Here is a 121,896-nt window from a genome sequence, read left to right as displayed (position 1 = left end):
AATACTAGCTATACCCTGCTAATGCAACAAGAATACTAGCTATACCCTGTTAATGCAACAAGAATACTAGCTATACCCTGCTGATGCAACAAGAATACTAGCTATACCCTGCTAACGCAACAACAATACTAGCTATACCCTATTAACGCAACAAGAATACTAGCTATACCCTGCTAATGCAACAAGAATACTAGCTATACCCTGCTAATGCAACAAGAATACTAGCTATACCCTGCTAATGCAACAAGAATACTAGCTATACCCTGTTAATGCAACAAGAATACTAGCTATACCCTGCTGATGCAACAAGAATACTAGCTATACCCTGCTAACGCAACAACAATACTAGCTATACCCTGCTAACGCAACAACAATACTAGCTATACCCTGCTAATGCAACAAGAATACTAGCTATACCCTGCTGATGCAACAAGAATACTAGCTATACCCTGCTAATGCAACAAGAATACTAGCTATACCCTGCTGATGCAACAAGAATACTAGCTATACCCTGCTAATGCAACAAGAATACTAGCTATATCCTGCTAACGCAACAACAATACTAGCTATACCCTGCTAACGCAACAACAATACTAGCTATACCCTGCTAACGCAACAACAATACTATCTATACCCTGTTAATGCAACAAGAATACTAGCTATACCCTGCTGACGCAACAAGAATACTAGCTATACCCTACTGATGCAACAAGAATACTAGCTATACCCTGCTGATGCAACAAGAATACTAGCTATACCCTGCTAATGCAACAAGAATACTAGTTATACCCTGCTGATGCAACAAGAATACTAGCTATACCCTGCTAACGCAACAACAATACTAGCTATACCCTGTTAACGCAACAAGAATACTAGCTATACCCTGCTAATGCAACAAGAATACTAGCTATACCCTGCTAACGCAACAACAATACTAGCTATACCCTGCTAATGCAACAACAATACTAGCTATACCGTGCTAATGCAACAAGAATACTAGCTATACCCTGCTGATGCAACAAGAATACTAGCTATACCCTGCTAACGCAACAACAATACTAGCTATACCCTGCTAACGCAACAACAATACTAGCTATACCCTGCTGATGCAACAAGAATACTCGCTATACCCTGCTAACGCTACAAGAATACTAGCTATACCCTGCTAATGCAACAAGAATACTAGCTATACCCTGCTAATGCAACAAGAATACTAGCTATACCCTGTTAATGCAACAAGAATACTAGCTATACCCTGCTGATGCAACAAGAATACTAGCTATACCCTGCTAACGCAACAACAATACTAGCTATACCCTATTAACGCAACAAGAATACTAGCTATACCCTGCTAATGCAACAAGAATACTAGCTATACCCTGCTAATGCAACAAGAATACTAGCTATACCCTGCTAATGCAACAAGAATACTAGCTATACCCTGTTAATGCAACAAGAATACTAGCTATACCCTGCTGATGCAACAAGAATACTAGCTATACCCTGCTAACGCAACAACAATACTAGCTATACCCTGTTAACGCAACAAGAATACTAGCTATACCCTGCTAATGCAACAAGAATACTAGCTATACCCTGCTAACGCAACAACAATACTAGCTATACCCTGCTAATGCAACAACAATACTAGCTATACCGTGCTAATGCAACAAGAATACTAGCTATACCCTGCTGATGCAACAAGAATACTAGCTATACCCTGCTAACGCAACAACAATACTAGCTATACCCTGCTAACGCAACAACAATACTAGCTATACCCTGCTAATGCAACAAGAATACTAGCTATACCCTGCTGATGCAACAAGAATACTAGCTATACCCTGCTAATGCAACAAGAATACTAGCTATACCCTGCTGATGCAACAAGAATACTAGCTATACCCTGCTAATGCAACAAGAATACTAGCTATATCCTGCTAACGCAACAACAATACTAGCTATACCCTGCTAACGCAACAACAATACTAGCTATACCCTGCTAACGCAACAACAATACTATCTATACCCTGTTAATGCAACAAGAATACTAGCTATACCCTGCTGACGCAACAAGAATACTAGCTATACCCTACTGATGCAACAAGAATACTAGCTATACCCTGCTGATGCAACAAGAATACTAGCTATACCCTGCTAATGCAACAAGAATACTAGTTATACCCTGCTGATGCAACAAGAATACTAGCTATACCCTGCTAACGCAACAACAATACTAGCTATACCCTATTAACGCAACAAGAATACTAGCTATACCCTGCTAATGCAACAAGAATACTAGCTATACCCTGCTAATGCAACAAGAATACTTGCTATACCCTGCTAATGCAACAAGAATACTAGCTATACCCTGTTAATGCAACAAGAATACTAGCTATACCCTGCTGATGCAACAAGAATACTAGCTATACCCTGCTAACGCAACAACAATACTAGCTATACCCTGTTAACGCAACAAGAATACTAGCTATACCCTGCTAATGCAACAAGAATACTAGCTATACCCTGCTAACGCAACAACAATACTAGCTATACCCTGCTAATGCAACAACAATACTAGCTATACCGTGCTAATGCAACAAGAATACTAGCTATACCCTGCTGATGCAACAAGAATACTAGATATACCCTGCTAACGCAACAACAATACTAGCTATACCCTGCTAACGCAACAACAATACTAGCTATACCCTGCTAATGCAACAAGAATACTAGCTATACCCTGCTGATGCAACAAGAATACTAGCTATACCCTGCTAATGCAACAAGAATACTAGCTATACCCTGCTGATGCAACAAGAATACTAGCTATACCCTGCTAATGCAACAAGAATACTAGCTATATCCTGCTAACGCAACAACAATACTAGCTATACCCTGCTAACGCAACAACAATACTAGCTATACCCTGCTAACGCAACAACAATACTAGCTATACCCTGTTAATGCAACAAGAATACTAGCTATACCCTGCTGACGCAACAAGAATACTAGCTATACCCTACTGATGCAACAAGAATACTAGCTATACCCTGCTGATGCAACAAGAATACTAGCTATACCCTGCTAATGCAACAAGAATACTAGCTATACCCTGCTGATGCAACAAGAATACTAGCTATACCCTGCTAACGCAACAACAATACTAGCTATACCCTGCTAACGCAACAACAATACTAGCTATACCCTGCTAACGCAACAAGAATACAAGCTATAACCTGCTAACGCAACAACAATACTAGCTATACCCTGCTAACGCAACAAGAATACTAGCTATACCCTGCTAATGCAACAAGAATACTAGCTATACCCTGCTAATGCAACAAGAATACTAGCTATACCCTGCTAACGCAACAACAATACTAGCTATACCCTGCTAATGCAACAACAATACTAGCTATACCGTGCTAATGCAACAAGAATACTAGCTATACCCTGCTGATGCAACAAGAATACTAGATATACCCTGCTAACGCAACAACAATACTAGCTATACCCTGCTAACGCAACAACAATACTAGCTATACCCTGCTAATGCAACAAGAATACTAGCTATACCCTGCTGATGCAACAAGAATACTAGCTATACCCTGCTAATGCAACAAGAATACTAGCTATACCCTGCTGATGCAACAAGAATACTAGCTATACCCTGCTAATGCAACAAGAATACTAGCTATATCCTGCTAACGCAACAACAATACTAGCTATACCCTGCTGACGCAACAACAATACTAGCTATACCCTGCTAACGCAACAACAATACTAGCTATACCCTATTAACGCAACAAGAATACTAGCTATACCCTGCTAATGCAACAAGAATACTAGCTATACCCTGCTAACGCAACAACAATACTAGCTATACCCTGCTAATGCAACAACAATACTAGCTATACCGTGCTAATGCAACAAGAATACTAGCTATACCCTGCTGACGCAACAAGAATACTAGCTATACCCTGCTAACGCAACAACAATACTAGCTATACCCTGCTGATGCAACAAGAATACTAGCTATACCCTGCTAACGCTACAAGAATACTAGCTATACCCTGCTGATGCAACAAGAATACTAGCTATACCCTGCTAACGCAACAAGAATACTAGCTATACCCTGCTGATGCAACAAGAATACTAGCTATACCCTGCTAACGCTACAAGAATACTAGCTATACCCTGCTAATGCAACAAGAATACTAGCTATACCCTGCTAACGCTACAAGAATACTAGCTATACCCTGCTAGTGCAACAAGAATACTAGCTATACCCTGCTAAAGCTACAAGAATACTAGCTATACCCTGCTAATGCAACAAGAATACTAGCTATACCCTGCTAACGCAACAACAATACTAGCTATACCCTGCTAATGCAACAAGAATACTAGCTATACCCTGCTAATGCAACAAGAATACTAGCTATACCCTGCTAATGCAACAAGAATACTAGCTATACCCTGCTAATGCAACAACAATACTAGCTATACCCTGCTAATGCAACAAGAATACTAGCTATACCCTGCTGATGCAACAAGAATACTAGCTATACCCTGCTAACGCAAAAACAATACTAGCTATACCCTGCTAACGCAACAACAATACTAGCTATACCCTGCTAATGCAACAAGAATACTAGCTATACCCTGCTGATGCAACAAGAATACTAGCTATACCCTGCTAATGCAACAAGAATACTAGCTATACCCTGCTGATGCAACAAGAATACTAGCTATACCCTGCTAACGCAACAAGAATACTAGCTATACCCTGCTAACGCAACAACAATACTAGCTATACCCTGCTAACGCAACAACAATACTAGCTATACCCTGTTAATGCAACAAGAATACTAGCTATACCCTGCTAACGCAACAAGGAGACTAGCTATACCCTGCTAATGCAACAAGAAGACTAGCTATACCCTGCTGATGCAACAAGAATACTAGCTATACCCTGCTAATGCAACAAGAATACTAGCTATACCCTGCTAATGCAACAAAAATACTAGCTATACCCTGCTAACGCTACAAGAATACTAGCTATACCCTGCTAATGCAACAAGAATACTAGCTATACCCTGCTAACGCTACAAGAATACTAGCTATACCCTGCTAATGCAACAAGAATACTAGCTATACCCTGCTAACGCTACAAGAATACTAGCTATACCCTGCTAACGCTACAAGAATACTAGCTATACCCTGCTAACACTACAAGAATACTAGCTGTACCCTGCTAATGCAACAACAATACTAGCTATACCCTGCTAACGCTACAAGAATATTAGCTATACCCTGCTAATGCAACAAGAATACTAGCTATACCTTGCTAATGCAACAATAATACTAGCTATACCCTGCTAACGCTACAAGAATACTAGCTATACCCTGCTAATGCAACAAGAATACTAGCTATACCTTGCTAATGCAACAATAATACTAGCTATACCCTGCTAACGCTACAAGAATACTAGCTATACCCTGCTAACGCAACAAGAATGCCAGCTATACCCTGCTAACGCAACAAGAATGATAGCTATAGCCTACCCTGCTAATGCAACAAGAATACTAGCTATACCCTGCTAACGCTACAAGAATACTAGCTATACCCTGCTAATGCTACAAGAATACTAGCTATACCCTGCTAACGCAACAACAATACTAGCTATACCCTGCTAATGCAACAACAATACTAGCTATACCCTGCTAATGCAACAAAAATACTAGCTATACCCTGCTAACGCTACAAGAATACTAGCTATACCCTGCTAATGCAACAAGAATACTAGCTATACCCTGCTGATGCAACAAGAATACTAGCTATACCCTGCTAATGCAACAACAATACTAGCTATACCCTGCTAACTCAACAACAATACTAGCTATACCCTGCTAATGCAACAAAAATACTAGCTATACCCTGCTAACGCTACAAGAATACTAGCTATACCCTGCTAATGCAACAAGAATACTAGCTATAGCCTGCTACAGCTACAACAATACTAGCTATACCCTGCTAATGCAACAAAAATACTAGCTATACCCTGCTAACGCTACAAGAACACTAGCTATACCCTGCTAATGCAACAAGAATACTAGCTATAGCCTGCTACAGCTACAAGAATACTAGCTATACCCTGCTAGTTCAACAAGAATACTAGCTATACCCTGCTAATGCAACAAGAATACTAGCTATACCCTGCTAATGCAACAAAAATACTAGCTATACCCTGCTAATGCAACAAGAATACTAGCTATACCCTGCTAATGCAACAAGAATACTAGCTATACCCTGCTAACGCTACAAGAACACTAGCTATACCCTGCTAATGCAACAAGAATACTAGCTATACCCTGCTAACGCTACAAGAATACTAGCAATACCCTGCTAACGCTACAAGAATACTAGCTATACCCTGCTAACACTACAAGAATACTAGCTGTACCCTGCTAATGCAACAACAATACTAGCTATACCCTGCTAACGCAACAAGAATACTAGCTATACCCTGCTAATGCAACAAGAATACTAGCTATACCCTGCTGATGCAACAAGAATACTAGCTATACCCTGCTGATGCAACAAGAATACTAGCTATACCCTGCTAACGCAACAAGAATACTAGCTATACCCTGCTAACGCTACAAGAATACTAGCTATACCCTGCTAATGCTACAAGAATACTAGCTATACCCTGCTAACGCAACAAGAATGCCAGCTATACCCTGCTAACGCAACAAGAATGATAGCTATAGCCTACCCTGCTAACGCTACAATAATACTAGCTATACCCTGCTAACGCAACAACAATACTAGCTATACCCTGCTAACGCAACAACAATACTAGCTATACCCTGCTAACGCTACAAGAATACTAGCTATACCCTGCTAACGCTACAAGAATACTAGCTATACCCTGCTAACACTACAAGAATACTAGCTGTACCCTGCTAATGCAACAACAATACTAGCTATACCCTGCTAACGCTACAAGAATACTAGCTATACCCTGCTAATGCAACAAGAATACTAGCTATACCTTGCTAATGCAACAATAATACTAGCTATACCCTGCTAACGCTACAAGAATACTAGCTATACCCTGCTAACGCAACAAGAATGCCAGCTATACCCTGCTAACGCAACAAGAATGATAGCTATAGCCTACCCTGCTAATGCAACAAGAATACTAGCTATACCCTGCTAACGCTACAAGAATACTAGCTATACCCTGCTAACGCAACAAGAATACTAGCTATACCCTGCTAACGCAACAAGAATGCTGGCTATACCCTGCTAATGCTAATGTTACATGGATACTGGATATAGCCTGCTAACGATAACGCTACATAGATGCTAGATACCCCGCTAACACTACATAGATGCTAGATACCCTACTAATGCTAGATAGATGCTAGATACCCTACTAACACTACATAGATGCTAGATACCCTACTAACACTACATAGATGCTAGATACCCTACTAACGCTAGATAGATGCTAGATACCCTACTAACACTACATAGATGCTAGATACCCTACTAACGCTACATGGATGATGGATACCCTACTAACACTACATTGATGCTAGATACCCTACTAACACTACATAGATGCTAGATACCCTACTAACACTACATGGATGATGGATACCCTACTAACACTACATTGATGCTAGATACCCTACTAACACTACATAGATGCTAGATACCCTACTAACACTACATAGATGCTAGATACCCTACTAACACTACATTGATGCTAGATACCCTACTAACACTACATAGATGCTAGATACCCTACTAATGCTACATAGATGCTAGATACCCTACTAATGCTACATAGATGCTAGATACCCTACTAACACTACATGGATGATGGATACCCTACTAACACTACATAGATGCTAGATACCCTACTAACGCTACATAGATGCTAGATACCCTACTAATGCTACATAGATGCTAGATACCCTACTAACACTACATGGATGATGGATACCCTACTAACACTACATAGATGCTAGATACCCTACTAACACTACATGGATGATGGATACCCTACTAACACTACATAGATGCTAGATACCCTACTAACACTACATAGATGCTAGATACCCTACTAACACTACATGGATGATGGATACCCTACTAACACTACATGGATGATGGATACCCTACTAACACTACATAGATGCTAGATACCCTACTAATGCTACATAGATGCTAGATACCCTACTAACACTACATAGATGCTGGATAAAGTTACAAACAAACGTTTCTTCACTTCCCTGGAGTCAACGAGCAGGAGCAGATAGCCTACAGGAACAGCACCACTCTGCCATTGCAACTCAATTTGGGTAAGTTTTTGCCATATTAAAATATAACTTTACCACCGGCAAAAATACCTCCACTCATTAAATCCATGCTCCTACTTTATAACTGCAGTACTTATGTCAAAGCAATCTACTAATATGTTTATACTAATATACTATACTAATATTTGGAAATTAGGGGTGTGACGAAATATCGTGCCACGAAATATTGCGATATAAAAACGTGACGATATGCATTGTCAAGACGAAAAACTTGATATCAGGACATAATAGGTACTATGTACGTATGTATATACGGGCTCTGCGGCTAAAGCTGCAGCCTCTTCCTTCTGCCCTGTGAGGCCTATGTCTCAGCCTCCTTCAATAGACCTTGCACAGTGCGTAGTATAGCCCACAGTTGAGTTACATATTTTTTTAAGTGCTTTGGGCCTTTTGTAAGTTATTTCTGGGTACACTGAGTTAGAATAGTGACATAATCCATTGATTTTCATATCTAAACATCATAATAATTCTACAACTGTTTTGGGCCCTTTTAGTTGGCGGCCCCATACCAGGTTGCCTACCTTGCTTAACGGTGAAGTCTGACCCTGGTGTTTTTTAGGGCTGTCAAAATTGTGTATTTATTGTAAAAAAAAAACAATATAGGTTTGAACTCTTCGAATATCTATTTTTGCGCATTATGTCCATGACACTGTGTTCTAACTGGCAGTGAGCGATGCAAAACTGTTTCTTTTTATTCCTGTCGCCCGCTTTGAAAGCCTGCAATGGACGTAGTGAAGTTGCAACGAGGAGGTATCTATAGGAAATCTCCTCATTTCGTAACGTAACGCAGAGCCTCCATCTGTAGCTGCTGTAATCCTGTAAAAAAATCCTGTAATCCTACCAATCACTGCCTTGCGGCCCGCTTGGAAAGAACCAATCAGATGCCTCCCTTCCTCCCTGCCTCCCTGCTCATACTCTACCCTTGGCGTGCACCAGCCTGAACAGCGCGTTACCGCCGCAAGTTTACTGGAGAATGGAAGAGAAAAGTCAGCCCTGCAGTAGCACTGTCGTGGTCACTGGTCATAAGGTAGCCTTGTTGAGTTGAGGTCCTCTCTCCGCTCTGTGTCTGTGAAGTAGTTAGGATGCGGCTGTGCACGTGCATGTTTGTGTGTGTGTGTGTGAGGGGGGTGGGGGGTGTTGCCTTGGAAGGAGGTGTGGAGGGGTGGGTTTAGACGGAGCTCCTGAGGCGATGCTACTTTCAAATTATGCTACCTTTCCAACATTGTCGAACCTATCTTTAATTTTCATATTCCAATATCTGTTTTTTACTGTTTAAATACATATTCAAATTTAGAATATTCATTCCCATGAACCAGAGTGTATTTCATTTTTCTATAATCAGTATTTGATCAGTTGATTTACAGTAAAGTATTGGATGAATGGCATATACTGTATAATGTTACTATAGGGCTACAGACACATGCACGTGCACTTCTACATATATGAACCTCTTGCACTTCCGCTGCTCCTGTCGCTTTTGTAATGAACCATTCACAGAAAGCTCAAATGATGCCCCAGACATGATTATGAAAATGAGCTCTCAAGGCTACACATTGTCCACACAGGAAATTCTTACATCACTCTGCTCTCTTGAAGTAGGCTATCAATAATGTTTCCATTTGCTATTCATTTTATTTTAGTCTCATTGAGCTTTTAAGAAACATTACACACTTGTATAACCACAGTCAGTAATGTTATTGAAATGTGGTCACAAACAGGCTCATATGAGGTCATGGATGTAGGGCAAGAAAAGGACACTCGGCTTCCATTCAGTGTGAACACAATGCTAACCACAGGTTGTGTAACTTTTATATATTTCCATCAAATATAGAGGTGTCCCTGGCCCATATATTATGAATAGACTGAATATATATGGGGGCAACTATTTGTTGCCACCATTGCATAAGTTGTAATAAAAGTGGTAGTGGGATGTAACCCACAGTAAAACAAGTAGATGACTGTGTTGGAACACCAGCAATAAAGCAAAGGAGTGGCAGCAAATGGGTGCAATGGACATATATGTTGTTTTTTCCTCCCACTAATATGTCAACAAAATTGAGCTTGCATTTAATGTTAAGAATTTGCAGTTTTATTTTATTCAGTCTTATTTTAAGAGGAAGATTTTAAATTTGTCTTTTTTTGTGATCAAATTTTAATTTTCAAGTCATCAACATTTACATACATATGTAATACTGGACATGGAAGAGTATACAAACATAGTATTCTTTTTTTTTTTGTCCACGTATATTATGTACGTATTTCTGCCCGACAAAGGGCTCTTATTTGCCCCTCTATTCTTTAAAATATCCCCTTTTCTCTTCACCCACCCCAGATGGCACATGGGTAAGACAACCCCAAAAAAAAATAGGAAGTGTAAAATGGAAAAGTGAAATATGTAAGGGTGTAGCTATGAGAGCGGCATCGCCCTGTCGGGGTTTATTTCACAACAATGACCCGCTAGCTGTACATTATCTCGCTTATTACACGGCTACTTACTGAAGAAATCAGTATTTTGACACAAAAACAGTCCGCCAGAGTCCAACATCAGAGCTGCGCCCATAGCAACGGTCTGCTATACATAGCAACGGACTGTTATACAGAAATTACAGACCGCAGAACGCCGTGATTGACCAATCAGAATTGAGTATTCAATACACCCGTGTATTGAATATATATATATACATATATATATATATGTATATATATATACATATATATATATATATATATGTATATATATACATATATACATATATATAGAGAGAGAGAGAGAGAAGAAGAAGAATTTTTTTTTTTTTTAAATAAAATAAAATTGTTTCTGCATTCTTGTTCCCGTTTCTAATACTATCATGCAGATTTTTTTTTATAAAAAACAAACAAAACTGGAAAATGGAAAAGTGAAATATATTTTTATATATATATACCGGTATATAAAGTAAAAAATAAAGACAAATAAATAAAATAATTAAGGAATATATATATATAAATAAAAGCATTGCAAAAGCAGTGTTGCAAATTAGATTGCAATACCCTAATTTATTGCAAATTCTGTTCAAATATAGGCAACATAAAAATGTATCAAAAGAATAAATAAAGTATGTTCATGTTTTATTGCAAATGTTAAAAGTCTCCTCAAACACTACAACATTAAAGTGGCAGTAGGCAGAATGTTTTTGGCATTATGGACAAAAATTCCATAATAACCTTTCAGCATATTGTAATTCAAGTGTTCTGAGAGATAACTAGACTTCTGCTCCTCCTCATGGCTCTGTTTTCAGGCTTTCAAAAATCTACCCGTGACGGGAGACTTTGACCAATCACAGGTCATTTCAGAGAGAGAGCGTATTGTCTGTGCTCCGGTCATGGGACCAGAACTTGGTGTTCCTCCACTAGATTTCACAATGGCGGCGGTGTCACAAACGTTCTCATTTTACAGCTAAACAGTACACTACAAGATGATTTTGAAAACATTTGAGGAGAGAAATAGGCATTACAGTAACAGAATATTGATTCATATTTGATCAGCGCTGCCTAGTTTGACCCTTTGGTCGGAGTCCGCGAGTGATTGACAGCCGGCTCTCATCCACGGTAGATGGATAGCAGACCTCAGATCAGCTCTTGATGCTTGTTTTCCTCCGGTCTGTTAAATCTTGCAGATGCCGTTAGGAGCACCAGAGGACACAGAGGAACATGATTTTTTTCAGGTTGCCTGTTTCTCTACTACTGTCACGATATAGCGACCGTTTTATAAAACCATTTTTCGTAATCATATTTGCTCCAATCTCGCCTACTGATGCGAGATGCTTTAAATCATGAGCCAAATATCTGAAGTGTTTCATTGCTGTGGGTGAATAATGCATTTTTTGTTTTAATAATAACAAAAAAATGGTCACATTTTACCAGTTGCCTGTGTCTGCCCTTTCTGTAACATTGGTTATTTTGCTTCTAGCTAGTCTGAAAATAACTCTGGCTTTTTTGAATGTTTTTGGTAACCTGGCAACAGTAGTCAAGTGGAGAAGTGTCTGCTGCTTTCCTTGCCAATGGATGCTCTTTTCCTCTGTCTCTCCTTTCTCATTCACTCTTAATGTATGTCTGAAAAATGAGATGGAAAAATGATATTAATGGAATAAGTTGTCATTCTTACATTCATCTATTAAATGATATGAACTTTGGGTGATTATCTGGATGACTTATACTGTATATTTTGTAAATGTTCTTATTCAATATGCATATTTTATGAAATAAGCGGAAGACACATACACATTTATGTTGTCAGTGTACTCTTATTTTGAAAGCTTTACCTATGGGTTGTTAAGATGTTACAAGCATCTCATTGGAAGAGGATAATCGTGTTTATGTTTGTGCCATCACATTTATTATTTATTAGACGCTCTGTGACCTGTCCACAGATGGACCCCATCATACACTACAGGAAGCTCCACGCTGTGGCTGACTGCATAGGAAACACCCCAATGACAGCAGATATTCTAGATATTCCCGCCTTTTCTTTTCAACTGAGCCCCCTTGTGTTTCTCTCCACAGTAGCAGGGAAGCGGTGGGTGGGCCTTCAGTGCCTCAGGATCTCTAGACACCTGCTAACAGAACACTACAATGCGTGAGTAGAGCTTTATTTTGCACCTCTGTCCCCACGTCTACACAGTCCTCTGAAGAAAGGCGGTCCAATTCAGCCATAGGTCTGCACCCTTCTCCAGGGCTATTAAGCAGACTTTTCTCAACTCCACACTGAGATAATAGTGCAATAAACTAATTAAGACTAAATGCCTTAACGCACGGGGGGGGCGTGACGAAAACCAATACGAAAATGCAAAATACTCGCCTGCGAATATTATATATCTAGGGCTTTTATTGTGAAAGATAAGAACGGAAGGAGTGGATCTGGTCTGCGCTGCCTTTGTCAGGGTTGAAAGGAGTAATAAAGTTTGTCATCTTGGTTCCGACTACGAGGCCTCCGTGTTGTTGTTTCGTACATATAGACGCAACTCGACCCGTTCTGCACAACGTGATTGGTTGATGCCTTTATGCGGGGTGTGAAAGGTCAGAAAATCAACCTCGTTCCAGAAAAGAAATTGCGTTCTGTGGGAATTTATTAGGGCACGGTCACACATGCATAAAATTAAATTGGCGAATATTATTGACATGCAAATTAATCGCACAAAAAAAAAAACGACCGCTGTTTGTAACGGCCTTTAGAGTCTGCAGCCATTCTAGCAGCTCTAAAGGGCTAAATGATAACATACTCACACTGACAATGCTAACATGCTGATGTTTAGCGAGTATCATTTACCATGTTCATTTGCTAACATTTGCTAATTAGCACTTAACAGAAAGTAAAGCTGAGGCTGCTGGGAATGTCATTAGTTTAGCAGGTATTTGGTCATAAACCAAAAAATTGGAAAAATGTCATGGGAATCCATCTGATTATTGTTGAGGTATTTCACTAAAAGACAAAAATGTTGACCTGCTGTTGGCGCTAGAGTAAATGTCAGCAGGGTTCATCCTGACACTTCGATGAGACCCACCCCGCTTAGTTGCTGTTGCTATGTCTGTTGAGTGTTTCAATCTTGTCACTCAAATTTACCACTCAGGATTTGAAACAATGAGGTAGACAAAAGCAGGCTTCTTATTTCTAGTTGACGGTCATCGATTTTGACTACTGAGAAATGGTCGTCGGCAGAATGTATCAGCTGTAGCTAATAAGTGTTTGCTCCGTGAGTTGGTTTGTTGCTTTAAAACAAGTCATGCTAAAAGTGTGAGGCTAAAGCTATGGAGGAGAATTTAGCCCTGGTTCGCGTCCGAAATTCCACATTGACATGCTATTTAGTACGCTAAATCAGTATGAGATTTTTTTAGTGTGTCCGAAACCTTAGTATGAAACCAATAGTATGCGAATTGCATACTATTTCTGATGAAATATTTCAGTATGCAACACTGGACACTATGGCAGCATAAATATCCCACAATGCAATGTGGCAGTAATGACAGACAGCTCTGCAACATCAATAACGCTTCAATTTAACTGTAAATATAAGATTCCACTTTGCTAGTTGTAATATATAGTTTGAATTAATTCAGACTTTGATTCTCACAAACCGTTGTTTTCGTCATATGAGGTTGGCACAGGCTACTATGGTTACACGTCTTCAACCAGGAGGCTCTCAGGAAGTGAAGACATAAATTACTGCTCAGTGCGTCCAAAAAAATACATACTACTGTTTATTCACACAAAAGCATGTTGAACGATAGTACTGTACACCTATTGAGTATGTAGTGCATAGTATATTTAATTTTTTACAGTCAGAATGGGAGGAACATCCGATGAAAATAAAATATTTTCAGAGTCAGAACTGTAATGATATTACTTAATTAATATTAGTACTCTTATCAGTACTCGACAAGTACCCAAATATAAGTACCAGTACCACTAAAAAAGTGGTATCGATGCATCCCTAATTTTAATGTTGACATCCCTGAGCTTCCATATAGTACTGACTTAACTTGCACTGATCACATCTTATCATACGATCATGCATTATTTTTGGTTTAACAATGTTGAAAGCCAGTTTGTGGCATATATTAAAGTTAATAGGAAGAATAACCACAAGACAAGAGCATAAAACTGAACGTTTTTAGTCCTTGGTGAAATGTGCATTTGCTGCTCTTTGAAAGGTTTGATATTGTACAAAGTGTAATCTTTCCTTGTTCAAGTAATTTTAATTTCTTCTTCTAGTCTAGCAAAGTAAGACTAATATAAAATACAAGTAGATGACAAATACGCTTAATCAGTGTATCAGCTGATACAAGATAAAAAAAAAAGAAAACAGGGTAGGCCCAATAATCACTGTCTCAGAGGGTAATACAATTGCAAAGGACTTGATGTACTGTATGTACGTTGATGATATATTATTAAAATGATCAACAAAAACATATAAAATATTAACATACCGGTTGTCATTCTAATAATGAAATCAAATTGGATGCTAATTATGTATTTTCAAAAGAGTCTAAATATCTAAATATATTTTTGAACCCAAAATACATTTGTTGTTCTAGTACATTTGTACTATCTGCCCTGGTACATATAAACAGTAAATTGCTAATTAAATGTGTAGGTGGTAACTGTTCACATGAATGTGGAGGGAAAAAAAGCTGATAATGGTGACAATCAAAATCACGGGGGTGGCATTTTTACTTCTAATTTCTTTTCTGGATATTTTTCTTGTGTGTTATTTTGTTAACAGAACATTAGCTTATTAAATCGTGCACACATGTCATATGGGATGATGTACGTGTCGTTTTTAAAGGACAGTCGAGAGAAAACAGAATGGACACCTGCGTCTGGAATGGTCTCTTCCACTATTCTGCAAGCCTCCCCTGAATGAGTCATCCAGCCAGCTCCTCATTGGATAAAACCATGCCATCCCAAGGGATTGCCTTGCAGAGGCAGAAAGGCCTTGCTTCCATTCACAGAAACATTGGTATGCCAGCCTGCTATTTCATTCACATAAAAGACTAAATATTGCATGCTTTTTGTCCTCCGCTCGTATCCTCCTTTGTCTTCTTGCCTCCTCTTTTCATTTGTGACCGCCTGCCTGTTCTTCCCTGCTTTTGTGTTTGCCTTTTTTTTTCTGAGGAGAGAAGGCAGACGTGCTGTCTTTTTTTTTTTTTCTATATATGCCAGGCAGGAAAGAGAGATGTTGGGAGGGACTGCAGTGCGAAATCTGCAGCAGAGTGAGAGCGGAAGCTGCTTATGAATGAGTGTCAGTCTTTCGGCTTTGCTAGATGCTCCTGAGGACATTTTACATGAATGGTGTCTGGCTGTGTGCTTTCCGCTACCGGGGAGACAAAGATGCTTCATTGCTGCTCGTTTTAAGGAGACTCTTGGGCTTTTTTCTGTCATCCTTTCGGTTGTTTCATTGACTCATCTGCCTGAGAAACGTGTCGTTCATACTGTTCTTTTTTTTTTTAGTTGTGTCATTCATGTAATTCAACCTGGACCAATTGCTGGGTATTGTAGACAAGCTGCTTCCTTGTTGTGAACTGGATTTTTTTTAATCCTTTGTTGCAGAATACTGATCTGCACATTAGACGAATGGTCTCACAACATTTTAATGGGAAAAATAGCTTTATTCATTTTTTGCGTTAATGCCTGGTTATTCATATTCTGTGCAGAAACAACAAGTGTATTAAGTCGTCATAGGTTTTTAAAGTACATAACTGAGAACCAGGAGTGATGTCTGCCCATATTCTGCAGCTATTATAAATTAACATGGACAATATATTAATGATGTTGCGTATTTCCGGTCATGCTAAAATTTGACTGTATTGTTGCTTTCAGTGATTCACAGTATATTTAGGAAAATTACATCTTTATAAAACATTTAGATAGAGATTTTATTCTTGAATCAAAGATTTTTGTTAATTTGGCAGGATTGAAGCTGTCAATGAAATGGCTTCTAGTTTTTCATTTCATTTATTATCATTTATGTGATTAGTTTATCGTGCGAATCATCCTTTTATCACAACTTTTATCCATTTAATAAGATATTAATTGTGTATAACGTGAATTCAAGCAGAATATTCTCAATAATTATGTTGCTGAGTTAAATAATCAAGCCATCTCTCATTCTTAATTTCCGTTTCTCAGAAAAACAAATGAGAAGGAAATAATTACAGAGAATAAACATCAGACTGGGGAATTTAAAAATTGATTGGTTCTAGTGTGCTGTAAGTGGGAGTTTTTTTTTTTTTTTTCTCCCTCCGACAGGAAGTGATTTGCAGTGTTCAGCAAGCCTTTTGTTGAGAAGGTTTTCTCAGATCAGTGAGTCATGCTTTAGCTCTGAGCCAGCAGGCAGGCAGGCAGCAGTCAGTAGAGAGTATTTGCTCTTCCCTCGCAGTATCCGTGATCATCGACAACATAGACCTTTCTCTTGTTTGCTTTACTTTTTGGATTTTTGAGGCTAGAAATCAGCAGCAGCATCACCGCTGGAAACCAAACAAGCTGCACCACAACACTGGCAGCCTTTTAGAGACCTCTCCATCCTCCTCTTCCTCTGCTTCAGTGCTGTGTTTCCATGGATTGTGTCTGTATATTTCTCTCTGACGGATTGGATTGCAGCTCTGGATTTTACTGAGAGCAGATTGGACTTTGGCGACAGCAGCAGCAGCAGCAGCAGCAGCAGCAGCAGCTCAACACAACCACCACTGTAACCTCAATAGAGAAAATTACAGTCAGGTGGCCTGTGATTGCTAAAAGGCGTTTGCTGCCTGTACCGCCGCTGCTATGTTACAGGAGAGGGTAATCAGCACGGCTCAGCCACGTCTGCCAGCACACTTGTGAAAGAGGCAGGCTGTGCGTGTCGGTTGGTGGAGAGAGGGGAGAGAGCAAGAGAGAGAAGGGTATGCTTCACCGTACCAAATACAACCGCTTCAGGAATGAGTCAGTAACGTCCGTCGATGAGCTTCTCCACGGCCTGTCCATGAACCCCAAGGTCTCGGCCACCCCCCAGTCTGCAGCCGAGACATCTTACACACCCCCGAACGAGGTCCAGCCCTCCTCCGCCACCACTGCTTCCAGCACCCCCACCGGCCACGGCTCTGACCACCTGGAAGATGGAGGCACCACCCTCTGTACCCTCATCAACAAGGTGTCAAGCCTGAAATTCAGCAACTCAGGCAGCTTGCTGGGCATCAAGGGTCTGCCCTCGGCTGTCAAGGACCTGGCTGTGTCTAAGCTGCAGGGGGGTGGGGGATCGGGCTCAGGCAGCTCCAGTGGCCCGAGCCCCAGCGCGGCGACAGCAGCAGCAGCAGCAGCAGCAGCAGCAGCAGCAGCAGCAGCCTCTGGTGTGGGCGGCTCTCTGTGCAGCTCGGCCTCCCATTCAACCCCCTGCTCGCAGCTGGAGCCAGCCGTCAGCATGAGCAAGAAGAGCAGGCTGGACGAGCACCAGCCCGGCGGAGACGACTGGCATCCAGGTGGAGGTGGAGGTGGAGGTGGTGGACTGGTGAGCAAACCCCCCAGAGGATGGCTACACTCGAGCGAGAAGATCTCAGGTCCAGGAGTGACATACATTGTGAAGGTTGGTGGTCTCATTTCTCATTCTTTACCCATTCTCTCTTTTCTTTCAATGACTCAAGCTCAGCTACCTGCAAGAGAAAGGGGTGGGGGGGTGGGGTAAGGAGAGATAATGTAGATTCATTGGCACATCACAACATGCCCTTGAGTGGGTGTATGTAGGTTGGCTACAGCAGAAGGCTGAGTGAAGGAGCAGCGACCAGAAAATAGACATTGAATAATTCAGGAAATAGAGAAGGTCAACATTGGGAAGAAGTAGAGAGAAAAACCTGCGATGTGAAAACATAAAACAGCATTTTGAGCCTGCTGCAAACATTTCAATTCATACGGTCTGTCTTCTTGTGGATGTGGAACCACAGCGTTATGCTTTTGTAACCATGGTGATATGTTATTTCTGTACATCGTGCATCTCTATGGCTGTTTCAGCTCGCCGACAGTGAAATGGTGGAATAGGAAAAAAAAAAGCGACATACAGTGCATGTTTGTCTCATAGCATCTCATATTAATGTTGTTCAGCCATCATTAAAGGGGCACAAGTTGGCGCACAACTACGAGAGCTGTGAATGTCATCATGCCGGCAATGAGTCACTAGCATGAGGAGTGATGATGCTGAGCCCTGGCTCTTCAAGGTGTAAAGTGAATGGAAAAAAATGGAGCAAACCATTTTCACTGAATGTGTGCATTTGCCCTGAACATCTTTTTTATTCATGCAGCACATTAAAAATGTAAATGTCTTTTCTGAATGAGCATACTGAAGAGCATTGCCGGGTGAAACGTGTTATATTTCAAATCAAGTTACACAGTATGATTGCCATCATATGACACCTACAACTCGCCTGAACAAAGCCTACAGTATCTGTGACCAGCGTGACATTCCATTAACTGCATTAAGGACGGGAGCGCTTATTTGTCCAGTCAATGCCGCTGAAAGCATCCACACTGTGAGAGAGGAAATGGGTCTGGTCCGCGCTCCCTCCCCGCCCCCCCCTCTGCTTTTCCTGTGGTTTGAGGTCCTGTGTGTATTGAGTTCAACGCGGTGTTATGCTCACAGCACTTTTAATTAATGTCATGTGGTCACTCCTCACGCATCATGCACCATTACTCTAAAGGGACATTGATTGACAGTGACACTGTTTACACTCACACTTTTAGCCCATGGTAGCTATGTGTTTATTCAAAAAAAGGAGTCCACAACAAAAAGATAAATCCCAAAACAATAAAGCTCCGTAGAGCTGAGGGGAACTGCAGATTTGTAGGGCTGTGTTGGCAAGAATCTGGCAATACGATACGTATCACGATACAGGGGTTACCATTCAATATATTGCGATACTGTAAGCAAGGTGATCTATTGCGATTTTTTAAAATCTGAAATCTAATTTTAGGAAAACTGTCATAGTATAAAGAACACACCACCATATGCATGAATCTGAGTAAAAAAAAGTTTACTTTTTTTATGCAATCAGAACAGTGGGACCTGCATTTGCATTTATCACAGTCTCTGTAACATCCAGCATCATAGCATCAATGATTTTGAGAATCAATGCAATATCACAAAACATAATATCACGATTCATCGCGACCCCTTTCACAAATAGTCTTGTGATCCGTTGTTAATTTAAAAATATTGGTTACTGCTTTAATTATAGTAACCACCATCCTTTTTGAATTTGTTAGTATATTGTAATAATTATTTACTGCTCGTGCCTGTTCATCGTCCTTATTTGGTGCAGATTTTTCATGCTGTTCAACATTTATAAATACTCTTTTCATCAATTCATTAAGCCTGTTTATTAGACAAGTGCTTTATCCTCTTGACCTGACACATCCTGTCTAGACTGTACAAACCTGGCTGTATGATTCTAATGTACTAGGGCTGCAACTAACCATTATTTTCATTGTCGATTAATTGATTAGTTGTTTGGTCTATAAAATGTCAGAAAATGGTGAAAAATGTTGATCAGTGTTTCCCAAAGCCCAAGATGACGTCCAAAAATGTCTTGTTTTGTCCACAACTCAAAGATATTCAGTCTACTGTCATAGAGGAGGAAAGAATTGTTGCAGCTCTAATTAATACTCATTTCATCAACCTACTTCATTTAGGCTATTTATTGAACGAGTGCTTTAACCTGTTGACCTGACATATAGTATCCAGTCTAGACTGGACTGTATAATAAAATGTTTCTAAAGTAAGCTGTAGCTGTACACATTATAGAACAACAACACCTTTAACCTGAGTGCAACTAAAATACATGAAAGCCACTGTTTATATTTTGAAATAGGGGTGTAGGGGCTGGGTAATATGACGATATATATACCGTCAAAACAATTTAAAAATATCTATTGTATATATTCTTCTATATCGTCTCTACCGCAATATAGGATAGGCCTATATTTATTTATTTTTTCTCTCTATAATCTCACTTAAAACTGTTCATTTTGCACTGAAGTTCTTAAAACTAGAAAATACTCTTCTACTTTTCATTTGTCAAGTATTTAATTCATAGGGGAGCATACAAAAAATAGGCTTTACCATGTGGTTATTTTATACAAACTATTTATGCATTGAATTACCAGAAAAGATGCTATATTGTGATATATATATATATATATATATCGTTACCGAGATATGAAATTATCTATATCGTGATGGAAGTTTTGGCCATATCACCCAGCCCTTTAGGGGTGTCGCTACATACCATTATTGACGATAACTGAGATATTTAAAAATTATATATTGATATTGTTTTAATTATACACATATGATAATATCGTGTTAATAATCCAGAGCCTCTTAAATTATTTTATATAAACAGTTCACGCTTTTGAGTGCAATTCATCTGCCAAAAAAGAGACAAAACACACAAAAAAACTAAGTTAAAGGGGACATATCGTGCTCATTTTCAGGTTCATGCTTGTGTTTTGGGTTTCTACTAGAACATGTTTACATGCTTTAATGTTCAAAAAACACATTATTTTCCTCATACTGTCTGTCTGAGTGTACCTGTATTTACCCTCTGTCTGAAACACTCCGTTTTAACGCATTTCTACGGAATTGCGTTGCTAGGCAACAGCCTGGGTCCATGTTTACATCCTGTCAGCTGATGTCATTCACATACACTGCAACAGGAAATAAACTGGGACACATTTAGTATGTTTCCGTTTAAAACTGTGAAATGGTCTAAATATTATAGATTTGTGACATCACAAATGGACAGAAATCCTGACGGCTTGTTTCAAACGCACAGTTTCTGAATACAGGCTGTGTGTATTTGTCCATGGATTACGTGTTTTGATACTTTCACAGTATTTATAAATCACTTAAACCTGCTTTATAATATGATAGACATGAAAATAATTTTTTTTACAATATGGGACCTTTAAAGATGAATTTGACTGATAGCATTTTTTATTTTATTTTTATTTTTTCAAATTTGTATAGATATCACGATAATATTGTTATCGTGAATTCTTTTGGCCTCGATAATCGTGCAGTGAAACTGTGACATTGTGACAGCCCTAACTGGAAAAATACAAAATGGTCAAAATTTATGTGCACAACATCCAAAAACTCCAGGAAGCAACAACTGTAGCCAGTGTGATATATGACTTGTATTTGTCTGTTATGAAGCCAATAGTGTGTATGTATCTGTATAGTTTTGTTAGTGCAACTAACTAAAAGTTGTGTCGTTCACTGGGATCATTCATGGGCTCTTCAGAGCGGGCATCCCATTGATTTTCATAATTAATTTGAAGTTCAGTTTTAATGTGTGAACCATTTACAGCATGAGAGGAAAAACGTCTTCATGTTGTGCTCAGAATAGGTCTCTACCAATTTTAGAACAGTCTGATATATTTTTAGCCCGGCTGAATAGTGCACTTCAAACTCACCGTTCTGAAAATAGATACAAATTTGCAAACGTCATGTTGACAAAATGGTATTTCTTTGCTGGTGCAAAACGCTCACTGGAGACAAGAGGGCCTCTTAATATGAAAATGATGATACTAGTATAACTTCTTTCTGTGAAGGAGTGGAAAATAGAAATGTTAGTGCGTCTGGATGTCTTGTTTTGTTTACAGCCAGATTATGAATGTGATTTTGATGACGATAGGTCAGCACAAAATGTTCTCAGTCTGTACAATATTAATCAGAGGAGGGGTTGTAATGTGAGTAGGTGGCTGGTGGTGCTGAAGATCACCTCATGTGGCATAGTAAACACGCTGATGCGGTTTCCAAATCACTTCATGTTTTTATTCCAACTTTTATGTCAGACTTTGGCTTTGTGAAAACCATGAAACACATTTGCTGATGTGATACAGGTTGAGGTCTGCTTGCAATTCTTATTTACACATGCACAAGCAGATGAAGGTGGGATGAAAGGATAATAACTGAAATCACCAATATAACATTCAGTCACATCCCTTTTATATTAATATATACAGTATATACTGTATATATACACCGATCAGCCATAACATTAGGACCATTAAGTCTGCGGCTACGCAGCCCCATACGCAACAAACTGCGTGTTTTGACACCTTTCTATCAGAACCAGCATTAACTTTTTCAGCAATTTGAGCTCTAGTAGCTCTTCTATTGGATCGGACAACACGGGCCAGCCTTCGCTCCCCTCGTTGGCCGCCCATGACCCTGTCGCCGGTCCACCGGTTTTCCTTCCTTGGACCACTTTTGGTAGGTCCTGACCACTGCAGACCGGGAACATCCCACAAGACCTGCAGTTTTGGAGATACTCTGACCCAGTCGTCTAGCCAGCACTATTTGGTCCTTGTCAAAGTCGCTCACATCCTTACGCTTGCCCATTTTTTCTGCACATCAATTTCAAGGACTAAAAGTTTCACTTGCTGTCTAATATTCCCCCCCCCCCCCCCCACCCCACTGCCAGGTGCCATTGTAACGAGATAATCAATGTTATTCACTTCACCTGTCAGTGGTCTTAATGTTATGGCTGATCAGTGTATATATATAAAATAGCCAGCAGGGGGCGACTCCTCTGGTTGCAAAAAGAAGTCTGATTGTAAAGAAGTCTATGATGAGAAATGAGCCTACTTCTCACTTGATTTATTACCTCAGTAAACATTGTAAACATGAGTTTATGGTCTCAATCTCTAGTTTCAAGTCTTCTTCAATACAGCATGATGTTCATTTAGTAAATTATGGTCCCATTTAGAGTCAAATAGACCATAAAGCAGGTGATGCTTTAGGACATGGCTACCTTGTGATTGACAGGTTGCTACCACGGTGTTGTCCGGTCTGGGAGTTGTCTGTGTTTTCGTCTTCAAACTTTAACCCTTTCACAGTGTGTTTTCACTTCATGAACATAAATTATAACCTTTTTAGTCGACAAAAATGTCTTATTCAGCGTTCGGTTGTACGTAGCTCCACCTTCTTGTGCCACTTCTGGTTGCAAAAACCCAAGATGGCGACGGCCAAAATAACGAACTCGAGGCTTCAGAACAGCAGTCCACAAATCAACGTGTGACGTCATGGTGACTACGTCCGCTTCTTATATACAGTCTATGTATTTGTCATCAGACGGTTGGGTATTTGGTATTCTAAAAGCAAGATCATCAACTTAAAGTTACACTGTGGACTTTTATTATAAACAGACAAATGTATCTTTTCTTATCAAAATGCATTGTATGTGTCCTTGAGGTCTAACAATCATGTTGAATGCATTTCCTTCCTCATAAAACATATACATGTTTACATCCATGTTTGCTAGTTAGCAGCCTTCTTCTTTGCCGCCTTTTCTTGGCACAAGTATCTATGGTGTGTCACTGCCAACGACCGTCGATCGGTGGACTAACCTGTAACTGGCGACAGGAAATTGTATTGTGCCGCTGCACACTTTTTAGCATGCATATGTGTCCTTGTGCATGTGTACAAGATACAAACAAATCAGGGATTTGTTCACAAGAACACTGCTCCATAGTGCTGGGATTTCTAGAGTTAGCCCCTGGTTTCTAGGTACTTGAGTTTATGTTGTAGTGATTTGGTTTACATTGAAGGACTGCAGTTATTTGAGTTGAGTTGAGTTACAGTATTTCAGGTGTGTTTTTCTGTACAAGATGATGTGCCAGTCATGAATGTAACTTTTGACATTTTTGCTTTCCAGTATCTGGGCTGTATAGAAGTCCTCCGGTCGATGAGATCCCTGGATTTCACCACAAGATCACAAATCACAAGGTATGTCCACACTTTGTGTTCTGACTTTTCATGATTCACTAGATTTCCTTTAAAAACAAATCCCAGTAAATCAGTTATTATTCCATCAGATGATAAATTGTTTAAGCCAACACGTAAGTGATTATTTGTTAACATAAAGACTAAAATATAAGTAACTATCTAAAATTATTCCTTATGGGTTATTTTTGGCAATTTTTTTAAAGGTCTCATATCACGCTCATTTTCAGGTTCATACTTGTATTTTGTGTTTCTACTAGAACATGTTTACATGCTTTTAATGTTAAAAAAAACTTCATTTTTCTCATACTGTGCCTGAATACTCTTGTATTTACCCTCTGTCTGAAACGCTCCGTTTTAGTGCATTTCAAAGGAATTGCGTTGCTAAGCAACAGCTTGGGTCCATGTTTACTTCCTGTCAGCTGACATACACTGCAATCGGAAATCGTCTTGAAACACGGACCAAGGAGTCTAACGCACGCGCGAGTCAGAGGGTGCAAGCAAAACCCTGTGGCGCAATGAAAGTGAGGCCAGTCTCGCCCGCACCGTCGGGGAGGTGGAGCGTGAGGACCAGAATGATAGTGACGAGAGGTTAACGTTGCGCTGCTGTAAAGTGGTATCGGTGCCGTTGTATCGGAGCCGTTTGCAAGTACGAGTACGAGTACATGAGCACAGTATCGGACCCGATACCCGATACTGGTACCCGATACTGGTACCCGATACACGATACTGGTATCGGTATCGGTGCATCCCTAATTAATATATTTAGTTTTGCCTACTAAAACTTTATTTTTCAAGAAAATCCTGCCTGCCTTAGCAAATATAAACTTAGATTAAAAGCAGAAAATGAATATCTGTATTAATGAGGTTCAATCAGCAATCCACCTCTTCTAAAAAAAAACACATTTTAAAACATGATAGGATTTTGATATTTTATCTATCTAGAGTACATTTAGGGTGCCTGTTATCACAATTTGTCTGCATGGGATTTTCTGTGACTCCATGTAAATCTTTGAAATCACCAATGACCAATGTGCAACGAGGCAAAGGCCAACAGTGAATCGGTTTGTGTCACGTCCACTTTTATGCTTGACTTCCTGAAGTCAGACTAACGTTAGCTTGTAAGGCCACACAACAGTAGTCTTTCTCTCTCTCTCTCTCTCACTATGTGTGTTTGTGTTTCCTCTAATAAAAAGAGAGAGACAAACAGAGAGAAAATGTTATGTCTCATGCTATTGCTATTATAAGATTTCGCCTTTTCTAAAAGAACCTACTGCTGTGCGTGATTTATCCACGTAGAAAGGATACAAAAATGAACGTTTCCGTTTCTGTCATGAAACCAATATTCACTTTGTCTCAGAGGAGAATTTGACTTTTCTGCATCAAAGCAGCTCTATCTTAAGCCACTATTTAATCCACACATTGTTGTCTTTTACATAGAAATGACAGCACGGCGATGGCCGATGCAGATAAAACGGTTCACTTCACATCTTAAAGACAGTTTTAGATTTCACTCTGCGATGTGTAGCGCTGTATATCAGATACAGTTGCAGTGCATTTGTAATATTCCCTATAGTGCCATATAAAACACTCTACGCTGCATATTGAATCTAGACTCAGGTCTCTTGTGGCCGAGGTGATTTAATTTTATGTGGAACAACCTGTAGAGTTCAGGCACACTGTAAATACAATATATTCTTTTAGTTTAGTGTATTTACTTCTTTGTTTTTTTGTCTTTTCTCTCATTTTTTATGGATAAGTCATATTTCATCCTCCATATATAGACAGATTGCAGCACCATCAAATTAATTGTTACATTCATAAATAAAGTAGGGCTGCAACTAACGATTATTTTCATTGTCAATTAACCTGACGATTATTTTCTCGATTAATCGATTAGTTGTTTGGTTTATAAAATGGTGAAAAATGTCGATCAGTGTTTCCCAAAGCCTAAGATGACGTCCTCAAATGTCTTGTTTTGTCCACAACTCAAAGATATTCAGTTTACTGTCACAGAGGGGTGAAGAAACCAGAAAATATTCACATTTAAGAAGCTGGAATCAGAGAATTTTGACTTTTTTTTTCTTAAAAAATTACTCAAACCGATTAATCGATTATCAAAATAGTTGCCGATTAATTTAATAGTTGAGCTCCAAAATAAAGCAATAATAATAACACGAAACACAGGAAGTTAAAATAAAAACAAGGCAGTTAGAAGTGACAAGTTGAAAATATATCGACTTACATTTACTGTACATCGAGCCTGAATAGTCCAGTAACTCTCACATCCGACAATGCAAAGGTATGACAGATAAGAAATATTAGCCGTAATAATAATAAGTAATTGATGGTAAAGAAAAATAAATCTTAAGAACTGAGTTATTAGATTATCACATAACAATTAGAAACCACACCAGCTCATGTACCCTTGAATATACTCTACCTCTAGATCTAAATTGGCTCATTAGCTAATGTTGGCATTAGGGCTGTCACCATATCAGATTTCCACTACACGAATATGGTGGCCAAAAGAACTCATGATAACGATACTATCGCAACATTTAAAATACTTACACGTTGTTTTTTCCGTAAGATAATCTTCACAAATTAACACCACTTTTATGATTTTTGAATTGTGAAAGCTAATGCTAGGCTTTAAACAAACTACATCACAATGGCATGAGTGCGAGTATACACAACGAGGCTGTAACGGCGGACGAGTCGGCGTGATGACGTTTAGTTGTCTCATTTAGCCACTTATTAGCAACTTCCTTTTTAAAGACACGTAAAAGACTCAAAATTCACTAGTGGGATATTTAGTGACATATTTTATATTATAGAACAAAACGTTAAAATCTCTTAAAGGAACTGTTTGTAACTTTTTAAGCGTATAAATGTACCGGGTCGGGACACATGCGCGCTCGCATATGCGCGTTCGCGTGTAGCCGCTGCCTCTCCTTCTTTGCCTGCTTGCATTCACTCAGACAGCGCGCGCGTTCTCGCTCCACCTCTAAACATGAACGCGCTGACTCCACACTGCAGAAGAGTTAGTTTAGCTCTGAGAATATCTAGTGAATGTACAGTGGACGTTTGGGCAGAAATAAATGCTGCAGCTCCTGCAGACCAACAGAGGTTTCCCGTGTCTTGGGAAGTGACGGAGCTCTGCACAGAGATACGTTATCGTCTCGTTACCGACCGGGTGCCGGTGTCTCCTCTGCTCTCTCCGGCTGCGGGCGGAGAGAGCAGGGAGACACGCTGCAGAGCCCCGCTCCCTCAGCCTGCGCTGAGGCAGGAAAAGCCAACACTAGGATCAGATCTAAATCATGTTAATGGAGAGACCTTTATCTGGTCAGCTAACATTACTGCCAAGCAGCTGAAATATAGAGTGATATTGTGGTTTTAGCTGACGTGTGTCGCCTCACTGTTTTGAGCGATGCTCGTTCAGGTATATTTAGAGCGAGCAAGCGCGAGCTCGACGCTGACTTTCGTTGATTTCACGGCCACAGGCGTCGCTGTTAACAAGCATTTCTGAAAGTTACAAATAGTCCCTTTAAGCTAGTGTTAACCACAGACCTTATTTCAGGCATCTAACTAAAAACCTATAGGGAATGGGAATCGCAGAGCATTCTGGGGCACGCAGCCATTTTTGGAGGGTAGCATACGGAGCTACAGTAGACTATAGTCAACAGTCATTATCGTATGTATATAATGTATAAAGTACGTGCGAAAGACGAAGACCCATATAAACAGAAGCTAACAGACAAAGGGGCCATATATTACAAATTGAAGTTAGTTTAGGATATTGATCCTTATGAATTAGGAGGACCTTGACAGTTTGCCACCCATTACAGTCACTCATGTGTTTTGGTGTTAATGAACAAAAATATGTAAATCTTTGGAGGCCGATGTCCAATTTACAAACGGGTAGGTATATGATGTCAAGATCTACAAGCCAAATGCCAACTACACAATCATCCGGACAATGATAAGCTAGCTAATGTCATGCTAACGGAATACAAAACGTCGGCTAATACTGCATAAAATAATCTACCGGTATCTTGCAAAATGGAACCCATAACGTTAGCCTACCTTTGTGTCTGACTATACAGTATATTATATATACTACAATTTTTGTGTTATCTTGTGATCATTACATTATTAGCATCAGCGGATGTTGAATTGCTTTGCTTTTTGAAGCTAGCAAGCTAGCTAACTTTGTTAAGATCAAATGGATACAAATGACCTGTGTTAATGTTACACTATGTAATTAGTTAGCTATAGTTTGCCCAACTTGTCTCATCAAAGTCGCATTATGGTAAAAAAAAATTAACATTTTGACAAAAAGTGAGTTAAATCGTACTTAGAACCGATTGCATAGCCACTGATTTGACTGAGAGGAACAGGACAATAAAGTTAGTGGGCAAAGAAAAAAGGTCAGCAGCTACTGGGCGTTCCTGTTCTACGGAAACCAATGATCTATGTGGCTGCAATCAGACTATACAGTCAAAAATGTCGGACTTGCTGCCGGTGACGTCACATTACCTATTCAAAAAACCCATTGACTTCGAGACGAGGGAACCGGAAGTGCTAAAATAACTAATTTCCGGGTTGTAGGACTCATACCTGTAGCACTCTATAGGCAGTGACCTCATTTAGGATCATAGTGGCCCGACAGAATATTTTGTAGTAGCTGTAAATACAGTCTCAACTTAATGCCAAACATAACGGTGATTCTGTGGCTGTTTATGGTCACCATCTTGGCTTCACCCTCCTCTCGCCCTCCCTCTAGGGAAGCCATCAGCCTGGTGTGTGAGGCCGTTCCGGGGACCAAAGGAGCTCAGCGGAAGAGAAAGGTACGTGGATGGACAGAGAGGGAAGGAAAGAGGGAGGGATGAAGTGATGCTCACACTGAGAGCGCGGAGAGAAAATGAATGTTAGTGAAAAGGTACAGTAGACAGAAAAAGAGGAAACAGCATTAGATATTCATTTACCCTTCCACGTTCTATATATAGCATCGCCTCTGTACGTTCTTCTTCTCTCATCCTTTCTTCATGTAAAAAGAGAGGGAAAACAGAGACAGATGGAGAGAGAGAGAGAGGAAGAAATGATGAGAGATTGTACTTAGAGGAGAGAGAGAGAGAGATGAAGAGGTATGGGACTGTATGTGCGTGGGCGTAGCTCCAACCCACGATGCATTGCACACCGCGCACAGTGCTTAGTGACTCATGTAGTGCACAATATCTGTGATCAGGAGGCTGAGCTAGTGTGTGTGTGTGTGTCTGTCGTCCGTGTGTGTGTCTGTGTGTGTGCATGTACATGGTGTGTGTCCACAGTGTGTTCGAGGAGACTGTGTCTTAATGTGGGGTGTGAAATGAAGCATTACTCTGCTCTCTAGAGCTTGTTCAAATGTCAGGGAAGAGCATATAACACCAAATCAGCGCCGACTAGTTTCTCTCTCAGAATAGATGTAAGATATAAGATATAATGTTATTTTGGCTGTGTGACAAATGCACTATGGTGAGATCAGCTTCACACTGAGAATTTTGAATGGGGGTTTGGCTAATTATATCTGGCCGCTTTGCCTCGTCTCTTCATCAAAATCAACTTCAGTCCCTTATTAGTAGATGAAATGTGCACGGCCCTAACTGTAATCCATAAAAATATTGAACAATAATGTTTCCTCTGTATTCATTTACTAGTGGTGAAATGACACTTTAATGGATAATACTCCTTAACGGAATAGTTTGCCATTTTGGGAAGTATGCACTTATTTGCTTAGACTTAGTAAATATGAAGCTACACCTAGCAGCAGGTTAGCTTAGCTTAGCATAAAGCCTGCAAACAGGGGGAAACAACTAGCCTGGCTCAGTCCAAAGGTGACACAATCTGCCTACCAATACCTCTAAAGCTCAATGATTAAAGCTGCAGTGGGTAGAAATGGAGCAAATATGATTAAAAATATTTTTTTCCATAAAACGGTCACTATATCCTGACAGCAGTGCATGAGACAGGTAATCTGAAAAAAATCATGTGCCTCTGTGTCCTCCAGTGAATCAATATTCTGTTACTGTAATGACTATTTCTCGCCTCAAATGTTTTCAGAATCATCTTCTAGTGTACTGTTTAGCTGTAAAGGGAGAAAGTTTGTGACCCTCAGGGCTTTGTTTTCCGGCTTTAAAAAATCAAAGCCCGTTACGGGAGACTTCGACCAATCACAGGTCATTTCAGAGAGAGAGTGTTCCTATTGGCTGTGCACTGGCTGGTGGGCGGTGCTTGGTATTTCCTCAGCAGATCTCAACATGGCTGCCGGGTCACAAACTTTCTAATTTTGCAGCTAAACAGTACACTACAAGATGATTCTGAAAACATTTGAGGCGAGAAATAGGCATTACAGTAACAGAATATTGATTCATATTTGATCAGCGCTGCCTAGTTTGACCGTTTGATCGGAGTTCACGAGTGATTGACTCGTGGCTCTCATCTTCGGCAGCTGGACGGCAGACTCCAGATCAGCTCTGATTGGTTGTTTTCCTCCGGTCTGTGAAATCTTGCAGATGCCATTAGGAGCACCGGAGGAAACAGAGGCACATGATTTTTTTTCAGATTACCTGTCTCATGCACTACTGTCACAATATAGCGAAAGTTTTATAAAAATAACTTTTTAAAATCATATTTGCTCCATTTCTACCTACTGCAGCTTTAACATGTTATATCTCATTTAAAAAACTGCATAAAAACGCCTAAGTCCTGTTTTTACTGAAGGTTATGTGCCAGACTATTTCTCGGTTGGAGGCCAGGGGAGACGCCATGAAGTCACTACGCCCGGGAAATAAATACTTTGGAGATATAACATGTCCATTAGTGAGCTTTAGAGGTGCTGGTAGGTGGTTACCTTTGGACAGAGAAAGGCTTGCTCCCCCTCCCCCCCGTTTCCAGTCTTAATGCTAAGCTAAACTAAGCTAAGCTGCTAACCTGCTACTGACTGTAGCTTAATATTTATCGCAGAGACGTGAGCAAGCAAAACAGTGTTTTATCAAAAAAGTCTTGAATTATTCCTTTAAGAGACTTTGTTGCTATAATCAGTTTTGTTTGTGTCTGTCTGTGTCCTCCTCTGCTCCTCTCAGCCACCATCCAAAGCTCTGTCCAGTATCCTGGGGAAGAGCAACCTGCAGTTTGCCGGCATGTCCATCAACCTGAATATCTCCACCAGTAGCCTCAACCTGATGACCCCTGACTGCAAACAGGTCAGTGTGCGAACCTTGTCAACCATTATAGGATTCTGTGAGACACAGACATGTGATGAGAATAAATGATTACTACTATGACTACTATGATAGTATTTATAAGAAAATAATAGCACCATTGTATTAGGGGGTCTATATAAACCTCCTAGCAACCACATATACTATGTGTGTGTAGAAGGCCATGGGACGCACTTTAAAGCTCATTGAATAGCTAAGTAAGTGGACTTTGTGTTTTAGAATATTTACCACACATACAGTATGTGTCCCCAAAGACATGAATGGATCTCCATTGCCAACTAAACCTGTGATCAAAGGACATTTGTTTCCAAATTTAGGTTGATGTGATGGATCTTATTTTTAGCCATTGTTAAAGTGACACATGTTTTTTTTATAGAATTAAGGATGTTTGTTTAAGGAGGTTTATGTGATAAAAGAACGGTTAAAATAGGAAGACAAGCATGAGCACATGACTTCTCCAGATGTTGAATGGAGGAGGTTGATGTGGGGGTGGTCAGTGCTCACAGTGTGCATTGCTGTCTACCCAGATGTCCTTCTTGATACTGCCAGCAGATGGTGACAAATTTTGAAAAAAATAAATAAATATATATATATATATATATATATACAGTATATAATTAATAATCCTACACATAGTAACTCAAACACAACAGAATAACATTTGTGATATCTTGAGTATCACCAAGTCAGTTAAACTTCAGGGATATCAATCTGTCCATTCAGGAAGCACACATGATTGTGAATCACTTTCAGCTGCTTTGGTGCAAATGAAAGTGACAACAGGTGCAATGGAGAGGCAACAGCAAGACAACCCCCAAAAAGGGAATGGTTGGCCTGTGTATGGTAGGCATGTGGTGGCCACAGACAGCTGCTCTCTCCTCATCCTTCCTGACTGATTCTCTTCTAGTTCTGCTAGTGTCCTTGTCACTACTTGTAGCGTGAGGCGGTACCTGCAGCCCAATCAGGTTGCACAGGTAGTCCAGCTCCTCCAGGATGTCACATCCATACGTGCGGTCGCAAGAAGGTTTGCTGTGTCTCCCAGCACAGTCTCAAGAGCACGGAGGAGATACCGGGAGACCGGCCGTTACACGAGGAGGGCCGGACGGCGCCGTAGAAAGGCATCAACCCAGCAGCAGGACCGGTATCTGCTCCTTTGTGCGAGAAGGAACAGGAGGTGCACGGCCAGAGCATAGCCCTGCAAAATGACCTCCAGCAGTCTACTGGTGTGCATGTTTCTGACCAAACTGTCAGAAACAGACTCCATGAGGGTGGCATGAGGGCCCGACGTCCTCTAGTGGGACCTGTGCTCACAGCCCAGCACCGTGCAGCTCCATTGGCATACAACAGAGGACACCAGAATTGTCAGGTCCGCCATTGGCGCCCCGTTCTCTTTACAGATGAGAGCAGGTTCACACTGAGCACATGTGACAGGCGTGAAAGAGTCTGGAGACGTCGTGGTGAACGTTATGCTGCCTGTAACATCATCCAGCATGACTGGTTTAGCGGTGGGTCAGTGATGGTCTGGGGAAGCATATCCTTGGAGGGTCGCACAGACCTCCAAGTCATAGCCAACGGTACCGACTGCTGTTAGGTACCGGAAAGAAATCTTCAGAGCGATTGTCAGAACTTACGCTGGTGCAGTGGGCCCCGGGTTCCTCCTGGTGCAGTGGGCCCCGGGTTCCTCCTGGTGCAGTGGGCCCCGGGTTCCTCCTGGTGCAGTGGGCCCTGGGTTCCTACTGGTGCAGTGGGCCCCGGGTTCCTCCTGGTGCAGTGGGCCCCGGGTTCCTCCTGGTGCAGTGGGCCCTGGATTCCTCCTGGTGCAGTGGGCCCTGGGTTCCTCCTGGTGCAGTGGGCCCTGGGTTCCTCCTGGTTCAGTGAGCCCTGGGTTCCTCCTGGTGCAGTGGGCCCCGGGTTCCTCCTGGTGCAGTGGGCCCCGGGTTCCTACTGGTGCAGTGGGCCCCGGGTTCCTCCTGGTGCAGTGGGCCCCGGGTTCCTCCTGGTGCAGTGGGCCCTGGATTCCTCCTGGTGCAGTAGGCCCTGGGTTCCTCCTGGTGCAGTGGGCCCTGGATTCCTCCTGGTGCAGTAGGCCCTGGATTCCTCCTGGTGCAGTGGGCCCTGGGTTCCTCCTGGTGCAGTGGGACCTGGGTTCCTCCTGGTTCAGTGAGCCCTGGGTTCCTCCTGGTGCAGTGGGCCCTGGATTCCTCCTGGTGCAGTAGGCCCTGGGTTCCTCCTGGTGCAGTGGGCCCTGGGTTCCTCCTGGTGCAGTAGGCCCTGGGTTCCTCCTGGTGCAGTAGGCCCTGGGTTCCTCCTGGTGCAGTGGGCCCTGGGTTCCTCCTGGTGCAGTGGGCCCTGGGTTCCTCCTGGTGCAGTGGGCCCTGGGTTCCTCCTGGTGCAGTGGGCCCTGGGTTCCTCCTGGTGCAGTGGGCCCTGGGTAGACTCCTGGTGCAGTAGGCCCTGGATTCCTCCTGGTGCAGTGGGCCCTGGGTTCCTCCTGGTGCAGTGGGCCCTGGGTTCCTCCTGGTGCAGTGGGCCCTGGGTTCCTCCTGGTGCAGTGGGCCCTGGATTCCTCCTGGTGCAGTGGGCCCTGGGTAGACTCCTGGTGCAGTAGGCCCTGGATTCCTCCTGGTGCAGTGGGCCCTGGATTCCTCCTGGTGCAGTGGGCCCTGGATTCCTCCTGGTGCAGTGGGCCCTGGATTCCTCCTGGTGCAGTGGGCCCTGGATTCCTCCTGGTGCAGTAGGCATTGATGCCATTGATTGGCCCTCACGTTCCCCTGACCTAAATCCGGTCGGCGCATCCGATGCCGCCAAGTATCGCCACAGACTGTCCAGGAGCTCACTGATGCCCTGATCCAGGTCTGGGAGGAGATCCCCCAGGACACCATCCGCCGGCTCATCAAGAGCATGCCCAGACGTTGTCCGGAGTGCATACATGCACGCGGGGGCCGTACACACTACTGAGTCACAATAGGAGTTGGATCAGCCTGTGATTTCAATCTTTTACTTTGCTTTTCGGTGTGATTTTGAATCCAGCCCTCAGTGGGTTGAAGATTTTGTTTTCCATTGACCGATGTTACGTCATTTTGTTCTCAACAAATTATACGATGTACATCAGAAAAGGCTTTCAACTTGAATAATTTGTTCATCAGGATCTGATATGTGATTTAAGTGTTCCCTTAAGCAGTGTATGTGTGTAGAGTTAATGCATGTGCATTTCTATCTATCTGTGTGTATAAAGAGGCATTTGCTATCTCATATGTATTTTACTCTTGATAGATCATAGCCAACCATCACATGCAGTCCATCTCCTTTGCATCAGGTGGAGACCCCGTAAGTAACTCAATGGTCTGTGTCAAATTAACCAGCATCTGATAATTAAAACCTAAATTACTTCATAACAAAGATTTGATAACCAAAAAATAAAGGTTGTTGTATGAAGGTATTGTGATATTTTATAGTTGGACATTATTACAATAGTTTTCTTTTTATGTTTTTAGGACACAACAGATTACGTTGCCTATGTAGCAAAGGACCCCGTCAACAGAAGAGGTAGGTGTTCATTCCTCCTGTTATGCAGCAACATTTAGGCTTCATAACCTTTGGAAAAAAAGATGGATTTTTCATGTTTTTTGCATTATATAAAATAGTGACATGTTTAACTGTCAGGAAAACGTATTGGCACAATCTCAGGCACAAATTGTAATCCTTATGGGTATACTGGTTTATATCGGTCTATAGACCTGACAGGGAGGAACATTTTGAGCTAAGTCAGCCATAGCTCTGTGAGCGATCCAGGTTTAGCTATCTGATGTTAACCTTCTACGCATAAACAAAACTTTCATAACTATATCAAATATGTTTTTAAATTTTTTTGGATCGGACCAACTTTCTTCATAATTTAGTCAAACCAGGTGGAACTTTAAGAGTGGGACAAATAGATTAACATCATGAAACATGAAAAAAAAGGTTTAAGTAAAAGTTTATGCTCACCCTACTTTACTCCTCTGAGTTCCCTCCAAAAAAGTCACTCCCTGAAAATGGTCTCTCAATGGAATTGTAGTCATTTTTAACCGTTTCATAACCATAAATAAATAATTGAAGAATATTTTGTAATTTTATGGCTTATACTGTACTTATTGTAGAAGTTAATTTATCTTGCACTGGGGACAAGGTCAAATCGAGCTCATGTACCCAAACAAAAAAACGATCACTTTATCCTGACAGTACTGCATGAGACAGGTCATCTGACAAAAAATCATGTGCCTCTGTGTCCTCCGGTGTCCTCTGGTGCTTCTAATGGCATCTGCAGGATTTCACAGACGGGAGGAAAACAAGCAGTCAGAGCTGATCTGGAGTCTGCCGTCCAGCTTCCGTCTATGAGAGCCATCTGTCAATTACTCGCAAACTCCGATCAAACAGTCAAATTAGGCAGCGCTGATCAAATATGAATCAATATTCTGTTACTGTAATGCCTATTTCTCTCCTCAAATGTTGTCAGAACCACCATGAGGAGGAGCAGAAGTCTAGTTATCTCTCAGAACACACTAGAATTACAATATGCTGAAAGGTTATTATGACATTTTACCCAATGATGCCAAAAACATTCTTCTTACTGCAGGTTTAAGTGAAAGTTTATGTTCACCCTTCTTTACTCCTTTGAGTTCTCTACCAAAAAAGTCACTTCCTGAAAATGGTATCTAAATGAAATTGCAGTCGTTTTTAACCTAATTTTAACCATTCATAACCATAAATGAAAAATTCTAAAATATTTTGAGTATTTTATAATTTTATGGCTTATACTGTACTTCTTGTAGAAGTTCATGACTTTGCACCGGGGACAGGATAAATCAAGCACGTGTACCAAAAAAAGTCATTAAAAGTAAGGATTTTTAACGTGCAGTATTTTGTATTTATGTGAAAAAAAATCTTAAACCTTAAACCTGCAGTAGGCAACAATGTTTTTGGCATCATTGGGCAAAAATCCCATAATAACCTTTCAGCATTTTGTAATTCAAGTGTTCTGAGAGAAAACTAGACTTCTGCTCCTCATCATGGCTCTGTTTTCAGGCTTTAGAAAATCTAGCCCGTGGCGGAAGACTTTGACCAATCACAGGTCATTTCAGAGAGAGAGAGAGCGTTCCTATTGGCTGTGCTCCGGCTGGTGGGCGGTGCTTGGTATTTCCTCAAGAGATCTCAACATGGCTGCTGGGTCACAAACTTTCTCATTTTACAGCTAAACAGTACACTACAAGATGATTCTGAAAACATCTAAGGAGAGAAATAGGCATTACAGTAACAGCATATTACCTGTTTCATGCACTACTGTCAGGATATAATGACTGTTTTATAAAAGTAACTTTTTTAAATCATATTTGCTCCATTTCTACCTACTGCTGCTTTAATCTATAATTCAAGCCATTTGATATAAATATTTGAAAATATCTTAAAGAAAATAGGAGGAAGTGATTCATGGAGACCGAAATGTTGCTGCATTAACAGGAATGACCCTGATACTCTATAGAGTGTCTCATATCTCACACGCAACATGCTCATTAAGAGTTGCTGCTCTCGCCCTCGTCAGCGTGTCACATCCTGGAGTGCTCTGACGGGCTGGCCCAGGACGTCATCAGCACCATCGGCCAGGCGTTTGACCTTCGCTTCCAGCAGTACCTGCAGTGTCCCTCAAGCAAACTGTCCTCCACACACGACAGGTGAGGCGTTCAAGAAACACTCGCAGATGTGCATATTCACACACACACACACACACACACACACACACACAGTCAGTATTGAGTTTCATGATCTAACTATGTTATACCTCAGGGTATTAAACATGGATGAGTTGCCATGGACAGAGGAAGAGGAGGAGTCAGCAGAACATCCGTACTATAACAACATCCCTGGCAAGATGCCGCCCCCCGGAGGCTTCATCGACACCCGGCTGTCCAATCAGAACGCAGCGCCGGATGGATGCCAGGTACAATTTTCAATTCATATGGATTAATCTTGAGCAGAATAACATTTTGTTTACATGCGGATGTAATCTCAAAAACATAATTAATGTTTTAAAATATCAACCCATGAACTATGTCATCAGATTGGCCCAGCTTCAGTAGATCAGACATATTATCAAGGGCGGCACTGTGGAGAAAACTGGGGAGATGAAAGAAAGTCCATATTCATACAACAGGGTAAGAAAATACATGCTTCCCACTACTTAAAGAGGACCTATTATGCTTATTGTCAGGTGCATACTTTGTATTTTGGGTTTCTACCATAGACTGTATATAAGAAGTGGACATAGTCACTGTGACGTCACCCAGTGGTTTGTGGACTGCTGGTTTGAAGCAGGCATTTTGGCCGTCGCCATCTTTGTTTTTGGCCATCACCATCTTGGTTTTTGCAACCAGAAATGACACAAGAGGGTAGAGCTAAGTACAACCATCATGAACTGAAAACACACTGTGAAAGGGTTAAAGTTGTTAGGCAAAAACACAAACAACTCCCAGACCCGACAATGCCGTAGTAGCTGTGCCCGCTCTGTTGTGATTGGTCAACCAAACCAAACTCTTCGGACTCCGCTCCAGCTCCACTCTAACTAGCTTCGTTTGAGGGCGTGCCAAACTAACCGCTAGGCAGGTATCAACCAAATGTGTTACTTGGTGACATCACCAAGTTACAGAAGAAAAGGCAAGACTTAAAGCATGGTGTTTCAGGCAGTTCAGGAGCAGTGTTTCTGTGAGGGAGAGTAACTCCCTTTGGCGTGGACTTTGGGCTTTGTAACTTTACAGACCTTTTACATGCACAGAAATACTATATGCCACACTAAATGAAAGGGGAAAAGCATAATAGGTCCTCTTTATATACATAAGACATCTTTTTTTAGTTTTTCAGAATTTCATCAATTCAACACTGTGTCTATGATTGTTTCTCCAAATATCTACCGTAGGATCATTTGATATAAGCACTCTGCCAGAGAGCAAAGGCCCGGCACCAAAAACAGGAGAGATGCCGGCGTATGTGAACACTCAGCAGATCGACGCCCAGGTGCTCGCAGCGCTCCAGGCAGAGGCGGACAATGTGACGAAAGGCATGGCGGCTGCAGCCAAAGAGAGCCAACAGAAGGACCTGTTTGACATGAGTAAGTCTCCATTGGTCCGTACTGAAGTTTCAGTTTCTGTTGCTTGTGTGATTTGAGTTCTTAATTATAGAGGTTCCCTCGCTTTTTGTTTCTCAGTGATGTCGGCGTGGCGTTGTAATAACACCATATCAGTATGAAGACAATAGGAGGAGTGTTAATGTCAGTGTGCAGCTTTAATCTTCCCTCCTCTCTACTTCCACCTTAGCTCTGCTATTATTATACATGAAAGATCATACATCTTACATAAAGACGCATGCATGTATGAAGAATCCATGACACAAATTACATGTGAGCAGTGAACTATAACATTCAAAAGTTCTTATATGAAGTTCAGAACATGTGTTATCATCCACCTACTGTAGGTCTGTAACATTTGGTTCCTCCACTAACAGAACTTGTATGACAAAAAGTCATAATTTAATCAAATTGGATTCAGATTATTGCACAACACAATGTGGAGAGAATCAGTTAAAGGGACTGTGTAAGAATCAGAAATTGCTTGTTAACAGCGACACCTGTGGCCGTTAAGTCAACGAAAGTCAGCGTGCTGTTGCTCGCGCTCGGGCTTGTGCTCGCTCTACATAGACATGAACGAGCATCAATCAACACAGTGAGGAGACACACGTCAGCTAAAACCACAATATCACTCTATATTTCAGCTGCTTGGCAGTAATGTTAGCTGACCAGACGAAGGTCTCTCCATGAATCACTGCTGATCTTAGTGTTGGCTTTTCCTGCCTCAGCCTCCCGACCGCGGCCGGAGGGAACGGGGGAGACACCTGAGTTTTGGTCAGAGACAATAACGTTTCTCGCTGCGGAGCCCCGTCACTTCACAAGACACGGGAAACCTCTGTTGGTCTGGAGGAGCTGCAGCAGTTATTTCTGCACAAACGTCCACTAGATATTCTCAGAGCTAAACTAACTCTTCTGCAGTGTGTAGTGTGCGTGCATGCACATGAGAGGTGGAGAGAAAGAGTGAAAACACAGCGGTGTGTGAGTGAAGGCAGGCAGGCAGAGGAGCAGAGTACAGCAGAGACTCCGGTCCTGGAGACCAAAGCTACGGTCTCCCCCGCGTCCTCCGACCGCGGCCAACACTGTTTAACAGACAGGCTTCACTAGATACAACCAAGAGGTTTTGGTGCTTCCGTGTACTTTGTGTTGGAGTCTTGTCTGAACAGCGTAGCCACACGCGAGCGCGCATGGGACACCGACCCGCAATGATTTATACGTGTAAGAAGTTACTAACAGTCCCTTTAATTGATTTGGAAAGGTATTGAATAAGAAATTAATTTCAGTACTGTATATTAGGTTATTATATAGTGATGAAAATGTACCTGTACTATTAAGACATAAAAGTGAGGATTTGCACCATTAGCTCAGCAGAAGAATTCTATTGTGTGAAATATATTTATTGTTTGAGTGTCAAAATTTTATAATTTTATGACTGGGTATTTTAGAATACATTTGAATGTATCATCAGCACAACAGAATAAGAATACATCCAAAATCATATGATAAAATAAGAGGCTATGCGTCTGTTGTCCATTATCCAGCAGGTTCTGGGTTTTAAACTCCTCCCTGGTCCTTTTTGCGTGTAAAGTTTGTATGTTCTCTCTCTTTGTCTATGTCCTGTATGCGCCCCTTTCCTCCCACGATCCAAATAAATGCCAAATGTCAGTCAATGTTATCTCTAAATTTCCTGTAGGTGTGAGATTGAGGGTGAAATGTCTTGTGTTAGTAGGCTGGCAGCTGTCCAGTATGTCTCCCTGCCTATAACCCAGTTCATAGCTGCATTCCGATCCACAGTGTACATACAGTAAACTGTACTCCCTGTTCCCTGTTCAGGGAATGTCAGTTAAGGGAACTGTTGGTCAGACACGTCTGTGTCTGACCAACACAGACGTCACTTCCTCCGTGCGTTGGTAATGTAAACACTTCGGATTCCTGTTGCTGCTACTGTGGAAATTTAACACTAACATTACTGAAATAAAATATGAAATATCTCCTGCCGGGACCCTGAATTTATAGTTAGGTATCAATAACATTATAGTTAAACTCAGCAATACTCAGCGAACAGCGATTTGTCTCAAGAGCACTACGCCGGCTGTGGCATGAGTGCTTACTGAAGCTAACATTAGTGGCTAGCATAGCCCTTATGCTGGCGCTCCAGCGAGGCGCAATGACTGATGGGTAATCTTGCTTGTCAAATGTGTTGAAGTGAAGAGCCTTTGTTCAGTTCTTCCCTGCACACTTCACAGTTCCCCGAGCATTTTTGCTCCATACGGTTTGGAATTATAAACGACTCTCTCCTGGCCCTGAAGAATACTGATAACATTGGTACAGAGAGTACCCATGTACAGTATATATATCAATGCATCAGGTTACACATTATATATGTGTAAATTATAATAAGATTTTTGATAAATAATACATGAGTATTGTGGATATAATGACTAAGTTGGTAAAGGCAAATAATAGAACAACTAGAACAGTCTGGTGAGTTCAGAAAATGACATCAGTTTACCGTAATGCAGCCTTTAAAACCAGGAAAAGAAAACACTTGTGGCCACATTACAAAAGACAATATCTAGTCTCATATCACAATATTGATACAATAACAATATGTTGCCCAGCCCTACATACAATGTAAGTATACAGACGTACACACAGATACATACATACAAATTTAGTGTATAGACGGGGAAAAAGCCCCAAAGGCCTAGGAAGGAGGTTATGTTTTCGATGGTGTTGGTTTATCCGTTTGGATGATAACTCCAAAAGTCCGCCTTGAATGACATTTTTTGGAGGGGTGGGGTGTGGCACAATGAACAATCCATTAGATTTTGGTGGCAATCCGGATCATGATCCAGCTTTGGGAATTGTTTTTAATAACTCCGCTCGGCCTGTGCATTAACACCACAGGACACCACAGGGGGGCAGCGACGTATATGAAACCTGCCTCGGCGGAGGTCTGCGCTCTCCGAGTGCACTTCTAGTTTTTAATGTGATTTTAATGTGACACCAAGGGGTCCTGATCAGGCGTCCATATGTGATGGGTTGGGAATGAGAACGGGTTGCCATTAAAGTAGCTGATATTATGGATTAGCATAGTTTACAAGTTTTGACAGGTGTAGGATGTCAGGTTAAAACTTACTTGCACTGCAGATATCCTTCCTCTCTTAATTAAATCATTTTGGCACCTCTACCAGAGCCCTTCGAGGATGCCATTCACTCGCAGTCCCATCCACCGGCCCAGGGGCATGCCCAGTCCCAGGTCTCCGGTCTTCAGAAGGCAGCATCGGTGGACAACTCGAGCCCTCTTCTCGTTCGCTCGGTGGCTTTCCGGGCGCAGGAGGAGCTGGAGGGCCAGACGTGGTACCATGGCAAAATGAGCCGCCGTGACGCTGAGAAACTGCTAAAAGAAGATGGGGACTTCCTGGTTCGTAAGAGCACCACCAACCCCGGGTCCTACGTACTGACGGGCATGCACAATGGACTTGCCAAACACCTGCTGCTGGTGGACCCTGAGGGCACGGTAAGACGGGGGCTAAAGGTTAAAGATGATTTGTGAAGGCGGATACATAAAGTGAAACTTGTTAGGCCACAACAGACATTTAACATCTCTCTCTCTTTTCAAAGGTACGGACAAAAGATCATATATTTGACAATATTAGCCATCTTATTGGCCATCACCGTGACAACAATCTGCCGATTGTGTCAGCCGGGAGTGAACTGTGTCTCCTACAGCCCGTTGGAAGGAAACAGTGATGCTTGCAATGCCTGGTGGGAAACAGAAAGCTGTGAACAGTCTCTCCTACCATCCTGAAACTTGAAGATGACACATTAAGAGAAGATGTTCGAAAGCTTCTATAAGCACTGACGGCGTTTGGGGGAAATTTGGTTACTTTACTGGAGGCACTGGAAGACGCAAGATTTGTTTAAGATAAAAAAAAAAAAAATTTATAGAACTGTTATTATTTTGTTGTGAAGACTGAAATGCTATATTTTTGAGAAGACATAGGTGCATTTGGACATAATATCTTGATTTGGTGTTTTAAAAGATCAAAAAAATTGTTCTTGTAGTTTAGATGAAGTGCAAATCAAAACCTCAGAGAGGTGTTAACAAGAGTATTTTAGAATAAAAAAACTGAAATTTTAGTTTTGTCTGTCAAGCACAACCACATTTCTACGGGAACCGTTGGCTAAAGAGGTGGAGGAAACAAAAACTGTTTATAAGGAATTACTTTAGGAAAAAAAAAAGTCCTTTAATCTTACCAATAGCGTGACGGCTCACTCAAGTAGTCACTATATGAAATCTGCTTTTATCGGGGGTTAGAACTGAGTGTGTTTTGCTTTGCAGTAGCCACAAAGTGTCGGGGTGCCAACAGACATCCTTCATAGTGCTGTCAATGGCTTTAAAGATTTTTTATCAAGTATTTTCTTGTGTCACTGCGGTCGCATGACTTAAAATCAACTGTTCTTGTGGACATTGTTCGTAGACCTTGATACCCCTTTATTTGGAAGAGGTGCTTGTGTATGCTGACACTGTAAAAAAATATTTATGCTTTTCAACCAGTGATTATTTCTAAATTGGTTTTCTCTGGATTCTTCTTTTTTAGGTGTGTAGTCAATGATTAGTTTTGGGGCTTGCGATGGATATTCTCACATTCTTGATTAGCATTTTCGGCTCTTTTTTTTTGTTAGTGCTTTTAAAAGTTCTTATTATTTTTGAATGACCACAAATGAATAGCACAATCAGAAAGTTAGATCATCTGTGTCAGTTGTACCAAGACAAATTACCAATGTGTTGAGATGTAATTTACACTTTTTACTTAATTAGACAAACACACAGTCTGCACTCAATGTGTTTAATATTAGATCACATTCACTTATTGATGTTAAACAACTATTTCTCAGTGTGTTTAATATCTCATGGCAATGCTACTGTATTGCCACTAGATGTCATCACAGAAATACTTCCTGTCAGTCCCACTCACTTCAATTATCTTGTGTTATTAGTAGCAAAGGATGCTGGCTGTGTGTTGCTTTAACAGTACAGGGGACACCAACCATTACTGTTGGACAGGTCAGTTAATTTTCATTTTGCGGTCCACTGTACACAATCATTCCTCAGAGCAGTTTACTGTATTTAGTGTTTTGTAGAGTGGGAATCACACATTTGAAATGGCTGATAGAAATCGTTCACAATGGATTTTTAAAAAAATGCTCTCATCCTCACTGTTGTCAGTACTCTGATGAATACCAAATGAATGGGGCATTGTATTCGATATGCACTGGACCACTTCAATTGAACCAAAATCAGCATGTGTTCAATGAGTTTGACAAGACAGATGCAATGTAATATAACGTGCCTGTATTTTGCTGCAAGAGGGAGTGTACAGTACATGCATCTCACAACAACAACAACGCATATTTTAGCAAAGGGCAGTATTGGGATCGTTATGAAAAATATCCACCACCAGATTCATTTTAAGCTGATGAGAGTTTCTCTGATTCCTTGCGGCCTTTTGAGCATGAGAGGAAGAACATTAGGGCTGCAACTAACAAGTGTTTTCATCGTTGATTAATCTAATCGATTAGTTGTTTGGTCTATAAAATGTCAGAAAATGGTGAAAATGTTGATCAGTGTTTCCCAAAGCTCAAGGTGACGTCCTCAAATGTCCGCCAAATTTGACCGTTATCAGGCCTTAACATAAGCGTTATCAGTCGCTATAAGCACCATAGATATGGGTCAGTAGGGGCCTACTACGCCTACTACGTTGTAAAAGTGAAAGTGAAACATAATAGCAACAAGTTCTAACATGTTGTAAAACTGAATGAAATGTCAACTTTTGAACACAAACAAAAAGGCTTCTTTAGGTTTAGGCAACAAAACTACAACTTTTTTAGCTTTAGGCAACGAAACTACAACTTATTTAGGTTTAGGCAACAAAACTACAACTTCTTTAGGTTTAGGTAACAAAACTACAACTTCTTTAGGTTTAGGGAATAAAACTACAACTTCTTTAGGTTTAGGTAACAAAACTACAACTTCTTTAGGTTTAGGGAATAAAACTACAACTTCTTTAGGTTTAGGAAAAAAAAAACTTGGAAAAAACATCATGTTTTGGGTTGAAATAACCACAAACACAAAGACAACTACACATTGTTGGTTTCACACGAGATGCAAATTCCTGTCTCCTGGGTGAAAACACTGGAGCTTCAAAATGTCTCTACTACATAGCCTGACTTCCACTTCTGCTCCTGTCATAATTACTACAGTCACTGGAGGTCGCTGTTGTATTCTTTTATACATTTTTTTGGTGATCTACCATGTGAATAGATGATAACTACTAGTGGGTGTAGTAGGCCCCTAACGACCCACATCTTTGGTGCTTATAGCGACTGTTTTGTCCCCAACTCAAAGATATTCAGTTAACTGTCATAGAGGAGTAAAGAAACCAGAAAGTATTCACATTAAAAAAGCTGGAATCAGAGAATTCTGACTTTTTTGTCTTAAAAAATTACTCAAACCAATTAATCGATTATCAAAATAGTTGTTGATTAATTTAATAGTTGACAACTAATCAAGTAATTGTTGCAGCTCTAAAGAACATATTGGCATTTTTCAGAGAAAGGTGAGAAGAAAGGGCACAAAGAATCATTGAGGTTTTTTGTTTTTTTTACAGTGATCCACCATAAACTTTTAGTCTTTGTGACATAATTTCATCAAATCTAATATCTTGGGAGAAGGAATAATGTAATTTTTTTCAAAATGCTAATGTCAAGAATTCTTTTATTTCTTAAGAGCAAATTTGTAGAATCACCTCGGCAAAATGTGCAACGTTTTGAACATATATATAAAGCAGTAACGACTCCATACTTGAATCTCTCTGACAACACGACAATTAGCTGTGTGGCATAAATAAATTATACAACCAAACACGCTGGGACACAAAAAGAACATGGCTTCTTTCCAGATTTCTGTTGATGAAAATGTGCCTTTTATTTGTACAAATGGTATCTTTCTTTTTCTTTTTCTCTCTCTCTCTCTCTCTTCAAAGTGCAATAGCTGATCTTCAATGGGGCATGCCTGTTCACTAGAGGTTGTGTTTCGCCCTGCTGCGTGTTGCTGCTTGAGACTACTGTTTGCTCTCTCTCTATCTGTCTCCCTCCCTCCATCTCTATTATATATTATAAATGTATCATTTCCAGATTCTAAATATAAATCTTTGTCAGAGGGAATCACACAGAAACTCACTATTTTGGAACAGGTATAGTTAAAAAAAAAAATTAAATAAAAACAAAGAAGTCCAAATGATGTTTACAGATTTAATCTTTTGGTTGTATGGGTTTATCATTATTCTGTATGACTGTTGGCAATAAAACCGTGAATGTGTAGAATCTCTGTTGTTGTATCTGCTGTAATAATAACATATTTCCAGTTCACTTGATTCGGCTGTTATGAGGCCATTAAATAGGTTATCAGTTGCTCTAAGCACCATAGATGTGGTTCAGTAGGGGCCTACTATGTTGTGAAAATGAAAGTGAAACTTAAAAGCAACACATGTAAAACTGAAACGTTACAGAATCTAGCTCCTGTCATAATTACTACGGTCACTAGAGGTCGCTGTCGTCTTCTTATACCTTCTGTCACCATGTGAATAGACAATAAAACCTACTAGTGGGTGTAGTAGGCCTCTATTGACCCACGTCTATGGTGCTGATAGTGACTGATAACACCTATTTAATAGCCTAACGACAGTCTAATCGGCTGTTCAGTTTCTGGTGGATGCAGCATTTAGCCACAGTGTCATCACATTTTCCTCTAAAATTTTAAAGGATTCATTCTTCCAAATTATTTATTTATTTGAAACTCGTGATATTTTGCCATTCAGATCGTTTTTAAGACTGGAATTTTGTTTTTGTGACTTAAAGCATTGAATACAAGATATAAAAAAAATGGCAATAAACAGTGTCCTTAGTTAGTTAGTCTGGATAATTCACAGAACACACGTTTTAAAAGGGATTTTTGCTTTGTACAAAAAAAAAAGAAGTCGTCATGAATATGGTTCACAGTGAGGTCTTATTAGGATTATTGGAATAACAGGGATGTTGTTTCTGGAAAAAAGATGTTGCTGTTTTCAATGCCGTGACTAATAACAAAACTCTATTCACCTCCATCCATTGTATTTTGGTGGCTGCAGAAAACTCTGATATCTCTAAACCAGAGGCCTGTACTACGAAGCAGGAGTTGGAGTTAGCGAGGTAACTTCAGGGTTAACCCTTCAGGGTTTTCCATCCTACGAAGGTGGATCACTTCTTACCCTGGTAGATCACCATGGTAACTGATGCTGAACACCTAACCTGCTCCGGAGCAGGTTATGTTCCAGATGAGAGATCAACTCGTATAAAAGTACCGTCTACTGACCAATCAGAGCTCAATGCAGTGATTGTATGATAATATTACACATATAAGAAGAAGTTACAGTCATAATCAGGCTAAAAACAACACAGTTTAAACTGACAAATGCAGGAAGGACAGCTGGATTTATGCTGTGGGTGTTTACCGCTTTGAATTATATTTTGATATCTATTTTTTTACTTGCTCTTGAAATAGTCATAGATGCCGCATGTTATTCACAGGGTGAAAAGAAGTGTATTCCATTCATCTACTACACTTCTAAAAGCTATTTATATCTAGACGACTATATATGACTTTTGAGTATTCCGTTAAATTAATAAGTCTGTTAATTTACGCATTCATAAATCGGGAGTTTTTTCTTTTACCAGCTGTCCTTCCTGCATTTGGCAGCTTCAACTGTGTTACTTTTAGCCTGGATTATGTGTTTAACTTCTTCGTATTTGTCTAATATAGTTTACTTTTCCTTTGTTAAATGTGCCGCTCTGCTGACAGAAGACTTGTCCATGTCTGTGATTGGTCAGATGCTGCAAACACCGGTTAACGTGAACGCACTCACAGCCAGACGGAGAAACCCTGGGTTGATTTTCCGAGTTGATAACCACCTTCGTAGGACCGTTTAGCGGGATCTCGGTTGTTAGGGTTAGTGAAGCCAGATAACGAGAAGATACCCTGGGTGTGTTGAACTGGCTTCGTAGTACAGGCCTCTGGACATACACAATCAAAACAACCTGCATGGCTAAATACCACAACAAATAAGTGAGAAAATAATACATAGTTGTTCGTAATTTGAGTGAATCAACCTCTAAGTTTCTCAAAGGAATGAATGAAGAGGACACTGCACATAACAAGCAAGGTTATAATAGTTTGGGATTTTCAATTTGTTTTTGTTTCATTTCATTTTAGTTTTAGTTTTCAGAGTGTTTGCTAGTTTTAGCTCGATTTCAGTTTTTCTAGAAAGGTTTAGTTTGAGTTGTTATATATTTAGTTTTAGTTTGTTATTGTTAGGACCAGGTATAATCTCAGAAGTATAGCTACATGTACATACAAAATACTTGTTGTATTTTAGTGAAGCAATTGCAGCATATAGCACCATCTCCCAGAAGGTCAAATCTGTTCAATATCCGTGATTCAATGTCACGAGAGTTAACAGAAATTCAGGTAGTCCTTCTTTTTTTCCGGTTGTGATATATTAGAGCTAAAAAAAACTAAAATTAAAATTAATTTACGTTCATTTTTATTTTATTTTTATTAGTTTTCAACCAGGCATTATGGTTTCAGTTCATCTTTTCTTAAAGGATATAATTTTATTTTTAATTTTTTTAGTTGCAGTTTACAAAAAATATTTTTCACTGGTTATTTTCTTTTTAGTTTCAGTTTCAGTTTACTATAATAACACTGATACCAAGGACAGGACTGCACTACTGGAAACATGATGTTCATTGTGTCAAAGCTAATATTTCGCATCATATAAATGACTGCATGTAGCATGTAGTATTTCTGTTTCACATGCTGCATTCACATGCTTCTTCCTTCGGTTTACCGGCTTCATGCTTCTACAGTTGACTGAGTTGACTTCTGGAATAATCTGATAAAACACACACACGCTTCATTTTGGTAGTAAAATTAGGACTGAAGAGTTTCTGTGCTGAACATGCAGCATGTTATGAAAATATCTAGTCATCATCGAGGATATCCATCATTAACCAGCAGATGGAGCCCTGGTATCACTCATATACACACACATGATGACGTGATGCTGCTGATGGAATGAAGAGAGTAGCAGCTTTGACTCCTCGGCATTTTTTTTTTGTCTCATTTACATTTCACATATACAATTTATAATGCAGTTGTCATTACAGTAACTGCACAGTATACTGTAGTATTACTGAGTAAATACAAAATTATACAACAGGCTGCATAGAATAATAAATAACTTTTGTTATTACACTAATAATTGTCTACAATCATTCTTCATTACAATATTTTTGCAGAACTATAATTGCACTTGCAGGTGATTTATCACTTCTTATTTGTCTTAGATCAGTGGTTCCCAAACGTTTTCATGTCGAGGACCCCTAAACTGACACAAATTAGACCACGGAGGGACCCCCCATTAGATAGGATTCTGTCCCTGAGTCCCCCATATGATTGGATTTTTGCTTTTAGATGTTTTATTACAGAAAGTGTATGAAATCCATGACCAAAATAGTCATACAATCTGTCATTGTGGTACTTGTGGGAATTATAGTGAAAATACATTATTCCCCTTTTTGCTGAGGATCCTCTGGGACCCCCTCAAGGTCCCCTGGGGGTCCCTGGACCCCACTTTGGGAACCATTGTCTTAGATGGTCACATCTGTAACCACGTAGGTAACGTTTTTTTTTGTTCTGTCAAGGGTAAGAGCACCATTCATTTGTCATTGTCCTGCAAAAACCACGCACCTCCAAAAATGTCCACTTTGAACAAGCTGAGAAAAACAGTTTCCAGCTTTGTGACGATGCATTTCTTTTCAGATAATCCAGTTGGGTTTTAGTTTATCTTCTCAACCAATAAAGAGTTTATCCTTCAGTTAAAATGTGTAGGCACGTGGTTCTAACAGGACGCCGATGAAGTAAGAGGTGATATTGGCCTCATGCATTTTAATTTCTTTTTACATTTTTATGTAGACGAATCTTTAAAAAAAACAAAAAAAAATACATCCACAGAGCTTTTATAAAGGTGTGGCTTTGCTTGAAAAAAAATATTATGATTGGGAATTTTGGCAGGTCCAAAATTAATATTTTGTTTATCCCTGTGGAAGATATCTGACGTTTGGTTCCCACTTTTAACAAGGCTTGTGAGCCAATAGTAAAACAATGTTGGTCGTTGGTTAGTGTGGAAAAAACGGATAAATGGCTGAGATTGACGTAATGTGCCTGGCAACGACTTGTTGTGAAGTAAATGCAATGGAACGGGGGAGGGAGAATGAGACATCTGGTGGCTGAATGTTATCAATGTTATCAATAACATCTTTAATCAGTCTAAATGGCAAGTGTGTACATTTTAATACACTTCCCAATTATGGATGGTGCAGATATATCAATACCAAGTACAAAGGTAAACACTGCCCTGCAGTCTAATAAGGAATCCTTCATTCTGAATCAATCACAACTCAAATTCCTCTTCGTCACCACGTTTGACCACCTTCATCCTTCCTACTGTCCATATCTTCATTCAGTCATTTCTGCCACTCTCAATGACGGCCTGAGTGGCCCCTCCAGCCACCACCGTCACCTCGCCGGTGTCCGTCTCCTGCCCCTTGTCCAGCTCCGCCTGCCTGGAGCTCTGCTGGTTCTGGTTGGGGTTGTTCATGCTGCTCCACGACTTGCTCCTGCTGCGGCTGGGCTCCAGAGACTGCCTGTTCACGCTGCCGTTCACGGAAGCCTTCCCCCGGTAGCAAACGCCACACACCAAACCCAAGAAGGCTCGCCTCATCTCGCGGCTGGCCAGGGTGTAAATCATCGGGTTCATGGCCGAGTTGAGCACGGCCAGTCCGATAAACCAGTCGGCCTTGTAGAGGATGGGGCAGCGCTGCACGCACGCCACGTCCACCAGGAGCAGCACGAAAATGGGCGTCCAGCAGGCGATGAAGGCCCCGACTACAATGATGACGGTGCGCAGCAAGGACATTGCGTGCTCAGAGTTCCTGTTCTTGCTCACCTTCTGGCTGCTGGACTTAACCAGGATGTAGATGCGGGTGTAAAGGACCGACATGGCTAAGAGCAAAAGCATGTAAACGGTGATGCAGAAAGCTACATATTTCTTGGTGTAGAGAGGGAGGATTATGGAGCAGTCGGGAAGGTTGTCCAGGCAGTTCCAGCCTAGAATAGGCAAAGCTCCAAGAGAGATAGCGATCAACCAACAGGCCCCTATGAGCAGAAACACTCTGTAGTTCTTATTGGCCTCATAAGGCCTCATTTTGATCATAGTCAGGTGTCGCTCTATAGCGATAGCCAGGAGACTGAAAATGGAGGCGCCGAGTGCCACAAACATGCTCCCCTCTCTGACAAACCAGAGAGCAGGCGAGAGCTGCAGGGTCTTCTCTCCCGACAGCAGCAGGTTGACCAGGTAGGCGACTCCGGCCAGCATGTCGCACAGCGCCAGGTTGCCGATGAAGAAGTACATGCGGTTGTGGAACCGGTGGTTGCCCCATATGGCCACCAGCACGGTGAGGTTCTCCAGGACGATGAAGCTGCATATGACGAGGAACACGATGGTCTTGGCGTCCACGGTGCCGGTGTTCGCGCCGAAGCTGGGCCGGTTATCCAGCTTTCCCGTGTAGTTGTAGTGGAGGTATACCTGAGGGTTGATCATCTTCAAAGCACCGGCTGCTGAAACTGGATGTCAGAAGTGAGCAAGGAGTCCAGTGTCAGCAGATCCACCGTGTTCAACTGCAGTGGGAGATGTGAGGAGTCAATTTATAGTTCAATATTTATCCAGCAATACAGCAATTAATGGTTTTATCTGATCTTAACTGAATAATCCAAAGGTCTTTAAAGGGGACATATCATGAAAAACTTTTCAGTGCTCGTGAACATACATCTGAGTATCTGGACTGTCTAACAACCCACAAACTGTGAATTAAGACAACCCAGTCAGTTTTTTTGTGCCCTGCCTAGATCAGAAAACATGTGATTCAACAAGCTACTCAGATTTTGCCCCCCTTCCTATGTCACATGCAGCCTCATTAGAATATATTACCCACAGCTTTTGTGTGTTCCAATACCACCATATTTATGGCAAAAAAAAGCCCAAAAAAGATTTAGTATGTCCCATTACATAGGTTTCGTCCAAAATTCCATATTAACATGCTATTTAGTACGCTAAAACAGTGTGTGAGCTATTTTACAATGTCCAGAACCTTAGTATGAAACTAGTAGTACGTGAATTGCATACTATTTCAGGTGAAATGTTTCAATATGCAATAACGGACACTACAGCAGCATAAATATCCCACAATGCAATGAGGCAGGAACGACAAAGTTCATAACGGACGTTGACGGACAGCTCTGTAACATCAATAACGCTTCAATTTAACTGTAAGTATAAGATTCCACTTTGCTAGGTGTGATATATATTTTAAATTAATTCAGACTTTGATTCTCACTAACCGTCGTTTTGGTCACATGAGGTTGGCACGGGTTGCCATGGTTACACGTCGCCAACCGGCAAGGAGGTTCTCAGGAATTGACGATGTAAATTACAGCTGAGTGTGTCCGAAAAAGAAACATACTGCTGTTTACATGCTGAACGATAGTACACCTATTGGGTATGTAGTGCAAACTATGCGATCTCGGAGGAAGCCATAGCATGTCAAATGCAGTATGCCATAAATACCAGCATGTCCTGCTATATCTGGTCGCATTTTGCGGTGTGCAAGCCAGCATGCTCTTCTGGCTATTCTGACCCACAATCCTCTACACAATGGATAGAGCGGGTCAAAGTTCAAAGTGCAATGTCATAACCATAGAAATAAAATAGGAGTAGAAAGGTGTTTGCTGTGGTGATTTGACTAGTACAAAAGAAAATGGCGATTGTTGTTATTGTGATAACAGAACATGTCAGTAGGGCCATAAAGCGTGGTCGCAGCTCGCTGGGAAGAAAATGGACGTAGCTCCCGGAGACAGCTGGCTGGCTAGTTAGCTAAGTATCTTGTCCCCAGGCAGAGGGACCATTTAGACCAGGCGCTGCCGCTGGCCATCATCCCGCTGGCCATCATCCCGCTGGCCATCAGCCCGCTGTTTGGCTCATTTTTCATAATCAATGCAGCACCATAGCCTGGCGGAACCACCCAAGAGCTAACCAGCCAGCTTCTTGCTATTCCACCATGCTTCAATGCCACGCTGCTTACAGAAAATTAGCCGAACAAAGTCGTCACTCATCTGGCGATAGCAATGTGCTTTCCTCCGCTGTGACAACAGTGCTACTGCAAGGAGAAACATGTTCCACCATATTGTCACTTATCTTACCCCTCCCATTAAAGTAACATAAAAAATGGTAGAAACTTATAGAAAATTACAGAACATGCAACCATCACAACTTTGAAATAAATCAGCTAACCATACGTAACAAAACCCCTGAAACAAACTGGATGTCCCACAATTCGTCCAGAGCGAGACGCAGTCTGTCCTGGCTCACAGGCGCCTCTGACACGAACAGTCCCTGAGCCACCGGTGACCAGTGACCAGTGACCAGTGATCAGCGGCTCCTCAGCAACACAGTCCCCATCTGGAGACCCCTCGTCCTGCAGCGAAGGAGCTTGAAGAGGAGAGAAGTCGGAAAGCACCCACCCCACTGTCATCCAGGTACGGCGGGGTGAACCCGGGGTGCACGCGGAGCAGAGAAGCTGGGAATTCACGGGGGGAAAGGTGCCCGAAATGGGGCCCTGGCGCTAATACATGGAGGTGAAGGTGTAAGAGGCCGAGGGCCCTTCCCCACGGAGGTGGGGACACCGAAGGGCCTGTGCGCCTGGCAGGGGACAGAAGCGTCCCGGCCAGCCTCGGCGGCGGAGGCAAAGACCATGAGGGCGGGTGAGGCCAGAGGAGCTGGCAGGCAGGAGGGGCTGTCCATCACCTCCCTGCTAGTGGTGATGTCTGGTGGAGCTGCAGCCTCATCTTCTGGCCCAGGGGAACTGTGCACTTTGCACTCCTCTGGGCTCGATGAAGCCTCTCCGTCAGACAGCAGGCCAGACATGAGGAACAGCTTCCTCCCAGAGTCCTCCCCGGCTTCTGAAGTCCAGCGGGTCCCCGTCGTATTTCCACATTTAAGTTATCAGTCTTTTTCTTTTTTCTTTTTTCCAAATAAACTTTGCTCTCAAACGTCACGAAACGGCGCGAGCACAGAGACAGGCCCCACATGTGCTCATTGCACGGTACAGCTAAGCTAATCGAGCTAGCTGCGGCTAGCCAGCAACAAAACTCTCGCCACTCAATTGACTCACTGAATACGTTCTTCTTTTAAGCTTTCCACGAAAACCCCACCGCTGCCACCAATGTAACTGAGCGGTCTTTTATGTGCGCCTATACTTATTTATGGTAAAATAAGGACACAGGACTCGCTCTTTCACCAACAGTCCACTCAATAAAATAGGTTACACTACTCTACTGCTCATTCATCCATATTGCAAAACCTCACCTCAGTGACTCCGTGACTTGCCGCAAGTCGGTTTAGTTAGAAGTCAGCCCGCTACAACGGTCGCTACGGCAACGGTACACATAAAAATGGCCACCGCTCTGACCGTCCTGCTACGCTGATTTGAATGGGAATTTCCGTTCTACTCCTATCTTCTATTTCTATGGTTATGACGAAGTAGTATGTCCCAGTTGTATGCATACTGCATACAACAGTATACTTTGAAAGGGCAGCCGCAGTACGTACTAAAAGTAAAAAGAAAAAGTATGCGATTTGGAATGTAGCCCTTGAGAACTACCTTTTGCAAAGGTGCGCCATATTTTTCTTGCAAGCCAATCAGAGCAGACTGGGCTTTTTCAGGAGGAGGGGTCTTAAAGAGACAGGCGCTATAACGGAGCGTTTCAGACAGAGGGTGAATACAGGTATATTCAGACAGACAGGATGAGAAAAATAATTAGTTTTTTTAACAGTTAAGCATGTAAACATGTTCTAGTAGAAACCCTAAATTAAAAAGTATGAACCTGATAATGAGCATGATATGTCCCCTTTAAAACTAGCAAATACCTGCAGAAAACCTTTAAAAACACACATTCAGTCTGCACCTCAAACACACCATGATGCTGTTTGTTTGTTTACATACTGTAGGAATATTGGACTGTTGCCCAGACTACCAGGGGCTCCTTTTAAAAAAAAATGCTATTAATCTTTACTTCAGCTTTTTAGACATTAAATTAGCTTTGTTTTGATCACAATCATAAACTATAGACCTCATCGATTTCACTTCCCAGTAGATTAGATGTAATTATCTCATTTGTGCGGAGCAGTCTAGTTTTTCCAGATGAAGCCTTAACTAAACTCACCGTGGGATGCTCCTCCGGCTTCAGTTGAGAGTGAAACGCCGACTGAGAGACAAACATCTCATGGCTGATCAGTCGATTCTCCGTCTCCAGTGTCCCAGGAGTTTAATGTTCAACTTTAATTCCTTCTCCCTCGGCTCGATGGAAGAGAGCAGCTCCTCATCTTAGATCATCTATCACTGATCTCTAAACTCCAGAGCTGTCGACTGGCTGGTTGGCTGAAGTCACACCTCCTCCTCCTCCTCGAAGCAATTTTATTTATTTATTTATTTTTTGTATTATTTCAAAATGACAGTATCCATAGTAACAGCAGAAAACATTAAAAACATTAACATACAGAAGAAGCATAATGAAAACATAAACAAAGAGCTGTGCCAAACATAAAAGGACAACAGAAATTAAACAAAACCAACATAAAATAAAAATAAATTAATAAATAAAAAGACCACGCGAGAGTATGACAATAATTTCACTTAAAAACGTTAAAGATATTGCATACATTCATTGTTTTCATTGCTTTTTTGTTTCGTGAGGAAGAAATTGTTGACAGATAAAGATCAATTTCTTTCATAAATACAAAGAAGTTAGGCTTTTATTTGGTAAATTTACACTTGTGAATGTGGAACTTCGCGAGAATTAAAATTAAATTAATAAGAAAAAATGCATTACTGTATTTGTCACCGTAACCATAGCAACTAAATATACTGTTTCTAAAGTACAGTGCAAAAAATCTGAGAAAATGTTAACAAGTATTAAATTATTGACATCTTTCCACAATTCACAGGTAAATTTACAGGACCAGAATAAATGAGAGCAAGTTTCAGAATGTGATTTGCAGAAGGAACAATTTTCTTTAACTTTTGAAAATCTGTGGTTCTGAATACATACATCAATGGGCTAAATTTGATAGACTTCAGCGCTCTAAACAATACATTCAAAATAAACTGGATCATGAAGCAAATCAAATCCAGGAGGTATGTGGAAACTCATCATTTTTTTAAGATACATATGTTGTAATAATATTGTCACAGAAATGTTAAAAAAGTCCCTGAGGAATATGTTTCAGAGTCCTATAAGTAGCCTATAATTTACATATTAATTTAATTTAATTACTAAAATACCTATTTTTTGTAGCTTGTGTTTTGTGGAAATTAGGAAATAATTAGTAAACATGTATTATCTGTTCAGGCCATGTGGATGTATTTATTAAGAGAAGGTTCAAGCATACTGTCAGCGTCAACCAAACATGAGCAAAATCGCGGAGTAACCAGTAGCAGTAACTGTAACGCGTTATGTAAGTACAATGATTTGCCGAGGGATGTGTCAATCACGCTTGCACACCAAAGTCCCGCCCCCCAGCTCTCATGAGCCAATAGGAGCCCGGCCTACTGATGCCAGTTCGGCTGTCCTCGAGAAAAAAACAAAACAAATGCAATGCGAGGAGAAGAAAAAACGGCATGTCAAAAGTTAAACCACCGAAATTATCTGAATTATCTGAATAGGAAAAAGAAGCAAGTTTTCCAAAAACAGAGGAATTCGTTGTTGAGGTATACTATCCTGTGAGTGTTAGCAGCGCGCCGTCAAGTCCGTTACCGCAGAAACTAACTGCTCCGCGTCAAAGACAGGAGACAGCAGGTGTTGGCACTCCCATGTTAGCTACATGTGAACAGGTAAGCTTTATGTGCTCTGTAGTCGTTGTTAAGTTGCTGATGAAACTTGCTCGCTTATATTTCATGTGTGTGTGTTTGCTCTGGTTTTAGGCTATTTTGTTTGAGCGTCTGAAAATTGGATTTTTTCCCTTGAAAATAGCTCTACATGATGCTTTCATGACTGCTGTAAGGAATCTGGAGCCAGGTTATTGGAGTTGTGTGTTGTTGCTGATATGGTACAGTGTTTCCATCCTGTTAAAATGATAGCGCCCCCTCTCGGTGGTTCTGGTTAGGGATGAGGGTTGGTTCAGTCCAGCTATATCTCATCAGGTCTCGTCATTTATCCACACATAAGAGTTCAGTAAAGTGATTTTTGCTCCTTTGTTTAAAAGGCTCATGAGTTTGTGAATGAGAATAATTTAAGATAGCTAGCTCACTTGGATGTTTAATTCATTTAAAATTAGGGGTGTGACGATTCACTCAGCTCACGATACGATATACGATATTAGGTTCACGATCTCGATACCATACGATATTATAACGCGCAGTTAACCGCCGAGCTATCTCGCTCTGCTTGTGTAAACGGCAGCGGTGGATGAGAGACAGCGGACAGAGCAAATTGAAACGTAGCTTTCCTCCATGTTTAACTGTTTCATCGTATTTATGCTTGTTTAGCAGGTCTAATAACGTATCTTTGCTTTACACTTGCAAAGTTTTATTGCACTTAGCAAGGAGCATAGAGTCAACTCATCTCTCCACCGCAGCCTCTCTAATCAGCTGTTCACTGACTGCACTATGTGTGTGTTGATGTGTGTGGAGCTCCGACACAGAAGCTGTGGCCTTGCGTTGGGATTAATTGGTTCAATTTCGGCGATGGCAGACCAGATTTTACTGTGCATGTGTTGTACCCCGAGAGGCTGCAGCTTCAGCCCCTGAGCCCCATATGTATGTAGTACCTATTATACCCTGATATCGCGATCCAGTTTTTCGTCTCGACGATGCATATCGTCACGTTTTTATATTGCGATATTTCGTGGCACGATATTTCGTCACACCCCTAATAAATAGGGAATGGGAATGTGACGTCACCGTCAGCAAGTCCGCCATTTTTGGAGGGTTAAGGGTAAGAGTTCCATCTCAAGTGTCAAAAGATAACACAAAACACTGCACAATGAATGAGATTCTTCTTCTTCTTTCTAATTCGTAAGGATCAATGTCATAATCTAACTTAAATTTTGTAATATATGGCCCCTTTGCCTCTGTCAACTTCTCTCTCTCCATTTGTCTTTCGCACGTACTTTATACATTTCTGATGATGAACGATTGACAGATGACAGATGAATAAATGAGAGATAGGTGACAGATAATAATCGTCTATCGAAGCTCCGTGCATTACCCTCCGAAAATGGCAGTGCGACCCAGAATGCTCCCACAACGCCCATTCCCTATAGAAAGATATAGACAGATGCAGTAGATTAGAAACAAAATAGCCTATAATACAAATCCATATATAAAAAGTGTGCTAAGTTCAAGCAAATTTCAACAATGCAACAAAAGCATTGCCTCTGTTTCATAAATATAGCTATCTTTAACAAAATCATGTACAGTAGCTGTCTTCCCTGCTGTGTTTCTGCATGACATGGACAAAAAAGAGAAAGAGCGAGCATACAATGTGCTGCAAGAGTTTACGTTAAGATGACTGCAGCCCATCCTTTGTTCTGGTCCTTCTGTCGTGACCTCATATCCAGGAAGGATGGGCAGGGCTGGCAGCAAGGAGAGGGCTCAGAGAGTCTGGGAGGCAGAAAGACAGATGATGACTCTGAAATAGATGTGACGGACTGGAATCTGCACTGCAGAGATTTTAAGACTAAAACTAAACATAAAATGACCAAAATGTGACTAAAACAATAAACTTTTACTTTCAAACAAAATCCAGAAATTGCACCAAGAATAATTGAGTCATGAGCTTTGTGCACACTATGTGACTATGACTCAAACGCTAAGAATCTTACCGCTTTACTTTATACGCTGCCACACATTTTAGCTGCTTGCAATTTTCCCCAAACTAAGCACATAGTGTACCGTGTTGCAGACCAAATCATTAAATAGCAGATCTCTTCCAGTGTCTGTGGTTATTAACCCAGAGGAATGTTTTGTGTGGTTGAATAAACAGCTGTGGTCTGGCATCGGTCCATTAGCATTGTTACAGTCACAATTCTCAGTCATTTCCTGCAGGTCGCACTGTGCCAGCAGCAATGGGAAAATCTCAGGGAAAAAGCCAAATAGTTACTCTGGACCCGCAGCAAATCTGGGACCAATCACAGAGTGGGTCTACGTAAAGGCAGCTGGATTAACAGACCGGGAACATGGTTGGAAAAACCTTGGGTTTTTCAGCAAACTACAGTGATGTGGGGCTAGCATCTGCATATACATAAACTTTGAGCCAAATATGAAACCATCAGCGAGTACAAACCCCATAATATGTGGTTAAAGTGCGTCTATGTCTATATGTATTCATAGACTACTGAAGAGGAGCATGGGTGGAGGGTTTTCACTTTTGCAGGACCACCCTCACTACTTTGTAGGCGACCACGTCTTTGGTTTGAGCGAGGCTGAATCTTCCTGTCATCTTTGTCGGCAGGACAGTAATTAAAGCTGTCTCTAGCTGCCATTTTTCCAGCATCAGGAGCTGTTCGTCTGACCTAAATCATCAATGCACCGTATGTGTGATTTCCTGCTATTATAATGCTATATTATTTAAGTATAAACCTACAAGCTGCAACCCCTCATTTTGGAAGTACTGTACAATAAAGCCAGCTGGTAAAACCATTCCTCGGGGAAAGTTTCCACTGCTCAACTGCGGCCTGCCCTGGACCTTATACAGTATACAGTTTCTGTGTGACATCGTCAGTGGTTGGAAGAAGTATTCACATGCTCTATTAACTAAAAGTAGCACACTGTAGAACTATGCCATTACAAGCAAAAGTCTGGCATTAAAAATGTACCTAAGTATATCAGATATTATAGGGCTGTAAAGGAATTACCCATGCGCTAATAATGATTGGCTCAACAGCGTGGTATTCGGTAGTGATGCAATTTAAATCTTTTGCAAATTACTTAATTTATCCTGATTTCAGTGCTGTAAAAATAAGAGTCATTGTTAGGTTATTAGTACGTATATTTAGGCTATTATTATTATGTATATTGTTGCTTTTTAAATGACAAAGATGACAGTTTTGAAACCAATTAAATACTTGTTTATTGTTAAATGCAGAGCACAGAAGGGCAATGAGGCGCAAAGTTTTTTCAGTTGAGACCCTTTGTTTGTGTCTGGTTGCCATGATACGGAATATCCGCAGAAGTAGGGATGTTAATAATTAACCGTTTAACCGTTAACCGACATTTAATTTTAACCGATTAACGCTATCGGTTAAAGCGGTTAAAAGAAATGTTAATAATTAATTAAAAAGCTGAGAAAAACTCGTCACTTAAAGGACAAAAAATGGTCCACCTTAAGAGTCCACCTTAAGAGAGTCTGAGCCGGCGTTACTCCCGTCTATAGCTCACTTGAGCGGAGAAGTTGTAGCCTCGTAGCATTTATTCACCGACAAATAAACTGTACACACACAGTCTGCTACAGCTACGTTCAAAGCTATAGCGCCACCAACAACACTGTCGGAAACTTGCTGAAGTTATGCACTTTGACAGACCGTATGTGTGTGTGACAATGGTGAGCACGAAGCTACCAGCAGAGCTACAGCTGCTAACATAGCACAAACACACACTCTGTGTGTCGGACAATCGCTATTGTTACGCTGGGCAGACACACAGCTGACGACCTGCTAAACTAAACTAAATGTGCGCTGGAGACTTTTACTGGGAAAATGGCTGCATGTCCTCGACACAACACGAAGCACCATGGCTGCTAAGTTAACGCTCCCAGACGGGTGAACTGGGGACTGTCTGTTGTGCTCATACACTGCAGCTGCATGGGAGGCAAAAATCTTGTCAGTTAGCGGTTAATAATTGGTTAACAAGGGTCGGTTATCGGTTAAGAACATTTTTCAAAGTTAGCATCCCTACGCAGAAGTAAAAATGTCAGGTACTGGTTCTGCTTGCTCTGGATGAAGGGAAGGCTGGTCTATATGTATTAAATTCTCCTCCATTATTGTTGTTGTTCAGCACTTGTAGCCTACATGTAACTGCTTGCCATTCCCTGCAGTTGGCTTGTGAATAGCAATAGTAGTATTGCAATATTGTGGTTATTGTGACAGCCCTAATATACTACTATATTTTTATTGTTATTAGTCTTAGTCGTACATTAACATATAATCAGCAGTTTAATGTGTAGTTATAACAAGTACTACTTTATACAGTTGGATATTTTAACGCATCATATTTTATAGGACGATCATATTAGGGGTGGGGGAAAAAATCGATACAGCATAGTATATTTCGGGTGGCAATATTGTATCGATTCATGGACGTCAAGTATCGATCTTTTAATATATAAACTATTAACCTCCTAACAATCTAAAGAGGTTGTAGCGGGCTCAGTCTTAAAGTTAGAGTGAAGATACTGGTATCATTAAAAACTAGAAAACCTAAGGAAATGTGAGCTTGTCAGAAAGAATGCTAAAAACGCTCCAAAGTTATGCTAAATTTTGGCGAGGAAAAACTGGCATGGCCATTTTCAAAGGGGTCAATTGACCTCTGACCTCAAGATATGTGAATGGAAACTCTGAGATGAACAGAGTGAAAAATGTATCTAATCAGATAAAACAGATGGTGACAAACTGAATAATTTGCAGTTGAAAAAGGGTAATAAATCGCAATATATCTTATCGCAATACTGAAATGTTTAGAATTGCAAAAAGATAATAACGTGACTTAACCAATATTTACAGCTGTCAAGTAAATGTAGTCGGGCTGTCAATCGATTAAAATATTTAATCGTGATTAATCGCATGATAGTCCATAATTGCACATTTTTATCTGTTCAAAATGTACCTTAAAGGGAGTATCTAATACTCGTCTAATACAGAAACCCTCACAGGTACTGCATTTAGCATAAAAAAATATATGGTCAAATCATAACATAGAAAAAACTGAAGTTTGAGTAAATATAGTTAGTTATTTTCCATCGCTAGACATTGTTTGTTGACGAAAATAAAACGCAACAGAAATTGAATATGAGACACTTGACATAGATATCTGAAAGAGGTTTGTACAGATCTATCTGCTTGCTGTGTGTAGATATAACACGAAGCATTTAACTAACTTTCCCTGACTCCGGAGATGAGCATATCAGAATATTCATTATTAATCATAATGCGATATAAAAGCAGTGAGCACTTACAAATGCCTACATGTATAAAGTATTCCAAGAACCATCATTATTGATTATAATGCAGTTTATGTGGCTGGTAGCGTAATAGCCTCTCATTCACAGCAGAGAACTTTAATGGTTGAATGAGAATGGCCGGATAGAATAAAGATAAGGGCCTTGGTACTATAAGCACATTACAGAATCTCTTTGGCCGGCATCACTGCAGCCATTACTTTGCCAGGGTTTGCCTTGTTCAAGCTCTCAACCCTTCATTAGAGCGCAAGAGCTGGGGTCAAAGCCGTGGGCAGTGGGCACATCCATGTGCAATTACATGGAAACCCTGCCTTTAATTTCACCCTCGCCATTTTGAGGCAAAAACACACCCCGAGAGAGTCTGGGCTACAAATCTGAGGCGGACAGTCCCCTCCTGCCCTGTGGCTTTGTGGCTCCAGTATTTCTAGGCACGGCGGTCTCTTGCATGCAACTTAACAGAACAAGGCCCTCGGAAAAGTTACCGAGGCGTAATTTCAGCTGTGGCACAGTTTAGTCTAGAATCTGCCAACTTTAGAAGGCCACACAAACAGAAATAGGTCTTTAGTTCTGTCACTTCCTTCTGCTGCAGGGATATTTAGTGCTCTCACCTCTACTTTAAACTGTTCACTGCAGAGCTTTTAATTTTTCGTTTCATTTGTGTCCAGCTGAGAGATTAATCGGATGGTTTTATTTCCGTTCCGCCAATGGGTCTGACTTCAATAATACTACAGTGGCTCCTCGACAGTCTATCCAGTGTCAAACTGGCTCACATTACCGTACGAGCATAAATTTAATGGACTGAAATCACTTAACACTGAACATGGAAAAAAACCCAGAAGCCACAGTTTTTCTGTAGTACACTCATTTCAAGGGCTTCCGTGATAATTGCATGGTTCCCGGCCAAGGTTACTGCCTGCTCTGCTGCATGCTAGCACACATAATATTTTCCTCACCTCCACATGCATTATGGCAACAAAATATCAGACGTTTTAATGTAGTACCATCCAAACCAACACCAACTTTTAAGCTTCCCTTGCAGATTTTTGCTGTGACGGCATCTTGAAATAAATAAATAAAGCTTCAATCATAGACTGTATATAAAAAGTGGACGTAGTCGCCGTGATGTCACCCATTGGTTTTTGGACTGCTGTTTTGAAGCCTCGAGTTCGGCATTTTGGCCATCGCCATCTTGGTTATTGGCAACCAGAAGTGACACCAGGGGGTGGAGCTAAGTACAACCGAATGCTGAATAAGACATTTTCAGGTACCCAAAAAGGTTAGAATTAATACTTTCATGAACTGGAAACACACCAAGACGCAGGTTAATGCCAGGTCTGAACAGATGTACTGGTCTGAACAGGTCTGAACAGGACCAGTGTTAACCTGTGGGGGGAACCGGAGTGTGGGAGCTACGCTTCTGTGATGGCACCGTCGGTCAGGACGGTGTTATCCGCTGTAACCAGCCTTATGAGAGCAGTGCAGAGTGGCGGCCATGAGCTAGCCAGTGGGACGCGATCACATGCACTAACGTGCACTAACGTGCACTAAAAGCATGCACGGCTGGGCTCAGATTACAACACACACAGAGGGAGAGTGACTTCATTCTCTGCTCAGGTAGACATTACTCCTTTATATCTTTACGTAGCAAATAGTTGTTTGATGCTCTGGATATCGTATAGAGCACCTTTAATGACTTATAACTGAATAATAAAGCATTAGTAGAAGACTTAATAATCATTACTGAAGTCATTAGTTACAACTTTATAAAGGGTAGTCTACAGTATGTGCTCCTTTCAGCCCATTCACTCTGTGTCTAGACTATAACTCAGTACATTTAGTTGAGTTATGTAAATTCCCCTTTATCAAGAGATTTATTATTATTCTTATTATCTTGAGTTAGTAGAACCTAGAGGGAAGTGGTAAATTGCGATCAACACATGGAAGCTTTCTATGTATGTTGGGCTACTGTTCAGTGTCTGTTTGACACTTTTCTCAGCAGCGGTTCATGCTGTAAATGCAGTTCCTGGTATTTATTCTAACACTGTCTTGACCTTATGTTTCCACTATTTTTTTTGCCCTGATAAGTTGTCAGTCAGGCTACTATACCGCAACTACATTAGGTAGCGAGCAAAACCGTTTCCTTTTAGTTGAGTGCAATTGCATTGGCCTTCCAGACAGTTAATGTGAGTGTACAAGCAATAGCACAAGGTTGGGCTGTTCTCCCTTAGGCCCATTAGGCCTGCAGTACTCAGAGCTTGTTGTATTGATGTTCAGCAGTCATTGGCCATTGCCTGACTTACTGGATGGATATAACATTGTCGTTAACCAGAGAGGAGTCATGAGTCTGGAGCAGAGGGCAAAGTTCATATAAAACCCCAAATATCACTGTCTTACATGCATTATTATTATTTATCTTTCTTTCAGTTGCTTTTTCCCCCCACAACTCCACTTGTCTTTTTCCTTATTACATCACTTAAACCAAACATAATCCAATGAAAAATACAAAAATGAATACATGAGAATCATTTTAAAAAGGTGTAAAGGAAAATTCTATTTTTTTAAACCTAGGTTTTATTTACATTTATCATCTAGATTTGTGGCAGTATGTAGCAAACTACACATGCCCTTTCACTTACTTTCACTTAGCTCCTCTGCAGTCTTTGCTGACACAGAGAAAAACTCTTATGGTTATTTTAACCCACTAAAAGCTAATGTAGTCTGTAGCGTTATCACCACAGTGTAACCACAGGACAAAACATATTTAAACCAGCTTCAAAAACTAGGCTCAAAATCAGTTAATATATGCATATATTTAAACTCAAATAAAAGGTTGGAAAAGGTTTAAACTATTCCCCATTTTGTATAAAGCGGGGTTGGTTGGGACAGGGGGACAGTTAAGACTAGGGATGTCCATAATTGTTGTTTTCTTTTTCTCAAAGAAATGTGTTAACATGTGACATTGTAAATATAAGGTGTTCAAATTTAGACTGCAATTTTTACAATTTAAATTACCAGTGTGTAACAATTAGAGGGATCTATTATACCTTCGGTACTGTAGAAAAAGAGTACCGTCAGGTTTTTAGAATTTTGGTTCTCGTGACATCCCTACCACTGACCATTTGTATAACAATTTAGCCACAAATTCACAGACCGTACACGTTCCAGCCATATACTCGGTATAGTCTTGTTATCCCAGAACAAGGTGTCCCTACTGTCCCGGGAGACAGTATTTTTGGATAATGCACTATTTGTACATTTAACAAAATTGTGCCTTAATGTTTGGGTTGGGCTCTAAAAGAGTTGATAAATTGTTAGCAGACACCTGTATCTGTTGAGGGATGAAATTATTTTCATTAGTCGGTGAGAAATGGTGGGTTATTTGGTGTAGATACAAAAGTGTTCCAACTGACCCTGCTCTCCCCTATTTCAAGAGTTCAGCTCTCATGTTGAAGATGAGCAAATACTGGGGAGCCACCTAAAATTGTTTACTTGGTTTAAAATGCATTACAAATGGATGTTACTGTCATTACTGCTGTTCATTTTTCATTCATTTCTTAGTGCTATAACCACAAGAGCATATTTAAAACCAGTTATGTCTGAAATATACCAACAAAAGCCTCGTTCATCACCTTCATATTGCTTATATGCACAAGTCAGACAACATTAGCTTTATATAATGAGATTATCTAAAGTAGGTTTTCTGCTGGATCAATGTCCTGTATGTCCATTTATATCCACTGGACACTTAGGTGTTGAAACAGCATGGTAGGTGTTGCTGTACAACATCATTTTTTTTTTTTTTCTGTGTCTGCATTCATATGTCACAGTTCATATATTACATTATTTTTCATTTAAGATCAGTCATATTACTAGTATGATTAGGCTGGCTCTTCTCAAGAGAGATGGAGATCTTTGCTTCCTGTTGGTGGAATCAATAAAACTGCTCTTTAGCTAGCTGCTAAGATGCATGGTAAGAGTACAGGAAACCATTACACTGTAGCTGGTCTGATTAAATGTAGGCGTACATTAAGCTTTACTACAAACTCCTGCAGGCGATGGACGCACATGCCAGATTCATGCAATGCTAATATATGTACCTCACATATCCACAGATTTTAAAGCAGTTGAATTGGCTCTATAGTTGCTCCTGACATATAAAAAAACTATAAAAAATGATAAAGGCTTTTTGTGCTCAAATCAATTAGTCCCCTCTCTTGTGGTGAAAATAGGGAAGATGTGCGAAAAAAAGTTTCAGGTGGCTTGGTTTCTTTAGCGACATTTGCCGTGGATGTTTCTTTAAAAAACTAGATGAAGAGATGAGGATACTGACTACAAGATATTGGTTAAATGTGGCGACAGCTTTGTGAAATAATTCGAGGCATTTGTAACTCATTTACTTTGTCTCAAAACTAAGAGAGAAAACGTGATTTTTTGTTTTTGTTTATCTCTTCCAACTCTGATTATTAAACACATCACACAGCTTTTATCTTAAAAATTACATGTAAATTTAAAGAAGGTAGGATTTAATGATTGAGAAAAACTAAACATGAGTAAGATCGCAGTAAGATCGCAGTAATATCTAAAGTTAGCACACTTTTAGAGCCGGTATGAATTGCACCGGGCGTTCCATTAACTATAATGTAAACCCATCTGCGACACCAGTAAATGCTCTGAGAGAGTGCACCGAGAGTGTGGTGATGTAGTTTAAGAGAGTAGCGAAAGAGACACACAGGGCGGGCGGGATGGGAGGTGGATGGGTCCAACAAACACAAGGCTTTTCATCCAGGAGACCGCTGTTCATGTCCCGTACGTTAAGTTTCACTTTCATGTTACAATCAGCTGTTCGTTTGTGTCGCGCGTTCACAACAATTCAGTGTAATTTTCACTGTTTTAAGCCCAACCATGTAGTTCTTTTCTAAACCCAACTATAGTGGTTTTGTTGCCTAATCCTAAAGTGACGCCAAGGGGCGTGACAAAGCGGTGGTATGTGACGAGTTGGGATGAGAACGTGTTGGTTGTCAAGACCACCATACACTCTCTTACCTGACAATCAGGTGTTTCTCTGAGGTCTTCAGCTTCAGCTTTAGTGGTTTGCGAGAGTGTGTTGTTTCCAGCAAGAGGTGGATCATGAGGAAGATCAAAATGTCCAATTGTATTCTTAGAAATATCCAATTTTAGACATGCCATAAAATTAGGCCTAGTTCCCTGAAAGAGAACAATACCTCACGCAGTATTGTCAGTCATTGGGGCTTCATCACTTCATCGTTAAAAATAGATATGAATAAACTATAAAAACCGAATCAGTCCTCGTGGAGACATTCACTTTATTGTGATGTTTCCTTGTAGATGTATTGTATCATATGTGCTGAGAGACTTGTCACGATTTAGACACGTTTTAATGGGGATTTGACCTTACAGGTGAAAATGCTTTGTACAGCATAACCTTCCAGCTGTGCATCCCTTTCCTCAAGCTGCATACATATTTCATTAGAGGCCATATGACTGGTGCCTTTCTGACTCGGTCCGTCTCAGAGCGCACACACACTCACACACAGACAGCCATTGACCACTGGAGAAGGATTGTCTCGGAGTCAGAGCGATCGTCTGGTGCCAACGAACAAAAGACTGAGGGGGCAGCTGACAAACTGTCTGCAGCTGAGAGAGATGCAGTTGCAATCTGTAATTTCTCGATAATCAAGAACGTTGACATCAGGCCAAAGCCACAAGAGACAGGAAGTTTAAATTTAGCTTACTTCTTGATCTTGATCTAGTGCTGCAAGGAGGTATTTCATATCCACTTGCAGTTATTATTTAACTTTCCTACTAATGTGTGTGAAAATGGAGTTATGGCTGTAAAGTTGTCTGTTTTGTCTGTCTAATACTGCAGTTTAAAATGCTACACACAATTTAAATGATTACTTATGATATGATAATACTTACTTTGATTAAAAAAAATCTTAGTAAGTTGTTATGAAGTTAAACAGGTCATAATTCCCTCTCTATTATTTATTTTATATTGATGTGAAAACATCTACAAACAACTGGATTTATTCAAGTTTCTCGCCAAAAACGTAATTTTACGAGATTACATTTAAACACATCATGATAATGTTGTAATTTACCTTCACCCAATGGTAATTTTGCTGAGCAGACCGTGAACGTCTCATACTAATGTGCATGGCATACAAATATGAATGGCACCTCCGTTAACGTTAGTAGCTCCGATATTTATCCAAGCAGGACTGTGCTGCCCACCGGCTGCTAACAGCTAACGTTACGAACACTGATCCTGTTGATATCAGCACGGATTTGTTGTTAACAGTGTCGCATTATCAGGGGAAAAAATAGGGTGTGGCCCTCAGGTTTGGTAGTGCCATGCTGTTGAGCACTTTTTTTTTCTCTCCACCGTGGTTCCGGTTGAAAACAAACTGAAACATAAGACAGCGTGCGTATGCGTCATTGTGCATGCGTAACTGTGGGAAAGCATCAATAAGAGGAATCGATGGTCACGGAGGCATGAGATACCAAGAAAGCAGACAACTACGGTTCTCTATTCCCATTACTATTTACCCGCATTTGGCGGGTGGCGGGTGCTAATTTCAGACCCTGGTCACCAGACTGTTGCTATAATGTAGATTTCAGTGTTTTCCAGTGCATTGTTTATTTATTTACAACGTTAGCCTCTTTTGAGGTGCATTTATGTATTTATTTACCAGTTTCAAAAAGGAAGTGTTGTTGAGCCACCCAAGCAGTCAGTGCAAACATCCCTGTGCATTTCTGACATCAAAGGGCATTTGTGACCAGTGTTGGGGGTTAACGCTTTATAAAGTAATGCGTTAGAGTACTCACATTACTTTTTTGTAACAAGTAACGTAATACTGTAGCAGCCAGAGTTGTGGTATTCCTGTAATGTCAAATAGTGGCACAAAGTGGTGCCTCCTTTTGTTGTGATGCACTGAGAGTTGAGTTGAGAGTGGAGTGGAGAGTTGTGCACACAGTACCGCCGCTACCACTCTGACCAACGTCAACAAGAGATAACTGAGCTAGTGCAGGTTATACTGCTCATGTATGTTTAGTGAATATAGTGCTGTTACTGTAGAGTCATAGCATTGTATGGTGGATGTTAGGTTCTGTACAATAAAGTATCAGTGTGTTGTTTTCTGTCGACTATCTGAGCTAATCGGCTATCCCAGAGCTCCTGCTAACATAGAGTAGGCTACGTGCAGCCCCTGCTAACATACAGTAGGCTACGTGCATCTCCTACTAACATACAGTAGGCTACGTGCAGTTCCTGCTAACAAAGAGTAGGCTACGTGCAGTTCCTGCTAACAAAGAGTAGGCTACGTGCAGCCCCTGCTAACATACAGTAGGCTACGTGCATCTCCTACTAACATACAGTAGGCTACGTGCAGTTCCTGCTAACAAAGAGTAGGCTACGTGCAGTTCCTGCTAACAAAGAGTAGGCTACGTGCAGCTCCTGCTAACATACAGTAGGCTACGTGCAGCTCCTACTAACATACAGTAGGCTACGTGCAGTTCCTGCTAACAAAGAGTAGGCTACGTGCAGCTCCTGCTAACATACAGTAGGCTACGTGCATCTCCTACTAACATACAGTAGGCTACGTGCAGTTCCTGCTAACAAAGAGTAGGCTACGTGCAGCTCCTGCTAACATACAGTAGGCTACGTGCATCTCCTACTAACATACAGTAGGCTACGTGCAGTTCCTGCTAACAAAGAGTAGGCTACGTGCAGCTCCTGCTAACGTACAGTAGGCTACGTGCAGTTCCTGCTAACATACAGTAGGCTACGTGCAGTTCCTGCTAACAAAGAGTAGGCTACGTGCAGCTCCTGCTAACGTACAGTAGGCTACGTGCAGTTCCTGCTAACAAAGAGTAGGCTACGTGCAGCTCCTGCTAACGTACAGTAGGCTACGTGCAGTTCCTGCTAACATACAGTAGGCTACGTGCAGCTAACATACAGTAGGCTACGTGCAGCTCCTGCTAACATACAGTAGGCTACTTGCAGCTCCTGCTAACATACAGTAGGCTACGTGCATCTCCTACTAACATACAGTAGGCTACGTGCAGTTCCTGCTAACAAAGAGTAGGCTACGTGCAGTTCCTGCTAACAAAGAGTAGGCTACGTGCAGCTCCTGCTAACATACAGTAGGCTACGTGCAGCTCCTACTAACATACAGTAGGCTACGTGCAGTTCCTGCTAACAAAGAGTAGGCTACGTGCAGCTCCTGCTAACATACAGTAGGCTACGTGCATCTCCTACTAACATACAGTAGGCTACGTGCAGTTCCTGCTAACAAAGAGTAGGCTACGTGCAGCTCCTGCTAACATACAGTAGGCTACGTGCATCTCCTACTAACATACAGTAGGCTACGTGCAGTTCCTGCTAACAAAGAGTAGGCTACGTGCAGCTCCTGCTAACGTACAGTAGGCTACGTGCAGTTCCTGCTAACATACAGTAGGCTACGTGCAGTTCCTGCTAACAAAGAGTAGGCTACGTGCAGCTCCTGCTAACGTACAGTAGGCTACGTGCAGTTCCTGCTAACAAAGAGTAGGCTACGTGCAGCTCCTGCTAACGTACAGTAGGCTACGTGCAGTTCCTGCTAACATACAGTAGGCTACGTGCAGCTAACATACAGTAGGCTACGTGCAGCTCCTGCTAACATACAGTAGGCTACTTGCAGCTCCTGCTAACATACAGTAGGCTACGTGCATCTCCTACTAACATACAGTAGGCTACGTGCAGTTCCTGCTAACAAAGAGTAGGCTACGTGCAGCTCCTGCTAACGTACAGTAGGCTACGTGCAGTTCCTGCTAACATACAGTAGGCTACGTGCAGTTCCTGCTAACAAAGAGTAGGCTACGTGCAGCTCCTGCTAACGTACAGTAGGCTACGTGCAGTTCCTGCTAACAAAGAGTAGGCTACGTGCAGCTCCTGCTAACGTACAGTAGGCTACGTGCAGTTCCTGCTAACATACAGTAGGCTACGTGCAGCTAACATACAGTAGGCTACGTGCAGCTCCTGCTAACATACAGTAGGCTATTTGCAGCTCCTGCTAACATACAGTAGGCTACGTGCAGCTCCTGCTAACATACAGTAGGCTACGTGCAGCCCCTGCTAACATACAGTAGGCTACGTGCAGCTCCTGCTAACATACAGTAAGCTATGTGCAGCTCCTGCTAACATACAGTAGGCTACTTGCAGCTCCTGCTAACATACAGTAGGCTACGTGCAGCTCCTGCTAACATACAGTAGGCTACGTGCAGCTCCTGCTAACATACAGTAGGCTATGTGCAGCTCCTGCTAACATACAGTAAGCTATGTGCAGCTCCTGCTAACATACAGCAGGCTACGTGCAGCTCCTGCTAACATACAGTAGGCTACGTGCAGCTCCTGCTAACATACAGTAGGCTACGTGCAGCTCCTGCTAACATACAGTAGGCTACGTGCCCAATGGACAATGTAACCAACATGCGCAAGGAATCGCAAAGGGGTTTTCATTTTTTCAACACAAAAGTACTCTAACGAGTTACTTTTCTCAATAGGTAACGCTGTAACATAACAGGTACATTTTAATGGCACTAACATCATAATGTAATAAGTTACTTTTAAAAGTCCGAAAGGACGCAGTAAACTCACTATCAAGACGTTCAGGCAACTCACCCTATTTTTTTTCCCTGATAATGCTACATTGTGAGGAACAAATCGGTGTTGAAATCATAGAAATAAACAAAAGAAACCTTGCTGTCAAAATAAAAAATAAAAACCCAGACAGGTCACCATTTCTTACCATCAAATCAAATCAAATCAATTTATTTTTGTATAGCGTCAAATCACAACAGAAGTTATCTCAAGACGCTTTATATATAGAGCAGGTCTATGACCGTACACCATAGTTTAGAGACCCAACAGGATCCACCAAGCGCACTGTGGCCAGGAAAAACTCCCCGATTACTGGGAAGAAACCTGGAGGGAGAGAGGGAGAGGGAGAGAGAGGGAGAGAGAGAGGGAGAGAGAGAGAGAGAGAATAGTAGCCTAGCAGCTGTAATAGCTAATACAAGTAGGACTGATAACACAAAACCAATAGTGGTGGATGGAAAGAGTGATAATACAACTATCGGAATTGATGTCATTGGGTCGTCCCCAGACGGGCTTTCAAGTGGAGCTTCCAGCTGTCTCAGTCCACCATACATCTTGCTAGCTCGCCAGCACTGTCCAGCATCTCTCCTCAGTACGTCCAGGTGTGTTGGTGCTCTTGATGTCTTTGGCAGTGACTGAGAAGTGTTATTCTCCAGGCTGCCACATTGTCACTAGGTGTTGGAAATCCCTCGTTAGCATTGGTAGTCCCTCGTACAGACGTAGTTAATTAAGGGTGGTAGCAGTTGGTGTCAAGCAGGCACCGACGCGGCAGCAGATGCAGCCACAATACCGGAGACCACCAAGATCCAGGTGGAACCCTGCTCCAGGTATAACCTCGCTCCCGGTGTGATCCCGCTCCAGGTATCATCTGAGCGTCTATCTTGCGCAGCCGCACAGACTTTATTTCAACAATCAAAACTACAAACTTGGTGTTGGTAAATAAACTCCTGTGGCCACTGATCGATGATGTCATGTTAATGATGACCTGATGATGCTTTACCGTCCACGGTGTCCGCTGTGTTGCGCAAGATGAGATGCATATTTGTAACCATATACTTCAAACACGAGTTTAACACTACAATTTGTCAAAAACACACATTTTATTGGGCACCCACTCAAATGACCACCTGTGGGGACTCACTACATTGAAAACTTATCAACATCACTGGTGACCTCTTTTGATATAACCACTGTATGATTCCATACAAATAAATTCTTTAAATACTAACAATACTGTGATGAAGTCTTCCATCAGCACTGAAATATCTGGAGCACTCAGTAAATTTGGAGCCGCTGACATGGATGTCAGTCTGCTACTTTCTAATTATGTCATACATATTGTTCCCTGTGTTTGAGATCTTGTCACAGACGAACTGTTGCTTTTCCAAGGCCTTTTGTTTTGAAGGTGTTTCCTCGCCGGCCCCTCAGAAACCCCACAGAGAACATCAGACCGTGTTACCGCCAACAGTCCCTCTGGTCCAACTTCTAGCTGCATTGTGTAGCTTCATTGTCACACAGCTTCCTCAGAGGATGTCCCATTAGAAATGCTTTGTGTGTGTGCAAGCCTAACACACACACACACACACACACACACACACACACACACACACACACACGCACACAAGCAGACACAGCCAGGACTGTTGTGTGTACCAACATGGGCCTTAGAGGACCTTCAGGGTCGTGACTAAGTAGAAACAGAGAGAGGAACCCAGACAGGACTGCAGGTTAATGGGTCAGGAAGTCGCACCTCTGGAGGGTCGGGGTTCAGGAAGTCATGTGCCCACACACACATTCTACACTTTGTCTAGTGGTTGTAAATTTTCCACAGCTAACTGTCAGTTACTGCATGCTCTAACTGACGACGGAGACCACCAGACGCAGTTCACAGGAAGGCCTTTTTATGTAGTTGTGGTCAGACAACAACAGTTTTAACCACAGCAACGTGTAGTGGCTCAGTGTACACATTAGACAAAGACAAAATAATTAGATAACGCAAGACCTGATTTCTCGCCAGTTATCTAAATATTATTCTTTAGCTTAATATTTATTTTGATATTCATGTCAAGCACAGAGAAAGAGAGGAACAAATATGGAATAAGACAGGCCTTTTGGGGTAGTGTCTAGAAGGGAACCCGCAAGTTGGGAAAACTCTTGCGAGGTGGTTAAGGTTAGGCATTGATCTCGAATAGTTAAGGTTAGGGTAGGTTGTCGTGCAGCGAGTCTAGCGAGAGTCTTTGCAAGTTTTTGCAGATCTCAGATCAGATTTTGAAATTTGCTGGTTACCTTCTAGACACGACGGGCCTTTTGGCATGGCACAGTATAAATCATAGGTGTAATTAATCAAATTAATCGTGGCTTAATTCTAAAACCTTAATTAATCAATTTCACTAGATTCCTAATTTCAGTAGGTTTTCCTTTGCATTTTTTTAGTTTGCCTTATTTGATTAAGTAACTTGTGGTGTTTTTTTTTTTTTATCTCTAGTAGCACTGTTGAGCAGTTTATGTACAAGTTCCCATTTTGCTTGTCTCGTGCACAAGGATTCACACAAATGTGGCGGTAACGGCAACGCACCAATATAAGTAATAAGTAATGTGCCAACAAAAGCAGTGAAGAAGAAGACTGCAAGCTAGTAAACATGGATGCAAACTGGAGGATTTAAAATGTTCAAAATGTAAAAAAAAGATTGGCTATGATAATGTTTTATTAGGAAGGGAAATCATTTGTTTTTTTAGACCCCCAAGGATACACACATTACATTTTGGTGAGAGTGGCAATGAATGTACACATAACTTCTGTTTGTTTACAAGAAAACTGCACAGGACACCATTAGGCTAGCCTTAAGGCTTTATATCAAAAATATTTGCAATCTAACAGTTGAACACAAAAAATAAAAGTTATAGGCAGCCAAAGAGGAACATAAACTTACGATAGAGGCATAATGGTACTTACGGTGATATGAGAGAATTAAGTGAACCTTTCCCAAAATACATTTTGGGCATCACCTGAACCACAAGTCAGTGCTTTTGGATTTGTGAACATGTTTTCCTGTCAGCAGTTTATCGAAGCATTAATACTACTGTTAGTGTTAGTTATACAAGTTTAAGTGAAGGGACACTGACTTAGTGACATCAAATTGCATAAAAGTATATCCAATATGGCTTCAGACCCATTTAAAGTAACACTTTGGTGTCTGACAGCCTAACAGGTTATCACAGAAAGAAATTCTGCTACAAGAGTTTGAATTAATTTAAAAAAAATTCCCTTTAAGCTATTACTTCCTGTGACATTTCATGAGTCACTTCTCGCCCCATTAATGTAGGTGCACAAGTTCATCACGGCATTCATCACATCAATAAACTGTGCAGAGCAATGAAAGGCAGCAGCTGCTGCAGACCATCTCACCCCCACATGAAAGGATGTGGTTTGTTCTGTATGTGTGTCCTAAAAAAAGCTCCCACCACAAGTGTCTTTATTTTATGTCCCCAATTTATCTTTCTATTATTTACTACCAGGATTTTAAAAATAAGAAAAGAAAGAATCACATCATCCAATGCAAAACATATTTTTGTGACTCATTTTTTGGATGCTACTTATGAATTCTTAATAATGAAATGACTTCCAAAGGCAACTGTATTTCACCGTGATGGTTCTGAAGTCATTCTGTAGGAGTCAAATGTAAATCTTTGGCGCCCTCCAGAGGGATAAAGACGCATAAGGATGGAAGGGATGTTTCAAAGAGTCAGTGAGAGTTTATTACTTTAATGAGCCACTGGGTGGAAAAGTATTTCTAATGCTAAAAAAAAAAAGTCAACAGCAGTAGTGTTTTGAATGTGCTTTAATCTTATATTCAGATATGCATTTGTGTCAACATCAATCTTAGACATTTAGTCTATTTATTAAATGTGAGTGTATATTCAGATAAACACATCATTTAGGATATTTTTTCAATATAAGGGAATATAAACAGGGTCATACAGTGCCACTTATATTCCACTAGAGGTCAGCAGAGCAAAGAAACAGAGTGAAGCACAGCCACTGAAATTAGCACTTTAAGTCATGAAAACAAGTTGAGTGTTGTTACCAAATGCTGGAGAAAAAAAACTCTTTGTGATAATTATGCACTTAGAAGACAAATAAACTCTCAGCCAATAACAAAACTACACCACAGTGAACGATCAGACTATCAAGATTCGATCCTTAGAGCTGTAAAATATCAAAGTTAATGTGATCAGATAGGACTGAATGAGCATGATCATGAGTATTATTCAGTTATTTATTGATCCAGTAATACACCTCTTTATACATTACTGTATCATTGAAAGATTATGATGAACTATTTACTATTTACCCTGGTTCTAATATCCTTCAACTTTATTGTGTAATAGTGCATTGTATCAGTCTTTGATACTGTTTACTGTAATCAGTCATACATAGCTCCCATTAGGGCTGGGTAATATGATATAGTCAAAACGATATAAAAATGTCTATCGTATATATTTTTATATATCGTTTCTATTGCAATATAGGCTAAGCCTAGATTTTTTATTTTAGTTTTCTCTATAATGTCTCTTAAAATGGTTATAAAAGCGGCAAAATTCATTCTTCTTGGGATAAATAAAGTTGTCTTTCTTTTTAATTCACACAGCAGTATACAAAATAGGCTTTACCATGTGGTTATTTCGTTTAGACTATTTATTTATTGAATTACCAGAAAACATTGTGATATATATCGTTATAGAGATATGAAATTACATATGTCATTATAGAAAATGTTGGCCATATCACCCAGCCCTAGCTCACATACAGTATACTGTTGTAGTCTTCTAATATGCAAATTTGCTTGAATCTTTCTATTCCCTAAAAGTCTTTTGCTCACCTTGTAACAGTGACCTTTGTAACGTATTGACTTGGTGTATACCGACACTGTAAGAGTGGATTGGATAATTAGTAGGGCAATTAATCTATTAATTTAATTGCGATTAATCGCATGATTGTCCATAGTTAATCGTGATTAATCACAAATTAATCTTACTCGTGGGTACCCATAGAACCCATTTACATTCACATATCTGGAGGTCAGAGGTTTGGAGCGTTATTTAACCTCCTTAGCAACAAGCTAGCATGATGGTTGGTACCAATGGATTCCTTAAGTTTTCTAGTTTCATATGATGCCAGTATCTTCACTCTCGCTTTAAAGCTGAGCTACAACCTAAAAATCGCAAGTTACGTTAATGCGTTAAAGAAATTAGTTAAAACTAATGTGTGTTAACACATTATTATTGCGTTAACTTTGACAGTTATGTTTTATTTGATTCTGTGACCCATTTAGCATCCCTCATCCTCAAACATTTTACCTGCATATCATTATTATTATTATTAATGACAAATGTGTTTTTCATAGGTACTATTTGTGTCACAAATGCAGAGTTTACCCTTTCAGGCACTTCAGGGACGTCAGCTGTGGTGCGACCTAACATCACTGTAAATAATACCTACCTATTAGCCTCCAGCTGAGGAGCTGGCTCCTTCTGTGCTCTTTATTTGTGTGGGTGTGAACAGCGTACAACGTACAGCATAGTGGCAGGTAGTGTGCCCACTTTAACAAAAGCCAATTTTTACTCACCCTTTAACATTTAAGCTGTTGTGTAACTTCTTGGTCACACAAATCTTCTGCAGTCACGCCTCTTGAGATGATATATAATCATGCAATTAATTAAAATGTAGGAGAGGAAGCCAATAAGATCCTACCACTGATAGGTTGTTAAGAAACTAGATATGTTCATTTAATTTGCTAATATTCATCCATTAAACACCTAAATGAGCAAGGTGCTCAGTGACTTGTTGGTTCCTCTCAGGGTTTCTGGTGGTAGCGGTAAGGTGTTTTTGTTGTTATTGTCAATAGTAGTTTTGTTGTTGTTGATTGTTTCTTGTAGTTTTTTTTTTTCCTTTTTTTGTTCCTTATTATTTTTGTTGTTATTATTGGCATTTTATTGTTGTTGATTTATTGTTTTCTTTGCTTTGTTTTGGTTGAAGTTTGTTGTTATTTTGTCTTTGTTACCTTTTTTTTGCTTTGGATTTTAATTACATATTTGGTTTGACTTTGTGATGTAGGGTTTTTGTAGAAGAGCAGTTTCTACCGTCTACCGTAGATAAATAAGTCATGAATGAATGCAGTGCTGAGTTTTATAGTTATTATATTATTACATTTATTAGTTATTGAATCAATGTTTGTGTTTTGTTGAGTTTTGTATATTTTAAAGACCCATCCAGGGATATAAATGCCATGGTCCATGCTATCCCTATAAAGATAAACATTCAATCAATAAATACATATTAATGACCAGGGCGTAACAATCCATTGATCTGGATTGATATATCGATTAATGATCCACGATCCAATATATCGATGCGAGTGAAAACATCGATACAAATCATCGTCTTTAAGATACGCCCTTATTCTGAAATTATTAACTGATAAAAAAAAAACATTTGCACAGAAATATGAGAAATGTGTCACTTTATAGTGAACAACAGGAGATCTATTTTTATTCTTTTTTATTAAAAAGAATAGATTGTTTTTCATTTAAATGTCTGGAAGAGCCCAATAATAAATTTGTCAAATCATATTTTAGATGTTTTTTGTGAGTTGATAAATAAATAAGAAATGTAAATGTAACCGATTGTGTTAAATGGGCCCATGATATTGTCTCATATCGACCGCAGGCCCCTGAATTAAATTGAATCGAATCAAAATTTTATAGAGGAAGACTTTGTGATATCAGCAAATATTGTTTTAAAAGAATCAATATAATATTGTATCATGATGAAACTTGTGGTTTACACCCCGATTAATGACTCTCAGATTGATGTGAGCCGCAACAAAATTTGTCCCAAGAAAATAAAGCAAATGGTAACCCCTAACCCTAAATATAATCTATTTTATCCTCTTGTCCGATTCCTCACTGGCAATGTATTCCCTCGCTCCTAACCCTAAACCATACCTAACCCAACTCTTAACCTGAAAACCAAATCTTCCCCTCGAGCAATGTGAGCGACCAAAATGTCCTCACTGAGGTCTAAATCTCAAATTGGTCCTCACAAAGATGGAACAATACATGCAAACATACACTCACACACACACACAACTTGGTAATTGTACGAAAATAACACTCCCAAAGAAAAGCAAAGTTCAACATTTAGTGTCTTTATAAAACAGATTTGCAAAATATAGCCAAGGCTCATTCATTTAAATATGCATAAATAGCAAGAAAATACTTTCCCATTTCAATTCAAATCATGTTTTAACTTCTTTATACACAAATCAGAGATGAACATTATATGAAAAAACGGGGGCTTAAGCCCTCTTGATTTGTTGCAGCAGAGAAAACACAAGCATACTGTATCTAGCTAAAGCGGCAGTTCGATTAGTCAGAAATATACATCCTCTGAAGACACATTAAAACAAAGTCGTATTCAAGTCTGTGAAATATCAAAGTACACATCTTTGGATGGATGCCTTTTTAAAGATCAATATATATATATAGTTTTTACATCATCAGCAACGCAACCGTAATTAACACCACCATGGCCAAAACGTTTGTGTCTATGTACAATAGTGCAGACGAGGAGCTTAAATCAGAACAAGGCAGTGAAAAGGATAATAACACATTATCAAATATCCTGATTTGTTAGACTTCAAGTGGCTTCCCTTTGTTTTGGAATATCATTAAATAACCACGTTAGGATGAAACATACGTACAGGACATGTGCCAGACTACGCCCTGCTGTAATAAACCATTTTAATGTTCGTTTTATTGAAAGCACTTAAACACAATAAAACTCGTGATTTTTATGGATGAAGGCTTATTTATTTAAATTTGATTTTATTAATTTATGTCTACTCCACTTCCCTTTTGTGAAATGTAATAATAACCTTTTTCTATAATACATTTTTGATTATTTTTGTACATGTAATCATTTGTTTTACATTCATCATAGTCACCAATTCAACATTTTAACAATTGCAATAGGTCCTGCTCTGATTTATAGATTTATAGTTTCTTTGCATATGAATACTTTTCAGTATAAAAGCCTCATCTTATCTTGACATCGTAGAATTATGTAGTTTTTGAATTAATAGTATTTTAGACAACCTTGTAGATAAATAATGCAAATGATATATATAACAGCATTCCGATATGTTTTCCTCATTAGCAGTGTCAAACTGATCGCCTCCTCTTTAAATGCTGTCAAAATATTTGTAAACAATTCTTCAACATGACATCTGTGAAATTGTTTTCCAAACAAAAAAAGTCTGTTTTACTAACCGCCACATCAGCAGGCTTCTCATTGATCTCACTTTCACTTTTTCAAAAGGTGCTTTAGCTTCCTGGAGCAGAACAGACACAGAGATTAAAGAGACTTTCTTTCTTGTCCTTTTTTGTTTTTTCTTCTACAGACCGCGGCTCATTTGGCCGGCTCAGGGATGGGTGGAGCACGCTCCAGTCTCATGGTCCAGGGGTCAGAGGTCGCAGCATAAAATGGAGAGTGGGTAAGCACTTCTTCTCCAGCCAGGGCGAAGGCAAACACTCCCCTCTGCCTCCCTGCTCCGGCCTTCTCCTCCTCCGCGACACGCTTCCCCTCCGCTCGCCGTTCCTCCCTGCCTGCGCCGTCCCCGCTCTTAAATCCCAGACCCCTGCTGCCGAGCATCTCCCCAAGTCCGTGACTCTTGACTCCCTGGTATGCGGGGCTTAACCCGTTCTCCTCAAACCGGTTGTTGGTGGCCGCAGCGGGGGGGCACAGGAAGTTGCCGGCGGGCGTGGACCGCCAAGCAGCTGGTTTGCGTCCCCGCCGAGGGCGGGAGATGCGGCAGCTCTGCCTCTTGATGTGTCGATGTAGGTGGTCGGACCGCGTGAAGCTCTTGTAGCAGTGCTCGCACTGGTACGGACGGACGCCCGTGTGGATGCGCAGGTGGTTCTTCAGGTCGTAGTTGTGGACAAACTTGGAGTTGCAGTGGAGGCAGATGTAGGGGCGCTCACCTGTGTGCTTCCTCATGTGGATCTTGAGTTTGTCTTGTCTGAGAAAAGAACAAAACCACAATGTGTTTTATTCAGCGTGTTGTGGGTGGAAAGGTTAACGCATAAATTACAACACTGCATTTCTTTGTACTTTTACTAGCTTGTTTAGTTGAAGTGAGTTTAAAAGCCACTAAAGATGATTTAACAGTAAAGTTCTGCTCTCAAAATACCGGTGGAAAGTATGCCAAAGCAGGAGGATGTTGGTGATCATTAATGCAAAGAAACCAGCGGAGGGGGCTTTCCACTTTAAGCTCTTTGATTTAGTGAAAACAGATTAACCTCAGTCAAAAGAGCATGGGGGTACTTTTCCGTTAACCCAGCTGTTTTACATAACCTGGTGCTTTGAAGTCAAAACGCACAGGAACAGGAAGATGATCTCTGTGTGACGTATTAATATGAGACACTTATAGTGATAGTCTCCCAATTTGATACTATCACGATACTTAGGTGCCAATTCAATATGTATTGCGATTCGATATTATGATTTATTGAGTTTTTTGTTAACTTCTTTTAACACTAGATCATGGGAAAAAATTTAATCATACACTTCTAGGGACTTTTAGTTAGGAAAATATCTAAATGAATGCAGTCAAAATGTTTGATTTTCAGCATGTATGTAGTCACAGATGTTTATTTCCATATATGTATTTTATATATACAGTTCCCTTTGTTGACATCTTATTTTGAAAACCGGACGTAGTCACACGTGTCTACTTCCTCTAACTTCTCTAAGTCCGTCGCTAGCTCTCCCGTCAGCTCCGTTCTCTTTATCCATCCATGGTCAGCTCCATCGGGGCCGTTTGAATGTATTTAACATAAATGTCAGTATATGGGTGCTCTACGGTTGTAGCGTCGGCCCATTTGACCACGGAGACGAGAGCGACGGTTGGCTTGACCGCACGCTACTGCAATTTAACGTTTCCTGTCCGTGACAGAGTTAGCATGCAGCTTTAGCCGTCTAGCTCTGCTTTTCCTGCAATGTGTGAAACCCAAAGTGTTTCCATCCTTTACTGGATGTGTAGTGTTTACCCAGCTGGATTTAACATGTGAGAGTGGAGGTCGTATCCACGCTGACCCTCTGACGTTTTCTGCTTTGTCATTTCGGCTGGCTACTGTTTTTTGGTGACAGATACAGAACGAATATGACATCACGTTCCTCAGACTACAACAATAAGGGCGTTAACTTCCTTCTACCTCCGCATAAAGTCAAATGAAGCAAATATATCGATTCTGGCATCAAAAAATTTATTTCAGAATTGTAAAAAATAAAATAAAATTGCGATACATAGGTGAATCGATTTTTTTGTCCTCCCACCCCTAACTTATAGTGAAGTAATGATGATGTGATAAAGAAGTTCTGCCTCACATACCTGGTGAATCGTACTTCACAGATAGTGCACATGTACGGTTTCTCCCCCGTATGCGTCCTCATGTGTCGCGGCAGTTTCCCAGCTCCTTGGATGACCTTGTTGCAGATCGGACACTGCTGCGACGCTTTGGGCTTCATCTTCCTCTCCTCCTCCAGCTGCCAGGGAGGGAACAGTGCCCCCAGGTGGGATGCGGAGCTCAGGAAGCTCAGGTACGACCGAAAGTCGGCTTCGTCCTTTATCGGACCCAGAGCGTGACCTTCTGACGGCGCCGACCCAGCGTTCATGTTGCCGCCCAGGCCCGAGCTGACAAACTCCTTCAGGAAGTTGCCGTGGAGCAGACTGAGCGGGATCTCCTCTTTCATCTCCTCCTTTATGATCTCTCTTTTCACAGCTAGATCCAGGGGCCTGGAGGCCTCGAGCGGCGTAGAGGTGGGGAAGGCGTGGGGCAGCCGGGTTTGCGGCGAGGCTCCTGCGTGGGGATGCTGGTGGTGGCTGGGGTCCAGGAGCTGCTTGGGGAAGGCTGGGAACTCTGCGGCCCACATGGAGGGGTAGAAGCCTGGGAGGAGAGGAGAGAAGTTGGCCCTCCTGTCCAGTGTTGACATCCGGGGGTAGAGACCCTCCTGGAGGAGAGACTCGATGGAGAAATCCTTCAGAGCCCGACTCTCCATACTCTCCTGCAACACAAGACGGCATCATCAGCTTCTTGAACTTCAGAAAATACGAGACTAGTAGTAGAAATAACGAAACACTACCTGTTTTCCTCTCATGGCGTCCGGAGACTGTGACTGTGACGACCCTCTGTGCAGGTCAAACTGCTGGTGGTACGTGGAGGTGCTGGGAGGCGGTGAGTCCTCCGTCCCCGGAGGCGTCTGCTCCCCCCTGCTCTCCGACGACTGCAGCGACCTCTCGCTGACGTTGTCCTCCTCGTCCTCCTGCTCGTCCTTCCTTGACCCCTCATCCTCCTCTTCGTCCTCCTCCTCTTCCTCCTCCTCGTCCTCCTCTGCATCCTCCTCTTCTTCTTCTCCCTCCTCCGCTCTCCCTCCTCCTCCTCCTCCTCCACCACCACCACCTTCACCCCCGCTGTCCATGATCTCCAGGCAAACGTTGATGATGCAGGGAATCTCCAGCATCTGGGCCGCGTTCAGGATCTCTTTGACGTTGGACGCCGTCACGGTCAGAGTGGAGGTGTAGGCGAACTCCAGGATGGCCGTGAGAGGCTCCGGAGCCACAAAGTCGATTTCGTACACGGCCGCCATGTGATGGTGGTCCCCGCCGTCAGCGGTAGCGACCGTGAAGAGCTTCTTGAAGTACTGGCTGCAGGCGGCCAGAACGGAGCGGTGGGTACGGTACTCTTGGTCGCGGACGATGAGGATGACATCGCAGAGCAGACCTTCACGACGCTGCTCATTGAGGCTGCAGAGGACGTCACTGCTGTGGTTCGGGAAGGGGATCCCGATCAGATCCTCTTCTCTGTGATGAACCATTCTCCTCCCTGTTGCTTATCTAGATCGAGGGAAATAACAATGAACTGTTTAGTGACACTTAAATAAGAAGGTCAAACTGAAAAATACACACATTTTGCTCCCAAAACTTCCATTTATCCACACACTTTATTTATTTTTTTACTTATAGTCTTGTCTTTAGTGTCGTGCCTCTCATGTAATGCCATAAACCCCTGGTAATCTTTCAAAAGCCTGCAAGGTCATTTTACACTTAGAACAGTTTTGAAGCTATTTTGAGAATCCTTAGAGACTTTTTAATCCGTCAATACTCAGCCCGCCACACAATAAAACATTTTTAACACATTTCCAGACTTGTGACTCTATTTCCTAATCCCCCCCCCCCCAAAAAAACCAACAACATTTGGTACAACACACAAACGAAGTATGACGGTGCTATTATGAAAGAAGTAAAATAACATTAATATAGATATTCAAATGTTATTATTGGGTTTTCAAACATTTACACATTGTAAATTATACAGTATGTCAACATCTGTAGCACTACCACCCCACACCCCTGGGAGACTGGTCAACACAAAAAATAAATAAATGAATAATAATAATAATAATTATTATTATAGTAACGAATATTGTAAAGAATATACATTTAAAAAAGGGAAAGAGAAAAATAAATAGTTAAAATAGAATTAATATAGATGATACTTGACAATAAAACTTTAAAATATTGGTTCATGTTGTAAATTGTTTTCCTCAGGTCTCTTGTAAAAGAGACTTTGACCTCAATGAGACTTCCTGAATAAATAAATCTTAATTAACAAATAGAGATGATATCACAAGGGTATCGTCTTGGTTTGGATTACAAACAATTTAGGAAAGGATTCAAATAAAATAGTTGTCGTACAGCTGATTTTTGTTCCGCATGGACAGATGAGACTGAGAAATCTGAAAACACCTGGAGAATGTTATACAGCGATTCATTTGAACATAGTCGGTTTCTCGCTCCCTCTGCAAACAATGTCGGCATTGTAAACATTTTAGTTTTCACGGCGATGAAGCGACACTTGATTTTGCAGCAGGGATCGGTGATGAGGGGACGTTTAAGCAAATAATGAAATTATCCTAAAACATTGATTAAAAGAGTGCGACAGGAGGGCACGCAGCTTCCATTCATTACAGTAGATGAAGGATTTTCAGAAATATTTGAATAGATGGAGGCTCTAAACCGAAGCTGATATTGTTAACAACAATGAGTGACAGTCTCGCTTTATTAAAGTATACTGTAGGCATGCTTGTTTGTGTGCCATCTGTGCAGCGAAGGCAACAAGTGGTAAATACAGCATGTCTCATCACATCGGGTAATATTTATTCTTGAATGTGCGATCACGATTTCTTGTAGGAGCGTTGTTGTGTGAGTTAGGGAAGCCCATCATCTTGATAAGACATTAGTTGACTTCTCTTGCAGTAATATTGTTTTCTGTTTGTGATGATGAGAGTTTCTGTGATAATGTGTCCATCCCTCTCTGTCTGCCTCCGCCAGATATGAGCAAGAAGCAAGCCGATACCTTCGCCCCGAACAATGCAGTGTAATTGGGATGTGGTGAGAAGTGAAGACAAAAGAGGTCAGATTGCACTCTAGATACTGTATCCTGTCAAAATGCTTACTTGTGCAGTCTATCCTCTACACACTTTTGATTTACAGCACGCTGACTACAGTAGGAGCGTGATGTTTACGAAGCGCGCACGAGGCTCTGTCCACTTTTCTTTAAAACCATCACTCCACAGAGTTCCTACCTGTTGATTCACTGCGCTGTTGCTTACAGTCACGGTGATAAAACTTCCTCTGGCACGGCGCTCATTCATTCACATCTATGAATAGAGCTTAAACTTAGCCGTCCACACTTGGTGGTCAGTGGAGGCATGTGTAGATAAATACTTTGAAGCGGGGCCCCGCTCACCACAGCTGCATTGTTGACTGGCTCTAAAAGGGCTGAAGCCACACACACACACACACACACACACACACACACACACACACACACACTGAGCATCTTGCTTTTGTGCTGCGAGGGGATCACACCAGAGAGGAAAAAAAAAATAAAAAATCTCAGAAAATCCCTTAGTTCACCTGCAGGTATACAACTTGGATACCAATCTTACATGTAGTTTATTCTTGTCGATCTTGTTGCTAGGTAACTGTTGCTATGTTCATGCCATTGACAGTGTGGTCATAATTAAAATGTCTACAGAGGGGGTGGTGGTATAGGATATAGGCCCACAGACAGAACTACCTCGAACTACCCCGATGGGAACAAAAGAGCGACAGAGGAAGTTGTCAGCTGATTAAAATTATATATTTTAAATTCTATCTGTATTAAATTTCATACAGTGTAGTCGTGCAAATCCTGTGCTTTAGACTCAGGTAACTTCTGTCACTGATTCAGATTAATGTGCGCCTATAAAGACATATCTATTATACTTCACGCCATGCGTCCATAAAAGCAATAGCCTGGGTAGAAGGTGAGAGAATCACCAGAGAGAGACTAAGGGAGAGATCAGATGGCCCTAAAAGTTCCCTAACAGGTTGCACAAACACCAGCGGAGGGGCCCCTCCCTGTAACAGCCTGCCAAGGCAAACAATAGTGCAGAGCTTGGAACAACAGTGAGTGGATAAGAGGGAGAGAGAGAGAGAGAGAGAGAGAAAGAGAGTTTGACTGGGAGGGCTCGGCGAACCCACTGTCATTCGTTTTGCTCCTGACCCATCCCACCCACTCCTGGAACTATGAGACACGTGTTGCTGTTGCTGTTTGTTCGCCTGGTGCCCCGGCGAGCACCACTCCCCTCCCGTTCCCACTGTTTGCCTGCCACCAGCTAGCACTAGCTCTTAGCGGCCGGCCCCTAATTACAATGTGGAGAGGATCTAAGGAGGATGTGCCACATAGACAGGGAGGGGAGGAGGGCACCGCGTTCCCACCGCAAGGTCCTGGAGCGACATTTCATCAGCCCTTCAACAGCCTTAACCCTTTACACCCCCCCCCCACACCCTCCCACCACCCTCCACCCATCAGGGCAGCCAGGGTGTGGACGCCTTGTGAAAGGACTCTGATAATTACTGTTTAAGTCATTTGGCTCTTTACTCTTCCAGTAAAGTCATGGAAGGAAACTTTTTCTTCATTGATTAAAAAGTCAATTTTTGAATAAGTAATAGGGCTGTCAAAGTTAACGCGATAATAACGCGTCAACTCAAACTTGTTTTAACGCCACTAATTTCTTTAACGCATTAACGCAACTTGCGATTTTTTAGGTTGTAGCGGGCTCAGTTTTAATATCATGTCATAACCATGTCACACTAGCATGTTGGGAAGGAGGATCAATAACGCTCCAAACTTACACAAAATTTGGTGAGTGGGTTTGCAGCACCTGTGAGGGACAATATTTGTCATTGTTTTGTGTTGTTAATTTATTTCCAATAATAAATATATACATACATGTTGATAGGAGTATTAAATAATTAACAAATCTCCCTTTAAGGTACATTTTGAAGAGATAAAAATATGTTTGATTAATTTGCGGTTAATCATTTGAATCGATTGGCAGCCCCAATAAATAGTGAAAGTCATGTTTTGTTGCTGTAGCTACCTATTTCCGTTTAGCATCACTGAATGAATTTACTTATTTCAGTTCCATGTGTGAAAACTATTCATACGGAGCTCAGTATCAGCTCAATTATTAAACTGACCTCTAATGGACGGTCTGTCTGTCTCTGTTTCCGCCCGCCTGTACCGGCCACGTCTCCTCTCATGCCTCACTTAGTCACCAACACTTTCAACTCAGCACTCCCACCCCAAATTATGTGTCACCTCCATTCAGTGTCGTCTTTCTCCCGAGAACTTCATCTGCTTTCCCGGGCTCTGACCACCACAACCACCTCTTCTTCTTAATCATTCTCCTCTTCCTCCTCTCCTCCTCCTCCTCCTCCTCTCCCCATCCCTGTATCATCATTATGCCCAGAGTCGAGCGGCTAACTTGTCCCCAGCCCTGACCGCTCAGGCCACAAATCAGCAGCTAATGTCCATCTCAACCCTTGTCACGGGCAGACACTCATTTGGCCTGTAAGCTACAACACCCAAAGCCTAGTTTATCCCTGTCAGGCCCGGCGCATCCACCTGACCCACATGCTAAATCACCAGCAGCCAAAGTTTACCCCTGTCACCAACTGCCCATAGCAAACACCTGCTAAACAACTGTCACACACGGACAATTGCACAGCCAATCATTTACAGTATTGACAGCCAAAATCCACCGCCCTTATTAGGAGAAGACATTCATTTGACCTACTGTGTGAGCGAGTCCATTATCACCAGTAACACACCAGTGCACCTGTTTCACCAGGAGACACCTCCCTTGGTTGGAGTTTTAAATGACAATTGTCTGGAGCCTATAGGCCGCATAGGGTTTTTAAATTCTCCTAAATCTTAATTGCTGTCAACTCGAGCAGGCGAACAGTATATAATGCCAGTTACACAAAATGTTTTTATCTTTACAATAATGATGAAATGTCAGGGGCCTAATTTGAGCATTTAACCGCACAAGTTTTGCTTAAAAGTTGCTTGAAACTTATTTGCGGGAAGTTTACACAGAGTTTGGTGCACATTTATCCCACAATTAAACAAATGTTGTTGAAGACTGTGCTGTCATTTCACATTATTAATGTAAGTGCAGACTGACTTATATTATTTAGCATTTTTGGTAGAAAAATCAGCCTGCAAGTTCAACACATTTCCTAAAATTTTGCACATTAACTTCACTTTAAATAACAGAGATTTATGTTAATGTTTTCAACAGGTATACCAATAATTTCATTATTAGATATTCAGCAAATAATCAGCAATTTATTCCTTTAATTGCAACTTAGTTTGAATTTATTAGATGTGCGATAGAAATATTTGAAGAAAACACTGAGTCTGGTCTTAAGAGATCTGGAGGCCAATTTAGGTCGCTCGGCTCCTTAAAGAGCCCGTTTGCACTAAGTGTCATCTCTGGAGCCTTCAGGGGGGCCCACAGCTACACACCATTATCTCTCTCACCCCCCAAAGTAAACAAAAGTTTTCGGGTTCGCTGCTGAATATCGGGTTAAGTGATTAAGATTGTTGCTTCTAGATTATTTGCCACCTAACGGACAGGTTTTATTTTTCTTCTACATCACCTTATGTTTCTCTGCGTCTTTGTTTGACCCCCCCAAATGAACAGAAGAACTCCAGAATAGTACAATATAAAATGAAAAATATTTTTTTTTGAAGGAGGGATATTATTGCAGTTTTATAATTAAGCCTTGGTCAAAACGTATCCTTTGTTTCTATTTTTCTAATATTCAAAAATGAGTCCATGAATTACAATAACGTGTTGAAAATGATAAAAAAAAAAAAAGGTTTGTGAACAAAAGTGAAAAAGCGTTTATTACACACTGGCAGGTGCAGGTTAAAAACTGACTGCAGCTAATGAGATATAATCAGAGTTACAATGTGTGATTAAAGCAAACCTGTAATTGGTATGACATTGATCTCTAATGAATTTCCTGTCACAGTTTGTGAGCCTGTTGAGTAGGTGTTTAAACTGCAGGGTAAGTGATTTAATAAATGTTCCTGTATCTGACACACATGAAGTATACCTTTTTATTTTACATTTTATACGCAGATGAATTGCCTGCATTTCATTTTGTTTCTGTAATTTTTAACAGTTGTTTTAATTCAGCAAGCACAAACAAATCTTAATACGTGAACGACAAACAACTGGTAAACAATTTTAAACTGTGATACTAGTCGTGACGTTTTGTAACTACATGAGGTAAGAGGTCTATAAGCTGGCTGACAACAAGCCTGTTGTAAACAGTAATTTACAGCTCAGCCTCAAATCCATAACATGTTTTTATTTTGTCCCCACTCACAAACATCCCCTTTTATCTTTATGAATTACCTGAGTGTTTATTTTGGATTTAAAGGAGAATGTCGTATAGATATGGAATATCTAAAAAAAAAAAGTGCAATGTGTAATTACCGTTGGAGACAAAACACATACTTAAGTCCACTTAAACTACTATGTTTGACATTTCCAAGACGTGCTGTGATGCTATAAACGCTCGGCGCTATTTCCAGAATCTTTACGGCACAATATTTACACTACAGCCTAAATAATTACACGAGTCATTAAGTGACTTTATTGACCTGTTTGCACCTCGTCAGGCCTTTATGATGTAGAGCGGAGAGGCTACAGCACTCGTATAAACACTCTTTAAAGACACGTGTGCTCACTGTAACACAAGTGCGAGCTTGTTCACACGCATACGCACTCAGAAACAATGTGACAAATTATTACGGACACAGACACACACACCCATGTGCACACTCCACGAAAAACTCTGGCTTCCACATAAATTCACACATGTCTTGATACGTTTCCCCGGCATTCCTCAGCTTTCGGCACCCATCACCTACCGTGCGCCTTCAGTTTCTCGATTCGCCTCACGTGTCTTTGTATTTCCAGACTACTAAGAGGCTCTGTTGCTCCTCGCTTGACCTCTCAGCATTGCCCTTTTTTAATTGAAACACAGCTGCCTTTCTCTTTGCCAGTCTGTCAATCAGTCAGCCCGGGCAGTCAGTCCATTCACAAGCTCCCCACACCGGCCACGGATGCCCATTCACAAAAAACACATAAAAAAACACCCGAGGAGGAATATCCAATGAAGAGAAGCAAAAAAAAAGCAGCGCACACAGAGGAGAGCAGAGTGTGATTCTTGGGTCTGTCTGTGTAGCAGAGTGGCTAGTGTGGAGTTAAGAGCCAGGCTCACTGTTGTGTGTGGCTCATGTAGGACGAGCGAGAGAGTGAGAGGAAGGGAGGGAGGGCAGCAGCACACTGCGCTGTGCGGAGATGTCGCACCACTAGTTTTTATAGCAGGGTGGGTAGCTGGAAGATAATAATACCCCATCCTCCTCCACAACACAAGTTTAAGCGCACTGTGTAATAAGCCCATGGCGCAGACACCCTCTGATTTAGGTCAGACAAAATGAATTTTTAGTTGTGTTAGAGTGGATTTTTTTTTGGTATAAAGGGACCGGGGCGAAGAAACTCGAAAGGGGTTGTTTGGGGAGACGGAGGGAGGGTAAAAAAAAAAGGAAAAGAGAAAGAGAGAGAAAAGTTGGAGAACTATTTTGTGCACCTCTCTTGGTTAGTCTCAAGCTGAGATGATGAGATGGACTAAAAGTAGTCACGCAGAAGCAGCTGCGACTTAAAGCCAGTTAGTTTCAGTTTTACACCTGTTTAAAATGGACTCCTGCTGTTCTCTCTTAAAGAAAAGTGAATCCTATACTAACATTTAACAAGCTCTTTGAGACCTTCAGACAACGTGGGGATTAAAGACAGACAACGAGGTGCTCGTACGGGCAAGTGTAGCCCCCATAAATGCTCTGTCACAACAGACTAATTACTGAAAACACATTAACACACTTTGGCGGGAGGCACCCTGCATTCAGAGCCCTATAAAACTGGCTGATTCAGTCAAAAAGGAAATATTACTTAAAAGCAGACAACATCTGAGACAGAATTGAACCACAAAAGGCTGAAAAATACCACAAGCGACCGCCTGTGTGCAGACCTATTTTCCTTTTTGTTGAAACGTTTCAAAAACCAGGTTGAAGAGAGCAGAAGGCCAACGTTTGGATTCCTGTTTTGAGTCAGAAAGCCGCCCGAAGCGGGGTAACAGTTGGTGAGCGCACCACCACCACCTCTATCTGGAGGAGGTGGAGGAAGTTTTATGCAGAAAGGTGTAGAACTTCAGTGTCGAAGGAGGAAGCCTGTTTAGCGGGTGTTTGAGGAGATATTCAACATAAAGAAAATGTATAAAGAGCTGTAACAAGTTCATGGCAACAAAAACCTAAAGGCACTTCCTCAGGGTGTGTGTTTATGACACAGCAAGAAACAGAGAAATAGTGTTTCCTTTTCTTTCGCAGACAGGCCAAATGTTATGACATAGCACATTCACAAGATCTGAAACAGCCATTGGGCTTTTTCCTGTATGACATAGTTAAACCACGCCTTTGTAATATTTATTCATTTCTCTCAATTAAGTTTGGTTACAGCAGAAAGGCATCACTGCCTGGGTGATAATATATTTAAATGAACAGTGTGTGGGATCTGGCGGTATCTAGCGATGAGGTTGAAATTGCAAGCGTGTAGAAGAGCTACGGTGACTGATGGGAAAACGTGAATGGCCCTCTCTAGAGCCAGTTGTTGTCAGAGTTAACGTAGGTCATTTGGAGCAGAGCCAGTGCGTAGAGTGCTTGTGTATGTGGGAAGTGAGTGGTGAAGCGAGAGAGAGCGGCAGCGGCGGCGGGAGCGAGTAACGTTATCGGCTCCAGCCCAAGCCGCTCTGGGATGCTGTAGAAACATGGTGGTGCAATATGGCGGTGCAACACAGTGGTGCAATATGGCGGACTCTGTGAAGAGGACCCGCTCCCTATGTAGATATACACGGCTCATTCTAAGCTAACGAAAACACGATTCATATTTTCAGGTGATTATACACTAAAGAAAACAAAGTTCTTAATATTATATTCCATCTCTGCCAATAGATTTCCCCTAGTTATTACACACTGGTCCCTTTTAAAGAGGACTGCATTTTGTCTGACAGACCTAAAAACGAAACTGTGGTGCAGATAATAAATCTAAATTTAATAAAAGAACGAATCCCAGCAGTTTCTCTCATTCATAAAGGTAGAATATGCAGTGAGCCATTGTTATCATAGTGGTTACTGGACCTTCAAATCTGCTAAAATATGTCCAACCATCCATAAATCATAACCGACAATCAGACCGTGAAAGCAGTCAAATTGTGTCGAGTTAACCTCCACAAACAAGTAGACATCAGAGTGTACATCAGACTGCTATGCCCACTTCCCTTTGGGGAAAACATGGACTAAAGCAAACCGCAGCCCATGCCCTGGTGGTTTACACTGTTTTGTACAGGGGTGAGAGCTGAGGCCAGCTCACATTGGCATCTAGTATATATAAACAGGGTTAGCCACTAACTGCTAGCAGGCCAGCCAGACGGCCAGAAAAACAACATTTGCCATCTTATAAGATCGGCTATCTATTCTAAACGCGCCGCTGCCGTCATAGCAGCACACTCTAAGTGGTACCTGTGTGGACTGCTTTGTTCTGAACTCTGTACAACTGCAGGCTGTTGTACTGCAAACTGCCGTGATAGACACAAACCAGTTGGTGCAGACATGCGTACATGTGTAAAACACACTGATTTGCTCTGCAGCTCATTGGGAGGTGTAAATTCATACGCGTTTCGGCCTTATTACAATGCGTACACAGTATAGCATGGCTAAAAGGCAGATTTACACCGTGGTTATGAATGCAACAGTTTTATATACTGTAATACAAGCATAAAATCAGTTATTATATTGTCTAATGAGAAAGAAAAATGATCAGTTCTGTGTTTTATATTTCTTTATTACACGGCTCTGTTGAATACTCGATTCCAATTGGTCAATCCCGGCGGTCTGTTATTTCTTTATAACATACTTTTGCTATGTATAACAGACCGTTATATTTACAATAACAAGCTCTGATGTCGGACTCTGGCAGACCATTTTTGCGTCAAATTAATGACGCAAAAATCATCAAATCATCAAATGAACGTACAGCTAGCGGGTCATTGTTGTGAAATAAAACCACTTCAGGGCGATGCAAGCTTCGCGGGTCGGGGTCCACCACATCGCCCTGTCGGGGTTTTATTTCACAACAATGATCGGCTCGCTGTACATTATCTCTTACATAATCATCAGGCTAAATATTATTTACTTTCCCCCCCACCGTCCTTCGCGAGTGTCAACGCTGTTACACACAGCGTTACACACTAGCAGCGTTTAATTCGTACTTCAACATATTTTTTTGAACTGTTGTTTTTATCATGAATACTTTTGCTAAAAAAAGCAACATTATTTTTTTCCTGGAACGAAGTTGATTTTCTGAGTGTTCACATTGTGGATAAAGGTATCAACCAATCACGTTGTGCAGAACGGGTTGAGTTGCGCCGATATTTATGAAATAACAACACAAAGGCTCCAAATAAAGCAAACTTTATTACTCCTTTCAACCTTGACAAAGGCAGCGCAGACCAGATCCACTCCTTCCTTTCTTACCTATCACAATAAAAGCCCTAGACATATAATATTTGCATGTGAGTATTTTGCGTTTTCATGTTGTTTATTATACCCCCGCGACAACGTAGTATATAGCGTATATAGCGCTCCGCGTGTACTTTCCGGAGCAGAACTCGGAAACTATTAAATCTAGGAACTTCAAATTTGGTATGATGGTTGGCAGTGTGGTCTAGTTGTGCCTTTTGGGGGTTAGAAGTCCAGGGTGACCAAATCTTTTGAAATTTTTGCCAAAAAAAATATTTTTTTTCCACTTCAATTTCATTTCCGGAGTAGAACTCGTTCCATTAGTTCCAAAAGGGCAAAGCCTTTGGCCCTACTTGAGTAGGGGTCAAGCAGTGAGCGGGGGGGTATGTGAGCCATGCTCACTTTTGCCTTGTTTGTCACACCCCCGATGTGTAAAGGCCTGTGGGATATACCAACACGTGGTGAGTCTTCGCTTCAGTCTGAGTCAGGCCGAGGGACAATAGTTGAAAATTGTCTTTTCGGCTAACACTGGCACATTTACAGTGATGTTAATCAATGTGCATTGTCCCTGAGAATAAAAAAAGACAGTGACAAAACACAAGGACTCAAGGGGGGCTGAGCGAGAGTCATCTGCTTTGTCTGTCTGGCGTCTCAACATACCTGTTTACTGCCACCTGCTGCACCCAGCAGGATTCACGTACCAGGGCACCAGATTGGCACTTTGGAGGGGGGGATGGGGTGTGAAGCATCATTACATGAAGTTGATATCATGGAGACTTTGATGCTGTACAATATCACAAACACTGTGACATCTCTCAGAAGACTAAGAATGCAGACTGTATTGTAGCAGCAATACAGCCACATACCATGGAACACAAATTTGTCACTTTGTTCCTTGAACCTTAAAACCTACTAGCCCTGAATACTGATCACTTAATGCTGTTAATATTATCGGTCATAGAAGATTTTTAACAAAAAAGGTTTTCCCTTCACTACTTATAGGGATGCACCGATACCACTTTTTTTCAGACTAAGTACAAGTACTTATATTTGGGTACTCGCCGATACCAAGTACCGATACGAGTACTTCTCTGTGCCAAAAGACCCTTGTTAACAGCCAGCTGGAGGGTGTGAGCGACACACGGCAGGCTGGGGAGTCCTGCATACGAGGCGGTGCGCCGTGACTGGCTCTAGGTCGGCTTGGAAAGGCTCGGGGCGAAGGTGGCTCGCGGCCGCAGCTTTACAGCGCTCCCCGCCTGTACCTCGCCGCACCGTGACGGTGTTCCCTGCTCCCGGTGCGACTGTCGACCGGGGCGGACTGTCCTCAGTGCGCCCCAACCGCGTAGTGCCGCGACCCACGTGAAAGGCGCCAGAGGTCTGTGACGTTGTCGGCAACCCACCCGACCCGTCTTGAAACACGGACTTAGGAGTCTAACGCACGCGCGAGTCAGAGGGTGCAAGCAAAACCCAGTGGCGCAATGAATGTGAGGGCCGGCGTGCCGGCTGAGGTGGGATCCCGGCCCAGCGGAGTCGGGCGCCCCACCGGCCCGTTTCGCTTGTACCGTTGGGAGGTGGAGACTGAGGACCCGAAAGATGGTGACGAGAGGTTAATGTCGCGCTGCTGTAAAGTTGTATCGGAGCCGTTTTGCGAGTATGAGTACGAGTACGAGTACGAGTACGAGTACATGAGCACAGTATCGGACAGGATAGTGCATCCCTAACTGCTTACTCTAAGAAGGGGGGAAGCAATAATTGTATAATTTGGGGAGAATGGACGCTTTCCTCCCCAAAAAGAACGACAGCATCAGTTGTTTCGTTTCCCCAAAATGATGTTTACACTCAAGTGACAAAGCCCCGTAGTGGCCGTAATAATTATGACTCTAGTCTGTCTGGTGACTTGTTATAGAGCGACAAAGTCTGCGTCCGTAGGAGGTTAGGCTACTCTATCAACTAAACAAAATAAATCACCATGAGATCTTTCCTAAGCAATAAGGCTGAACAGCTGTCTGACACTATTTGAAAAAGAGTCTGATGGCGTCAGATGAAAACCAATAAAAAAACAGGTGGGGATAACATACGTAACTATTCCATTAAATGATCAGGGTGCACTCAACCACTAAAGACAGCTTAATTGCCATTTAGTCGCTGCCCGGAAATCGGTGCAACAAGAACATGCACAATATGCTGCCAGAACGGCCAGTTCCTGTTCACGTACGCTTCACAGGTTCACTATTTACCGAGAGGTAGACTATTAAATTAGCAAAATAATCAAACGCCGACAGACTTAGCCGATCGCCGATGGCAAAAAAAAAGCGTGTAAAAGGAGTTGAGGGAAATACTTCTCAGACCTTCCCTGGATTAATAACTGTAGAGACAGACAAGCACAACCAGCCCGACTTGTGCCCTTTACCCTAGTGTGTCGGAGCCCAGGTGTGGCCTGGTGTGGGAGAGAAGCAGGAAAGGGAGGCAATCATCCCCCGAACAGTCCAGAGATAGAGCATCGCAGCAGCCTCCGCAGGTCTACACCCCCCTGTCTCCAGTCCAAGGACGGAGACACACAGGCGCGATGTTGCTTTAAACACAAAAGGGAGGCAGGCGTGTGTGAAAACCTACCGTACGCTCGCTCAATCACAGAGACACGCACCCATCAGTCAGGTCATTAGAGCTCACCTTGGAGCATGCCATTCGGGTGAGCGAGGTGAGGGCGTTTCCTCTCTGCTGACCTGTCTGTCTCTGCTTTAACTTTCTCTTGTTTTGTCTTTTTCAAACATCCTAATCGGCATCGGAAGCTTTGCCAGAAGGGGAGGTAAAGTACACAAGCTGCATATTTAGAGGCAGAGAAGGAGTTACAGTGTTTCACAGGTGGCTGTAGTTTCATTGTATGAACTCGCTGCTGTGTGAGAGGATAACTTGAATGTCTGTGACAGACAAAATAGAAGTATTCTTTGTGTTGTATATATGAAAATGCATTCTGGATCGGAAACTGCAAACAAAAACGTACAAGGAGTCAAATCTCCTCAACCACCGCTTTTTACTTTGCTGCTTCTGAATGTATTTCAGTGTTGTGTTGCGTTCATTTGATTTGCTTGGTGTGAATATTTGTGTGTGTGTGTGTGTTTGGGAGGGTCGTGGGGTGAATGAGGACAACTCCTTATGGTGATAACGAGAAGGAGGCCAGCCTTGGCGGGACAGCCTCTGTCTGCCCTCAGGTAGTGTGTGTGTGTGTGCATGTTTGTGTGTGTGTGCGCATGTGTGTGTCAGCAGGAGAGCCCTCGGGCACTCTGGCACCTCCTAATTAAAACCAGTCAGGCTGCAGGGCAGGGGAGACAGATGCCTGTCATGACACACACACACACACACACACACACACACACACACACACACACACACATGCACATGCACAAGGTTGGCGGACCACATTCAACCACATGCACACTCACAAATACACATGTGATGCGTAGGTCAGCTATTTTTGGACTCATCCCACCCACTCAGGTATCACACAGGTAACTAATCTGTGTCTGACCTAAAAGAGAAAGTGGTGAAATCAACAGCAGGTCATGTTAATAATAAGGCCGCTAATAATCCAGGACAAAGAAAATGTTGTTAGCTGCGAGTGAATCCATTCCTTATTTTCAGTGGTTAGCCCTTAGGTTAAAAACAAATTTGGCTAATTTGGGTTAAAAAAAATCAGTCAATGAACTTTCTTTAGTTTTTCACCTGCTGGAGTATGACCAACTATAGTTCACCAGTGACACAAGCGCGCCTCACACTCCCTCACATGCAGTCGTGACCCGTTGTAGCCTCCAGATTGACACATCTCTCTTCCTCCCCGGCACAGAATGAGACATAATTGTGCTGAATGTCTGTTACCTGCCGAGTCTGTCACATTTTATCTCTGTTCCCCCATGTACGGCCCAGAGCTGCAGGCGACCACATATAGTACTTAGCAGGCTAACTGCTGTTTGTCTGGGGTGGGTGGGTGGATCAAGGCATGCTGCTCTCCTTTCTCTCCCAGTGATTAGATAGCATAAGCAGGCCAGCTAGCCTAACCCACACACTCATGTCTCTAAAAACTGCCATCCAGCCCCGCTTTCTCTCTCGCTGCCTCTCACACACAGGTGGGTGGACCCACTTATTCAACCCAGATCTTTCTTTTAGACATTATGAAATCGTGCTCTTTTTTTCCCCCCTCCCTTTCTTCTTTTCTTCATCCAACTCCCTGATGTTTCCTGCAGATCTGTTCTAGTAAAGCACAGCTTTAATTTCTCTAATTTACTAGACGATAATTTTGCCTGATTGCCGAGCTGAGAAATGTGTCTCTTTGCACTTGTCACTCGGCTGAGGTTTGGTGGGTTGCCAGTGGTTACAAGAGGCCTATTTTCTATTATCTAGGTAACATTCAGGAAACACCCACAATTTCTATGTAAAACGCTTCATTGCACAAGCACAATACAAACTGTGGCCGCACACTGACATTTCAGACTTTGAAATGTATGACAAATAAATATTTCTCTGACGACTTTTACCCCTGAATACAAAAACCCACTACAAGAGACATTTTCCACTGTGATTTAGTAAAGATAATGCTAATATAAGTGCTATAGTGTTACAAGGAATTAATTGAATAAAAGGTTAAATGGAAAGTTTAAAGTAATTCATGAACTCTCAGCAGCTGCTGGTGTGTTGCAATTAAGATTTTAAATTAAAAATATTAGATCTGTCAAAGTCAACGCGATAAAAAGGCGTTTTAATGACACTAATTTTGCCACTAAAAACGCAACTTGCGATTTTTAGGTTGTAGCGGGCTGAGTTTCAAAGCTAGAGTGAAAATATTGTCATTATATGAAACTAGAAAAACCTAAAGAATCCATTGGTACCAACCATGTCATACCAGCTTGTCGCCAAGGAGGTTAAATAACGCTCCAAACTTACGCTTAATTTTGGCAAGGAAAAACTGTCATGGCTATTTTCAAAGGGGTCCCTTGACCTCTGACCTCAAGATCAGTGAATGTAAATAGGTTCTATGGGTACCCACGAGTCTCCCCTTTACAGACATGCCCACTTTATGATAATCACATGCAGTTTGGGGCAAGTCATAGTCAAGTCAGCACACTGACACACTGACAGCTGTTGTTGCCTGTTGGGCTGCAGTTTGCCATGTTATGATTTGAGCATATTGTTTTATGCTAAATGCAGTACCTGTGAGGGTTTCTGGATCAATATCTGCCATTGTTTTGTGTTGTTAGTTGATTTCCAATAATAAATATATACATACATCTGCATAAAGCAGCATATTTGCCCACTCTCATGTTGATAAGAGTATTAAATACTTGACAAATCTCCCTTTTAAGGTTCATTTTGAGCAGATCAAAAATGTGATTAAATTGCGATTAACTATTTCGATTGATTGACAGCCCCTAAAAAATCTACCTCAAAACTAATGTTATATACAGATGCAAATAAGTCATACTCGCAGGGATTTGTATACCAATCAATAATAATATAAACACATTTCTAATATTACAAAAGGCCAGCTCCAGTTTAGAGCTGCAACAATTAATCGATTAGTTGTCAACTATTAAATTAATCGCCCACTATTTTGATAATCGATTAATCGGTTTGAGTAATTTTTGTTAAGAAAAAAGTAAAAATTCTCAGATTCCAGCTTCTTAAATGTGAATATTTTCTGGTTTCTTTCCTCCTCTACGACAGATAACTGAATATCTTTGAGATGTGGATAAAACAAGACATTTGTGGATGTCATCTTAGGCTTTGGAAAAACACTGACCAACATTTTTCATGATGTCATGACATTTAATACACCAAACAACTAATCAATTAATTGAGAAAAATAATCAACTGATTAATCGACAATTAAAATAATTGTTAGTTGCAGCCCTACTGTAGTTTCTCATAACTGCTAAAGAGTTCATTTGGGGCTCCCAGGTGACGTAGCTGTTAAAGTATGTGAATGTTATCGGCCACTTTATTAAATAAAAAATACTAAAACGTGATAAAAAGCAGCAGCAGGAACAGAGGGAGGGAAAAAAAGCGGAGAATGGTGGAAATGGAGAAATTGCAAACGGAAAGAAAGAATATTGCTTGAAAAGCAGAGAGGCTGCGATCGAGCCGACCTCTGGGAGTGCGAGTGCCTGCCTCTCTGGCTGCTTTGTCGTTTGAGCCAGGCAGGCGATGTGTTTCGTGAGGAACGCAAAAGTACACAAATCCCACAGAAGGAGCTTTTTTGGCAGGGCTCGGGCCTCCCACCCACGGCAGCCTCTTCAAGCCTCCTCCCATCCTCTATTCATCTGTGAGGGGCGGCTTACTCACCCAGCCCAACTCCACACACACACACACACACACAACAACAAAACCTGGACCTCGATCCTACGGAGGAGGGCCGACACGCACACACAAACAGCTACTCGGCCGTTGTATACATACAAACTCACACGTGTGCATTAACCTAAACTTTAGCAGGGTGTTTGAGGGGAGCCGACTGGATGTTTTTGGCATAGATAAGATTGTGTCTTGGATTGATTAACACTGATTTAAGACAACTATGACAAGTTGACATCTGTGTCATAGGAGGTTAAATCAGATTGTGAATCCCGTGTAAATGCTGTTACATGGGCATGCCCACACGCTGTCAGGTGGATAGAAGGCGTGTGGACTCATTCACTCTGTCAGCCTCATAATGACCACATTGTTTCGTTTTGCAATTATGAAGCTAAACGTCCTCATTCGCTCAACACATTCATCCAAGGCTGTTAAGTTGCTCAATCATATACTTTTGCGCTTTCACACATGTTTACACACACTATAGGACGGTGGTTACCAACCTGCGGTACGGGCCTCCCTTAGGGGGGCGCCAAAGATTTGTGTGAAAGGTTGTGCCAGGATTTGTCTGCTCTGAGGTTGTCAAAATACGATTTGCTCATGTACAACTAAAATCATAATAATAACACTTACTGGATAATTTATACAACAGTCTGTATATGAAACGAAAAATATATGTTATTTTGCTACCTAGTAGCAAAATCTAACGAAATATTCTGATTCAATCCATATTTGTTGGCGTTTAGCCTTTCAAAAACAACATTTCCCTGCGGTCAAAAAGCTATTTCCTCTCCACAACAAAGGGAGGCATGCACCTGTATTAACGTAGCGGTCTATCAGCAATCTAACAGCACCATAAATTACATGTATTTAACCACAATAACAGAAACATCTATTATAGTAAATGAATTAAGTTATGTTATGTATCTGCATTTACTTGGCAAATCCATCAAGGAGTCATCACTTTTATCATTGTTGACGAAAACGATGAGTTCTATACATTACAAAAAGTCGATTTAAAAGAAAAGAGTTGCTCATTTAATACACTGAATCACTTTGTTCAAATTAAGGATTTTGTTCGAGGATTTGTAAAAAAGTTTTAGGGTGATGACGCCGGCGGGGCTCAGCTTTTCTTAGATACAAGTAAAAGGCTTCAAGGAAAATAGGTTGGGAACAACTGCTGTAGGATGCATTTTTGTTAAAATTCAAGTCCAGTTCCTTTATATCAAATATTTGCTTATCATATACAGTATATCCAACCCTACAAAATTATGTTCCCATACAACTAAACCGCATTCTCAATTACCTTTCAAGGGAAATGTATTTTCTCTCGGAATACGGTCACAATTTTTAGCACATGGTTAACGTTGTAAATTGAAACAAAACAAAACAAAAACGCAGCAAAACTCTTTGTTATGTTTAGGCAACGTAACTAATTGGTTAGGTTTAGGCAGTGTAACTACTTGGTTACAGTAGGTTTAGTAAAAAATCATGGTTTGGCTTAAAATGACGACATTGAAACTATACAACCCAACGCAACAAAAGTACTTGGTTAGATTGAGGTACTTGGTTAAGATTAGTAAAAAAACATTGTTTGGCTTAAAATAAGTATGTTTGTATTTGTAATGCGTCAAAAACAAAACAAAATCTACGACAAAATATATTTTTCCCTCGAGGCGTAATTCACAATGCAGTTTCATAGCATGGGAACGTGATTTTTTTTAGGAGACAGGGCTGTTATACTATAGTTGAGATTGTACAAACATGAATGAAATGTGCCTCAGGTAATGTTTGTACAACGACCCAATGTAACAAAAGACCTGCGAGATTCAGGTTCAATTGAGTTAATCCTGTAGAGTGATAGAGGCATGTGGGTGTGTGACTAGAGTAGGTGGTAGTGTCTACTAGACTTTATCCTCATCTAACCGCCACTGTGACAGGAAGAGAGCTCTATAGGTTTCTGCTTGTGTTTGTTTTTTTCATTGGTGATGAAGGCTGATAAAGGAGTTCAAGCTGAAGCTTGTCTGTTCTATACATGCTCCTTTAGAGTAAGGTTTTTATTTTTAAAAGGAAAGTTTTCATTCAGTTTTGCCTATACATTAGCCTATATACTGTATGAATTATCCACCACTTTAGCCTGTATGAACAACCTGTCAATAGGGGTGTAAGAAAATATTGATTCACTTGAGTAATGCAATATTATATTTTGTGATACTGTATTGATTCTCAAAAACACTATTGATTTTTAATGCTATAGTTTACATGCAAAGATGAGTGGCAGCCAGTTGCTCAGTCATTTTGTGTAGTGTTTAAACCCCCAGCTGCTAGATAGCAATGTTGTATTCTATATTCTGACTCTTCCACGCCAACGTAAACTGAGACAGAGGAGTACAGTAAGGGCGCAAAAGTCATTTTATTTTTACTCCGATTATTTTATGCATATGGTGGTCTTTTACAGTTTTACTAAAATTAGATAAAAAAACTCGCAATATATCACCTTGCTTACAGTATCGCAATAATCGCGATATAATGAATCGTAACCCGTTTCATGATACGTACTATATCGCCAGATTCTTGCCAATACACGGCCCTACTTGTCACCAATGTGGTTCACCTGCTTAGAAGAATACCTGTGACCTGTCTTTAGACCACAACTGGGAACTGAAATGATTTGTTAATAACTACAATTAGTTTACATACAAGTTTGAATGTGTAGTCATTGCCAGTTTCTTTGATATTAACCACTAAAGCCCCAAGGCAGTGCCATTCTCACTAACAGCAAAATGTATTCTGATAAGTCTACTAACCATGGAACTATGCAATACCTATATCTGATAGATCAGCCAGTATGGTACATTGTCACCCTTTAATGATACTCTTAAAGGTTACCAGTCACTTGTGTTATTTGATGAGGGGGGTCACAGACAGGAAGAGTGAAATAATCTTTGAATGTCACACATCTGCCCCCACATGTGGCGCACAGTGAAGCTGAATCAGAAGTGAAAAATTGATCACTAACTGATTATGAATTTCTCATCTGAGAACGAAAGCGAATTTCAAGATAGATTCCCGGAGGACGGATGTCGTCCCGTTTGTCAGATAGTTTATCACCGCCGTGTCGATTTAAGAGATGTAACATGTATTACATTTAATCTCAGGCAGCCTCTTGATGACAGAATCGTGAGGACGGTGAGGAAAAAAAATGTCATATAGAGATCTAAATCATGCCCAATAAATCATGTAGTTATACGAGCTGCTGCTGTAATAACAAGTAACAGTAAAAAAAAATGATATCAGTCTTTCAATCTGTTCCAGCTTTGTCATGCTTTCACTTGCTTCCTCCTCAGTGTCTGGCTGAAGGGGGAGGCTTTCATTGTGAGCACATCTGCTGCAAGACACGCACACACACACACACACACACACACACACACACACACACACACACACACACACACACACACACACACACACACAGGAACGTTTCTGTACAGCATTGAGAAGAGCTGGACATGCTTTTTTCTTTACTGTATGTCCTATTATAAAAAAGTTTGAGACGTGGAGCGATTTGCACCTTCAAATGGGAACACAGGGGAACCTGATTCTACAAAAGGTCAGCCATCCTTTAATCTGATTCTGGTGCTCAGCGGGAAGCCGACAGCTCTCGCATGCTTTGAAATTTCGCCACAACACAGAAAATATGAACCTCTCATTATGACTTTTTTAAAGATATGCGAAATAGTAGTACAACGAAGAAAAGCGTGAAAGAGACAGTAAGATGTTACTGACCTTTTTAAGAAGAGGAGTTTTGATTTCAGTTCCTCTCCAGCGCACTCTGTCAGGAAACTCAACACTGTCTCGGCACTGGCAGACTTGTGAAAGTGAGAGCAGGCGAGATAGAGACTCAAATTTGCTCTGAAGGTGTGTCGGTGATTTGGAGGAGTGAAAAGGTACCGTTCCACGAAACGGTTATCTAAGAAACACAACAAAACAAAAAACTGCTACACCCACCAGCCTCAGCCAACACCCCTCCCTCCCCCTAAACCAAAAGTATTTGGCAGCGTTCCCTACAAGTCCACCTGTGCTTAGGGGAGGGGAGTGACACGCACTCAAGCTCACTGGGCCAAGCCTAAAAACCTGCTTGCGAGCTTGGACTGGGTGGTATAGTTATGGCTGGGAGCAGAGCCTTGGTGCTGGGGGGTGGAGGGTTGACAGACTTGCTGGTAGGCCTGAGCAGGGCCTGAAGATCTGGAGCCAGAGATGAGAGCTGGGGCAAAGGCCAAGCCAGGAGCAAGAGCTGAAAGCACTGGTAATAAAACAGTCAAACTGAGGCTGATGTGCAGCTGAGATTTCAAACAGGGTAGAGGAAGAAACTGGGGAAGAGGTTGTTGCAGCATAATGCAGGGTTGAACCAGTGGGTGGGGTCTCTTTGCCTGTGCCAAACAGGAGCTAGAGGGGTTCATATCAGGTATCGAACAAAGGACATATCAGAGGAGAAATGAAAAGAGTGGTGTGATAGAGAGTCGGTGACAGTATCTGAGTGCGTTTGGGTGTGTGCTTCACTGTACCAGCTCGTACCTGGCAAGACGTAAGAACCATTGTGCTGCTCTGAAGCCCATAATGCAGCGTAATGGGAATATAATAAGAGGGTGTAATCTGTGATGCAAATGCTGCTGAGGGTGTCATGTCAGGTGAGAGCAGCAGACAGCATGGGGTCTGACGATTCTTAACCATGCTCCAGAGGCAAGGTTGTGAATTTGTGACATTTGGCCAATAAAGTAATAGTGAAAATATCTACTGCATTCTTTAACAGTGTTATTGGATACAGCTTGGGTGTATTTATACTATCCATTTTAAAATTGAATTTTGGAAAATGAGTGCTTGCGAAAAACAAAACAACAAAAACTAATTTAAAGCATCCATAATCGCTATTTTTACAACAATTTGTCAACTGATAATCTGAAAACTATGTGACAAAGGGAAAAGGCCCACTCATAGTGATGAACCTACAGAAAATACAGCCAAATCTACAGTTCCCCTCATTTTCATGGAGTGTTTTAACTCATTGTTTAGCTGTTTGTCGCGCAACTTTACTTTTACACTCCATACTGTCATTTTTGGCCTCAGCAGGCAACGGTTTTCAGTGAAAAACATTAGAGTTACCCTTAGTTGACTAAGATTTCTTTAGTAGGTTAGTCGACTAGGCGGTCGTTTTGGTCTTAGTCGACTAATCTACTAAAGAAATGTTAGTCGACTAAGACCAAAACGACCGATTAGTCGACTAATCTACTAAAGAAATGTTTAGTAGATTAGTCGACTAATCGGTCGTTTTGGTCTTAGTCGACTAATATTTCTTTAGATTAGTCGACTAATCAGTCGTTTTGATCTTAGTTGACTAGGATATCTTTAGTAGATTAGTCGACTAATCAGTCGTTTTGATCTTAGTTGACTACGATATCTTTAGTAGATTAGTCGACTAATCGGCCGTTTTGGCCTTAGTCGACTAAGATTTCTTTAGTAGATTAGTCGACTAATCGCCATTTTGGTTTTAGTTGACTAAGATTTCTTTAGCAGGTTAGTTGACTAATCGGTCGTTTTGGTCTTAGTCAACTAAGATTTCTTTAGATTAGTTGACTAATCGGCTGTTTTGGTCTTAGTCGACTAATATTTCTTTAGTAGATTAGTTGACTAATCGGTGACTGTCTGAGTGATGTAGTTAAGCGATTGGTCGCCAAGGGGGTTTCCTCATTGGCCGTTGCTCTTTTAAATAGGGCTGGGCAATATGGCCTAAAATCAATATTGCGATATTTTTAAGCTATATCGTGACACACAATATATATCGCAATATTTTCAAATATCTTCTAAGCACTTCATAAATGCTCGATTTAACCCTTTGAGGCATACAATCACACCAATGAGAGGAAGCCATAGAAGAGAGGAAGAGAAGGAAATGCCAAAGTGAGTCTCATGCCGGCGGGGTGGCTTGAAAACATTACACGACAATTTCAGTCCATGTTCGCGATATAGTCATTTTATACTCTGCGCGTGGGACAAAGCTGCGATACATCAACTATATTCGATGTATATCCCACTACTTCCCACTACTTTCAAAGTGAAAAGGCGGGGAACAGTCCTTCATGCAAATGAGGCCGTCCAGCGCGACACGGCCGACTCACGAAACTTGGACCAAGCTGTCAAACTAGGCAATTTAGTGCTAAATGAAAGATTCAGCAGTGGTATAGCCTATTTCCTAAACCTATAAAATGTTTTCAGAAGTAGATTTTGGTGGATTGTTTAGACTGAATAACAGCAGGTTAACAAGCAGGCAGCCATGTTGTTTCCTGTTTGAAAACCAGGGACAAATCACATGCTTTCCACGATAGGGTACGTCACCGCTTGAACGGCCAGTTGAGTGAAGCAGTGCATCCCCAGGTGTCCTCGCTGGACCTGGTGGACAGGTCCAGCTGGATTTAACATTATAGACATGACCACTGACTATCTGTGTAACAATTTAGAAATCAACCAATTGATTAGTCGACAAAATCATGTTAGTCGTCTCAGAATTTCTTTGGTCGAGGACAGGCCTAAAGAACGTAGCGGAGCATTTAGCAGCTACAACCACTCACAGCTCATCAACATATGAGCTGTGAGACGACGTGTACCGTGTCAATGAGTAGGCGTGATGTGATGCATTAGACGAGATAAAAATATTTGTGCTTCCTATGCAAACTACGCCATCAAGGCATCACACTGAGGTTTCTCAGATGTCATAAAGATACAGGATACAAATACAAGAATTAATTTGGCAATTTTTGTACCATAAATATCAACGTTACAGTACCTTGAGCTTTGAGTTTCAGGATAGTTAATTACAAGATTCCCAAGCAATGAGCAGATAGATCAGGGTTTGAACAAGCATAATTTAGACTTTGGCACATAACCAGTGTGAGTTGAGATTACAATAGCCCTGTCCTCCTCTCTAGGTTACAGGAACTTGCCCAGCCACAAGTACAGTACACCGCATTTGTTCAGAGATATAAACACCCAGCAGACGTTCGATCATTTTGTTTCCTGTCCCGTGCGGTGTAAATCATGTAACACTGTACTTTTTGGTCTGTGCAGCTATATCCTGAAAAAACGGAATAATCTGAAAACTGAATAATCCATGACAAAGTCTGTTTAATTCAGGAAAAAGTTACTTGAGATTGTGCATTGTTAAGCATAATGCACATTTCTCACCTCTGAGAGAACCAAAGCATTTCTCAAACTGTGATTATCTAATATTCCTTCATAATATACCTTCATTATGAACAGGCTGGAAAAGTGCAACGCAATTTAAGATTAACACACAGAGTATTACAGTATTATAACTATATATCAGTATATCAATACTCCCAAAGTTTTAAGATTTAAGGGAATAGTTCGACATTCGGGGGAATATGCTAATTCACATTCTCGCCAAGAGTTTGCTTGAGAAGATTGATACCACTGTCACTAGAGCACTGCGCTCACAGAATGCAGGGTTACTTGAGGTTCCTAGAGTCTCCAAACGTAGAATGGGAGCCAGAGCCTTCAGCTATCAAGCTCCTCTTCTCTGGAACCAGCTCCCAGTTTCAGTCCGGGAGGCAGACACCGTCTCTACATTTAAGAGTAGGCTAAAGACTTTCCTCTTTGATAACGCTTATACTTAAGCTGCTATAGGCATAGACTGCCGGGGGACTTCCTATGACACACTGTCATAAGGAACTTCCTATGACACACTGAGCTCCCCTCTCCTTCTGTATATACTCATGTCCCATGTCCATGTTGTTACTAACTTCATTCCTTCCCGGGAGTCCTTGTGCCTCCTTGTCTCGCAGCTAACCGTGGAGCGGGGTCACACCTGGAGTGAGGTCATACCTGGAGCGGGATCACACCAGGGAGCGAGGTTATACCTGGAGCATGGGTACACTTGGAGCAGGGTTTCACCTGGATCTTGGTGGTCTCCGGTATTGTGGCTGCATCTGCTGCCGCGTCGGTGCCTGCTTGACACCAACTGCTACCATCCCTAATTAACTACGTCTGTACGAGGGACTACCAATGCTAACGAGGGATTTCCAACACCTAATGACAATGTGGCAGCCTGGAGAATAACACTTCTCAATCACTGCCAAAGACATCAAGAGCTCCCAGCAAGCATGCTGATGCTGCAGGAACCAATGCACGGGCATCGATCGCAGGGACGTCCCACACCAATACACATGGACGTACTGAGGAGAGATGCTGGACAGTGCTGGCTTTCCGATAGTTGTATTATCACTCTTTCCATCCACCACTATTGGTTTTGTGTTATCAGCCCTACTTGTATTAGTTATTACAGCTGCTAGACTGCTATTGTGGCTGCTTCTATATCTCTCTCTCTCTATCTCTCTCTCTCTCTCTCACTCTATCTATCTGTCCCCCCAGCCGGTCTCGGCAGATGGCCGCCCGCCCTGCGCCCGGTTCTGCTCCAGGTTTCTTCCCAGTAATCGGGGAGTTTTTCCTGGCCACAGTGCGCTTGGTGGATCCTGTTGGGTCTCAAAACTATGGTGTACGGTCATAGACCTGCTCTACATATAAAGCGTCTTGAGATAACTTCTGTTGTGATTTGACGCTATACAAAAATAAATTGATTTGATTTGATTTGATGGTAGCTTCGATACCAAGCTACAGCGAGGAAACTGTTAGCTTAGTTTAGCATAAAGACAGCTAACCTATAAGCACCTCATTTTTGTATGGATTAAACAAACAAGATGTAACGTGTCAGTTAGTGAGCTTTAGAGGTGTTGGTAGGTATATTTTGTTACCTTTCGACAGAGCTAGCTTTTTCCACCCGTTTCCAGTCTTTATGCTAAGCTAAGCTAACCAGCTGCTGGCTGTAGCTTCAGATTTAATGCTAGAGTTGGTGATCTTCAAAAACAATTTTGTTATATTTGTTGAAATTCTCCTCACATCCCGACAGCAATCAATTAATCAAATGCTCTGACAAAGAAAAGGAAAAAATCTGATATCTGTGGCTGTTGCAGGACTGTTCTAGAACCGTCCAATCATTTGCATGTCTACCTACCGACCTGCCTACCTCATTGCACTCATCACCAGTCATCGTCAGTCTTCCACAAGCTGCTAGCTTGACAGCTGTGAGTCTTAACAATAGCTATGTTTGTTGTTTATGTTCATAATGTGCAGTTAGTATTCTGTCTTTTATTTTTTGTACATAAAATAAAGCAGTTTTTTTTGTAAACTGCTTTATTTTCATACCCTAGAAGGAGTACTCTAGATCTAGACACATATACAAGACCTTAACACACGTGTTTCAAATTGATATAAAGCTCACAAAAAGTCCAATCATGTTTCTTTGAGATTGTCCTGAACTTCCTCTCATACTGTACCTCCTTAGAACAACATGATGGGGTGGTTCACAGCCATTAGCATAAATCTGTAGGGAAGGTTTACCACACCTGTTAATTACTGGGGCTTCTCAGAAACGTAAGCAAGAGGAGACACATCAAGGCCAGGGCAGCAGAGCAAAGGCAGACTTTTTTTGACAATTTTTAATTACTCGCCAAATTAAAAGTGAATAATCTTGTGCAAATTCTGTTTTTGTATAAACAAGTTTTCTCTACAGCATGCATAAATATTACCTCCAACTCTGATTAGATTTTAATTATGTCTCCGAGTGTGTCTGCTAACCTGGTGTGTTTTTTTTTTTTTTGTACATGAATCTGGGGTCTAGTGTACAAGACTACCCCCCCTTTGAGTACAATAAAGAAAAAGGCTTACAGTACACAAAGCAACAACTCTAAGTTACACCCACATGCTTCTGTTGCTTTCATCCTGCCACCTGTGGAGTGGGTGTGACCATCCAATCCACCAAATCTGTCAGATAGACCTGTTTCTGCTCGCGGGCCATGTTTTGGGTGATGGAATCTGTTTTATGAATAGCTTTTGTGGTGTTGTGTGATTTCGTGTTATATGCTGTAGTAGGCTCTTCTCCTCTCCCCACACAGTGATACAAAACAAAAGATGTAGTCATATGAACAATCATTTAGTACTGTGCTTTGACAGAGACATGTTAAAGGTAAGCTAATGTTGCTTATATATTGAAAGCAGAAGAAAAACAACATGATTTTGTATATATGTTTTATGTCATGTTGAACTTCTGTCCTGGTCTTTGGTCAGAAATGTCTGTTTTTATTTTGGTAAAGGAGGTTGCGCTTCAACAATGGGATTCACGGTGGAGTGCTAAACCCGAAGTCCAATAAGCATAACAAATTTGATAGGGTAGCACATCCCAGATTTCAAAATCAAGGAGGAAAAAATACTAACATTTCACTTGGCTCACATCACAATAGACGCGTTTCAGCACTGCGCCTTCTTCAGAGCGTGCTTCTTCGAACAGAATGGTCAGTTCTTCAGGCATCAACCCAAAGGGGTTATCATGTTAAATAGCATAAGTTACAGTTGCTCAGATATCAGTTAAATACCGTGGACAAAAGTATAAATATGATGCCAATACAGTATATACATAGATATATCAACAGAAAGGAGAGAGTAGAAGTTGTTCCATCAAGCTAACTAGAACTAGAGGCAGTAAACGTGGGTCAGAGGTGTGTAGGTGTGTGTGGGAGGTGTCAGTTTGCAACAACATCTCTTAACATTATCCACAGCTCTCTTTGCTTCCAAAGGTTCAAATATAGTGTGGCCCGATGCCCGAGATACAAGCATCTACCACCTCTTTGTCCTCTTCCACCCCCTCTGTGAGAGGGGGTGTACAAAACCAATGACCCTCAATAGTTACAATCAGTGTCCAGCCTTCAGCCTTTTATTTGTCCTGCCCTGATTTTGGACGATCAAGTCCCTCTCAACGTTACAGTAAGTCCCGCCAGGGCAATGTATTCCATGCAGAAACATCAGCGGACATTTAAGTGATCTACATGGTCGTTCCAGGGTGGCCTGTGACCTTCTGAGGGACCCAAGCAGAAATTTAACAGCGCCTTTTTTGCTTTTGCCGTGTCATGTGTACGCCATGTAGTCTGTAGTGACAAACATAATATATATAGTAGGGATGCACCGATACCAGTATCGGGTATCGGGTCCGATACTGTGCTCATGTACTCGTACTCTCAAAACGGTTCCAATACAACGGCACCCGATACCACTTTACAGTGGTGCACCCGACCCCGCTGGGCCGGGATCCCACCTCAGCCGGCGCGCACCGGCCCTCACTCTCATTGCGCCACAGGGTTTTGCTCGCAGCCTCTCCACGCGCGTTAGACTCCTTGGTCCGTGTTTCAAGACGGGTCGGGTGGGTTGCCAACATCGCCGCAGACCCCTGGCGAGCCCCGATCTGGCGGCACGACGCGGTTGTGGCACACTGAGGACAGTTCGCCCCGGTAGACAGTCGCACCGGGAGCAGGGGGCCGTCCCCGGCGGGGAGAGAGGGCGCAGCAAGCCCTTTGTGCGGCGAGGTCCGGGCGGGGAGCGCTGTAAAGCTGCGGTCGCGAGCCACCTTTGCCCCGAGCCTTTCCAAGCCGAGCTAGAACCGGTCGAGGCGCACTGCCTCGTATGCGGGACTCCCCAGCCTGCCGTGTGTCGCTCACACCCTCCAGCTGGATGTTAACGAGGGTATTTTGGCACAGAGAAGTACTCGTATCGGTACTCGGTATCGGCGAGTACCCAAATGTAAGTACTTGTACTTGTACTCGGTCTGAAAAAAAGTGGTATCGGTGCATCCCTAGTGTGTATATATATATATATATATATACTATATATAGTACAGTATATGAAATGTTATAATGAAATAATACCACTTATACATGGTTATTATAAAGTGTTACTGAATGATCTTTATTCCAAAATGTCCAGGTACTAGCTTCTTTTGTCTCTGCATGACTGTAGAGCTAAGTGGAAGATTAGAGCAGTCCCTTCCATCAAGTTATATTTGTATCAAACCTGGCCATAGGGACTGTTCACAGACTGTATCTGCTCTCTCAACATTTCTATTTGTTTAATTTCTGACAGGGTCTAATCAAACAGCCCTCAGAACAAAGTCTACAGTAAATTAACATAACAAAATGAATGGCAGTGAAATGCTGGATTTGTGGCTTCTAGGCTTCCTCTATCTTCGGTGCAGATAAACCATTTGCTGTACCCAAAGCCTTCATATAAAATCTGACACTACACTGGCAACCCTCCACACAATGCCTGCATATATCCTGCCAAGCACACCAAATGTAGCAAATGCACATATATTTCACAACAAAATACAGCAGTATTTATTGCAGGCTTACTTCGATACAGAAGCTTAGACATTTAGCTATGGAAGAATTTGTATTCATTCTCATCTCAGGCAGAAATGATCTCATTTCAGGAATGTCTTGCCCCCTTCATCAAAACATTAACACAGTATAAACACCACTTAGATGTCTCTGTTAGCGGCTCTGTAAGGCTGTACGCTTTACATTGTCATTGTGAGCATGTCAGCATGCATTTAGTCCGTCTTGACAGGAAAAAACTTGGTTAGATTTAGGCAACAAAACTACTTGATTAGGTTTAGGAAAAGATCATGGTTTAAGTTCAAATCAGGGCTGCACAATTAACTGAATATTAATCGCAATCACGATTCGTGCTTCCCACATTTAAATGTGCATAATAGACTGCGATACTGACTTTTGAAATGCGTGCTCTGCTCATAGAAATAATCAATCAGCAGCCGATCGAAGCCGGACGGTTTTCAGCACACGTGTGCAGCCGCCACAACCTTAAAACATTTAGAACATCTAACTTAATCCAGTTGTTTGAAGCAGATGTTTTCACAGCAATATAAAAGATATCAGAGAGAGAAATATGACCTGTTTAACTTCCTAACACTAGCTCTAAGCAGCTTATAATATATAATTAGAACTACTAATGACAAGAGTTTTTAATCAAAGCAGATATTTCCATAAATATACAACCATTTGTTTCCTAATCATTTTAATCATTTGTGTTTTTATGCAAATAACCACCACAGATGACATTAGGATAACATTTAGAGTTTTTTGATGGTTGTAATGTACGTAGCACAAGATTGAAGTGAAAACAGCACTCTGTTTATTTAAATGTGAAATTGCAATCAAAATATTTTGTCCCAGAAATCTATGAATAATCGTGATAAATAATCATGACATAATCGTGATAAATAATATTGATAAAAATAAGATAAAAAGATAAAAAGAAATTCTCATTTTGGCCATAATCGTGCAGCCCTAGTTAAAATAACTCTGGAAGTGGCGTAACTTAAAGTGGCAGTAGGCAGTATATTTTTGTCATCATTGAAATAGGCATTAACGTAACATAATATTGATTCATATTTGATCAGCGCTGCCTAATTTAACCGTTTGATCGGAGTTCACGAGTGATTGACAGCTGGCTCCCATAGACGGCAGCTGGACAGCAGACCTCAGATCAGCTCTGACTGCTTGTTTTCCTCCGGTCTGTGAAATGTTGCAGATGCCGTTAGGAGCACCGGAGGACACAGAGGCACATTATTTTTTTCAGATTACCTGTTTCATGTACGACTGTCACGATATAGCGACCGTTTTATAAAAATAACTTTTTTTACTCATACTTGTTCCAATCTCGCCTACTTCAGCTTTAAGTACGGAAGTTACGTGACAATAAATCAACGTTGACTTCTGGTTTCACACGGGGTACAAACACCGGCTCTTGGGAAAGTCTGTTTTTTTTTTTAATCCACCCCGACCTCCTCCCTCTGCCGCTCTTTATACTTCCTGGTTCATGAATACGTGGATTACATACGAATTGATTTTGTGGGATATATACAAATTACAGTGCATTACTTTTTGTAGGTATAGCTACAAACGGTGTATAAGAACAGCCTTGTTAGCGTTCTAACATTTGATAGTTAGCTCTAAACACAAAGTATATCTGATTGATAGAGACATGACGGCTCTAGAGGAAAAACTAAAGGAACATTATGTAGCGTTTTGGGGATCTATTAGTAGAAATAGAATATAATATTCATAACTATGTTTTCATTATTGTATAATCACCTGAAACTAAGAATCATTGTGTTTTCGTTAGCTTAGAATGAGCCCTTCTTATCTACGTAGGAAGCGGGTCCTCTTCACGGAGTCTGCCATGTTGCTCCGCCATGTTTCTATATTAGCCCAGAATGGACAAACCAAACACTGGCTCTAGAGAGAGACTTTTCCGTTTTTACGTTACCTGGAGGCCACCGTAGATCTCCGACATGCTTGTGAAACTGTGGTAAAGTGAGCCGCAGAGTGTTAAACCGTGGTACCGCCAGCCGCCGTCTGACTTCCGTTGCTCCTAAAGTAGTGTTATTATGGTAAGGATGGCCTCTTAGCGAGACGAACATCGTTACCTCGATTTTGCACTCGGTGCCTCACGTTACAGCAGTCTTGGAAAAGGAGGAGTGAGCGGAGGGGGGTACTCAGTTGGTTGCAATCTGCAACCACACCACTAGATGTCACCAAATCCTACACACTGTCCCTTTAAGGGGATCACCAAAGTCATTACGATTCACCATGAGTATGAAATGTATGAAATTTCATGATAATCCAACAGTTGTCCAAACATTTCACTTAAAACCGCCAATGTCAACCTCATGGTGGCGCTAGACAAAAAGTCGGGATCACCAGAGTCATTAGGATTCATCATTTGGGGACAAAGAATATCTGTACCAAATATCACAGCGATCTATCCAATAGTTGGAGATATTTCTGTCTGGACCAAAAAGTGGTGGACCAACTAACCAACATCTAGCCGCAGCGCTAGCATGGCTAAAATTATCCTCAAATACCACATGTATTTGGTCTCTGCATGTACTGAAGTACCTGTAGTTGAATACAGTATATTGAATTATGTGTTTCCACAGTCTGAGAAACACAGAGGGATTTTTGACAACTTGTAAGTGCTTGTCTGCTTGATATGTTTCATTGTATTTCATGTCAGATTTTCTGTCAGTCTAAATGATCCAACTTGTGTTAAAAACAAACATCTAATTAGTGAACAAGAAGTGGCAGAAAGTAAGAGGAAGTGAATGACAGAAATGAAAGTAGAGAAAGGTCGTGTGAACCAGTCTTGCCACTTCAGGGGCGTAACGCTGGTGCTGCTTTTGTGAGAAACGTCGGCACTGCCCGTCTCTCAACCCCCTCCACCCGTCTTCCCCCACCTCTCTTCCTCTCCGTCTCTCTTTCTCTCTCCGTCTGTCCATCCCCTCCCTCTCTTCCAAGCCAGCCCCACCACAAAGCCCCACCCACAGCATGAGAAGACAGGGAGAGGAATATGATCTAACCACACTCCCAGAGATATTACCTCAGCAGCCGTCCCCCTACACACACACGCACACACACACACACACACACACACGCACACACACACACACACACACACACACACACAGACATACACTCCTACCTTCCCCTCTGTCATACCCATACCCATGCGCTCCACTCCCTCCCACCCCCTACGTTCCCTTCCCTTGCTCCCCCTGATCTCCTCCTCGTCCTCCACTCCCTACAACACTGCTGCCAGACCGTAATGTTTTTCTTAGCCTCTCCTACACAGTTTTCACACAGTTTCCCTCTCCCTCAACATACAGCAACATCCCACACACCCTGGGCCCAGCTGACCCACTGAGAGAGGAGGTGGGAGAGCTTCGGGTGGGCAATAAAACGCCATCGCTGAGGGACAGGCAGGCACGGCTGTTTCACTAAAAAGACGACTGACGAATTTTTTACTAATCAGCAGGAACTGTGAACATGATTCCACGCTTTGCTTTCAATGAATGAAAAAACAAACTGGGCTTTCACAGAGCATCTTTTCCAGGTTTCGATCCCTCTGCTGGCCCACATTTTTGCTCTGCTTATTGCGTGCTGTTTTTTTGCAGCAGTCTCATTGAGGCCGTGATGATGTGGGGTTGACAGGATGTGGGGTAGGACTATTTCTCTCCACAGAGAGAGAGAGACAGCTTTAAAGGTTAAGGTGTCTGTTTTTTAGTAGGTCTTGATACCCGCCATCCGTCTGTTGTGGTTTTCTCAGTAGGGTCCTTAAACAGAAACAGCATCCATCTGTGGGTCTCAGCAGGTACCCCCACCCTGGTGTAGAGTTGTCTCTCATTGTCTCATATGATATCATCAAGTTCGTTAGTTAGGATTTTTGGTGTCATACTAAACATTTAGCTTACCCCATGGGATTACAAGACACCAATATACACCGATCAGCCATAACGTTAAGACCACTGACAAGTGAAGTGAATAACATTGAATATCTCGTTACAATGGCACCTAGCAGTGGATGGGATATATAAGATAAGATAAGATATTCCTTTATTAATCCCGCAGTGGGGAAATTTGCAATATATATATTTGCATATTAGACAGCAAGTGAACATTTTGAACTTTGAACTTTGTGTTGGAAGCAAAAAAATGGGCAAGCGTAAAGACGTGAGCGACTTTGACAAGGGCCACATTGTGATGGCTAGACGACTGGGTCAGAGCATCTCCAGAACTGCAGCTCTTGTGGGATGTTCCCAGTCTGCAGTGGTCAGGACCCACCAAAAGTGGTCCAAGGAAGAAAAAACGGTGAACAGGGTCATTGATGCACATGTATGTGAATAGCAAACTCAGTCTTTGTGCAACGTCCAAAACTAAGTCTACATTCCAGTGGGCAACCACCGGGTCTGAAAAGTGAAGCCAATGCAGAAGTGCCTTAAACTTCTACCTAACAGCCAGCAGGGGGCGACTCCTCTGGTTGTATAGAAGTCTATGAGAAAATGAGCCTACTTCTCACTTGATTTATTACCTCAGTAAACATTGTAAACATGAGTTTATGGTCTCAATCACTAGTTTCAAGTCTTCTTCAATACAGCATGATGTTCATTTAGTAAATTATGGTCCCATTTAGAGTCAAATAGACCATAAAGCAGGGGATGCTTCAGGGCGTGGCTACCTTGTGATTGACAGGTCGCTACTAGTGTTGTCACGTTACTAGAATTTCTAACTTTGATACAATACCTTGAAAAATATCAATATTTGATACCGTTTCCAATACCACTAGGAAAAATGTACACAACATTGAGGGCATAATATTTTTATTAAAAAATAAATAGCAATGTGTGTCTCAACTTGCTGTCGGAGAGGAGAGAGGAGAGAGCAGAAAGCGCAGCCGGTATCCGTGTAACTGTGGAAAAAGAGTTTTGAAACCGTTTCAAATATTCAGTACCGATATGTATCGATACTGAATATTTGAAACGAGTTAATATTTGAAGCTCCGCCCATCTCATGTCACTGCTGGTTGCAAAAAAGTAAGATGGTTACGGCCAAAATGCTGAACTCAAGGCTTCAAAACGGCAATAGTTATAGGATCACTGAAGTCATATGGATTCATCCTGTGGCCACAATGGATGTCTGTATAAACGTCATGGCTGTCACATTCTGCCTCTCTGTCCCTCCGTCCAGCCACAGTCTCACTTCCCCAAAATCTCTTCCTTGCCATCCACCAGATGCCCTCAACTTTTCTCCAGTCACCTGACTCCCTCATCCACATGCTCACCTGTTTCCATTTTCCCTAATCTGCACGGCAGTAACCCCTTTCCCCTCCAGTCCTAGTCACCTGATCTTCTCCCGCCCACCTGCTCACCTGTTTCCACTTTCCCCTCGTCCACTACGCAGTATATAACCGGCCCGTTTCCACTCATTCCCTGCCAGACCGACAAAGACGCTTTCTTGGCTCGGCTTTTTTTTTTGCTTTCGAGCTTCTGTTACCTGCACCTGCCCGTCTGCCTGCAAGCCTATATACTGTTTATTCCCTCACTTTGGCATTAAATCACTGAACTGCTCCTCCTGTCTGCCTGCTGTGTCTGTGTTTGGGTCCAGCCCTGCAGTACCTGAGTCGTGACAACGGCAATCCATCCAATTACGAATGCTAATTTTGAAAGAAATTCGTAACCAGAGACCGGAGCCAACTTCCTGTATCTTGCAACTCCGGCTCCGCCTCTTAAGGTGGGCTGTTAAGGTGGATCAGCTCTTCTCCTTAAAGAGACGAGCCGCTCCTCTGAGTTTTTCTCAGCTTTTTAGTTAATTATTAATATTTCTTTTAACCGTTTTAACCGATGGCGTTAATCAGTTAAAGTTCTCAACGTCGGTTAACGGTTAAACGGTTAAATATTGACATCCCTACATCCAATAATTATTGAGATATTTCAGTCTGGACCAAAGCGGTAGACAGACCAACAAGACAGACTTTGCCATCCATAGCGCCACACTTTAAAAATCAAATTCTGTTTTTATCTTACTTCACAAAAAATAAGATAAACAATTTTTCAGTGAAATGGAACGAATGTGAACAGATTTCTTCCTCTCGACTGACGTTCTGTCCAGTTTCAACATATACTGGTAACATACCAAAATCTAATGGAATTAAAACTTGTAGAATATTTGTATATTATGCAGCATACAGTGCTGGTTCATCAGAGGTCAGATCCCAACTCATAGCTGTTTAATTAACCACTGGCCAAGTGTGGCTGTATTAAAAATGTTTTCTTTAGACTCCAAAAAATGGGATGTTTTGCTCTCCAAACAAAAGTTCACGGAGTTGACCTCTGATCCTCGGAGCAGCTAATTTGGGCGGCTGATTTTATTAATGTATTATTCTAAAAAGTGCCAAATGAAAAACTAAATTTAAATTTTTTTATTTCTACACATATTTATCTTACCTTTTTTTTTTTCATTATAAATAACATTTTTGTCATGAATTTTCTGCATTTCCCCAAAACTGTCCATCATATTGTTTGGATTATTTGGATTATTGTTTTGCACGTTTTTGGTGATTATGATAGGGTGAGTAAGTATAACCACACATTCTTCAGCTAAAATACTCTGAATGAACATACTGTAGGACAACCTCAGGTCCCAGGGGAATGTAACAAGAAAGAGAAAGAGAGACAGAGAAGGAAACAGCACTCCTTCATGATTACTTGTTTACTGTTTTCCAGATTGAGCCAGACACATGCGGGACAATATAAAAGTATATTCAGTAAATGATAATAATCCCCCTGGTCTATCAATATCCACATAATCATTATGGCCAGCAGAGAGGAGAGGGTGCTGGTCAGTAGAGGATTGTGGGTTTTGCAGTTCAGAGCAGCTAAAATAGCCATGCCACTGGTGGGGCATGTGACTACAGCGACCAGAGGAACTCTAGAAAGCGTCCTGGCAGGGTTGATGAAACCGCACGCTGACACAAATGACTGGCCTCGATGCCTTTCATCTCAACAGGGAATCAGAGGCCCTGGTCAGAAACAAGCAGGCAGTTATAGGCCGCAAAAGCACAAGTTACGGGTGTCAAGCCATGCGAGTGAGAAGGAAAAACACACACTGCTGAAAGGACAGGAAATGTTTTATTTAAACGTCTTCACGGTAGTTTGATTGAGGAAGATACTTGACTTTTATTGGGCGACGCAGGGCCTCGGTTTCACATCAGTCGGTCAAATGGGAGTCCACGAATGAATTGATTTCATTCTACATTCAAATTTGGATTATCAATAATGACTATAGATATGCTGAGAATGATAAAATAAGATAGTTGTAGATAGATGGGCAATAGTGCTACACACAGCTGCAATCAACTTAAAACAATACGTAGCCAACAAGCAGTGGTGGAAGAAGAATTAAGACCTTTTGCTTAAGTAAAAGTAGCAATACTACAGTGTAAAAATACTTTGTTACAAGTAAAAGTCCTGCATTCAAAGTCTTACTTAAGTAAAAGTACAAAAGTATTACAATAAAAATATACTTATAAAAAAATTAAAAGTACTCATTATGTAGAATGGTCCTTTTCGGCATAATATATATTATGTTATTGAATTATAATAAGTGATGCATGTGTTCATCACTTTAACGTTGCAGCCGGTAAAAGTTGAGCTAAGTTTAAGTACTTAATATACTGCTGGGTAACTTTTACCTGTGTTATTACACGGCTTTGTACTCAATTCTGATTGGTCAATCACAGCGGTCTGTTATTTCTGTATAGCAGACTGTTGCTATGTATAACAGACCGTTGCTATGGGCTGGGCGCAGCTCTGATGTCGGACTCTGGCGGAACGTTTTTGTGTCAAATTATTGATTTCTTAAGTAAGTAGGCGTGTAATAAGAGGGATAATGTACAGCGAGTAAGGTACAAGTACCTCTTAATTGTACTTAAAGTGGCAGTAGGCTGTATATTTTTGGCATCATTGGGCAAAAATTCCATAATAACCTTTCAGCATATTGTAATTCAAGTGTTCTGAGAGAAAACTAGACTTCTGCTCCTCATCATGGCTCTGTTTTCAGGCTTTAGAAAATCTAGCCCGTGACGGGAGACTTCGACCAATCACAGGTCATTTCAGAGAGAGAGAGCTTTCCTATTGGCTGTGCTCCAGTCATGCGACCGGAACTTGGCGTTCCTTCACCAGATTTTACAATGGCGGCGGCGTCACAAACTTTCTCATTTTACAGCTAAACCGTGCACTACAAGATGATTCTGAAAACATCTGAGGAGAGAAATAGGCATTACAGTAACAGAATATTGATTCATATTTGATCAGCTCTTACTGCTTGTTTTCCTCCGGTCTGTGAAATCTTGCAGATGCGGTTAGGAGCACCGGAGGACACCAGAGACACATGATTTTTTTCAGGTTACCTTTTTCATGCACTACTGTCCGTTTTATAAAAATAACTTTTTTGAATCATATTTGCTCCAATATCGCCTACTTCAGCTTTAAGTACAGTACTTGAGTAAATGTACTTAGTTACATTCCACCACTGCCAACAAGACAGTACAATGGTACACACAATAAAACAGATATGTAAAATATTGCACATGCCCTGTGAGATGAAGAATGAAGGTTGTTAATAAAATGAATAGTTCAACATTTATACGCTTATTTATGTCCTTGCTTAGGGTAAGATGAGGAGAATGATTAGTCTCTTAAAATGAGGTAAAGTATTCAAAGCAAAAAGTACAGTAGACGCATGGCCCCTGTGAGTATGATGTATATTTTATATACGTTTTTAAAGTTTGAGAAATGGGCAAGTGTTGGGCAATCCGGCAATGTGTGGTTACTGTCGCTCACTATGGAAGCCAGTGTTTATTGTATGACTGGTTTAAGTGCTGAGTTAAACAGGACCAACAATTGTTAAAGAGGCGATTGTGTGTGT

General features: G+C 41.4%; 3 protein-coding genes and 1 long non-coding RNA gene across 7 annotated transcripts; 2 read left to right on the top strand and 2 right to left on the bottom strand.

Moving 5' to 3' along the window:
* Window positions 1-8,274: 8,274 nt before the first annotated feature.
* Window positions 8,275-45,848, top strand: shc3 (SHC (Src homology 2 domain containing) transforming protein 3). 2 transcript variants are annotated; one of them, XM_074617531.1, is made up of 14 exons: window positions 8,275-8,382; window positions 12,943-13,015; window positions 15,728-18,494; window positions 24,625-24,695; window positions 29,482-29,545; window positions 31,817-31,936; window positions 35,228-35,281; window positions 35,449-35,500; window positions 37,533-37,662; window positions 37,775-37,928; window positions 38,049-38,142; window positions 38,901-39,092; window positions 42,302-42,627; window positions 42,732-45,848. In XM_074617531.1, exons 3-14 carry the CDS (start codon window positions 17,820-17,822, stop codon window positions 42,858-42,860), a joined length of 2,061 nt encoding a protein of 686 aa, XP_074473632.1. In that variant the 5' UTR covers window positions 8,275-8,382; window positions 12,943-13,015; window positions 15,728-17,819; the 3' UTR covers window positions 42,861-45,848. The 2 variants fall into 2 exon arrangements, with proteins under 2 accessions (XP_074473632.1, XP_074473631.1); XM_074617530.1 differs by having other exon boundaries at window positions 15,723-18,494.
* A 55-nt stretch (window positions 45,849-45,903) lies between these two features.
* s1pr3b (sphingosine-1-phosphate receptor 3b) lies at window positions 45,904-55,798 on the bottom strand. Its single transcript, XM_074617532.1, has 2 exons — window positions 55,549-55,798; window positions 45,904-51,948 (listed from the first exon to the last, which is right to left on the bottom strand). The coding sequence occupies exon 2, from the start codon at window positions 51,869-51,871 to the stop codon at window positions 50,732-50,734; it is 1,140 nt and encodes a 379-aa protein (XP_074473633.1). The 5' UTR covers window positions 51,872-51,948; window positions 55,549-55,798; the 3' UTR covers window positions 45,904-50,731.
* Window positions 55,799-56,928: 1,130 nt separating this feature from the next.
* On the top strand, window positions 56,929-86,446 carry LOC141757355 (uncharacterized). The gene is made up of 3 exons (XR_012591627.1): window positions 56,929-57,215; window positions 80,677-80,769; window positions 85,666-86,446. It is a non-coding gene; the product is annotated as an uncharacterized LOC141757355 (long non-coding RNA).
* On the bottom strand, window positions 79,407-104,594 carry zbtb7c (zinc finger and BTB domain containing 7C). Of its 3 annotated transcripts, none has more exons than XM_074617790.1 (4): window positions 104,444-104,594; window positions 83,418-84,168; window positions 82,666-83,339; window positions 79,407-81,294 (listed from the first exon to the last, which is right to left on the bottom strand). In XM_074617790.1, exons 2-4 carry the CDS (start codon window positions 84,147-84,149, stop codon window positions 80,685-80,687), a joined length of 2,016 nt encoding a protein of 671 aa, XP_074473891.1. In that variant the 5' UTR covers window positions 84,150-84,168; window positions 104,444-104,594; the 3' UTR covers window positions 79,407-80,684. The 3 variants fall into 3 exon arrangements, with proteins under 3 accessions (XP_074473891.1, XP_074473892.1, XP_074473890.1); XM_074617791.1 differs by lacking the exon at window positions 104,444-104,594 and adding an exon at window positions 96,986-97,086; XM_074617789.1 differs by lacking the exon at window positions 104,444-104,594 and adding an exon at window positions 90,617-91,049.
* Between the last annotated feature and the right edge of the window lie 17,302 nt (window positions 104,595-121,896).

This window comes from Sebastes fasciatus, chromosome 19 (assembly GCF_043250625.1).
Source record: "Sebastes fasciatus isolate fSebFas1 chromosome 19, fSebFas1.pri, whole genome shotgun sequence".
Lineage (NCBI taxonomy): Eukaryota > Metazoa > Chordata > Actinopteri > Perciformes > Sebastidae > Sebastes > Sebastes fasciatus.
This window is presented reverse-complemented; position numbering and strand designations above follow the sequence as displayed.

Coding starts and splice junctions, on each gene's coding strand:
- shc3 (XM_074617531.1), top strand. CDS start 17,820: ATGCTTCACCGTACCAAATACAACCGCTTCAGGAATGAGTCAGTAACG. Junction 38,143..38,900: donor GTCCATATTCATACAACAGG/GTAAGAAAATAC, acceptor TATCTACCGTAG/GATCATTTGATATAAGCACT. Junction 42,628..42,731: donor TGGTGGACCCTGAGGGCACG/GTAAGACGGGGG, acceptor CTCTTTTCAAAG/GTACGGACAAAAGATCATAT.
- s1pr3b (XM_074617532.1), bottom strand. CDS start 51,871: ATGATCAACCCTCAGGTATACCTCCACTACAACTACACGGGAAAGCTG.
- zbtb7c (XM_074617790.1), bottom strand. CDS start 84,149: ATGGTTCATCACAGAGAAGAGGATCTGATCGGGATCCCCTTCCCGAAC. Junction 83,340..83,417: donor ACGCCATGAGAGGAAAACAG/GTAGTGTTTCGT, acceptor CTTGTGTTGCAG/GAGAGTATGGAGAGTCGGGC. Junction 81,295..82,665: donor TGTGAAGTACGATTCACCAG/GTATGTGAGGCA, acceptor TTCTTTTCTCAG/ACAAGACAAACTCAAGATCC.